This window comes from Capricornis sumatraensis, chromosome X (assembly GCF_032405125.1).
Source record: "Capricornis sumatraensis isolate serow.1 chromosome X, serow.2, whole genome shotgun sequence".
Lineage (NCBI taxonomy): Eukaryota > Metazoa > Chordata > Mammalia > Artiodactyla > Bovidae > Capricornis > Capricornis sumatraensis.
Window position 1 is genome coordinate 58595113 of NC_091092.1, and position 144179 is coordinate 58739291.

Sequence of the window (144179 nt, forward strand, 5' to 3'; positions counted from 1 at the left end):
AACCTCCAAAGTTTCATCATCCAAAGACACCTCTGAATGTTTTTCCCCCTAGTCCTGTTTTCTGCACAGTATTTTATTTGTTCATCTGTATATCATGATTTAAATGATTGTACTGATATACATTATACAACATTATTACCTTTTCTACCTAGTATTATAATAATTATTATTTTTTCATAATACAGATTCTACACAAACATACTTTCCAGTGGCCTCTGCACTGGTTAAAAACCATATGAAAAGGTAATTGAAGAGTGTCACAAATGCTGAGACTTTCCATGAAATAAGAAATGCAGTCTTGGGAGGATGGATAAAGGGACTTTGAACTCCTCAGTTCAGTTCAGTCACTCAGTCGTGTCCGACTCTGCGACCCCATGAATTGCAGCACGCCAGGCCTCCCTATCCATCACCAACTCCCGGAGTTCATTCAGACTCACGTTCATTGAGTCAGTGATGCCATCCAGCCATCTCATCCTCTGTCGTCCCCTTCTCCTCCTGCCCCCAATCCCTCCCAGCATCAGAGTCTTTTCCAATGAGTCAACTCTTCGCATGAGGTGGCCAAAGTACTGGAGTTTCAGCTTAAGCATCATTCCCTCCAAAGAAATCCCAGGGCTGATCTCCTTCAGAATAGACTGGTTGGATCTCCTTGCAGTCCAAGAGACTTTCAAGAGTCTTCTCCAACACCACAGTTCAAAAGCATCAATTCTTCGGCGCTCAGCCTTCTTCACAGTCCAACTCTCCCATCCATACATGACCACAGGAAAAACCATAGCCTTGACTAGACGGACCTTAGTTGGCAAAATAATGTCTCTGCTTTTGAATATACTATCTAGGTTAGTCATAACTTTTCTTCCAAGGAGTAAGGGTCTTTTAATTTCATGGCTGCAGTCACCATCTTCAGTGATTTTGGAGCCCCCCAAAATAAAGTCTGACACTGTTTCCACTGTTTCCCCGTCTATTTCCCATGAAGTGATGGGACCAGATGCCATGATCTTCGGTTTCTGAATGTTGAGCCTTTAAGCCAACTTTTTCACTCTCCTCTTTCACTTTCATCAAGAGGCTCTTTAGTTCCTCTTCACTTTCTGCCATAAGGGTGGTGTCATCTGCATATGTGAGGTTATTGATATTTCTCCCTGCTATCTTGATTCCAGCTTGTGCTTCCTCCAGTCCAGCGTTTCTCATGATGTACTCTGCATAGAAGTTAAATAAGCAGGGTGACAATATACTGCCTTGATGTACTCCTTTTCCTATTTGGAACCAGTCTGTTGTTCCATGTCCAGTTCTAACTCTTGCTTCCTGACCTGCATACAGATTTTTCAAGAGGCAGGTAGATGGTCTGGTATTCCCATCTATCTCAGAATTTTCCACTGTTTATTGTAACCCACACAGTCAAAGGCTTTGGCATAGTTAATAAAGCAGAAATAGATATTTTTCTGGAATTCTTTTGCTTTTTCGATGATCCAGCAGATGTTGGCAATTTGATCTCTGGTTCCTCTGCCTTTTCTAAAACCAGCTTGAACATCTGGAAGTTCATGGTTCACGTATTGTTGAAGCCTGGCTTGGAGAATTTTGAGCATTACTTTACTAGCATGTGAGATGAGTGCAATTGTGCAGTAGTTTGGGCATTCTTTGGCATTGCCTTTCCTTGATTGGAATGAAAACTGACATTTTCCAGTCCTGTGGCCACTGCTGAGTTTTCCAAATTTGCTGGCATATTGAGTGCAGCACTTTCACAGCATCATCTTTCAGGATTTGAAACAGCTCAACTGGAATGCCATCACCTCCACTAGTTTTGTTTGTAGTGATGCTTTCTAAGGCCCACTTGACTTCACATTCCAGGATGTCTGGCTCTAGATGAATGATCACACCATTGTGATTATCCGGGTCGTGAAGCTTTTTTTTGTACAGTTCTTCTGTGTATTCTTGCCACCTCTGCTTAATATCTTCTGCTTCTGTTAGGTCCATACCATTTCTGTCCTTTATCGAGCCCGTTTTTGCATGAAATGTTCCCTTGGTATCTCTAATTTTCTTGAAGAGATCTCTAGTCTTTCCCATTCTATTCTTTTCCTCTATTTCTTTGCATTGATCACTGAAGAAGGCTTTCTTATCTCTTCTTGCTATTCTTTGCAACTCTGCATTCAGATGCTTATATCTTTGCTTTTCTCCTTTGCTTTTTGCTTCTTTTCTTTTCACAGCTATTTGTAAGGCCTCCTCAGACAGCCATTTTGCTTTGTTGCATTTCTTTTCCATGGGGATGGTCTTGATCCCTGTCTCCTGTACAGTGTCACGAACCTCATTCCATAGTTCATCAGGCACTCTGTCTATCAGATCTAGGCCCTTAAATCTATTTCTCACTTCCACTGTATAATCATAAGGGATTTGATTTAGGGCATACCTGAATGGTCTAGTGGTTTTCCCTATTTTCTTCAATTTAAGTCTGAATTTGGTAACAAGGAGTTCATGATCTGAGCCACAGTCAGCTCCTGGTCTTGTTTTTGTTGACTGTATAGAGCTTCTCCATCTTTGGCTGCAAAGAATATAAGCAATCTGATTTCGGTGTTGACCATTTGGTGATGTCCATGTGTTGAGTCTTCTCGTGTTGTTAATGAGGGTGTTTGCTATGACCAGTACATTTTCTTGGCAAAACTCTATTAGTCTTTGCCCTGCTTCATTCTGCATTCCAATGCCAAATTTGCCTGTTACTCCAGGTGTTTCTTGACTTCCTACTTTTACATTCCAGTCCCCTATAATGAAAAGGACATCTTTTCTGGGTGTTAGTTCTAAAAGGTCTTGTAGGTCTTCATAAAACCATTCAACTTCAGCTTCTTCAGTGTTACTGGTTGGGGCATAGACCTGGATAACTGTGATATTGAATGGTTTGCCTTGGAAACAAACAGAGATCATTCTGTCGTTTTTGAGATTGCATCCAAGTACTGCATTTCAGACTCTTTTGTTGACCATGATGGCTACTCCATTTCTTCTGAGGGATTCCTGCCCACAGTAGTAGATATAAAGGTCATCTGAGTTAAATTCACTCATTCCAGTCCATTTTAGTTCGCTGATTCCTAGAATGTCGATGTTCACCCTTGCCATCTCTTGTTTGACTACTTCCAATTTGCCTTGATTCACGGACCTGACATTCCACGTTCCTATGCAATATTGCTCTTTATAGCATCAGACCTTGCTTCTATCACCAGTCACATCCACAACTGGGTATTGATTTTGCTTTGGCTCCATCCCTTCATTCTTCCTGGAGTTATTTCTCCACTGATCTCCAGTAGCATATTGGGCACCTACTGAACTGGAGATTTCCTCTTTCAGTATCCTATCATTTTGCCTTTTCATACTGTTCATGGGGTTCTCAAGGCAAGAATACTGAAGTGGTTTGCCATTCCCTTTTCCAGTGGACCACATTCTGTCAGACCTCTCCACCATGACCTGCCCATCTTGGGTTGCCCCACGGGCATGGCTTGGTTTCATTGAGTTAGATAAGGCTGTGTTCCCAGTGTGATTAGATTGACTAGTTTTCTGTGAGTATGGTTTAAGTGTGCCTGCCCTCTGATGCTCTCTTGCAACACCTACCATCTTACTCGGGTTTCTCTTACCTTGGCATGGGGTATCTCTTCACGGCTGCTCCAGCAAAGCACAGCCACTGCTCCTTACCTTGGATGAGGGGTATCTCCTTACCGCTGCCTCACGGGCTGCGTCCTGGTGCACTGAGCATGGGCGGCTGCGACTCATGTATTTAAATAGCTTGCAAACAAATTTTGTTGCCCCATATATAGAAAGGGCTATATGAAAACACACATACACGCATACTGTATGGTTCAGTTCAGTTCAGATCAGTTCAGTCACTCAGTCTTGTCCAACTCTTTGTGACCCCATGGACTGCAGCACACCAGGCCTCCCTGTCCATCATCAACTCCCAGAGTTTACTCAAACTCATGTCCATTGAGTCGGTGATGCCATCCAACTATCTTATCCTCTGTCATTCCCTTCACCTCCCACCTTCAATCTTTCCCAGCATCAGGGTCTTTTCGAATGAGTCAGTTCTTCATATCAGGTGGGCAAAGCATTGGAGTTTCAGTTTCAGCATCAGTCCTTTCAATGAAAATTCAGGACTGATTTCCTTTAGGATGGACTGGTTAGATCTCCTTGCAGTCCAAGAGACTCTCCAGAGTCTTCTCCAACACCACAGTTCAATAGCATCAATTCTTCAGTGCTCAGCTTTCTTTATAGTCCAAATGCCACATCCAAATACACAACTACTGGAAAAACCATTGCTTTGACTAAATGGACGTTTGTTGGCAAAGTAATGTCTCTTTTCTTTTAATATGCTGTCTAAGTTGGTCATAACTTTTCTTCCAAGGAGCAAACGTCTTTTAATTTCATGGCTGCAGTCACCATCTGCAGTGATTTTGGAGCCCAGAAAATAAAGTCTGTCACTGTTTCTCCATCTATTTGCCATGAAGTGATGGGACCAGATGCCATGATCTTAGTTTTCTGAGTGTTGAGTTTTAAGCCAACTTTTTCACTCTCCTCTTTCACTTTCATTAAGAGACTCTTTAGTTCTTCTTCACTTTCTGCCATAAAGATGGTGTCATCTGCATATCTGAGGTTATTGATATTTCTCCTGGCAATCTTGATTCCAGCTTGTTCTTCATCCAGTCCAGTGTTTTTCATGATGTACTTTACTTATAAGTTAAATAAGCAGGGTGACAATATACAGCCTTGATGTACTCCTTTCCCTATTTGGAACCAGTCTGTTGTTCCATGTCCGGTTCTAACTGTTGCTTCCTGACCTGCATACAGATTTCTCAAGTCAGGTGGTCTGGTATTCCCATCTCTTGAAGAACTTTCCACAGTTTGTGGTTATGCACACAGTCAAAGCCTTTGGCACAGTCAATAAAGCATAAGTAAATGTTTTTCTGGAACTCTCTGCTTTTTTGATGATCCATTGGATGTTGGCAATTTGATCTCTGGTTCCTCTGCCTTTTCTAAATCCATCTTGAACATCTGCAAGTTCATGGTTCACGTATTGTTGATACCTGGCTTGGAGAATTTTGAGCATTACTTAACATAGCATGTGAGGTGAGTGCAATTGTGTGGTAGTTTGAGCATTCTTTGGCGTTGCCTTTCTTTGGGATTGGGATGAAAACTGACCTTTTCCAGTCTTGTGGCCACTGATGAGTTTTCCAAATTTGCTGGCATATTGAATGTAGCACTTTTGCAGCATCATCTTTTAGGACTTGAAATAGCTCAACTGGAATTCCATCACCTCCACTAGCTTTGTTCGTAGTGATGTTTCCTAAGGCCCACTTGACTTCGCATTCCTGAATGTCTGGCTCTAGGTGAATGATCACACCATTGTAATTATCTGGGTCATGAAGATCTTTTTTGTATAGTTCTTCTGTGTATTCTTGCCACATCTTAATATCTTCTGCTTCTGTTAGGTGCATACCATTTGTCCTTTTTTGAGCCCATCTTTGCATGAAATGTTCCCTTGGTATCTCTAATTTTCTTGAAGAGAGCTCTAATCTTTCCCATTCTATTGTTTTCCTCTATTTCTTTGCACTGATCACTGAGGAAGGCTTTCTTTTCTCTTCTTGCTATTCTTTGGAACTCTACATTCAAATGGGTATATTTTCCCTTTTCTCCTTTGCCTTTCACCTCTCTTCTTTTCACAGCTATTTTTAAGGCCTTCTTAGACAACCATTTTGCCTTTTTGCATTTCTTTTTCTTTTGGATGGTCTTGATCCCTGCATCCTGTACAATGTCACAGACCTCTGTCCATAGTTCTTCAGGCACTGTGTCAGATCTAACCCCTTGTATCTATTTCTCACTTTCCCTGTATAATCCTAAGGGATTTAGTAGAAATTTCAAAATTATAATCATTTTTTTAATCACAAATCAAATTTCTATGTATGCATGAATCTGTTCCTAATGGGTCTCTTCTGTCCTATACTTTGTACCCTTATCTATTTACCCCAAAGGTATGTAGTCTTGACGTCTAGCAGAACACATCTTTGTACATTTTTATTCTCCAAAGTTATTGTAGATATTTCTGACTTGTTGATATTGATGGGAATTCTGTAATTAACTTGTGAAGTTATATAGAAAACCAAACCCAAACAAAAATATAGTGAGTTTTGATCAGAGTTAATTTGTAGATTAGTTGGGGAGATCTGATAAAACTATGAAAATTCCTGCCCAGGAATATGATGTATCTTTCTATTTATTTAGATATTTTTATATTAATCAATAAAGATATTATTTTCTTTGTAATAATTTTGCACATTTTGTTAAATTAGCTCCTAACACTGTATCATTTCCTTTACTGTATATATGAAGAATCATGTGTTATTTAAGAACACAAAAAAGTGATTTGAGTAATTACAGAGATTTGGCTTTTTTTGATAGAACTATGTAACACCATAAATACATATAATGCAATTTTAATAAATTTCAATTAGGTTATTAAATATTTTTGAATTCAACATTAATATTCATTATAATCCAGTTAGAAATATTGTCTGATTTTCTGTGTTTAAACTTTTTCCAAAGGTTTATTCTTTGATTCAGAAATGGTTTACAGGGATGTTATTTAATTTCCAAATATTTGGGGGTTTCCCAGGGATTTATCTGTTTATTATTGATTTCTAATTTAATTCTGTTTTCATCAGAGAACATAGTCTGTATGCCTTTAATGATTTAAATTCACTGTAACTGGTCTCATGGCCCAGTACATTTTGAATCATCATGACAGTTGGAATGTTCAGCCTGTGTTCTACAGTTGCTTAGTGCAGGACTCTGTCATCAAATGAGGCCAAGTCTGTTGGCAGGATAGTAAGTCTCCCATATCCTTACTTCTTTTCTCTTTATTTGGTCCATTAATTACTGATAGAGGAGTGTTTGAACTCACCAGATGTAATCGTGGGTTTGTTTATTCCTCCTTTTAGTTCTTACTTCATTTTCAAACTTTGTAATTAGGAGTATACCTGTTTAGGATTGTTTTACCTTCTTAACTGACTCCTTTATCATAATGAAATGTCCCTCTTTTTCTCTAAGACTATTCCTTACCTAGAGTCTTTAATATTAATTAACCACTTAAGCTTTATGTCATTAGGATTACATAGTATGTATATTTCTGTTATTTTACTTATAAGCTGTGACTTTATAATTCAAGTGAGTATCCTGTAGACAAGATAGTTTGGTCTTACTTTTGTCCCCAGTTTTGACACTCCTAGGCTTTGTATTTGTGCCTTTAGTCCACTGACAGTTAACATAATTATTAATACAGAGAGGTTTAAGTCTACCATCTTTCTATATGTTTTCTGTTTGTCCCATTTGATCTTTGTTTTCTTTGCCTTCTTTTTCTGCTTCTGGATGAAATGAGTAATTAATATTCCATTTTATCTCTTTTGACTTATAATCTATATCTCATGTGTGCTTTATTTGTTGCTCTAGGCAGTTTATAGTATACATCTTTAATTTATTACTATCTGATGTGAATTAATATTGTGCCACTTCATGTATAATGTAAGAACTTCATAACAGTAGATTTTTGCTTTCCACCCTCCTGTCTTTTATACTATTATTGTAGTAGATTTTATATCAATATGTATTACAAACCTTATAGTTCCTTGCTTTTATTTCAGTTATCTTTTAAAGAAATTGAAGATGCAAATATTATATTTACTCATGTACATATTATTTCCAGTTATTTTCATTTCTTTATGTAGATATAACTTTCCATCTGGCATCCTTTTCTTTCTATTTGAAGTCCTTCCTTTAACATTTCTGATAGTGTTAGTATGCTGGCCTTGACTTCTTCCAGTTTTTGTTCATCTGGAGGTGTCTTTATTTTACCTTCAATTTCTTTGAAGGGTTCATCCTTAGTGGATATAGAATTCTCAGTTGATTTGTTTGCCCCTAGAACTTTGAAGATGTTTCATTTTCTCTTGGCTTGGGTTATTCTGATAAGTCAGACAGGACATTCTTCCCCACTCTGTATTAAATGTATCTTTTATTTCTTTTTGCTTTTAAGATTTTCTCTTTGCAATTGCTTTTCAGCAGTTTGTTTATGATGTGCCTTGGTAAGCTTTTCGTGGTGTTTAGTTCTTGGATTCATTGAGCTTCAAGAATATATGAATTTATGTTTTTCATCCAGTATGGGAACAATTGGCCATTATCCAAATATTACTTTTCCTCTCCCCTCTAGGAATCTAGTTACCTATATTTTAGATTGCCTGATGTTATCCCATCTGAAAGCTCTGTTCACTTTTTCAGTCTTTTCCTAGCACTCTGCTAGATGTGAGGGATGTAAGTTATGCTTCATCATCTCCCCAGCAGCACAGGTTGGTGAACTAACCAGCTTGTTCTCAGTATCTGCCTAGGGTTTGACACCTGAGCTTTCTCTTATTTTCTTGAGAGCATTTACAAGATGTTTGCTATATTTTAACAGTGCCTTCTTGTTTAATGCACATGTATTTGAAAGTCATTGAATTCTATCTTGAGGTTTCAACCTTGAGATAATGTGTGAGTCTAATTATACAATTCAAAGCAGAGACTTCTGGTGTTGTCAAGGTCATTCTTCTATGCCAAGGATATCAGTGATATTCTGTGATATCAATGATAAGTGCAGGCTTTTGTCTATTGTGGCATGATATAGTTGCTAGGTATGAAGTTTTCAATCCACATCTGTCTTTGTTTCATGAAATCAGTGGAATTTAAAGGAATCTAAGGGTTCAGAATTAAACCAACAAGTACCTGACTTTGGGATTAAGTTGTGTAACTTCACAGTGTTTTTGCAACTTTTTCCAAATGCATTCATATGTAGTATTATTGTGAAAAACATTCATTGGGGATCACACAGTAAAGCAAGTCTTTAGCATCTACAGATGCTTAATGAGATTCTCTTTAAAAGAAGTAGGCATTCCTCAAGGGAAATTGAGAATTTTGATTAATCTTATCGCTTTATGTGATTCATCATAGATTGATTTCTTAGTAAAATGTGGCTCCACTTTGATTTCAGGATTCTTTGTTATATCACTGAAAAATGGATGAAGATGACAGAAGAAAAAGGAGGCGGTATGAATTCCTAATTGACTGATATTTTCCTCAAAGACCTCTCCCCTGTCCTCCCTTCTTATTTCACATCTTGCAAAATTCTCCTTCCTCTGGGAAACTTGGCTAACTCAGAGAAATTTGACCTGTCTGGTGGGTACTTCATATCCCTCACCCTAATTGTATTATAATACTTTGTAGGCTTCCTATGGGCTTCCCAGGTGGTGCTGGTGGTAAAGAACCTGCCTGCTAATGCAGGAGACTAAGAGACTCAGGTTCGATCCCTGGGTTGGGAAGATCCCTTGGAGGAGGAAACGGCAACACACTCCAGTATTCTTGCCTAGAGAATCCCATGGACAGAGGAGCCTGACAGGTTACAGTCCACAGGGCTGCAAAGAGTCAGACACAACTGAAGTGACTTAGCATGCATGTACCCTTATTAATAACCTTCTTTGTCTTTTATCAATTAGATATAGAGATTTGTCTGAAGATGAGAAAAGGAGGCACATCAATTCTGTCCTCAGAGGACTACGTGATTTCCTGCAGAGGAAAGGCTCTCCTGTGAAGAAAAATAAAGTGGAAAAATCACAGGGTATTTCTGCTCTTTCACAAAAGACAGGTTTCAGCCGAGCTTAGCTATATTGAAAATTAGCTATGGGTGGGACAGCTGGAACTCTCCCTTTACCTCAAACATCATTGTGTGGGATTAATGACGAGATGGGGCTTCCCTGGTAAAGAATCTGCCTGCTAATGCTGGAGATGTAGGTTCAATCCCTGGGTTGGGAAGATCCCCTGGAGGAGGAAATGGTAACCCACTCCAGCCTGGGAAATCCCATGGACAGAGGAGCCTGGCAGGCTATAGTGCATGGGGTCACAAAGAGTTGGACACGACTGAGTGACTAAATAGTAACAGCAGCAGCAGCAGCAATGATGAGGTGATCTCCTGAAGCAACTTCTATTATGTGGATATTTAGTTTCTCTCTATTTATAATTTTCTTATGTTCGATGCTAAAAGCATTATTGAGGTTCATGCAAAAGTGGAATAAGGAAATGAGAATTAGTAGAAGTATTCTGGGCAACAGTAGTGCAAATTTCTGTATCTTAGGCACTTGAAGGAATATGTAAATGTTGCTAAGGGAAACAGGGCCCCAAGGGTGTCAAATAGTACCTATAATATTTAAGTATATTTAACTCAAAATGTCTGAGCAGGTTACACTCATAAGCATGTAATCATGCTGTAGAAAATCACTCTTACCTTAAAAATATTTTTTCTTGGCCCCATGATACCTTCAGCTGTGGCCCTATTTCTGTGTCCCCTTCACAACAAAACTTCTCAAAATGATTGTATTGACCCTGTGTTCACTTCCTCGTGCCCCATCCTTTCTCAACCCACTTCACTGAGCCTGGAGCTCCCCCCACTCCAGGACAACTACTTCTGTCAGGAATAGCAGTGGCCTCCACATTGCTGAGGTCTTTGGTCCCTTAACTATCCTCATCTTTCATAATATTTCAAAAACATTGCACAGGTAACCACTCCCTACTTCTTGAAGCATTTTTCTCTCAGCTTCCAGGATACCTGGGTAACTGGATTCTGGTTTCTCTCCTAACTCATTGGCCATTCCTTCTCTCTCTCTTTTTCCCATCCCCTCTTTCCCTTTTCAACTTTGAATCATGGATGTGCCCTAGGGTTCAGTCCTAGGACCTTTTGTTTTCTCTGTCTACAGTCATTCCCCACGTAATCTCATCCAGTCCCTTAATTTGAAGGGCTACTTGGATGTCAGTGCCTCCCATTTTAAAAATCTATCTGCAGCCCGAACCTTCTCCCTTACCTCTATACTTGAGAATCATACTCATTATTAAATCAGCAAGAGAGTTTCCTCTGTGACTTCTTTGCTTGGATGTCTAACAGGAAAGGTAACATCGCCATTCAGGACCTCTCTATTCCTCTCACACTCCCAGCCTTGATTTTCCCAGTTTCAGTAAAAGTACCACCATTCTTCTAGCAGCTCAAAATAAACTCCAGTTGTCATTCTTGTGTCCTCCACCAATTCATCAGCAAATCCTTTTAGTTTTGCTTCTAAAGTATATCTCAAATCCATTCACTCTGCCACTTCCATAGCCTTGGTGGACCAACCTAATCCAGGCCACCACCATCTATTCCATTTGAACACACTTTCCAGCGAGGCTCCCTTGCTTCACTTTGCTCCCTCAGCTCAGTTCAGTTCAGTTGCTCAGTCGTGTCTGACTCTTTGCGACCCCATGAATCGCAGCACGCCAGGCCTCCCTGTCCATCACCAACTCCCAGAGTTCACACAGACTCATATCCATTGAGTCAGTGATGCCATCCAGCGATCTCATCTTCTGTCATCCCCTTCTCCTGCCCCCAATCCCTCGCAGCATCAGACTCTTTTCCAATGAGTCAACTCTTCGCATGAGGTGGCCAAAGTACTGGAGTTTCAGCTTTAGCATCATTCCTTCCAAGGAAATCCCGGGGCTGATCTCCTTCAGAATGGACTTGTTGGATCTCCTTGCAGTCCAAGGGACTCTCAAGAGTCTTCTCCAACACCACAGTTCAAAAGCATCAATTCTTCGGCGCTCAGCCTTCTTCACAGTCCAACTCTCCCATCCATACATGACCACAGGAAAAACCATAGCCTTGACTAGACGGACCTTTGTTGGCAAAGTAATGTCTCTGCTTTTGAATATGCTCTCTAGGTTGGTCATAACTTTTCTTCCAAGGAGTAAGCGTCTTTTAATTTCATGGCTGCAGGCACCATCTGCAGTGATTTTGGAGCCCCCCAAAATAGTCTGACACTGTTTCCACTCTTTCCCCATCTATTTCCCATGAAGTGATGGGACCGGATGCCATGATCTTCATTTTCTGAATGTTGAGCTTTAAGCCAACTTTTTCACTCTCCTCTTTCACTTTCATCAAGAGGCTTTTTAGTTCCTCTTTACTTTCTGCCATAAGGGTGGTGTTATCTGCATATGTGAGGTTATTGATATTTCTCCTGGCAATCTTGATTTCAGCTTGTGCTTCTTCCAGTCCAGCGTTTCTCATGATGTGCTTTAGTTTGACCTATTTTTCATAATCAGCCATAGTGATCTTTAAAAAATATATATCAAGGGACTTCCCTGGTGGCTCAGTGGTTGGGATCCAATGCTCTCGATGCAGGGGCCCCTGGTTAGGGAACTCGTTCATGTTTGCCTTAACGAAATATAGAAAAATATATTTTCTAATACAAGTATTCGAAAAAAAACCATATGTCACGCTTCTGCTTGAAAGCACATGCTGTTCCACTTAAAACAATGATGGCTCGCTCATGTACACTACATAATCTGGTTTTGCCTGTCTCTCAGACTTCATTTCCCACTGCTCTATCCCTTGGTCACCCTACAGTAGTCCCTTTGACCTCCTGTTATTTAAATTGGCCAAAATCTTTCCTGTCTCCCTTTGTACTTACTTCTTCTTCTGCCTGAGATGCTCTCCTTGCTCCCGGATTTTCACATGGCTCTCTTTCTGCCAGTTTTCACTTTCTCAGCAAGGCTTTCCCCGTACACCCAGTTGAAATTATTATACTTCAAGGTATATGCAACGACCAATTCCCTGGTCTATGTGTTGGCCATCTGTCTACCTTCCCCACCGGTCTGTAAGATTCAAAAGAATGGTCATTTTATTTGTCTTGTTCGTGCTCTATCATTAGCCTCTAAAACAGAGTAGGATATGTAGTAGGAGCCCAGTACGTGATAGTTAAACAAATGAATAAATGAGGTTCAGCTTAACAAGAATTGCCAAGTTCCTATTGTGAGTTAAGTACTATGTGGGACACTGGGGTTTTAGTGAAGAATTGTATATGGTGCCTACCCTAGAAACAAAACAAGAACAAGTTCGTGGGTAATATAGTAATGTAGAAAAGCCCTTCATGGTTGTTTTATAAAATACATAGGTTTTATTTTCTGGAAATATATGGACTGTCTTTTGTCTTTTGTATTTCTTTGTAGGGAGTATAGGAGATGAAAGTCACTAGATGGACCTGAAAGTCAGTGGGGAAATGACCTCAGAAATCAGCCATGGGAGAGGGGCATGGTTTGTTTTCTGAGTTGGAGAAGTTGTGACCAGAATTCAGTTTCCAGGCTGGGACCGGGGTCAGGAACACTGATTGTGAGGCAGTTGTGCAACCGGCATGGTTTATGTGTTATATTATTCCTCCTTCCCACATAGTTACACACCCTTTTCTCATGCCCTCTCAAGTGAGGGTTCAGGAGCTCTTCTGCTCATGCCTGGGCCCCTTCATATCTACTCATAGAAAAGGATCTGAGACTCCTGCCCACCAAGAGAGCAAGTGCTGCTGTTATATTTGTCTTTGTCAAGGGATGTAACATTATGAATAGGCATTACAGTTTTATGGGTCTCCTCACCATTTTTGTGAGGAGAAGAAACAGACATTTATGGACATACATTCAAATAACTGGAGATTGGAGGGCTGTGTTAGTGAGGTCCCCGGGTTAGTGAAGTCAGTGGAACAGGTGGGATTGGGGGAGGTGAAGTGGGGTGGATGTTGATAGCAGACGCTCTGAGTTAGTTCAGGAGCTGAAACTGTTCATTGGGAAAACCAGAAAACCTTGAAACATGGAGAAGGGGGTAAGGGAGACAGAAGAGTGTCTGCAGCTTTGGAGAATTACAAGATACAGCTTAAGGATTGTCTAGTTGAGGGCCTTTGCTAAAAACTTAATTTGATGGAACAGTCATGGAATTCTGTATTTTAGCCAGGGACTGAGGACATTTTCGCCAGCTTCCCTGGTGGCTCAGAGGTTAAAGCATCTGCCTGGAATGCAGTGTCTTAATACACCTGGAGCATTCAACAGCCTGTACCTTATCTGGTATATTGTGAATATTGGGTTTGGGTAGAATTCAGAAGTCAAGAAAGGGAAAGAACTGGGAGTTGAAGATCATAACGTTGTTAGAAAGATCATCCTGCGTACAGTAGAAATTGAGATGGATGATCTTCAAGGTCTTTTTCAATTCCAAACACTTCTTTGTTGATGATAGCTTATAAGCAATTAGTTAGTCTACCTCAGATTCTTCATTAGCACTCAGCATTTTCTCATGAGAGTCTTTTCTATAAAATTAATTATAACTTTGAAAAATCTAACACCCATAAGCTAATCATTTTAATGTGACCATTTTTTATCCTTTCTTCCTTATAAAAATGTCTATAGAAACACTGGATTGGACCCCATCATTTCAGAACTACGAGGATTTTATCCAGAAGACACTACAAGTAAGAGGGAGTTTGTTCTCTGATTGCTTTATATGTAGAATGCATGTAGTAAAAGATACAGAATACTGTTTTTCAAAGTGTGGCTAGGGGACTCTACCTTCAGAATTACCTAGGGAACTTGGTAAAAACACAGATTCCTGAGACCCACCTTAAACTATTTGAATTGGAATCTCTATCTTGGTAGGGCCAGGAGCCTTCATGTCTAGCAGGCTGCCTAGATGTTTCTTATGCCAACTGAACCCACCGATCTCCAGTGACAACAAAAACGAACAAGTGTTTGCATAGTTTAGTGGCAAGTTAATTAATTATCTGGAAGATTCATTCAGCACAGGCTGTTAGATTCTACAGATTAAGCCTTTTCATTCCTTACTTTTCTTTTTTTTTTCTCAAGGACATGAGATGTTTATGGTTTCTACTTCCAAAGGGACTGGTAGGTTTTACTGAGTTCAAAGGCCACAGACTAAAGCCTGAATGACCATGATCCTTTGAGTCAGATAGAGAAGGATAAGAACTGTGCCTTTATTACTTACTTGTTATGCATCCTTGAGAGAATTGCCATCTCTCAGCTCTGACTTCTTTCTCTGTACAATATCTCTGTTTCACAGAGTGGCTATGAGAGAAAAGTGAACATGTGTAAAATGTCTAGTGCACTTTCCCGCTCTTCTCTGTGTCATTTCATTTCTCTTATCTTCCATTCCTTTGTCTCCTTGTGTTGCATCTGAGTCATTTCTTCAGCTTTGTCTTCCACTTCAAAAATTATCTTTCCACCTATGCTCTAACTTGCTATTTGACCTACATATTGAGTTTTTATTTTGATGATATCATTTCTTTTGATTAATTTTCATATCTGCCTAGTCAGTTAGGAGTCTCCTCTTCCTTCATTATATTTTCAATACCCTTTTAAGATTTATTTAAGCATATTAAGCATGTTTTTGGTGTATATATATATATTTATTAATTTTTATTGCAGTATAGTTGCTTTTAAGCATACTTGTACTTATTTTATATTCTGTCTCTGATATTTCTTGTATGTGCAGTTTTAAATCGCATCCTGCATTTTATTCTTTACACTGTCTCTTGTTCATGTTTCATGTTTTTCCCACATTTGTTAATCATTTATGACAAACTTATGTTATTTGGAAATTTATCTACATTCTTTGAGCCCTGGTTTTAAAATCATTCTCAGGAGGTGATTTCAATTTATTTTTCCTAGATATTTGGAGTCAGGACCATTTGAAAGTAAATAATAGACTTGGGGTGTTGAGGGCTACACAGGTAGTTAGTGTGAGTGTGGGCTTCTGTTTGCAATTCCCAGAGGAGACCAGTTATTCTTTTCCTTTTCTAGCCAGAGCTGAGGCTGAGGCAAGATAGGCAGGTTATGAGTTCCCTGGCACTCTTTGTTGGGTAAGATTTTTCTATTTTGTCTGCTGAGAGTGTTCCTTTCCTGGCTTGATACGGGAGTCTTTGATTTCAACCCCCCACTTTGTGTGGGTCCAAGCTTTGTTTTCTGTCCCCCTGACTCTGTGCCATCAATGTAGCATAGATGCTCCCAAGCATATGCTTCCCATGCTCCAAAGCATATGCAAGCTTCGATATCCTTTGACTTCCCATGTTCTAGTCATTTCTGTATCAGATTGTTTCCCGTACTTTACCATAAGCTTCTCCCTGTTTTATATATTTCATCCATCATTTTAGGTGTTCTTTACCAGGAGGCATTTGTCTGGATATCTGTCCCATTATATAGCAGGAAAGTGAAGGGAATAGCCGTATTTATAAGTAGATGACTAAACTAACTACAAATGAAAATACCCTCTAAAATATTCTTACTGTTTTGGGAATTAATTTTGAATTAATTGTGAAATAACCAACACATGGAAATGAATCTTCCTAGCTTGTGTTGGAGAATTTTGTGTTAATTGGGTGTACACTGAAATGTGTTTGTCTAAGTGAAACATCATTTGATAAACATCTCATGCTTAAGGTTAAGTAGATTTTGTGTAGGAGGCAAAATAATGGAATTTTAATTAATTCTGGACTTGCTTTATTGATATTTAAGGACCACAATACATTTCCAGTGTGTGATTATAATTATTTATGCATTTAGAAATAAAGCTATCATTTTATTACTGTTCCACTATTTAATTAGATTATTATTCTATTTTCATTAGTCATTGGATGGATTTATGATAATAGTGAGCGCAGATGGAATAATAATTTCCGTGGACCATCGCATCACTTCACTTCTTGGCCATTTACCTGTAAGTTCTCTCAGTTTTTGGGAAAGGATCATTCGCTTTGTTGTATAGGGGTTCATTATTTGTTTTTAGCAGCATACAACTTATCAGAGAAGACAGTGTTAATGTTGTCAAAATGTGCACCTGGTTTATTTTCCTCTCCATTGGTTTCAGTTTTAAAGCTATAAAAAACAAACTGTGGCATAAGATAATAAAACACTGGGTGTGCACTGGTGTGTGGTTTGTAAACTGCCCTTGAAGGTGATGGTCCCCAAGGTGACTGCTTTGCCAGGCAGCCCTCAACCAGATGGATGTGTCTGATTTTGTACATTTGAGTCTACCACATACTGATTAAACAATGAATGTCATGATTTGGTCATGCTAGCTCATGACATCCATTTCCAGGTCTGATTTGCATTTTGTTTCTTTATGTTGAAGAACAAGACATGATCTAATTTGGGGAAAAAAAATAAATGATTGCCTAATTTAGCAATGTTGTACATATTGCTGGAGAGACACTCACATGCGTTATAGTCAGAGTATCAGGTGTTCAAAATAGTCAGTTCTTCCTGAGTCTTTTGGTGTCACTATATCCCTCTCAGGAGAGCTTTCTACACTCTTCTCAGCACCACTGACTTAGAATATGATTTCCTAATTTTTTTTTCTGGATCTTCAGGCTGTACACCCACCACGTATATCACTTAAACATGAAAGGACTGCAAACCTTCATATTGCATGCATGACTGTGTGTGAAAAGGAAATGTGTAGCATACATCCAAACCACCACCACTGCCAAATCTCTGTCACTTGACTGATTGTGTTAATCATATCTGGATTATTGCTTTCATTGGACATTCCTCACTCCACAGAATTGTCTGAAGAACTTGATACACCTTCACCCACAGATCTGTAGCATTCAAGTTTGAACCACACACATTAATAGAATTTTTGTTAAATTATCCTTTAGTTAAGTTCAAAGAGGATTACATGCTTATTCCACTAGTTATACTGTTCCAGTAGGCATGTTCTATGGCCCACTCGGAAACTCAGAGAGCTTTTCTCCTTTTTTTCCTCTTTATTTAAAGGTACCTGTATCCATTTTAAAACTCTTCATTCTATTCCTTTCTTTTAGAAAGCAATTTACATTTCCAAATTCAGCTTATATTTATAAGATACCAAAGTAGCTGAATAAAATGCAAATATTAGAGATATTCCTGGAGAAGGAGATGGCAACCCACTCCAGTATTCCTGCCTGGAGAATTCCGTGGACAGAGGAGCCTGGTGGGCTGCTGTCCATGGTGTTCCAAAGAGTTGGACACGACTGAAGCAACTTAGCATGCATAGCATTCGAGATATTCATTGCCTTGGACTTTAGAGGAATCTTATCATAGAAGGAGAATGGTCTTATTAAATGTACATTAAAAGAAAGAATATGAATGTAATATATCATTCATTAAAGTTTGTTATAGTGAAGACCAGAAAACTACCTAAATTCTTGTAATATTTAATATTACTTAAAGCAAATTGGCCATTGACTGAGACCAGTGACTTTTCCTGAGGATCCTCCTATGAGGATTCTTATACTGTTATCCTTGATTCTTTATGCATTTTGGTTCAGAGCTTTCACTCTTAAGAGACTCTTTCACCATTCAACATTTGAGGTAACAAACACACACGCAAAGAGTCACCCTAAAGTAGAGGTGTCTGGGACATGAGTTTGAACTGCTCATCTTAAACCAGGTACGTGGTAATCTGAGTTTGGTGTACTTAAAGTAAAAGTGAAGTGAAGTCGCTCAGTCGTGTCTGACTTGTAGAGACCCCATGGACTGCAGCCTACCAAGCTCCTCCGACCATGGGATTTTCCAGGCAAGAGTACTGGAGTGGGTTGCCATTTCCTTCTCCAGGGGATCTTCCCGACCCAGGGATCTAACCTGGGTATCCCTCATTGTAGACAGATGTTTACCACCTGAGCCACCAGGGAAGTAAAGCTATAAGTATTACTCTGTACATAAATATTAAGTGGAAATGAATTTATATATTCTTTTCAGTGAAAGTGAAAGTCACTCAGTCATGTCCGACTCTTTGTGACCCCATGGACTATACAGTCCATGGAATTTTCTAGGCCAGAATACTAGAGTGGGTAGCCTTCCCCTTCTCCAGGGGATCTTCCCAACCCAGGGATCAAACCCAGACCTCCTGCCTTGCAGGAGGATTCTTTACCAGCTGAGCCACAAAGGAAGCCCATATTATTTTAAAACAGTGTTGAAAAGGACCATACCTGGGACACAGTTTCACACTTGTGTTTAAATCCTAACTCTTAGTTTTTAACAGCATGTGATTTTTTACCAAGCTTTGATTTAAAATTTCATTTTATAAATCACCCATCTCATATAAATATGGAGACAAAACCATTTCTGGAGCTCAGCTCCAGGAATCTAAAATTTCATTAAAAATCAAAGGTCCATCTAATCAAAGCTGTGGTTTTTCCAGTAGTCATGTATGGATGTGAGAATTGAACCATAAAGAAAGCTAAGTGCTGAGGAATTGATGCTTTTGAAATGTGGTTTTGGAGAAAACACTTTAGAGTCCCTTGGACTGCAAAAGATCAAACCAGTCAATCCTAAAGGAAATCAGTCCTGAGTATTCATTGGAATGACTGATGCTGGAGCTGAAGCTCCAATACTTTGGCCGCCTGATGCAAAGAACTGACTCATTGGAAAAGACCCTAATGCTGGGAAAGATTGAAGGCAGGAGGAGAAGGGGTGAAAGAGGATGAGATGATTGGATGGCATCACTGACTGGATAGACATGAGTTTGAGCAATCTCCAGGAGTTGGTGATGGACAAGGAAGCCTGGCATGTTGCAGTGGTTTTTCCAGCAGTAAGACACAACTGAGCATCTGAACTGAACCTCTGTCTATTGGGCAATTCCAAGCCTATAGGATGGTGAGGTGGAAAGAACTTGGTCTTTGGAGTCAAATAATCTAGAGATTAAAATTTAACTCTCAGTCGCTAACTACATGAGCTTTCATTTCTCATCTGTCAGTAGGGGACAATATTACCCAGAGAGTGACTGGACGTGGGATATTATGCATGGTGTGGTTAGCGAAGGCCTGTGTAATCAGGTGATGTTGAGACAGGTACTAGAACAGGATGAGTATGTGAGTCATGCAGAAAGTGTGTCCCAAACAGAAGCAAATGCAAGTGAAAAGACACTAAGGCAGGAGTATACTTGGTGTGAAAAGCTATCATAAAGAGGCCACTGGGACCGGAGTGCTGTGAGCAAGAAGAAAAGTTGTAGGAGGTGATGAGGTCAGAGCAGTAACAGAGGTCACCTGGTTTAGGGCCATTGTAATGACTTTGCCTTTTCCTCAGAGATGGGAGGAAACCATTTGGAGCCAATGCAGGAAATTATCTGAATCTAACTTTTATCAGAATCACTCTGGCTCTTGTATTAAGAATAGACTATGAGGGTAGGACAGAAATGACAAGGACCTAACAGAAGCAGAAGAGATTAAGAAGAGGTGTCAAGAATACAGAGATACAAAAGATACCACTCTAGCACAAGAGACAACTCTACACATGGACATTGCTAGATGGTCAATACTAAAATGGGATTGATTATATTCTTTGCAGCCAAAAATGGAGAAGCTCTATACAATCAGCAAAAACAAGATATGGAGCTGACTGTGGCTCAGATCATGAACTTCTTATTGCAAAATTCAGACTTAAGTTGAAGAAAGTAGGGAAAACTACTAGACCATTCAGGTATGACCTAAATCAAATACCTTATGATTGTACAGTGGAAGTGACAAATAAATTTAAGGGATTAGATCTGATAGAGTGCCAGAAGAACTATGGATGGAGGTTCGTAACCTTGTACAGGAGCCAGTGATCAAAACCATCCACAAGAAAAATAAATGTGAAAAGGCAAAAATGGTTGTCTGAGGAGGCTTATAGCTGAGAAAAGAATAGAAGTGAAAGGCACAGGAGAAAAGAAAAGATATACCTGTCTGAATGCAGAGTTCCAAAGAATAGCAAGGGGAGATAAGAAAGCCTTCTTAAGTGAACAATGCAGTGAAATAGAGGAAAACAATAGAATGGGAAAGACTAGAGATCTCTTCAAGAAAATTAGAGATACCAAGGGAACATTTCATGCAAAGATGGACACAGTAGAGGATAGAAATGGTATGGACCTTACAGAAGCAGATTTTAAGAAGAGGTGGCAAGAATACACAGAAGAACTATACAAAAAATGGTCTTAATGACCCAGATAACCATGATGGTGTGATCACTCACCTACAGCCAGACATCCTAGAGTGTAAAGTTAAGTGGGCCTTAGGAAGCATCACTATGAACAAAGCTAGAGGAGATGGTGGAATTCCAACTAAGCTATTTCAAATCCCAAAAGATGATGTTGTTAAAGTGCTGCACTCAATATGCCAGTAAATTTGGAAAACTGCAATAGACACAGGACTGGAAAAGGTCAGTTTTCATTCCAATCCCAAAGGAGGGCAATGCCAAAGAATGTTCCAACTACTGTACAATTGTACTCATTTCACATACTAGCAAGGTAATGCTCAAAATCTTCCAAGTTATGCTTCAGCAGTACGTGAACCAAGAACTTCCAGATGTTCAAGCTGGATTTAGAAAAAGCAGAAGAACCATAGATCAAATTGACACCACCTGTTGAATCATAGAAAAAGCAAGGGAATTCCAGAAAAACATCTATTTCTGCTTCATTGACTATGTGGATGAAGCCTTTGACTGTGTGGATCACAACAAACTGTGGAAAATTCTTAAAGAGATGGCAATACCAGACTGCCTTATCTGCTTCTTGAGAAACCTGTATACAGGTCAAGAAGCAACAGTTAGAACCAGACATGGAAAAAAAAAGATTGGTTTCAAATTGGGAAAGGAATGCATTAAGGCTGTATATTGTTACCCTGCTTGTTTAACTTCTGTGCAGAGTACATCATGCGAAATGACAGGCTGGATGAAGCACAAGCTGGAATCAAGACTGACAGGAGAAATATCAATAACCTCAGATATGCAGATGAAGCCACCCTAGATTAAGCAGAAAGCAAAGAGGAACTAAAGAGCCTCTTGATGAAGGTGAAAGAGGAGAGTGAAAAAACTGGCTTGAAACTCAACATTCAACAAACGAAGATCATGGCCTCTTGTCCCATCACTTCATGGCAAATAGATGGGGAAAATTTGAACACAGTGACCGATTTCATTTTCTTGAGCTCCAGAATCACTGCAGATGGTGACTGCAGCCATGAAATTAAAAGGTGCTTGCTCCTTGGAAGAAAAGCTATGACAAACTTTTTTTGCTTTGCTAAGTCGCTTCAGTCGTGTCAGACTCTTTGCAACCCCATGGACTGTAGCCCGCCAGGCTCCTCTGACTATGGGATTTCCCAGGCAAGAATACTGGAGTGGGTTGCCTCCGTCAACCCCTTTTCCAGGGGATCTTCCTAAGCCAGGGACTGAACCCTTGTCTCCTGCATTAGCAGGTGAGTTCTTCACCACTAGTGCCACTTGGGGACCATGCCCACCCTGTCAGCATATTCAAAAGCAGAGATATCACTTTGCTGACAAAAGTCCATTTAGTCAGAGCTATGGATTTTCCAGTAGTCATGTATGGATATGAGAGTTGGATCATAAAGAAGGCTGAGTACCAAAAATTGACACTTTCAAACTGTAGTGCTAGAGAAGACTCTTGAGAGTCCCCTGGAAAGCAAAGAGATCAAACCAGTCAATCCTGATATTCATTGGAGGAACTGATGCTGAACCTGAAGCTCCACTCCTTTGGCCACCTGATTGATGCGAAGAACTGACTCATCGGAAAAGACCCTAATGCCGAAAGATTGAAGGCAAAAGGAGAAGGGGATGACAGAGGATTAGATGGTTGTATGGCATCACCAACTCAATGGACATGAGTTTGAGCAAGCTTCAGGAGACAGTGGAGGACAGAGGACTCATGTGCAGCAATCCATGGGGTTGCCAAGAGTTGGATACAGCTTAATGACTGAGCATGCTCAAGCATGCATTGTCACTGTCACCTTCCTTAAAGAATGTAGTTAATTAATAAGTAACTTATGGCTGCTATTTCCATCCAAGAGAATGTGCATGATTAAAAAAAAAACAAAAACTGCTCACTTTTGATAGGGTCCACAAGGGGTCTCACTCACATGGCTGCCTCTGGAATTCAGCAACATGTCTCTTTGGTATGCTGCTGCCCTGCTACCCTCAGGGGGCCACAGGTGGGAGCTGAGGGGAAATACAGCATTACCAAAAACAAACAGCAGAAGTACACCAGCAACTGACACTTGGGGCATACACCCAACAACCTCACAGATCACATGCTTCCTCCCCAAATGATACATAACACCCTGCAGAGCAGAGGAAATCCCTCGATGATTCAGACACGTGTGCAAAGATCCTGTACACTGGGAACAAGACAATGTCATGCATCACGCCCTGCACAGTAGGTAGTTAGCACCTGAAAGCTGGAACCAAATCTCTACTTTGGCTCTTCCCTGCCTTTAAATGGTGTCATCCTGTTTCCACCTGTTCTGGGCGTTAGTTCAGGATAAGATGGCAGAGAGGAAGGGGAAATTAGGGGAGGGGCTGACAACCTATAAAACAAGATAACAATACAAAAACGCAAAAACCAGACTGAGCACTAATAACACTTGCTATAGGGAGTGGTAGGGTAGATATAAGGGACTTTCTACTGGTAGTAATGTATCTTTTTGTTGGTGTTAAAAGGACTCCGAGATAGGTGACTCTAGGAAGACAAAGCTGAGCCTTGGTGGGAGATACTGGATAGCCTCTATCAGCTAGAAAATTAAGGAGTTGTATAGTGTGATGTTGAGAGTGTGTAAGCCAAGGACTATAAAGGAGAAGATCATCCACATATTGGAGGACAGGGATTTCCTTTGCTCCGCAGGGCATTATGATTGTTTGGAGAGGAAGAATGTGTTCTGTGAAGTTGTTGGATGTATGCCCCAAGTGTCAGTTGCTGGTGTACCCTGCTGTTTGTTTTTGGTAATGTATTTCCCTCCACCTCCCACCTCTGCCCCCTGAGGGTGACAGGGCAGCAGCATACCAAAGAGACATGCTGCTGAATTCCAGAGGCGCCCAGGTGAGTGAGACCCCATGTGGACCCTATCAACTTTGAATTCTTTTAGGTGACAATGCTATACTTTCTTCTACCAATGAAAGAACTAGTGAGACTTAGTGCTTTGTACCTCTTGTTGGAGTATTATTGTATTATTTATTATTTCAAGGGCTGGAATGATCTCAACTTATTAGTTTATACTTTGCATCGTAATTGTGCATGTGTCGTCTTCCCTACTGAACTCTGTGTTCATTGAAATTTAGAATAGTCATGTCAGGTTCATCTTTTTAAACTATCATAGGTTTCAGCAAAAAAAAAAAAAAAATAATAATAATAATAATGAGTTACTTCATGTAAAATATCCAAAATTCAGAAGCTGGCCCAGTAGCAAATCAGCCAATTGGACTCAAGGTAGCTGTGGTGTAATGGAAGGAACAATGAATTTGTAGTTGGGTAGAGCTGGGTGTGAATCTCATCTCTGAACTTCTTTCCATTCCATAATTGGACAAGCCTCCATTTCCTCATGAATTCCATAGAGGAGAGTTCTTTTCACAGGGAATCTGATTAGGTGAGCTAGTTTGTTTGAATGTATCTAGTACAATGTTCTGGCATGGAGCAGCTATTAATCAGGTGTTAGGTGAAGGAATGAATGAGTGGTCTCTACTGATCAGAGGTAACTTGGTTTGGTACCTAAAGTGTATTTTATAACTAAATCAATAAAGTATTTTCATTGAAAAAGTTAAGTTGAAAGAAAAATATTCTATTCTTTAGAGAAGTCAGTTTCTTACTATGTGGCTTTCATTGTCAAAACCTATTGCCTATTAATTCATGTTTTCTTTGCTAAACTAGGGTTATATTTCTGCCCTGAATTGAGCCAAGATTTTTCTTGATTGAGACAGGATCCATCTGCTAATTTGAGCATTGGCCAATTTGTAGGCTGGCTTCTACAAATGGACCATAAAAATATATTTCTGAATTTTGACTGTAGATTAATAATATTAATCAGTTAAAATCTTTTTAATTTGTAATTCATCACCCAAAGCCATCATTAAACTACAAAGAGTACTTTGCTTATTATTTTGTTTCTATCACATTAAAAACTCTTTACTTAATGTCTGATATTCAGTTAATTCATGTCACCACATTTCAACTACATGGTACAGCATTATTGATTCATCCAACTAATATTTATTGGTGCTCACTCATGCCAGACTATGTTTTAGGTGTTGAGGATGTAGCAGTAAATAAGGCAGTCAAGGTTTCTCTTTTAATGCAAGTTATATTTTATTGAGGGACCCTATCCATTTTTAATTTTATATTGTATATTTTATACATGTGACTATGATGTCAGGTAGTGATAAGTGGTATACAAAAAGACAGGAAGAGAATGTCAGGGAGTTGATGATATTTAAAATACTTTTGAGGGACTTTCCTGGTGGTTCACTGGCTAAGACTTCGAGCTCCCAATGCAGGGGGCCTGTCATGATGGAAGGTAGATCAAAGATTCCACATACCACAGTTAAGACCCAGAACAACCAAATAAACAAATACTTGCATGAACACACTGGAAAGGTAAGAGGTGATGGTCATAGAATGGGTCAATATGAATTGAGACTTTAGAAGTTTAACAGGTCTGACTATAAGATGGCTGAGGTGGGGCAGGTGATAAGCTTAATGGAGGTAAGGAGATAGAAAAATTAAATGCCAGTAATGCATTTAACAAAATTGATTCCCTCTTTCCCTCTTGAGAATGACATCGTGGGTAAAAGCTTCTTAAGCCTTCTGCCTGATGACGAGAAAAGTGAAATATTTTCAAAGATGGCTTTCAAGATTCCTATTTCATGTTCAGGTACAGATTTTTTTTTTTCAAATAGTAGATGCTTAGATTTTAAGAGACAGATATCACTTAAAGGAATAATAAAGACATTTCAGGATTCCTATTTCATGTTCAGGTACAGATTTTTTTTTTTTTTCAAATAATAGATGCTTAGATTTTAAGAGACAGATATCACTTAAAGGAATAATAAAGACATTAGAGCCAATATAGCTGCCGATCGTATATTAATTTAACTTACTATAGTTTCATAAATTTTATTTCTAATGTTAAACTTTCCCCACTATTAAATCTTGTTCTTTGAGTTTTTCAGCTTTTGTATAATTGCATTAGTATTATGTAAATTATGTTTTAGGTGATACCCCACTCTATAGGGGTAGAGGAAAGATTGAAGGCAGGACGAGAAGGGGACAACAGAGGATGAGATGGTTGGATGGCATCACCAACTCGATGGACATGAGTTTGAGTAAACTCCATGAGTTGGTGATGGACAGGGAGGCCTGGGGTGCTGCAGTCCCTGGGGTCGCAAAGAATCGGACACAGCTGAGTGACTGAACTGAACTGAGCCACTCTATAGACACAACATAGACAGCTATGCAAGTGCTAATATTCACGAAAAGAAAATAATATTTTAAAAATCTAGTCTAAGTAAGACAATAGTCATATGAAATAATCCTTCAGAATATAGTTAAATATAAATGTAAAATTGTTTTGTGTCTGTTTTTTTTTTTAAGTGGGAAAACATATTGAGTTTTGCTGTCATTTCAAAAGAGGAGATGCTGAATCCAATAACACCTCTGCTTATGAATATGTTAAAGTCATCCTGACTCTGAAAGATGTTTCTAATGGTAATCAATAGAGTTTTTAATCTTATTTATATGAAATTCATGAGTTATGCAGCCCTTCATTGGTACTATAAATGCCCTTCTACTGTTGGCACCCTCTCTGCTACCCCTGTGATCAACGGTTTTGGTGGACCACAAACATTAATTAGACTTTAAAAAGTTATAGCAAAATTTACAAGGTGAGGTCATATGGTAACATGGTAGACAGAGCTGATAAGGATGGCTCTTTCCTTCTACAAATCAAGGAAATTATTGCTTAAACATAACCTAAGGAGTGTATTGCATAGACAACATTAAAAGAAAGGATAAAGTACAGGACACAGTGATAAGGAGTTGATTTTGTGCTGGGCCTAAGTGACTTTTAAATCATACGTTGATTCCATTGACTGCAATCTGGAGTAGTAAACACTTGTTCAGGGACCAACACATAAAACTTAGAGACTTAAAATGATCAGTAAAATTCTGCCCATTGGCTTAGATGAAGAGTAAGTGTGCTAACTCTCTCAGAGTTTGAGGAAAAATATGTGCTATTTAGAGGAAATCAAAACCTAAATATGTGTGTCTTTATGTGAATACAGGATCAGAATTTGAAATTCTCAAGGTTTCAGGAACCACACACTGATAAATTAATATAAATACTGTCTTGGGACCATTAAAAGATTTAGGGCTTGAATCTGAGGTAAATAGCCAAACAAATATGTGAAAAGATGCTCAAACTCATTAGTAAGTAAAGAATGAAAAATTTAAAAACCAATGAGTATATGATATTATACACGTTTCAAATTTATATTAAAAAAACCCCAATGAGTAGCAATGTACACACATCAGAACAGCAACAATTAAGAGTATGAATAATACTATGAATAATACCAAATATTGGTGAGGATGTGAGAAATGAAAACACTAACACAGTGTCGAGAGGAATGTAAACTCATGAAGCCATCCTGGAAAACAGGGTGAAATTAAGTCAGTTATCTTGTAACTCAGTAATCCTATCACTGGATGGAGATACCACAGAGGTGAAGCTGAAGAGATCTGTGTCTAAAGGGACTTACACTATGTATGTCATAGTATTGTTTGTAGTAGGAGGGAGTTGGAGACAGCCTAGGTGTAATCATTAGGGAAATGAACAAGTAAAATTTAGGGGAAATATACAATATAGAAAACTTTATAGTAGTTAAAAGTAATGAACTCTAGATATACGTAATACCACATGGTTAGATCTTAAAAACATGTTGTTCATTGAGAAACAATGAGATCTATAGCACAAGACAACTTTTGTAAATTGTGAAAGCATAATAGTACATAGAACCAGGCTATATATTTGACTGGGGCTTCCCTGGTGGCGCTGACTTCCCTGGTGGCTCAGACAGTAAAGCGTCTGCCTACAATGTGGGAAACCTGGGTTCAATCCCTGGGTCGGGAAGATCTCCTGGAGAAGGGAGAACCCGGTATTGAACCCGGGTCTCCCACATTGTAGGCAGACGCTTTACCGTCTGAACCAGCAGGGAAGTCAGTGCCACCTGGGAAGCCCCAGTCAAATATGGCCTGGTACCTGGTGGCTCAGAGGTTAAAGCATCTGCCTGCAATGCGGGAGACCTGGGTTCGATCCCTGGGTAGGGAAGATCCCCTGGAGAAGGAAATGGCAACCCATTCCAGTATTCTTGCCTGGAGAATCCCATGGACGGAGGAGCCTGGTGGACTACAGTCCCCGGGGTAGCAAAGAGTTGGACACGACTGAGCGACTTAACTTCAGCTTCCCAAGTGGCGCTAGTGGTAAAGGACCCGCCTGCCAATGCAGGAGACATGAGAGATGTGGGTTCTATTTCTGGGTTGGGAAGATCTCTTGGAGGAGGGCACAGCAGCCCATTCCAGTATCCTCACCTGGAAAACCCCATGGACAGAAGAGCCTGGTGGGCTACAGTCCGTGAGGCTGCAAAGAGTTGGACACCACTGAAGCAACTTAGAACATATTTGACAAGGTGGTATATTTGACCACATGTTAAAGGTGGTAGATAATAGTGGGTGCCTGTGGGTGGGAAAGGGACAGAGAGGAAAAATAAAATGAGAGTGGGAATTTTATCTGTGTTCATAATATGCCATGAACTAAGAATATAATTAACTCAGTTCTTTGCCACTGAGGTCTAAAAATATAACAAATGAATGAATAAGTAAAGAATGAAAATTAGCTCACACAGTGGTTGTCAGTTATCTTTGTCACATGCCTTGGAAACTAAAAGTCAAACACCTTAAAAAATACTTGATTCTATGTACACACAAATTACACATATTTGATACCCATGTGGTCCGTGTAAATAAGAGGAGCAAATTTCCTTTGGAGTTAAAACGTCCATTCGCAAGGTAAGATTGGAAGACTGAAAAATCACCCTAAACTCACAATTATTTCCCAGTAATGACTCCTTTTTCTGGTGGAGACCAGGGTGGGAAGGGTGGTTGGAATGGAAGGAAGACAGGAAAAATTGGTGGTTCAGAATTCTGAAAATTGTCAATGGGTTGATAAATGGCACACGGATGGGACAGGTGACTGTTCTTTGGTGTACCTGGCCTGCCTTTCTATTAGATTGTCACTTGTGTGTCTCTCTCTCCCTTAGAACATCCTGTACTGTCCCGCAGCTTCTTCTCCAGACCTGACTGTGGGTCATCTACCGTAAATCTTCCTTTGGATGATGCCTTTTACCTGATGGGGACCATTTGTGTCCTTAGGGCTCAGACTCTACAGGTAAGTGTGTTGGGTGTGTGTCTCCCCTGTTGTGGCCATGCAGGCTTCCTTTAAAGGGACGTGTCCTTTTTGGTCTCTCAGCTACTGGACAGCACTGCTAAAGCACCTGATGTGTGCAGAGGGTTGTGTTAGGGTATGTGAGTGAGAAAAGACTAGCCCCTGTGTTTCAGAAGATGAACACCCTAAAGAGATGCACACTCATTGACAAGTGGTTTTGATATACTATTAAACAGGTATACAGGGTCTGGGGGCTGGGACATAGTAAGAGAGAAATCATCATTGTGGTGGGTGGATAAAAGAAGGCTCTGTCACCAGGTGAGTTTTGAAGCAGCTCTTCTGTCTGCCCGTTGCTCATTTAGTATCTTTCTAATAGAGTATTCTCAGATTCTGTCTCAAAAAAAAAAAAAAAAAAGGAAAAATCTTTAGTCTTTAGATTCATCTGATTGGTTCAGACTAATGAGTTATTTACCAAGTGACATACTTAGCAAGCACCTACTATGTGTCAGGCACTGTTCTTAGTGGTGGAAAAACAGACAGTAGACAAGTAACATTAACAGATGTCATGGAGACGATAAAACAGAATTGTGTGCTAATGACTGGTGGGAGTGGGAGTCCAGTAGTGTCAGGGAAAATCTCTCTCTGACGATGTGCCTTTTGAACAGAGACTATGAATGACGATAAGATGCCAACCCAGGAAAGAAAGGAAGGCAGTCCAAGTAGAGGGTTCAGCAGCTGTAAAAGTCATGAGGTAGTAACTCGCATGGAGAGTTCCAGGGAACAAAGACCATCATATGACTAGACAAAGTGGTTAATATTGTGATGATGTTGTAACATACAATACATGTACTTACATGAGAGGCCTCTGGATCCAGAGTTCACAACCTTTCTTACTAGCTACAAGACCTTACCCAAGTCACTTACATCTTTTAGCCTCAGGTTCTTTTTCTATAAATGGCGAAAACAGTACCTCTTTGAGGGTTGTTGTGAAGTGCAAATAAGACAGCCCCTGGTATATGGTTAGCACTCAGTAAATATGAGTCCTTACAGTCATGATCATCATCGTCATTTTTATCATTATTATTAGTATCATTACAATCCAGAGCGGGCAAAAGATCTGCTTTACTTTTCCTCTCTGGTTTAAAATCTGGGCTTTAACTGACCACATTTCAGAAGCTGTGAGGGACTTCTTTACACTCAATTTAGAGTAGTGATCTATGTGATCTTTAGAAAATTGGTCAAGAGAAAAGCAATTAAAGTAAGTTGCTAAATCTGTTGGCCCCATTCAGTATCCCTCTCCAGCAGTTGTCTGGGATTTGAGCTCTCTTATTTGCCATGAGAAGGCAGACATCCCATTTAGAGGTGGCTCAATGGTAGAGAATCTGCCTGCCAATGCAGAAGACATGGGTTGGAAAGATCCCTGGGTCGGGAAGAGCCCCTGGAGGAAGAAATGGCAACCGACTCCAGTATTCTTGCCTGGGAAATCCCATGGACAGAGGAGCCTGGTGGGCTACAGTCCATGGGGTCACAAAGAGTCAGACATGACTGAGTGACTAAAACATCAACAACCCCCAAATCTACTTCCTCATCTGAGAAAGAAAAATCTCATTTGAGATGGCGCCCTCACCCTGGGCTCCCTCTTGGCACAAGGATCTCTGTTTGTGACCTATGCCAGTTTTTCTCTGGGTTTCTGGGATATTTGTTTCTTATTAGTGGTCATTTCAAAGAACAAATCTTGTGAGAAAACAGGGCTCTTTGGAGGAAGACTTTGTTCCTAGCGTGGCTGTGTAGTAGTGGAAGGGTGGTTAGCTCAAGAGTTCAACTTTGAAGTGGACCTACCTTGATCCTGCATCTACTAGTTGTACATCTTTGACCAAATCATCCTAGCTCTCAAATCCTCAATTTTCACGTTTGTGAAATCGAGTGCCTTTCTCACAATGATATACAGATGAGTTGGATTTTCAAATTTACTACAACCTATACAAATATGTCAGATATTTTTACTATGTAAGTGCATTTTAAGTATCTAAAATGCCAATTTTTCTGCAGGGATTTTTCCATACAAATGGACCTAGTGCATTGGTCCCAAATTCGGATGAGGATAGGCCATCTGAGGACCACAGGTGAGAAGCTATTTTTGTAAGTAATGGGGAACTAGGATAAAATTTTATCCAACAAAACTGAAACAAGAGAAATCATATCTATGACTATTTTTCCATCAAAATGGGGAAAAAAATTGAATGCAGGTGAACAATCTAATAGTTTGAATTTCCTTTCTCAGCTAGTATAATTCATATTTTTTCTAACTAAATATAAATACAAGTAATTGGCTTTCTATGAAAGAAGTAAAGCAAAAAACAGAGCAATCTTAACTGACACAGACATTTAATTACTTTCAAATTAAGACGATACCTCTACACATAGACTTGATTGCTTCTTTTTTTGGAAACACTTTAAATTGTAGAAGAAATCAGCATTGTAGTAACTGCTATTGTACAGGTGTTCCTCTTTTTTGTGAGTCTAATCTAGTCTTTAACATTTGTTTGTTAACAAATTTTCAGAGAACAAAGGGAGTAATTCCATTATTTTGACTGGGAAAAATAAAAATACACTCCTGACTTATAGGAAAATGCCAACTTGCTAGATATCACTACCTTAATTTGCCTGTTTAACAATCTACCAAGAATTTTTACAAAATAGAAATTGTTTGCAATACTATCTAGTCACTTCATATTTGATAAACTCATTAATAGATATTTTATATGTAATAAGCCATAATAGTAGACATTGCTCAGTGTAGGATATTGAGAATGGATTACATATTCCTTCTACATCACAGTGTACATGGAGATGTAAATAAATAGCAAAATAATACATTAAAGATGAGCACTAGATGCCAGTGAAAGTTAGCAAAATAAAATAAACAAGATGATGCTTTGAGAGGATTCTTCTGATGGAAGGCATGTTTATGTGAGGTCTGGTGGTGGGAGGAGGGAGCTGGAGGCTGTGGTCTCTGTTAGGCTTGGTGGTGGAATGAGGTAAGGAAGAAAGAGCTGGTAAAGAAATGAGTTAAACAGGAAATGTCTGAGGTTCATCTGTGTCTGAATCTGAGGAACAGGGGAGAATCTTCCCTTTCTGGCAGGAGAGCTCAGAAGTGTTTGGTGAGGAACCATTGTCTAAAGCTGCACATAGAGCCACAGAACGAAAAACAGAGCTCGTGGTGGCAGTCTGTTTGCGTTCCCTTTGCTTGGCGTCCTACAACTCTTTTTTTTTTTTTTTTTACAACTCTTGCTAACACATGACTGAGTTTGTAATTGTGTCACAGGTCTGCTCATGCCACCATCACATTCACGTGCCCCAGCAAGATTTTATTTTCAGAGAATCTCAAATTTCTTGTACATATTCATCACTATATTTATGGTTCATAGGAGTTAGGGACACGTGCATGGCCAAGTTGAAGACTAACAGCCATTCAAAATTCTTAATGTGCTTTAGAAAACACTACAGTGTTTCTTGTAGTGCATGCGCTTCTTTGGGCCTCTTAGACTTACCCATCTCCTTCATTAGTTCCTCTACTTTATTAGAAGACCTTTTACTGCATAAGGTGGGAGAGAGGATATCTATAAAGCATACAGTGTTTAAACAGGAGCTCTAGGTACTACTCTGTGAGAATACCTGAGCTACAATAGCAGCCAACGATATCCTTTCACCCAAGGGTACATGACTTGAACATATTCTTCCCTGCAACTTACAGCAGGTTTGTTTAGTAGGTTTGGGTAATGAATTTTGTGTCAATTAGTAGATCGTTATGCCAAATCTTCAGAGAGTGAGAGTTCAGAGACTGAAGAGACCTGCGTTTTATTTTGAAGTGGAACTTAACTGAATGAAAAATATTCTGATGTAGAAACAAGCCAGCTACTACATCTGTGCCACTTGGTCTCCACTCGATATAAGGAAAGGCTTAAAATCATATCTTTTCTAGTATAGTGAGAAATTATCATTATTGGAGGGATGTACCATAATATATATTTTAATACTTTCATGAATATGCCTACAGTTTATTAAAATACTAGGCAATATATTATTCATCATGTAGACAATAAGATAAAAACATGACAGGAAATACTGATGGATCTGAAGAAAATTCTGTTTAATTCCAGCTCTCCTCACTTCCCTCTCATATCCCTCTCCTCTTTTCCACCACTATGGCTGCTTTTCCAGGCCCAACCACCTCAGGTCTCACATGATGGGTTGTTGGTGGACCTGGCTCATCCACTAGTCTGAAGTCTATAAAGGAGGACTTGTCAGCCTCATTCCTGTTTAGCACAGAGCTTGACATTGAGCAGGCAGAAATGAACATCTGCTCAGGGACTCACTGAGGGATCCTATCAAAATGATAATCCATTCTATGTCATGAGACTTCACAAATACAGTACAGCATTGTTACAGTTCAGTGTGAACCAGTATTGCCTTATTTTTTTTTATAGACTTATTCTTTGTCCTCTGGATATTTTCAGATAGCAACAAGAAGAGAGATACATGTCAGGCATTAGTTTGTAGGCACCCTGAGTGGCAATTGATAATCTGTTCCCCTTTTGTGGTCTGAGGGATGGTTGAAAAAGTAATCAGGCACAAAGTTCATAGGGATCTAGAGCTCCCCAGATGCTTCTGGAATTTCCCTTGGTAATTTTCAGTGTTAAGAAGCATCCTGTTAAGAGGCTTGAAAGGTTTGTGCTTATGAAAGAAACACAGAGAGGGAAATTTAAAATGTTTAGAAGAAAGGATTTGTTTCCAGGCAAGATGTCCTGTCTTTGCATGTTTCAGATCTGAGGCTAAAGAACCTTTCATTTCAGGAGAGGGACTCAGTGGTTGGGTTTTCCATTTGAGCTACAGATACACTGGAGGAGAAGGTCTTGCTTGAACATAGAAAAATAATGAATACTTCAGAATTGGTGAGGAGTAGGCACAGAATTGAATACTGTGTGGCCCTTTCCCATCTTCCTACTGCTACAGTCAGAGGAAGCACTGAACTACTGTTAGTACTCTTAGTTTCTATGTATCAGTGAGGCCCAAAATTATGTCATAACATCATCTTAAGAGAAGTGCATCTTGCACTTTATTCCTCATGAGGTGATCTCATGTTTATTGACTTACTCTCCACAAATTGTTAGCTAGATTTTAGACTCATCGTAAAGATGAGAAAGTGCAGTCACAGAGGATGCATGATTTGCCCAAAGCCATGCAATCGGTTAAGCAGTAGAGCTGGGATAGGGACCCAGATTCTCCTGGGCTAGTTTCTGTTAGGACGTCACTTTCAGGTGCTGTGGCTGGTATGGGGTTCCAAGGAGAAAACTCCAGGAGTCTTTGGGAAGTACTTGATTGGGGACATTACTTTGAGAAAACGTTTTTTCTTTTAATGTATGTCATTTTAAATGGAGAGAGGAGTTAGTGTGGTAGGAGGTCACATCAACTGCCCAAGCATTTTCGACAAAGGTAGTATCTTTTTCCCCAAAGATAGAGTAGGTAACACTGGAAAATCAGATGACAGGTATGTCTAAGAGTTCTAGTAGCTCTTCCCTTTGTCTGCAGTCTTCAGAAACTCTCCTGCAGAAGGCGGTCCCCAGGGAGACTCCACCTGTCAGCAACTACACCAGAAAGAATGTCCCTGGTGAATTCCCCTTTCATCTTGTTTTGGTGAAGTGTTATCTTGTACAGAGCTGTGAGGAGAATCTTGCAAAGATGTTCAGTTCAGTTCAGTTGCTCAGTTCCATCTGCCTCTTTGTGACCCCATTGACTGCAGCACGCCAGGCTTCCCTGTCCATCACCAACTCCTGGAGCTTGCTCAAACTCATGTCCATCCAGTCAGTGATGCCACCCAACCATCTTATCCTTTTTCACCCTTTTCTCCTGCCTTCAAGCTTTCCCAGCATCAGGGTCTTTTCCAGTGAGTGAGTTCTTCACATCAGGTGGCCAAAGTATTGGATTTTCAGCTTCAGCATCAGTGCTTCCAATGAATATTCAGGATTGACTTCCTTTAGTATTGACTGTTTTGATCTCCTTGCTTTCCAAGGTACTCTCAAGAGTCTTCTCCAACATCACAGTTCAAAAGCATAGATTCTTTGGCACTTGGCATTCTTTATAGTCCAACTCTCACATCCATACATGACTAGTGAAAAAACCACAGCTTTGACTAGACAGACCTTTGTCGGCAAAGTAATGTCTCTGTTTTTTAATATGCTGTCTAGGTTGGTCATAGCTTTTCTTCCAAGGAGGAAATGTCTTTAATTTCATGGCTGCAGTCGCCATCTGCAGTGATTTTGGAGCCCAAGAAAATAAAGTCAGTCACTGTTTCCATTGTTTATCCATCTATTTGCCATGAAATGATGGGACCAAATGCCAAGATCTTAGTTTTCTGAATGTTGAGCTTTAAGCCAGCTTTTCCACTCTCCTCTTTCACTTTCATCAAGAGGCTCTTCAGTTCCTCTTCACTTTCTGCCATAAGGGTGACATCATCTCCATATCTGAGGTTATTGATATTTCTCCCAGCAGTCTTGATTCCAGCTTGTGCTTCATCCAGCCTGGCATTTCACATGATGTACTCTGCATATAAATTAAATAAATAGGGTGACAATATACAACTTGTACAGGGTCCTAATCAGAGAAGGCAATGGCACTCCACTCCAGTACTCTTGCCTGGAAAATCCCATGGATGGAGGAGCCTGGTAGGCTGCAGTCCATGGGGTCACTAAGAGTTGGGCACGACTGAGCGACTTCACTTTCACTTTTCACTTTAAAGCATTGGAGAAGGAAATGGCAACTCACTCCAGTGTTCTTGCCTGGAGAATCCCAGGGACGGCGGAGCCTGGTGGGCTGCCGTCTATGGGGTAGCACAGAGTCGGACACGACTGAAGCGACTTAGCAGCAGTAGCAGCAGCAGCACAGGGTCCTAATTAGTGAGATTTTGTTGTATGGAGCCTTTGTACTGTTCTGTACTGACTTCATCCCTGTGTGTGCCTCATCTCGACCAGGGAAAGCGCCCTGTACCCTGTTGTATCACATGCCATTTGCTTTGGTTTCCCTAGAACTTTGTATCTAGCTTGCCTAGTCTCATCACTCCAACCCAATGAAACTTATTCATACATCAAATATTCGGCAGCTACTATGTGGGAGTTTCTCTTCTAGGCTCTGAGGGTAGGACAGTGAACAAAAATCCTTATCTTCCTGGGGAGCTTATATTCTAGTGGAGGAGAAAGAAAATCAAACAATAGATCAGAATAGGTTAGATGGTAAGGAGGGCCAAGGGAAAATAGTAAGCATTGAAGAGACATAGGGAAGCTTATAAGGGAAAGTGAAATTGTATTAGACCTTGCCACATGCAGTTGACATTCTATTTTTTAAGAGATGGTACAATATTGACAATTTTCACTGGTTAACATAATAAATAGGGTGGCCACCTAAGGCCTCAACAAGAAGGTGACTTTTTAATTACCACCTGAAAGGATTGGATTTGGGAGGAAATATTTCAGAGAAGGAAGAGCAGATGCAAAGGTCTTGAGGCAGGAGCACATTGGGTGTGTTTGAGAAGCCAATGTGTCTGGAGCAGGTTCAGCAGGGGATGACTAATAGGAAAGGAGGGCAGAGATGATTGGAAGATTAGCACACACAGTACTTTGGGAGGACTCCAACAAAGAGGTGTGAGCAGCTGTCAGGGAGGAAGTGGGAGCACCAGCTGGTGGAGTAGCTGGAGGCGGCCATGCTATAGTCATCTACCATTGTTTCCTCCTGTCTTTCACTGCCTCACGAAGCCTGTTTGGTCTTTCTCCTCCTCCTCTGCAGGTCACTTGGCTAATTCTACTCCACACCGCCTCCTGTCTCTTTTGGCAAATACTGTGGAGGTCTTGTGATATAGTTATAGCAAAACAGAAACCAAAACCAAAACATGAGATTGGGATTTTTTAAGCTACAATATTTGTTTTTCTTTTTTTCTTAGCTTGGCCAATTACAGGTTGTGTAATCTTAGAGAAGCCTCATTAAGTCTCAGGCTCTCTGTCTATAAATGATGAGGGTAGTTATTGCAGAATGTGCATGACTATGAACTCAGGAAATGAGATCTATCTCCTTTGATAAGTAAATGAAGTCTATATGCTTTGTAAAATACTATGCACAGTTAAGTTGTTATCAACTAGGAAGTACTTAGAAATAAAGAATAGTTACAGTTTAAAACTGTACTCTATCCTGGGAATTCCTTGGTGGTCCGGTGGTTAAGACTCTGGGCTTTCGCTGCCAAGGGTCTGGGTCCAATCCTTGGTCAGGGAACTAAGATCCCGCAAGCCACATGACAAAACAAAACAAAACAAAAAACAACTGTACTTAATCCTTACTGAGCTATAAACATTATTAACTGCAAAGAGCTACCTGTTAACCTGATTTATGGACAAGATTTAAAATCTGTGTCTGGTGATTTCTTTAATACTCTTATTAATGTTTACTATTACGATATTTCTCCTTTTCTGTTTCAAGCCAGCACCTTTTAAACATCTGTCTTTTTTAGAGCTCTAGAGTCATTAATACCCAAACTATTCCATGTAAAGTGTCCATGCCTCCTTGCTGGGTGGAGGAGGTGTGACCCAGTCTGACCATGATGGAATTCTCAGCTTTCAGTCAGTTGATCTTGGGACCTCACACCCACCTGAGACACACACACACACACACACACACACACACACACCTACTGCCACAGGGCACTGACAGATAAGGGAAGGACTTGGGGCTTTGCAGCAGCCTGGTGTTGAAGGAAATAGCCCCTGAGCTATTTAACTTCTCTTGTCCTATTTGTGTGAAAAGGGTCTTGTCCTTGAGAAGGTCAGACATTAAATAAAAGATAGAAGAAAGGATGCAGTCTCAGGATTCTGGTTTTTAGATTTCATAGTGTTTGTGTGACTACTAGCCAAACCACCTTCCATCTTCAGCTAAACGACTTAATTATTTTCATCATCTAAAAGCATAAAATCATTTGACTGTTTTATTAGATTTATGATTGATAAGATCAATTTCCATGTTAAGATTTTTTTGAAAAGCTCTAAGTAAGTTTTGCACTCCAAACCCAGGGAAGCAATCCCTGAAATCACTGAAGGTTTAGACACTAATGAAAAGAAGTTTAATAAATTTCAAAGTTTACAAAAATCTGGGATGAATTTTTTGAGTATCAGCCTCTATGAAAAGTAGTTCTGGAGAAATATGCTGGCAGCTGCTTGTTCTACTCAGATAATGAAAGTGAAAAGTGAAAGTGAAGTCTCTCAGTCGTGTCCGACTCTTCATGACCCCATGGACTAGTAGCCTACCAGGCTCCTCCCTCCATGGGATTCTCCAGGCAAGAGTACTGGAGTGGGTTGCCATTTCCTTCTCCAGGGGATCTTCCCGACCCAGGGATTGAACCTGGGTCTCCTGCATTCCAGGCAGACGCTTTAACCTCTGAGCCACCGGGAGAATGTAATATTTTTTTTCCTGGTAGTTTGCATTTGTCATCCTGTAATGAAGATGTCAGGCTGTGTATTAGGCATCTGAATAAGTGGGATAGGATCCTACTCTCTTTCGACTTAATGCTTTTTGCCTTACATTCTTTTTAAGATTCATATTGAGTAGAGTTCCCTGTGCTCTACAGTAGGACCTTGTTGATTTTCTATTTTATTTATTTATTTGCCATGCTGCATGGCATGCAGGATCTTAGTTCCCCAATCAGGGATCAAATCCGTGTCCCTGGCAGTGGAAGCATGGAGACTTAACTATTAGACTGCCAGGGAAGCCCTGGTTATCTATATTCTATATAGTAGTGTGTGTATGTTACTCCTAAACCCCTAGTGCCTTACTTAAAAAAAAAAAAAAAATTCCAGTATATTCTTTTGAGTTAGCTCCATTAAACATTTTTTTCAACTTTAAAACTCTTTATTTGCATCTTGGCATCCTCCTTTACTCACAACTGTTCACATTTTACTCCATTTGCTTTATCATCGTCTCCTTCTCTTCCCGCTCCATCCAACTGCTGCCCTTCCTTTCCTCTGTCCGGTCTCCTCTCCTCCCCTCTCCTGTTTTCTCCCTTTTCTTCCCCTTTTCTTCTTTCTTTCTCTCCCCACCCCTTTGCTTCATTCATTCATTCATTATTTATTTATTCATTTTTCCATCCAGTGGATTTTAATCTTTTGCTAATGTTATGTATTTCAATAAATAAATAATTGTCCTCACATCAATAATCAGACAATAATTGTCTGATTGTCCTCGCATCAACCAGTGACAGCCCCTTTGATCTGGCTCCTGTGTCTTTTTGATGCTTCCCAGCATCTTGCAGCATTCCTTCCTTTCGGGCACTGTATGATGTTCCAGGTTCATTTCGTGCTTTCTCTGCCTTAGCCACAAAATCAGCTGGTTTTCTAAGACTTAGTCAAAGGGGAGCCCTGTTTTCCTTAAGCACAGCTATTTATAAACGGAGATCTGGGTGCTACTTGTACTCACTGTTACTGACGTATAGGTGTCTTCTGAACTGGGAAGCAAATACACATATACATAGGCATAAAGATCTATATCTGTATTTATTTCCATATCCAACCATCTATATGTATGTGTACTTTTGTGTGTGGGTGTATATCCAAAAATCCAAACCATGACTTCATACTGATACTGCCATCTTAATCCAGCACCAGAAGGTTCACTCCAGTCCCCCCACTTTCCAGTTTTGCAACACTCTTCTCAATAGTCAGAGAGGCCTGGGCCCATTATCCTCCATATATTTACTTATTGCTCAAGTCTGGAATGCACATAAAGTAACTGTAGGGTTGCCAAGTCATGTCGTTGTGAAAAGCAAACCTCCTCAAATGAGTTAATATTTACATTTTAAGGTGAAATGTACACATAATGAAAGACACAGATCTTAAGTATATTTGACAAATGCATGGACCCATGGGACCCACATTCTTGTCAAGACAGAATATTTTCAAAACACTGGATAGGTATGTTGTACCCTTTCCTGTTATCCCTGCACCTAGAGGCAACCCCTGTTGTGATGTTTTTCACTGTAGATTCAAGTTTCCTTTACTAGCACGTCATAAAAATGGAACCGTATGATCTATAGTCTGTTGAGTCTGTCCTCTTAAACTCAGCAAAATGTCCCTGAGATGCGTCATGTCACAGGTTCAGTAGTTCATTCCCTTTTGTTGCTGTGGAGTATTATCTTCTATGGATAGACCGCAATTCATTAGGCATTTTCCTTTCGATGAACCTTCATTTCTAGTTTGCAGTTACTATAAAGAAAGCTGCAATGAACATTCTTTTACAAGTATGTTTGTGGACACATATTTTCATTTTTAAATTATTAAACACATTTATTTGTTCAATTATACAGCAAAATTGATTTGTTTTCTCTTGGTATACAGTTCTATGGTTTTTAACACATTCATTTATTTGTGTAACCATGGTCATGGTCAAGATAATGACCAGTTCCATCACACCCCCTAATAGTTCCTTGTGCATCCCTTTATAGTCTGTCCTATCTCACCTCACCTCTAACCTCTGTCAACCACTGACTTATTCTGCATGTCTATAGTTTCATCTTCCTGAGAATGTCATATAAACAGAGTCACACAGTAAATAATCTTTCAAGACTGGTTTCTTTCCCTCAGTGTAGTTCCTTTGAGATTCATCTGAGTTGTTGCATCAATAACTATGTAGTATTGGGTTGTATTTCATTGTATGCATGTCCCCTGGTCAGGGAATTAATATCCCACATGCTGCATAGTGCAGCCCAGGGGAAAGAAAAAAAAAAAAACTTGCATTTCACTAATGACTAAAGATGTTGACTATCTTTTCATCATTTGAATATTAAAATGTTTTGCCTATTTTAAAAATTATGTTGTTTAATGTCTTATTATTGAGCTTTGAGAATTCTTTGTATATTCTGGATACAAGTCTTTTGTCAGATATGTGATGTACGAGTACTTTCTCTAGCCTGTAGTTTCTTTTCTCATTCTAGTAACAGTGTTCTTTTGCACAACAAAAGATTTTAGTTTTGAAGGACAATTTTACCATTTTTTTCCTTTGATGGATCCTGCCTTGTCATGGTACCATGTCTAAGAATTCATTGCTAAAGCAAAGTTCACATAGATTTTCTTTTTTTCCCAAAAGTTTTATAGTTTTGTATTTGGGTCTGTGATCCATTTTGTGTCCATATTTTATAAAGTGTGCGTTTTAAGTTGAAGTTCGTACTTTTTACCATATGGATTTCCAGTTGTTCCAAAACTACTTGTTGAAATATGATCAATATGATCTCCTGCTCAAAAGTTTTCAGTGATTTCCCCATGCTCTTAGAGGAAAATCCACGGTCCTTTTGTATTATCTGAGGTATTATCTGTAAGGTATTATCTGTAAGGTATTCTGCTCTCATGCCTGTCTAGTCCTCACATCTCATTTTGTGCCGCATGCCTTCTTACCTATTCTGCTCCAGCCTCACTGGCCTTCTGGCCTCTGTGAATTCCCCAAGCTCTTTTCCAATGCAGTGCTTGTGTGCACACTTATGTCCTCAACCTGAAACACTCTTCAACTGTGTTGTCACATGCTTGGCATGGTGCTCTCCCAGGTCCATTATGAGTTCTCTTCCCATGGCCCCCTGCCCTTTTACTTTGGCATGCTTTTTGCAGTTTGCAAAAAATACAGTTTTCTTTGGGCTATTTGTTCATTGTGTGGATTCCCCATGAAACTATATGCTCCCTGAGGCTGCATTCTCCATGTCCAGCACTGTGCCTGCCCTCATAAAACTTACTGCCTGGAGTGGATGGAGATGGACAAGTAAACCAGAAACCATAGTGAAGTCCTCATTCCATGGAAGTGCCATCGGACTCTTTTCACTGTATTTCTGTTCCTGTTTTCTGCACAGATAACATGTCTTTTCCCTCCGTGCTTTGTTTGCTCACATCCTTTTCACCGTTTAGGAGCCAGGTCATTCCTTCTCTCAAAAGTCCTTCCTGCCACCCAGGTTGGACCAGCTCTCCCATCTTGCTCTCTACTTTCCTGCTGACACTCTCCACTGTGCCTTCCCATCATGGGGACTGATTTAGTTCTTCTTCAGAGAATTTAAAGCTCCAAGACAGAAGTATCCAAAGTGCATTCAGCTTGTGTCTCCTTCAGTTCAGAGAAGAGCTAGTCTCATCAAGTTAACTCACTTTCTGATTTCTAGGAAACAAGCGTGTCATAAGCCATCTGTCCACTTGGCTGCTAAGAGCTAAGGGGTCTGATTTATAGGATGAAAAAGGAAAAGAAGGCCCAATTTAAAGTCAGATTTCATATATATACAACCAATTCTTAGACTGCAACCTAAGTATTTGATAAGCAACAAAGACATAAAAAGTTGTTTTTTCTTTTAATATATACTGGGACTTGATGATTTCTGTTTATTTGCACAACTGGTTCAATACTAGTCCTATAAAAGTGACAGAAGAAACACACAGGATGTCACCTTCAAACAATGACTGAGGGAGTGAGTTTTAAAGTAGGAAGATTGGAATGCCATATAAAACATGGGCTATTAGGCAAAACCTTATCATGAACATATGTACCCAGGCCAGGCCCTCTGGAGCCACTGGCTGTATTGAAAAAAAGTTGGTTCTGCTCTGAGATGTAGAAATGTTGTGTGCGTTTGCTTCCTTTGAAGTGCTACATCAAGGGAGTCATTTTGACTCAAGAGTGATGAACCTCAATTTATAAAACAATTTTTAGACTATTTCAAGCTAGAAGAAATGTTTGATAGTAGATCAAACATTTTGATCATCACATATTTGATAATATGAAAGTAATGATGTCTGCAAGTAAGTATGGTAGCAGATGAATGATAAAAACACATCTGAACTGTCAGTTCTAGTCTTTCAAATATTGTGTTCTCTTGAGGAATGGATGCACCCCTGTAGAACCCTCTATCCTCTGCTGTAAGGCTTGACCTAAAGGGTTTATTAGTGGGGAACAGAGCAAACTCTATATCTTACCACACAGTGTTGGTCTTAGGATAGTCTCTAGTCTGATTTATGAATTTCTCCTGGAATGAATTTTCCACAAATATATGATGGAGAACTGTGTACCCTTGACATTCATTCTGCCTATGAATGTCTAGTGTTAGCAGCTGCCATCCAAGCTGGGTTCCAGACATGTCCCAGTGACTCACCAACCAACACTATATGTCTCCTTCTCTACATTGGAAAGAGGAGCAGACCACAGAACACTAATCAGATTCTAAAGGTGCCTTCATATTTACTTAGTATTTCTGCACTGTTCAGAAGAGGCCAATGACAGCAGTGTTCTTTTCAAGATGATAAAAACCTTGCAAAGAAAATTTTTGGTGATTGATGGTCTATCATATTTTCATAGCATTAGGGTTCTTGTTTCATTGTCTGTTTTCTTTCTATTCTTTGACATCACAGCATTTCTCACCATAGATTACTTACCCTTTAAGGTACAGGGGGCATCAGACTAGGATTTTTACCATGTTGATGGTTTGTATGTACTTTCAAAGTGTTATGAATATTGTGCATTTCTTGTTTTTCCATTCTGGTGAGGAAATACCAAGTGCCATTAGATGTATTTCCTCTTTTGATCTGTTTGTGGAAAACTGGTGTAATCAAAAAACATATTAGAGAAGTTCAGACTGGCCCTTGAGAGAGTGATGTTTTCTATGAAATGGATGGAGTAAGCCTTTGCCGGAAACCTGCCCATTTGGACTCCATCCTTTGTAAAACATCGAAATATAGGAGGGTTGGAGCATTGGAGGTTTGTTCCTTTTTAGTTGTGTATGAGTAGTGTTTGGAAGAAAGCCTATTAACTAAAACAGGGATTGAGTTTTCTTAGCTATGTGATAAAAGTAATTACCTACCAGATAATTTTAAAAGGACCCATATTTTAAATAGTTAAAACTCAACATTTTGTTTTATGTCTTCATATTCTAATATATAAAATCAGCTGGACTATTCTATATAAGTTCAGTTATATAGACTGAATTTCAGTTCAGTTCAGTTGCTCAGTCGTGCCCGACTCTTTGCGACCTCATGGACTGCAGCACACCAGGCTTCCCTGTTCATCACCAACTCGCAGGGCTTGCTGAAACTCATGTCCATTGCATTGGTGATGCCATCCAGCCATGTCATCCTCTGTCATCCCCTTCTCCTCCTGCCTTCAGTCTTTCCCAGCATCAGGGTCTTTTCCAACGAGTCAGTCCTACCCATCAGGTGGCCAAAAGATTGGAGCTTCAGCTTCAGCATCAGTCTTTCCAATGTATATTCAGGACTGATTTCCTTTAGGATGGACTGGTTGGATCTCCTTGCAGTCCAAGGGACTCTCAAGAGTTTTCTCCAACACCACAGTCCAAAAGCATCGATCTTTTGGTGTTCAGATTTCTTAATGGTCCAACTCTCACATCCATACATGACTACTGGAGAAACCATAGCTTTGACTAGACAGACCTTTGTTGGTAAAATAATGTCTCTGCTTTTAAATATGCTGTCTAGGTTGGTCATAGCTTTTCTTCCAAGGCTAAACTTACTCATTCTATAATATATAAGAAGTTATATATTCTATATAACTATATATATATATATATATCAGCCCACACAAACAATACAATTCTTAAAGCCCTTAGAATCCATGTCCATGTCTTGAGAAGGAAGAATGGAAGGTGTTATTTGACTTGCAGACACTATGTCACCCTCTAATGGGCACCTATCCTCTTTGCACTTTGGCCAGGGAGCAGTGAGGGATGTGGTGCTCAGAGAAGAGAATCTGAGAGAAGAGTCAATTATTTTTCAAGCCATCTTATTTCATTTTCCACCTATCTCCCAATGCCCACCCCCCCCCCACAACATACACACAAATACATAGCCCAGACATTCTCCTGTTCTACTCTTTATGACCCTGTAGTAATGGGTCAGAAAATGCATATCCTTTTTTGCCAGAGCTTGAACCTAAAATCTGCCAGGGTCTTTAATATAGTATAGTCTGTGGTATGAATTTGTCTACTGGAGAAGTCTCGTAGATTCAGGTAATGTACTTCTTCCATTCAGAATATCTGAATAAAATATCATATTTTGCCCTTCCCATCAAAAAAAGAAAGGCAGAAAAATTTTCTGACACTGAAAATGATCATTTAATCCAAAGATATTTCTGGAAGCAGCCACTCAGGAAGTGTTTCTATATTCAAATGCTAAAATTGTTTAAAAGGAGGGTGAATTTGTTGTCTCTTTGTTCTCAGGAAACTATAATCCTTTAACAATTTCAGATCCATCAAGATCTTTCCCAGGTGAGACCAGACAGGACTTCTTTGATGGGACTCTGTTTTCCACTGGCTTCCATAGTCATTGGGGGGAAAGAAATCTTTCACTTACTTGTGTTTTTCTCAAATTGTGATATGTCTGTTTATTCATAGTCTTTCATTTGGGAGAAGTCATGACCAGCTCCAGGTGAATTCATGAAAAACAAATTCTTCAAAAAACTTTTGGCTAAATGGCCAATTTGTCTAGTGGTCAAATTGCCAAAAATTAGTTCATGCAAAAATAATCCATAGAATGACCAATGTAAAAAATTTACCCAAACTCATTGATTCATCAAAATCATGTCTTAAGAAATGCTTTTCTGGAATATATTCCAAAGGTTTAAAAACATTTTTCTGAAAGGGATCTGATAGTAAATATTTTAGGCTTTACAAACTACATAAAGTCTCTATAGTATATTCTCTGTTTTTGTTTTACAGCTTTTTTAAAAAGTAAAAAATCATTCTTACCTCATATGAAAACAGGCTGCTGCCAATTTTGGCTCACAGACTATAGTTGGGGCCTTTATGTATTCAAATAATTTGTATTTTTTCACACAAATATGTTGGTTTTAATTATATGCAATGGCTATATTCTTGAATATATTCAATGACTATATCCTTATGTTGACCTAAAATAAATAGACTGCCAGATGTTTCTCCAGCAAAGATGAGTTTATTTGGAATCAGCAGTGAATTGCCCTCAAAATACTTAGATAACTGGGACCCATTTCCTAGAGGTTTTTCCTCTCGAGTAAAGAACATGTTTCAAACAGCTTAAACAGCTTATAGTACAAATGGCTCAATTCAAACAGCTTGCAAGCCAATTGCAGCCAATCTTGAGGAAAAATCTTGTATTAAAGGAGCTGGGCTGAAGGTGTTTTTATTTTTATATTTTTTTCTTTTTATTTTAATTGGAGGCTAATTACTTTACAATATTGTGGTTTCACCGTACATTCACATGAATCAGCCATGGGTGTACTTGTGTTCCCCAGGGTGTTTTTAAAAGCCACTCTCTGAAAGATAGCCCTTTCAAAGGAATAGGCTGAAGGCTGAACTTGCACAGTTTTATTTGAAGCAGCTCCTTCTGGAATTGGGCCAGAAGCATTTTCACCCAGTTTTGGTTGAAGCAATCTGATCTCCAGATTAGACTTAAGTGTCAAATAAATACTTGCATGCAGAACAAGGCCTTTACCTGAAAAAGGAAACCTTCAAATAGATCCTGAATAATTCCTGGAGAGCATCAAATGTAAAGAGGATGTGAGCCCAGATCCAGGAGAAAGACACACCTTCAAACTCCATGGTTGGCGAGTAAAGCAATGAACAACTGTGCACTCTGTGGGTGCCACAGGCATTTGCTCACCAGTCCTGGAGCTGTTGGGAGTCTTCTCTGGTCCCTGCAAATAGACTGCCAGATGTTTTTTCAGCAAAAATTCATTTCTTTGGGACCAGTAGAGAATTGCAATTCAGAATCTGAAACCATGATAAGCCACTTAGAAGTCCCTGCACAGCAAGGGAGGAATGCTTTTACAGAGGGGAAAAGGAAGTGGGGAAGGCTACGGTAGGTAAACAGAGTCCATGGCTTTTTGTTGATCGGTTGAGTCCTTGCCAGGAAAGAAGAGAACTCTCTTCTTCCTGTTGGGCTCTGCTATTGTCACAGGCCATGAGAGCACTCCCTCCTGGTCTCCTGACTATTTAATTGACGTTTCTGTTTGTTAATTTTACGAACTTTATACATCATTCACTTTATGGAGCTGTATTTTCCTCATCTGTAAAGTGAAAATGATAAAAACACATAAAGTAAGAAAATAAAGCGAACGCTTGGAAATCAGGGCTCAGAGAAGTTAAGAGACTTGCTGCTCTAGGTCCCACAGCTAGGAATAGCAGAGCTGAAGTTTGAAACCCCAAGTGTGTGTGAACACCAAATCCTGTCCATCTTCCATGGCAGCTCTGATGTGCTAAGCACAATGGTGGGGACTGGGGAAAGTAGGAGGCTGTTTCAGGCATGACCCCTGAGGAGCCCGTTAAGTGCATAGGGAGTCTTAGGGAGAGGTAGGTCTGGAAATGCTAGTATCAATGCAGTTGCTAGGGATGATTGAGAAGCACTTGGACCTGAAGGGAAAAAGGATGCCTACAACTTGACCCATGATTTTACATTTCAGACACAAAGTGGTAGTGGGTTTCCTCTTTAGTTAGAATAGTCTGAAAATTAACTCCTTGAACCTGGGTCACAACCTGCAAGCTAGAAGGGAAATCTGGTTTCCCTTTCTCCCATTGCTTCAGAATAGATCATCTCAGCTTTAAGTTAAACAAGCAGAGACATTTAGGATTATATTTTTACTGTCATCAGTTTCCTGACTCTGTGTCACAATGGATCAGAACACATCTTAGTTTGTGCTGCATTGACATATGAAAGGATGGTCTTGATTGGACTTCTTTTTCATACTTGCAGTTTCATTTATGAAGCAAGTAGAAGTAGATGGGTTTTTGAGCCAAGAACAACCTTCCATTAAAATGATTCAACAGTATTGACTACTTCACCAATGAATATCAAACCTTGGGGAAAGATTTAAAATAAAGAGTAAAAAACATTAACGGCGCATTTTAGGAATAACATTTTGAGATTTTACATAATGAGACAGAGGTAGTTTCTTCGTAAATTTGGAAAGTGTTCTTTTCCTGTAAATACAGCTAGGAAAGTGTTCTTTAATCATTTTCTTTCTGTTTAAGGATTAACTGATATAATTTGGAAAAGGAAAGTTCTATTTGTATCTCAGTTCAGTTCAGTCACTCAGTCGTGTCCGACTCTTTGCGACCCCATGAATCACAGCATGCCAGGCCTCCCTGTCCATCAACAACTCCCGGAGTTCACTCAGACTCACGTCCATCGAGTCAGTGATGCCATCCAGCCATCTCATCCTCTGTCATCCTGTTCTCCTCCTGCCCCCAATCCCTCCCAGCATCAGAGTCTTTTCCAATGAGTCAACTCTTCGCATGAGGTGGCCAAAGTACTGGAGTTTCAGCTTTAGCATCATTCCTTCCAAAGAAATCCCAGGGCTGATCTCCTTCAGAATGGACTGGTTGGATCTCCTTGCAGTCCAAGGGACTCTCAAGAGTCTTCTCCAACACCACAGTTCAAAAGCATCAATTCTTTGGTGCTCAGCCTTCTTCACAGTCCAACTCTCACATCCATACATGACCACTGGGAAAACCATAGCCTTGACTAGACGGACCTTAGTCAGCAAAGTAATGTCTCTGCTTTTGAATATGCTATCTAGGTTGGTCGTAACTTTCCTTCCAAAGAGTAAGTGTCTTTTAATTTCATGGCTGCAATCACCATCTGCAGTGATTTTGGAGCCCAGAAAAGTAAAGTCTGCCACTGTTTCCACTGTTTCCCCATCTATTTGCCATGAAGTGATGGGAAGGGATGCCATGATCTTCGTTTTCTGAATGTTGAGCTTTAAGCCAAATTTTCACTCTCCTCTTTCACTTTCATCAAGAGGCTTTTTAGTTCCTCTTCACTTTCTGCCATAAGGGTGGTGTCATCTGCATATCTGAAGTTATTGATATTTCTCCCAGCAATCTTGATTCCAGCTTGTGCCTCTTCCAGTCCAGCGTTTCTCATGATGTACTCTACATATAAGTTAAATAAGCAGGGTGACAATATACAGCCTTGACGTACTTCTTTTCCTATTTGGAACCAGTCTGTTGTTCCATGTCCAGTTCTAACTGTTGCTTCCTGACCTGCATACAGGTTTCTCAAGAGGCAGGTCAGGTGGTCTGGTATTCCCATCTCTTTCAGAATTTTCCACAGTTTACTGTGATCCACACAGTCAAAGGCTTTGGCATAGTTAATAAAGCAGAAACAGACGTTTTTCTGGAACTCTCTTGCTTTTTTGATGATCCAGCAGATGTTGGCAATTTGATCTCTGGTTCCTCTGCCTTTTCTAAAACCAGCTTGTACATCTGGAAGTTCATGGTTCACGTATTGATGAAGCCTTACTTTATTACAAATATGACTTACTTTATTATAAATATGGTGCAGAACTCCTTTCTCTGTAGGAAAAGTGACACCTCACAGATTGACGATGTTATGTATTAAAAAAAAATAAAAGAGTTAATATTAGTGTATCATATGTTAATTTCTTTTTTTATGAATAGTATTTCTTTATATTTTCAGGTCTAATTTTCCTTGTTATGGCTTCTTAGATACACCCATCATTTAAAAGTGGACATTTAATTTCCAAATACATGGGTTTTTTTAAGTATCTTTGATGCTAATTTCTCATTTAAATGCTTTCTTCTCTGCAGTCTCCCTCTGTGTTTTTTTCAGTCTTTTAACTTTATTGATGCTTTCAATGGCTAAGTCAAAGATCTCTTTTGGTAAATGTCACATTGCACTTGAAAATATGTGGGTTATTTTCAAATATCTTTTGATATTGATTTCTAACATAATTCCACAGTGATAAGAGAACAGACTCTATGATTTCAATACCTTTAGACCACCTAGTTTTACATCCCTGGATATGTTCCAGTGTCTCTTAGTTTATAGTCTATGGGGATTTAAAAGAATTTGTATCCTACTCTTTTATGAAAATGGTATAAATCTTAACTGTGTTGAATTAATTGGTTTACAGTGCTTTTCAGGTCTACTATATCCTTCTACTTTTCTATATCCATTCAATTAAATTTTGAGTGTTTGATATTGAAACTCCAACTAAAAATCTTAATTTACCTACTTCAAAATAATTGTAATATATGGTAGAACTATATGTAACTTTGTTCTATATTTCCCAACTTGCCTATAATATTATCAATAATTTTTTTGAAAAAAGAGAAAAATAAGAGATTTTTTTCTTGTTTGAACTGTTAGAAAACAAAATTTAACTGAGTAAATGTGAAGATCTAATTGACTTTATGAGGCGATTCATGAATTGGGCAGCATCCCAAGAGTTATATAGAATGGAAGTTTTTTTTTTTTTTTATAGAAAGGGGAGTGGGGCCAGGGAATTACTAGCAAAATCAAAGAAAGGATTATTTTGGGGCCAGGACATTCTTCTTCCTTTGGGGGATAGAAAGGACCATGTGACAGATTACCTAATTGGTGCTGACTAGGAAGTTCCAAACTGGTTGATTAAGATTCCACTGCTGGTAAAGGCTGAGACTGCAGTTAGGTTAGGCATTAAATCTGGGTTTAGTAACATGGGTTTTAACACAAGTGATACCATTTGGGGTGTTTTGTGTTTTTCTTAACAGAACCTCATTTTTACTGTATTACAGAGAATTTAGTGGCAAGTGAGATGTGTTTACCATCTCTCTTTTCACCTATTTATAGGAGTGTTCAAGAGGAAAGAAGATGTTTTGGAATGGATTCCTCAGAATTTGAAACTGTTGATGCAGAGGTACGTACATTGAGTACATAGAGTCATGCCTTATTTCCATAATGTTGACTGTTTAGTTAATGTGTGTGGCCAAGGTGGGGGAAGAAAAGAATTTTCCTGCTACCCTTCTAGGTTCTCAGGTAAGATGAACCTGTAATTAAGATAGGACTAACAGGAGAAAGACAAATGGAAGCTTAGTAATGGATATTAATATATCTCTTACATACATGGGAGAGACCCAATAATATTGAATAACTCTCTGAAATGACTCAAGCCACCACCTTGAATACCATATTCAGCTAAGATAAAAGAAGGTGATGGGAGTGGGGAGTCAGTAGTGGGGATACAGTAAACAAAGGTTAAGTTTTTCCACAGATTTAAGTCCTGGCCTTCTGCATTAATAAGTTTCTAGAAACTAGGAGTCATCCTTTTCTACCTGGTGCAGAAAGGGAGACACACTTATAAATGGAGATTTCCTTTATAAATATAAATGTATCTTACAAAAGGGTAACTTCTATTGGTTTTCAGAGCTCCTCCTCTGCCTGCTGTTTCTGAGAAATAACCAGCTCAAAATAACCCTTATGCCAACAAGTCATATTTTGGGGTGGCAATTTCAGCCTCCCTCGACCTATGTATAAAGGTTTTTAGTTTGAAGTATCCCATATGGACATAGAACATGAGTGGTATTCCATAGTTGCCATTTTATAGTTATTTCTTATTGGAAGCAGTAACAGCCATGCTTGGAATGGTCCCTGTAGTAGCTTTAAAAAGAATTAAGCTAACCTCTGTGCCAGACATCATTCAGTCTTTTTGACTTGTGAATGCATTTTGAAATCAGAGGTTATATAGCCTATAGCCTGCTCCTACAGGCTATGTGAGTAGACTCATGAGATGGCAGAGTCCTCTGCCCATTATGGGTAGAATGAATCCATAATTAATGTGAATTGTCCTCCATTCTTTCCTTAAGCCATTAAATGTATCATCCAATTATCCATTCACCAGACGTTCCACTAGAGAACCCTATAGGGATACACCTGAATAGAAATATGAAACTTGGGTCTGCCCTCAATAATCTAAATTCTAGCCTGGGAGATAAGATCGAAGTGCAAGAAAAACAGATATATAACAACAAATAACCATCCCAGGAAGCCTTCCCCAATGAATAGTCTTTCACCTTACTTGTTACTCCATGGGTGCATATAACATAGCTACTAGGCTGATTCACTGTGGTGGTGATAGTACTATAGGGAGAAAAGACAGCTTGGGTATCAGAAGATAAGAGCTCAATTCCTGATTCTGCCATTTACCAATTAATTATGTGACCTGGGGAATGTTATTTTACCATGGGAAGCCTCAGTTTCATTATGTGTAAAATGGGAGTGGTAATAATCTCTGCCAGGCTACCTCATAAGGATTAGATAACACTCAAAGGAACTGCATTTATTGAACTGGCCAAAAAGTTTACTTGAGTTTTTCCATATGATGTTACAAAAAACCTGAATGAACTTTTTAGCCAAACCCATCTCAGGATATTGTCTGTATTCCTGCAATAGAATGAATCTTCTATGAGAGCAGGGGTAGTATTGTTCATCAGCATGTCACCAAACACCTTGAATAGTACTGGCCACACATAGTAGGTGTTCATAAATATTAAATACACAAAAGAATATTGTATGTTAAAACAGTCTATTTTTATAGCACTCTTCAAATGTCTGGTAAAGGGATTTAAAGAACAATATTGACAGGTTGGATGTGTAGACTGTCAGTTTGGCTTTCAGCCTTCCATGTGATTTTGCTTAAAAGTATTCACATTCATGAGACTGTGCAGACAGCAGGTGTTTTTAGTATTTAAGTTCTTCTGTAACATGGAAATACTATGAACATGTATTTTCAATATGAAGTGCTGGTTTTTCTATTATATTTTCTAACTTTTGCTCATTCAATAAGCTACTTCTATGTAGATAAAACTGCTCCCTTCTGAAGAGGTATCTCTGCTTAACCCAGCTTTCTGTTCAAGATGGTATGAAACAGCGAGGAAATTAGGTAGAAGAAAGTTAATTTAAGTGGAACAATGCTCTGTTTATACACAAGCTAATTTCAGTTATGTTAGGAAAACAGGCCAAGACATCCATATAGCTCTGGCCATCAGTCTGACATCTACATAGCTGACAGCCTGACTTCATCAGTCTGTCAACAAATATTTACCCAGGACCTGTTGTGTGCTATGTGTGAAGAATCCAGTCCTTCAACTTAGTGTTTTGAGGAAAGTTGGATTAAAAAAAACTCTCACTTTATAAACTTTATAAAACCTAAGTAATTTTAACATTTAAAGGTAAGTTTTTTTTAAAATAATCTTATAATCTTATCACAATGGCACAATTGCTATTTAATTTTGCTATTTCCATTCAGTCTTGGCCTACCATCACTTGTGTTTTTGACTTTGTTATAACGATAGCTTGCCTGCTACTCCATTTCCTTTGGTTATCACTTATTGCTAAAGTCTGTCTTTGGACAGTCTCAAATTTAGTCATTTCAGTAACTGGACAATATACTATGGTATTGAGGGACTTGTGTTTCCAATCAAGATGCAGCAACAGGGACCAGATTGACTTTCCTGCCCAAAACAGCCAAAAATAAAAGACAAAAAATACGATGTAACAGTTTTCAAGATAATGGACAGAAGGCAACAAAAGACAGGGACTCTTAAGAGATGGGAAATTAATGAAATGAGCCCTGCAATTGCCATAACTTACTACCTAGCGAAATTCCAGGCCATGTAGCCGAGAGGGAAGACACACAGGGATCTCAGTAGAATTCCTGAGCTGAGGAGATTGAGGTGAGACTAGATAGTCTAAAGTTGCTTGCAGATTACCAGAGAGGAGAGGGCTGCATGGATGAAGGTTGCTATGGGGATCTGTGAGGGGAGAGAACCACTCAAGAAATTAGAGGAAACAGTGCCAGCATTCATACAGGGTCGATAATGCTTCCTGTTTCTATCTGCCACACTGGAAATTCTCATAATACACAGGACACGAGGCATAAGAGTACACAGAGAGATCTTGCCTCAATTATGGAGGAAAGTTAGCCCCAGGCTGACTATTGCTCTGGTTCTAACTATTAAGTCATTAAGGGAAGAGCAAAGGGATCCTAAAGGAAATCAACCTGAATATTCATTGGAGGGACTGATGCTAAAGCTGAAGCACCAATACTTTGGCCACCTGATGTAAGCCGACTCATTAGAAAAGAACTGGATTCTGGGAAAGATAGAAGGCAGGAGGAGAAGGGGACGACAGAGGATGAGATGGTTGGATGGCATTACCAACTCAATGGACATGAGTTTGAGTAAACTCCGGGAGATGGTGAAGGACAGGGAAGCCTGGTGTACTACAGTCCATGGGGTTGCAAAGAGTTGGACACGACTGATTGACTGAACAACAGCAACAGCAAATGGGCCAAATTGTTTTAGGTAATTTAACTACATTCCAAAACAAAGAGTATTTCTAGGAATGCAAAATGATCCAATACCCAAGAAATAAAATTAACAATATTTGGCATTTAGTCAAAGATTACCAGGCATTTAAAAAAGCAATAATATGTAACTCTTATTGAGAGAAAACCCAATCAATAAAAACTCACCCAGATCCAATACAGGTTTTAGAATTAGTGGACAGGGATATTAACTTATGTGTTACATATGTTCAAATTTTCAAATAGAGATATGGAAGATGGGGTAAAGTCTCAAGATAAAATTCAAGCAATGAAAACAACACTGGATGGGACTGATGGCAGATTAAACATTGCAGATTTTGTAGACTGGGAAATTTAAAGACATTATAATAGAAATTCTCCAAATAAAGAGAAAAACAGTTTTAAAAGAACAAGAAAAAAGGAAAGTGTATCAATTGGCTGTTAGAAACTTTTCAAGTAGCCAAATGTACATGTAAATGTAGTCTCCAAAATGTAGAGGGAAGCACAAGAAAAAATATTCGAAATAATAATGGTCAGAGATTTGTCCACATTTGATAAAACCCGTAAACCCAGAGATTCAAGAATCTCAACTGAACCTAAGCAAAAGAAGAGTGAAGAAAACCACACAAAGCATACCCTGGTCCCTGCCAGGTATCATAATATTTTGATCTGTTGGCTGTTACTATGGACTATGTTATATTTAATAAAGCAGGTTCTGTTGAGAACAGCTACTAAAAGGCTTCCCTGATAGCTCAGTTGGTAAAGAATCTGCCTACAATATGGGAGACCTGAGTTTGATCCCTGGGTTGGGACGATCCCCTGGAGAAGGGAAAGGGTACCCACTCCAGTATTCTGCTTGGAGAATTCCATGGACATGGGGTCGCAAAGAGTTGGACATGACTGAGTGACTTTCACTTCACTTTTCTAACTGGCAAGGAATTGAGAACAAGGCAAAGTATTGAGAACAAAGTTCTCTCCATGAAACCACCACTTCACTGTTTGAAGAGCAGTGGCTTTAAGTAGTAGCATCAATGCTAATCCAAAGCAAATTCTCATGAATTGACTCTGTCCCAATGACTTTATTTTAACGATGAGTTTAGATGAGTTGTTGCCAGCTATTGACATTCTGTCACCCATCTGTAGAGATCTGTTGCTCCTGAACTGTGTTGCACTACATAGGCATTTTGGCAAAATTGGAGCTTGTACATTTTCAGAATGCTTTTCCACTCAAATCCATTGTACCTGGAGATGGCAGGCAATTCTTCAGAAGATGCTGGCTTTGACCCTGTACCAGGGGCTCAGTAGGGCAGGAGAATCGTAGTGTACATGAGACTTGGAAGCACTTTGCCCAAGCTATGTATTAATGAGGAGGACAGGACAAACCTGACTCAGGGAGCAATCATGAAGGTTTCTTCCATTGATTTTATAGCTACAGTGTTCAGTTCAGTAGCTCAGTCGTGTCTGACTCTTTGCGACCCCATGGATTGCAGCACACCAGGCTTCCCTGTTCCTCACCAACTCCTGGAGCTTGCTCAAACTCATGTCCATCGAGTTGGTGATGCCATCCAACCATCTCATCCTCTGTCATCCTCTTCTCCTCCCGCCTTCAATCTTTCCCAGCATCAGGGTCTTTTCCAATGAGTCAGTCCTTCTCATCAGGTAGCCAAAGGATTGGAGCTTCAGCTTCAGCATCAGTACTTCCAATGAATATTCAGGACTGATTTCCTTTAGTATGGACTGGTTTGATCTCCTTGTAGTCCAAGGGACTCTCAAGAGTCTTCTCCAACACCACAGTTCGAAAGGATCAATTCTTCAGTGTTCAGCTTTCTTTGTGGTTCAACTCTCACATCCATACATGACTACTAGAAAAACCATTGCTTTGACTAGATGGACCTTTGTCAGCAAAGTAATGTCTCTGCTTTTAAATATGCGGTCTAGGTTCATCATAGCTTTTCTTCCAAGGAGCAAATGTCGTTTAATTTCATGGCTGCAGTCACCATCTGCAGTGATTTTGGAGCCCAAGAAAATAAAGTCTGTCAGTGTTTCCACTGTTTCCCCATCTATTTGCCATGAAGTGATGGGACTGGATGTCATGATCTTCATTTTTTGAATGTTGAGTTTTAAGCCACCTTACAGGGAAAATGTGACAATTGGGGAAGAAACTTCTGGAGTTCCACCCTTGAGATATACACTCATTTCTAGTTCACAGTTGCATCAGGTCTTGGAGGTTGCATTGATAGCCTGCTCCATGTCTAGCCTCAAAGGCCATGCTTCTCTTTTAAATCCTTTAATGTATTATTCATGGAAACAATTATGGAATAAAAATGAATCTGTGGGGTTGGAGGTGGGAGGGGGGTTCAGGATTGGGAACTCATGTACACCCGTGGCTGATTCATATCAATGTATGGCAAAACCAATACAGTATTGCAAAGCAAAATAAAGTAAAAATAAAAATTAAAAAAAAATGAATCTGAAAGTCCTCTTGAATTTGTGTGAGCTTACTGTTTTGTTTTCTGCCCCCATGTGTTCATGTTCATTTCATCTTTCCTTTTAGCTTCTAGCTGCCTCTTTTGAAAGACTGTCTTCAGGCCTTCCTCCTAACAGTATTTTAAACTAGAATCTTTTTGCTTCCAAAAAGATTCTTTGCTTTGTTTCTTTGCTTCATTTTTTCCCAAGCCATTTACTATTACTGTACATGTTCCATCAGTTAAGATCATTTGAACTCACTGCATTTCTGTTGATGGGCTAAAAATTATGAATGTACAAAAATGGACATCTTAACATCCAAGTGTATATATTTCCCTTGAAAATCACCCAGGAAGCAAGGAGCTAGTGATTAAATTGTTATATATCTACGATAAAGAGCAGAACCAAGAGGACAGAGAAAGAGAGGTCATATCATATCTTAATGAATATCTCCCCAGCCAAATATCTTTCTCAGTGTAATGAAAAGATTGCCACATCCTCAGAAACATATTGCTCATTTTGAAGAGTACAAAACACTGTACTTGAACAGTGAAGTTGCATAGTTTCCTGAAGTTCAAATGCTGGGACCTCATCTGGATGAACGTGCTCCAACAATCAGCTTCCTTAAGAAAAAATGAGCATGTGTCTATGTGTTAATCTAGTCTAAAACAAACACACAAACACATACACAATCTTTTGGCAGAGATTTCCAAGATTTCACTGATAAACCAGGTACTTAAATTTCATATGAGCAGTGAGCCCCAGACTATTCAGAAAGGTTCCAGTTATGTAAGTGGAAGTGGATCACTAAGTGTGAATATAATGTATATAGTTTAAAACAACAGATAGCTTAGACTGAGCTTGAAATCACTGGAGTATATCACTCATTCTGCTACTCATTTACTGTATGACCTGCTCGTTTTTGACACTATCAAATGGGGAGTTTGCACTAGAAGCTCCCCAGGGTCATTGCTGTCTCTCTGTTACTACATAGTGAAGGTACTTTTGTTAATAATACTTTCATCTTTAGTTTGTATAAAAAAGAGAGACGTGGTTAAACAGCCCCCAATCGTCCTTTCCTTTCTCTAAACCTAGTCTGCATGTGGAAGATCTGTAGAAAAATGGCCCCATCAGTGGAGGGTAGTTCTCTTACAGCCTTCCCACTTCTCTGAACCAGCATGCAACCAGCACCTTGAAATGCACGCACACATATGTATGTGTGTGCATATGTATGTCTGTGTGTGTATAGCAACAGCCTTCGATTGGTACACATTTTTCTTATGCTTGTGCTTTTACCACATCTATACCATATTTCTCTTCTGAGTTTTGATGTTGGATAGCATATGACACCCATAATCTCTGCTTGTTGTTACCTTCCAGCAATTTGTTTCAAGTACATGTTTCATGATAATTCTGTTAGATATTCAATTTATTGAAACAATGTTAGAAATGATGTAAAATATATCAAAGTTTGTGTTCTACCTGTGTTTCCTGTCGTTTTATATATCTCTTTGTCACCAAATTGAAATGTCATTTTCTCCTTCCCTTTTGGAAATTCCTAGGAACCAGCAAATGCTATAGAGATTGAACTTTCTGAATCATCAGATTCTATGGACTCCTTTAATGAAAATCTTGTTATGTCTGATGACTTCAACACAGTGTCTTTGCCAAGCATACCTGCATCACCTGGTGGGTACATTTTAACATTTGGATGGGGACTATCAAAAGAAAAATAGTGATCTACAGAGTAGTTACAGTTTTTCAAATGAAGATAGTGTTCTGTTTATAATGGTGTGAAATCACAAAAGTGAACTGTAACTTTCTTCATCTCTGTAAGTTTTTGTGAATGATGATTTGAGAGCAGTGCAAATTAATATCTCAGCAATGGTTCAAGTGTTTGGGAATGATATATTATTATCTCCAACTTATTTTTTTAAGTTTTCATTGAAATATGTGGAATCTAGATAAAAATGGACTCACAGACACAGAAAACAAAATTATGGTTACCAAAGGGGAAGGATGGGGAAGGGATAAATTGTGAGATTGGGACTGAGATATACACACTACTATTCATAAAAAAGATAACTAATAAGAACCTACTGTATAGAACAGAGGACTCTACTCAATACTCTGCAATAACCTATATGGGAAAAGAAATATATATATATATATGTATGTATAACTGAATCATGTTGCTTTACACCTGAAACTAACCAACATTGTAAATCTCCCATTTAATTTTGATCTAAAGATTGGTGCTAGATCTCAGTCCTTGGAGGAGTAGCACCTTATCTTTTCATACTTATGCAGCCTTTTTTGTATATTAATTGCAGTCCAAAGAAATCTCTTAAAAAAAAACACTGTACTATAAGAAGAATTGTTACTAAAGAGTGAAATGATAGTCTCTCAAAAACAGTGATGTTTACTACAGAAGTTTAAATATTAAAGACATTTCATTAATATAATTTTATGAAAAATATAATACAAAACAACGGTGGAGGCAAAATGTAAACCATGTCCTCCAATTAGCTGATCTTATCATTGATAACTTGTAGAATCCCCATATATAGAAGTAATGCCCGTATTTTTGAAATATTCTAGTTAAAAATTCTTCCAGTATTGCTGTCAATCGCAAAGCTTTGTTTAAAAAAATCCTTCTAAGAGAAAGACAAGTACCATATATTAACGCATATATATGGAATCTAAAATAGTACTGACGATCCTATTTGCAGAGCAACAAAGGAGACACAGACATAAAGAATGGACATTTGGACACAGTAGGGGAAGGAGAGTGTGGGATGATTTGAAAGAATACCATTGAAACATATACATACATCTATGTACACTAGATAGCCAGTAGGAATTTGCTGTATGACGCAGGGAACCCAAAGTCTCTGTGGTGCTCTGTGACAACCTAGAGACGTGGGATGGGGAGGGAGGTGGGAGTGGCATTTAAGAGGGAGGGGACATATGTATACGTATAGCCTATTCATGTTGATGTATGGCAAAAGCCATCACAATATTGTTAAGTAATTATCTTCTAATTAAATTTTTTTAAAAAGAAGAAAAATCCTTTCTAACCAATTGTTTTTGGTGGAGTATGGGCAAAGTCCATGAACTCATGATTGTGATTTTGAAAATGTGAAAGACCAATTTAGTTTACACACTGTAAAATCTGCTCTTTGAGGTGTACAGTTCTTGACAAAGGCAAGGTCATACATCTACCACCACAGTACAAACAGAACAGCTCTGCCACCTCCCAAATTCCTTTGTTCTGCCTCTTTGAACTCAAACTCTGTCCCTCATCCTCTGGCAACCATTGATCTCTACTCCATTGATCTCTGGTTTCCTTTTACCAGAATGTCATGTAAATGGAATCATACGATGTCTAACCTTTTTGGCCTGTCTCTGTTAACAAAATGCATATAAGATTCAAATGTGTGAATCAGTGGTTCATTCCTTTTTTCTTGCTAAGTAGTACTTCATTTTATGAATGCACCATGGTTGTTGTTGGGTTTTTTTTTTTTTTCCATTCATCTGAAGGAGAACATCTGGATTGGTTCCAAGTTTTTGGTGATTATAAATAGAACTACTAAAACATTTGCATAGAGGTTTTTTGTGTGCCTATACACTTTTAAAGCATTTGGGTAAATTCTTGGGAGTGAGACTACTGGGTCCTATGGGAAGTGTGTATGAAGAGAACTGCCAAACTCTGTACTGAAATGATTCTATCATTTTGCATTATTCAAATAATGTTCTGGGGGCTGCTGAAGGAAAGTCATGTCACACCACCTCCAAGAGCACTTCAGGCAGATCCAAGATCCTGTCTGCTTGGGAACCTAGTTTTTCAGAAGTGCTTTATGACTAGGTTTGATTTGATTTTATTAGTTGAAACATACCAAATTCAAGTAGCAGAGCCAAAAGAACTTTTATAATGAAAAGACACAATGTGAATGGGTTGGGTGCCTGCTTATGCTTGAGTGTATGGAGGTAAAGTGAGACATTCCCTCCTTTTACTTCATTTTCAAATGTGAACAGATTTTAAAATAATGTCCTGAATTACTCCTGGTACCTGGTGCATCTAATCCATAACATGGAGTAAAAGTGTACCTTCCTGTTTCTATAATATATATCAAGAAATAAACAGAGAAATCTGTGTAATCTGTTTTGGGATGTTAGTAATTTAGCCTTTTTTGTTATGAATTCCAATCTTTTCTTCCTCAGAAATGTACTCAAGGCAGAGCTTTGAATCAGAACCTGAGGTGGGACATGTGACTTATGTGTATGAGTTGAAGCATGCACACAAGGTGGATGATATGGATGAGAGAGAAGAGTCAGACGAGGATGTCCAGGAGAACCAGGAAGACCAGGAAGATGAAGAGGACCAGAATGAAGTCCAAGAAGACCAGGAGGAAGTCCAAGAAGGCCAGGAGGAAGTCCAAGAGGGCCAGGAGGAAGTCCAAGAGGGCCAGAAGGAAGTCCAAGAGGACCAGGAAGAAGTCCGAGAGGACCAGAAGGATCAAGAAGACCAGGAGGACCAGAAAGAGCAGGAGTATCAGGTAGGCAGGGTAGGCCAGGTGGACCAGAAGGGCCCGGGGGACCAGTAGTACCAGCAGTATGAGCAGTACCAGAGACCCAGGAAGACCAGGTGAACCAGGTGGAGCAAGAGACTGGTCCTCCAGTTTGGCTGCTGATATCAGAGATCGGGTGCTCTGGGAGTCTTGCTCCACATATCTATCTGTACCACTATCTCCAAAAAGCCCCAAATTTCCACTCTTGTGCTCAGTTTCACTTTGCAGAAAGCACACTCTTTGTTTATTTTAAAATTGTATCACCATTTCTGTTGTACTGGATTTTCTGATGCTGCTGAGAATCCAATGGGCCCTAGCCAACAGGGAGATTGGAGGTTCTTTAAGTAAGATGAAGTACTGTTCTCCTTTTAACGTGAAATATCCAAAGACACTCTGTACTTGAAAGTTTGAGTCAAATACGAAATTTAACTACTAACAAAAGGCACTGTTTTTAAGCACTCTGCTCGTTTTGTGAGGAGATGCTAACTGTCCCATGGGAGGATGGTTTTCCTGCCTACCCATACCAATACTTCTGCACCACAAGCTAGGTCTCCCCAGTGGATTGTCAGAATGTTAGATATATCCCAGTTTCAACTGTCAGCACCAATGTATGGTTCAAGGCCAAATCAAAACATTTGGATTCATGACTCTTGTTGTTCTACGCCCAAATTTATCTACATAACCACAGGTTTGGGTGGTTATCTTTATATTAGAAAGGATTATTGTCATCAGGATTGGCAGCCAAGATAATGAGTTTATGATCTGTTATGTGGAGAAGGACATGGCAACCCACTCCAGTATTCTTGCCTGGAGAATCCCAGGGATGGGGGAGCCTGGTGGGCTGCCGTCTATGGGGTCGCACAGAGTCAGTCACGACTGAAGCGACTTAGCAGCAGCAGCAGCAGCATGTGGAATTGTATGCAATAACTACCAAGCATTAGGTGAGTCTCTTCATTAGATGGTATCCTCTTCTAATGAGAAGAAGTGAGGGCTAGAAAACAACTGTTTTTTGGCCCCAGCATTGTGACCTTGGCACATCCCTGAGCCTCAGTTTCTCCACTTGAAGTGGTCTGCTTGCCTTGCAGGGATTTTTAGACTGCTCTGAAAATTCTTTGAGCTATTTAAAAGAAAATTTCTGAAGAAATACATTTGTCTTTGTTTATGTCCCTATCATGCTAGAAAGTTGTGCTTCCCCTTTCACTGATGATAGCTTTCTCTTCTTCTTTGAGTTAATTTCTTTTTAAGCTTTAAGTGTACCTTTTGTTTAAAATGGTCAAAATAATCAGCAATGTGTGTAGCCTGGCTCTGCCTGTGATAGTGTAATAGGCTTGTTTCTGGGTGCCATGAACTGACAGACTGGAGTATAACCAGAAGACGGAGAAAAGCTGGAGAAGGGAAATTTTAAAAGATTTTTTCCTTGTGATGAGAACTCTTAGGATTTAATCTCTTAACAGCTTTCATGTATAATATACAATAGTGTTAGTTATATTTTTATCATGTTGTATGTTACATCCTTGTAACTTATTTATCTTTAACTTGGAGTTTGTATCTTTTGACTGCCTTCATCCATTTCCCCACCACCCCAGATTTGCTAACCACAAATCTGATCTCTTTGTCTATGAGTTTGTTTTTGCAGTGTAATTGACCTAGAACACTATGTTAGTTCCTGGTATACAACACAGTGGTCTGTAATTTTTATACATTTTTAAATGATCACGACAATAAGTCTAGTTATCATCTGTCACCACACAGATATATAATTATTGACTATGTTCCCCACACGGTACTTTTCACATCTGTGACTCATTTAATTTGTAGCTGAAAGTTTGTACTTCTTAATCTCTTCATCTTTTCCTCTAATACCTCACTCTTGTCCCCTTTGGCAACCCCCTGTTTGCCAATATCTATGACTCTGATTCTGATTTGTCTTACTTGTTCATTTGCTTTGCTTTTTACTTTCCATATTTAAGTGAAATCAATGTGTTTGTCTCTCTCTTTCCGAGTTAACTTAGCATTATACACTATTGGTCCACCCATGATGCTGCAAATGACAAAGATTCATTCCTTTTAATGACTGAACATATATATTCCATATAACATATAATATTCCAATTATATGTTTGTGCTGTGCTCAGTTGCTCAGTGGTGTGTGACTCTTTGTGACCCCAAGGACTGTAGCCCACAAGGCTCCTCTGTTCATGGAGTTTTCCAAGCAAGAATACTGTAGTGGATTTCTGTTTCCTTCCCCAGGAGATCTTCCCAACCCAGGAGTTGAACCTGCATCTCTTGTATCTCCTGCATTGGCGCATAGGTCCTTTACCATTGTGCTACCTGGGAATCTCAATTGTATGTTATCAGTTCAGTTCAGTTCAGTTCAGTCACTCAGTCGTGTCCAACTCTTTGCGACCCCATGAATCACAGCACGCCAGGCCTCCCTGTCCATCACCATCTCCCAGAGTTCACTCAGACTCACATTCATCGAGTCTGTGATGCCATCCACCCATCTCATCCTCTGTCGTCCCCTTCTCCTCCTGCCCCCAATCCTTCCCAGCATCAGAGTCTTTTCCAATGACTCAACTCTTCGCATAAGGTGGCCAAAGTATTGGAGTTTCAACTTTAGCATCATTCCTTCAAAAGAAATCTCGGGGCTGATCTCCTTCAGAATGGACTGGTTGGATCTCTTTGCAGTCCAAGGGACTCTCAAGAGTCTTCTCCAACACCATAGTTCAAAAGCATCAATTCTTCAGCGCTCAGCTTTTTTCACAGTCCAACTCTCACATCCATACATGACCACAGGAAAAACCATAGCCTTGACTAGACGGACCTTAGTCGGCAAAGTAATGTCTCTGCTTTTGATTATACTATCTAGGTTGGTCATAACTTTTCTTCCAAGGAGTAAGCGTCTTTTAATTTCATGGCTGCAGTCATCATCTGCAGTGATTTTGGAGCCCCCCAAAATAAAGTCTGACACTGTTTCCACTGTTTCTCTATCTATTTCCCATGAAGTGATGGGACCGGATGCCATGATCTTCGTTTTCTGAATGTTGAACTTTAAGCCAACTTTTTCACTCTCCTCTTTCACTTTCATCAAGAGTTTTTTTTTTTAGTTCCTCTCCACTTTCTGCCATAAGGGTGGTGTCATCTGCATATCTGAGGTTATTGATATGTATGCTCCATCTTTATTCATTTATCATTTGATGGACATTTATATAACTTCCATATCTTGGCTATTGTAAATAGCGCTGCAGTGAACGTAGGGTTACATATATCTTTTTTAATAGTGTGTTTCTTTTCTTCAGATAAATCCCCAGGAGTGGAATTTCTGGATCTTATGCTGGTTTCATTTTTCATTTTTTGAGGAATCTCCATATTGTTTTCCCATAGGGACTATACCAATTTACATTCCCACCAACAATGCAGGAGAGTTCCCTTTTCTCTTGTTGTCTTTTTGATAATAGCCATTCTCACAGGTGTGAGATAACATCTCATTGTGGTTTTGATTTATGTTTCCCTATTAATTAGTGATGTTGACCATCTTTTCATGTGCCTCATGGTAATCTGTATGTCTTCTTTGGAAAAAATATCTGTTCTGATCCCCTGACCATTTGGGGACTGTTTATTTGTTTGTTGATGTTGAATTGTATCAGTTCTTTGTGTATTTTGGATATTAACCACTTATCAGTATTTCTTTTGCAAATATATTCTCCCATTTTATAGGCAGCCTTTTAATTTTGTTGATAGTTTCCTTTGCTGTCCAAAGGCTTTTTAGTTTGACATAGTCCCATTTGTTTAGTTTTGCTTTTGTTTCCCTTGCCTGGGGAGACATATCAAAAAATATTACTAAGACTGATATCAAAGAGCATACTGCCTATGTTTTCTTCTAGAAGTTTTATGGCTTCAGGGCTTACATTTAACTCTTTAATCCATTTTGAATTTATTTTTATGTATGTTGTGAGATTCCTTGGCATGTAGCTGTACAGTTTTCCCAACAACACTTATTGAAGAGACTGTTTTCTCTCTATTGTATATTCTTGCCACCTTTGTTGTAAATTAATTACCCATATAAGTGTGGGTGCATTTCAAGGTTCTTTCTTCTGTTCCATTGATCTATATATCTGTTTTTGTGTCAGTACCATTCTGTTTTGATTACAGTAGCTTTGTAGTATAGTCTGAAGTCAGCAAACATGATACCTCCAGTTTTGTTCTTCTTTCTCAAGATTGTCTTGGCTATTCAGTGTCTTTTGTGTTTCCATACACAATTTTAGAATTATTTGTTCTACTTCTGCAAAAAATTCCATTGGTATTTTGATAGGGATTCCTTTGAATCTGTACATTGCCTCGAGTAGTATGGTCATTTTGACATTATTTCTATCTATGAGTACAGTATAACTTTCCATCTGTTCATGTCATCTTTAGTTTATTTCACCAGTGTCTTACAGTTTTCAGAGTACAGGTCTTTAAACTCCTTAGGTAGGTTTATTCCTAAGGATTTTATTGTTTTTGATGTAATTATAAATGGGATTATTTTATTGATTTATCTTTCTGATAGTTTGTTGATAATGTATACAAATGCAACAGATTTCCATATATTAATGTATCCCCAACTTTACCAAATTCATTTATAAATTCTAGTAGTTTTTTGGTGATGTCTTTAGACGAGATCCTGACAGGGCCATCTGTGGGGCTACTGTGGTCCTGGAGCTGGTATCTTCCTGCCAGTGGATTGGCCTGGGGTCCAGGGTGTTTAGGGACAGTGCAAGCTCCTTGTGAATGGAGCTGGGACCTGATATTTCTGGCTGCAGAGCCCTCAGGGTCCCAGAGCTGATGTTGCCCAGCTAGTGAGTAGGGTAGGGACCCAGGAGGTCCCAGGAGTAGTGGCAGTTCACTGGTGGGAAAGTCCATGTCCTGAGCCTGCTTGTGGATTGGGTCAGATCCAGAGGTAGCTGAAAGCTCAGGTGGTCCTGAGGCAGCCAACCTGTTGGTGGGTGGGCCTGTATCCTTGTATGGCTATTTGCTTGGCCAGAGGCATCTCAGAACTGGCACCTATAGACTGTTGGGCCAGGGCAGGGCTGGGTCCCAGGGCTAATAATCTTGAGAGAGGATCCCACAATGGCCTTTGCCAACACCAGTGTCCACATAGGAGAATGAACTCCAAAAATGGCTACTGTCAGTGTCTATGTCCCCGGGGGGAGCCACAGTTGCCTTCTGCCTCTTGGGAGGCTGTCCACAATCAGCAGGTGGGTCTGACCCAGGCTCTTATCCAGTTACTGCTTCTGCCCTGGGTCCAGGAGCCTGTGAGACTTTGTGTGCATCCTGTAAGAGTGAAATCTCTATTTCCTATGCCCCTTGGCTCTCCTGAAAGTAAGTCCCACTGGCCTTCAAAGCCAAATGATCTGGGAACTCAGCTTCCTGGGCAGGACCCTCAGCCTGGCAAGTCTGATGTGGGGCTCAGACCTCTCACACCCCAGGAGAACCTCTGCAATTGTAATTGTCCTCATGTCTGTGGGTCATTACCCTAGGGTATGTGACTGAACTATCGTTCAACTCCACTCTTGCTACCCATCTCTTCATGGTTCCTTCTCTGTAGAGAAGCTCTGTAGTTGTAGAAGATCTTTTGTGCTGGTCTTCAGATCTTTCTCATCAATAGTTGCTTGGTAGATAGAATTTTGGTGCTCCCATGGGAGCAGATGAGCTCAGGGTCTTCCTACTCTTCCATCTTGGGCATTCCCCTGACTCTTCCTGTCTGTCTCCTGACTCTGATCTGTTTCAGGTCCCAGTTATCTCTATCTTAAATTAACTCTATTGCCTCTTCACTAGGTTTTTTTCTGACTCCAGACTGACTTTGTCCTGTCAGTTCATCTTCCACACTGCTCCCCAAAGGCATGTTCTACAACACTGATCTGAGCATGTCACTACCCCAATCAAATCTGTGCTTTAGAACATGCCTCCTGGCAGCAGTGTTTTAAGTTCCCTGGCCACCTAAATGTGTATGGTCTGCACAAAGCTCTTTTCCCAGCTTCCCTTTCAAGTGTGACTTGCCTCATCCCTTTCCTGCCAATGCAAAGCATTAGTTTGTCCTGAAACACAGTTTCTAATTTTATTAACCTATACATTTGTTTGGGCTTCCCTGGTAGTTCAGTTGGTAAAGAATCCGCCTGTAATGTAGGTTCGATTCCTGGGTTGGGGAAAGCCCCTGAAGAAGGGATAGGCTGCCCACTCCAGTATTCTTGGGTTTCCCTGGTGGCTCAGGAAGTAAAGAATCTGCCTGCAATGTGGGAGACCTGGGTTTGATCCCTGGGTTGGAAAGATCCTTTGGAAGAGGGCATGGCAACCCACTCCAGTATTCTTGCTTGGAGAATCCCCATGGACAGAAGAGCCTGGTGGGCTCCAGTCCATGGGGTCACAAAGAGTCAGACACAACTGAGTGACTAAGCACACACATACATTTGTTTAGCAGCAGATCTGAGGCTGATACTCAAGTTAAAATTAGATTTCCAGGGCTAAGGGGAGAGTGTTCCACACAGTTGTGTGTGGACACCATAGTTGTGTGAAAGTCATATCTGTGGATTCTGATGGTGCTTAGATGAGTGCCTGGATGAAAGGAAGTGCGAATTGAGTCTGCTTCTTCTTTCTGCATCACTAGCAGGAGCTTTGATGGATGTTTCCACATGTCTCATTTGTGATCTGACCTGCTACACTCTAACTCTTTCACTAAGGACCGTGGGAAGGTTATTTCATGTCTCTGAGTCAATGTTTGGGGGAAAATTAGACTAAACATTTCCCATAATCTTTTCTAATTATAGGATTTCTGGATTCCCTAACATTTCTTCACACTTTCTAGAAGTGAATGAAGTCAGGGTTGGGGTGTTGTTGTTCACATTCTCAGTTATGCCAAAGCTTGGGAATGAAACAATGTGGTAGAATTTGGAGAAGCTGGTGGCCCCATATATAAACCATAGTGATGTCTCCCCACAGCCACTACAGCTGTCGCTGGATATCACATCATACATCAAGAGACAGCAAGAGGAAATGATGAAGAAATTCCAGGAGCAGCTGAACGAGAAGACACAGATACTGCAAACCGAAATAAAAAACCAGAAGAGTTCCCTGGAAACTTTGAAGGAGCAGCTCCAAGACATGAACGACTCCAAGTCACAGGTCAGAGACCAGTTCTATGCCAGTGGCAAAAGGGAGACGAGTAAGGGACCTGGACAGCCTTCAAGGGGTTAGTCGATAGGGCCTGCTAGTAGTGAGGGAAACTACCTCCAGGGAAGCATGGCACATCTGGAACGATCTTTTGCAGGGACTTAGGGCTTTGCTCCTTTTCTTTTAGTTGCAGGAGCTGAGATGGGCCAAGGCTTTCTGTGCAGTCTTGCTCCATAACCAGCATGTCTTCTGCCGTAAGGAAAGCTATGGCCCCTGAGTAAGACCTTTGTGATACTGTGTCCTTACAGGCGCTGCCATCCATCGCAGGCCATGTTCACAGTCCTGATTTGCTGGAGCCAGTGCCCAAGAAACCATGCTTTGAGGCAATGAAGAGTCCCTTCTCTGATATTTCGGAGGCCACATCTGTCAGTGGTTCATGTTTACCACATTCTTCCCAGATCTCCGAGGAGCTTCAGCAGACTTTTGATACCTCTTCCCAGGTACAGCAGGCCACTTTCATTGCTGTAGTCAAAAGCAGAGTTCATTCTCATGAAAGCATGGGCTCCCCTGTTTCTCTGGTGGGAGTGGTGGTTTCCCGGTTGGGTACAGTTCGTTTGCCTGAGATAAAACGTCCAGGCCAACTGTACCTGGGTGCACATGCACACATGCGTGTGCATGGGTTCTGGACCACAGCTGGGAGCAGAGAGTCACCAGACCGCCAGGGCACCCAGAGAGGAAGTGTTCCTGTTGCCTTCTGCCTCAGAGGATGGAGAGTTTGTTCCATGTATGAGGCTCTGGCAGACACTGAGTTGCTCTTCTCTCTTTCCTGTGGATGCAGGTGCCCAATCAGGAGGAGGTGAAGCAGCAGCAGCTGCAACAGCAACAGCAGCAGCTGCAACAGCAGCAGCAGGAGGAGGAGCAGCAACAGCAGCAGCAGGAAGAGCAGCTGCAGCAGCAGCAGCAGCAGCAGCAGCTAATGCTGCTGCCCGAGCAGCCACAACAGTATAATACCACCAGGGAGAACCAAGTAATGCATGTATTCATGCCAAACCAACCTAGCTTCTCTATGCTGCGCTACAATGATGGCTTCATGCCCTTATCCCTACCCCTACCCCTACCTCTACGACCACCACCACCAACACCACCCCCCCCACCCCCCCCCATGTCTATTCCTATCCAAATGGTGGCTGAACAGCAGCCTTCTGGCTATTATCGTGCTGAAAACCTCAATGCTCCTGGCTACTATCGTGCTGGAAACCTCAATGCCTCTGGCTACTATCGTGCTGAAAGCGTCAATGCTCCTGGATATTATCGTGCTGAAAACTTCAATGCCTCTGGGTACCATCGTGCTGAAAATTTCAATGGCCCAGAAAATGGTAGATTCAGGTAAGGAGGCTGCGAGATGGTCATAACGGCTGAGGTCACTGCTTTCCTATGGTGGCTGGACATCACGCCTGAAACCATGGGCGACATGCCCATGGGCACCCAAAGTCGCCTATCCCAAGCAACATGTTCTAATTCATCCTCCTCTGTGGCCTCGCTGCCTCTGCTGGCATAATCCATAGCCAAGCATGCCTTGATGGAACAGAGGTGTCTCCATAAAAATGAGAAGGCTAGATCAGGAAGTCTCCAAGCTAGGGAAGTAGCATGCCAATCTTGAAATTGCTTGACTTCTAGCCAAGCCCAGTCTCACAGTACAGGGTGTCTATCAGGAAGTCTTGAGTGTCCCCAGCTGAGTAACTCCTGGCTCCTACCTCCCTGCTTCCATTTTTCCTGGGATCCTGTGGTCACAGTAGAACAGGTGAAGGGATCTCCATGGCACTGACAATCCATATGGCATTGGATACCTAAAGAGCCAAGAACACAGAAAGACAAAGTCCTGGGAGGCAGTATTAGGACAGGAACAGTTTCTGCTCAGGGATAAAATCTTTGGTCTCAATAGCAGAAAAAGAAGGTTCTGCTCAGCAATGAAAGGTGGAGGAAGCACAGTCTTGGCACATGATATTTATTTTTGGATGAATGCCAGTCTCTGAGTGGGTCACCTAAAGCTCTCCTGAGTTCCTTCTGGGTCTTCCTTTAGGAACAGTGACCCTGACATGTGGGATGGGTTAATGCCATGTTTCCCACTGGCCTAATTATCAGAATCAACCTGAGGAGGTTATTGAAAGTGCATATTCAGAGTCTGGGATGATGCTCAGAAATCTCTGTTTATCACACAACCCTCAAGTTTAGGGTGATAGAGGGAGCCCTGGACTTAGAGGAGAAAGCAGACTTGCAGCCTCTCTGGGTCTTGGACTCCTTCGGTGATGAAGGGCAAGTCCCTGACTTTGGAGTCGGTGAAGTGACTTACACAGAGATCACCATCTTGAAAGAAGCAGGACCGTCCAAATAATAGCAACAATACCACTTGATACAAATGACTAAATTTTCCAGTGTTTCCATTTGCTTTACTTTGGAGAATTGAGTCTTATTCAGGCCAAAGTGAGAGTCCAAGCAAGTGACTCCTGATTTGACCACCCAAACCAAAGGTTCTTTGAGCACCTCTTAATGAGCAAGACTATGTCTCTTGGGCCTCATTGCTAGACCCGTGTCTCTGTAACATGTTTCTTCTATTACAGATTTATTCTTGAAAACCACCATCAGCCCCGCATGAATCTTTTCTCTATGACCCACGGCCCAGGGTCCCATGCAATTTATTCTGCCAACCTCCCTCAGACTACTACCATAACCCACAACCCACAGCTTGTTACCTTGGAGACTCCACAGGACTACATCCACCTCTGGCAACGGCCGCAAGACACGCAGAGTCATGTCTACCAAGCAGTCCAAATGAGTAATTGGGCTCCCAATGAGCAGGCCACCGTGGGCCAAGCCACTTGTACTCAGGTATAGCACTCCCTTCTTCTCTGACCCCTACCCAGGTTGGAGGTTCTGCACAGCACTACACCCCTTCTGCATAGGCTCTGTGTGTGAAATCTGTACTTTAAAGCACAAGAAAATTTGAGGACAGGTACCCACATGGGGGTAGCAGTCATGGCTGAACAAAAGACTCTCTAGGCTTCCAAGAAAAAGTGAGCTGTTCTCATAGATATTGAATGCAGTCCTACTTGGAAACTGCTCATAAATGTGTTCCCTGGGCATAGTGAGTCTTGCCATATGCTGAACTCAATTCCCTAGATGGGAGACCTTTCTGAACTTCTATATCCTTAGTTCTGCTACAAAATCCAAGGCCTGGTGTGGGTGTGTTTCCTTGTATTGAAAATAAACCAGAAGTCCTTCTGATAAGTACTTGGCATCCAACCATGGAGTGCCCCGTATTTACCAGGGCAAACCCCACCTTGGGGACCATCTACAGTGGCCCTGTTGCTAGGGCAGGGATGGGAGCTGGTCGAGACCACAGTCACATAGCAGGTTTGGCACCCAGATAAACTCCCAGCAGTCCCCTTGGGGACCAAAAACTCTCAATCTGACTAATGCCACTTACAAAGAATGTCTGGGTTCTGGCTTTAGAAATCTTAAAAGAGCTTCAGTTCAGTTCAGTTCAGTTGCTCAGTCATGTCTGACTCTTTGCGACCCCATGAATCGCAGCACGCCAGGCCTCCCTGTCCATCACCAACTCCCAGATTCACTGAGACTCACGTCCATTGAGTTGGTGATGCCATCCAGCCATCTCATCCTCTGTCGTGCCCTTCTCCTCCTGCCCCCAATCCCCCCCAGCATCAGACTCTTTTCCAATGAGTCAACTCTTCACATGAGGTGGCCAAAGTACTGGAGTTTCAGCTTCAGCATCAATCCTTCCAATGAACACCTGGGAATGATCGCCTTTAGAATGGACTGGTTGGACCTCCTTGCAGTCCAAGGGACTCTCAAGAGTCTTCTCCAACACCACAGTTCAAAAGCAACAATTCTTCGGTGCTCAGCTTTCTTAACAGTCCAACTCTCAAATCCATACATGACCACTGGAAAAACCATAGCTTTGACTAATGGACCTTTGTTGGCAAAATAATGTCTCTGCTTTTAAATATGCTATCTAGGTTGGTCATAACTTTTCTTCTAAGGAGTAAGCGTCTTAATTTCATGGCTGCAATCACCATCTGCAGTGATTTTGGAGCCCCACCCCCCAAAAAAAATAAAGTCTGACACTGTTTCCATTGTTTCCCCATCTATTTGCCATGAAGTGATGGGACCAGATGCCATGATCTTCGTTTTCTGAATGTTGAGCTTTAAGCCAACTTTTTCACTCTCCTCTTTCACTTTCATCAAGAGGCTTTTTGGTTCCTCTTCACTTTCTGCCATAAGGGTGGTGTCATCTGAATATCTGAGGTTATTGCTATTTCTCCCGGCTATCTTGATTCCAGCTTGTGCTTCTTCCAGCCCAGCATTTTTCATCATGTACTCTGCATAGAAGTTAAATAAGCAAGGTGACAATATACTGCCTTGATGTACTCCTTTTCCTATTTGGAACCAGTCTGTTGTTCCATGTCCAGTTCTAACTGTTGCTTCCTGACCTGCATATAGGTTTCTCAAGAGGCAGGTCAGGTGGTCTGGTATTCCCATCTCTTTCAGAATTTTCCACAGTTTATTGTGATCCACACAGTCAAAGGCTTTGGCATAGTCAATAAAGCAGAAATAGATGTTTTTCTGGAACTCTCTTGCTTTTTTGATGATCCAGCAGATGTTGGCAATTTGATCTCTGGTTCCTCTGCCTTTTCTAAAACCAGCTTGAACATCTGGAAGTTCATGGTTCATGTATTGCTGAAGCTTGCCTTGGACAATTTTGAGCATTACTTTACTAGCATTTGAGATGAGTGCAATTGTGTGGCAGTTTGAGCATTCTTTGGAATTACCTTTCTTTGGGATTGGAAGGAAAACTGACCTTTTCCAGTCCTGTGGCCACTGCTGAATTTTCCAATTTTGCTGGCATATTGAGTGCAGCACTTTCACAGCATCATCTTCCAGGATTTGAAATAGCTCAACTGGAGTTCCATCACCTCCACTAGCTTTGCTCATAGTGATGCTTTCTGAGACCCACTTGACTTCACATTCCAGGATGTCTGGCTCTACGTGAGTGTGAGTGATCACACCTTCGTGATTATCTGGGTCGTGAAGCTCTTTTTTGTACAGTTCTTCTGTGTATTCTTGCCACCTCTTCTTAATATCTTCTGCTTCTGTTAGGTCCATACCATTTCTGTCCTTTATCGAGCCCATCTTTGCATGAAATGTTCCCTTGGTATCTCTAATTTTCTAGAAGAGATCTCTAGTCTTTCCCATTCTATTGTTTTCCTGTATTTCTTTGCACTGATCACCGAGGAAGGCTTTCTTATCCCTCCTTGCTATTCTTTGGAGCTCTGCATTCAGATGCTTATATCTTTCCTTTCCTCCTTTGCTTTTCGCTTTTCTTCTTTTCACAGCTATTTGTAAGGCCTCCTCAGATAGCCATTTTGCTTTTTTGCATTTCTTTTCCATGGAGATGGTCTTGATCCCTGTCTCCTCTACAATGTCACAAACCTTCGTCCATAGTTCATCAAGCACTCTATCTATCAGATCTAGGCCCTTAAATCTATTTCTCACTTCCATTGTATAATCATTAAAGATTTGATTTAGGTCATACCTGAATGGTCTAGTGGTTTTCCCTACTTCTTTAAATTTGAGTCTGAATTTGGTAATAAGGAGTTCATGATCTGTGCCACAGTCAGCTCCTGGTCTTGTTTTTGCTGACTGTATAGAGCTTCTCCATCTTTGGCTGCAAAGAATATAATCAATCTGATTTCGGTGTTGACCATCTGGTGATGTCCATGTGTACAGCTTAACCCCTTAAAAAAAACAAAAACTAACCACAACAAAAATCCAGTAAACTAAGGAAGAATGAAGGAGTTTGGGTATTTTAAATGGTATGATTCATTTCACAAACACCCCTTGACCAGCTGGGCCACCAGCCCTCCAGAAAGGTGGCCCATTAGAGGGACAGCCTTCATGATGCCATCAGATGGTCAGTAGATGCTGTGGTTCATTTATGAAGCCAGACTCTGCTGAGACCCTCATGCATGTTCTCAAGCACTTACCCTGAGAGGCAGATGCCCAGTTAGTGGAGAAAAGAGGACCTGGGGATGTGACACAGGTGGGAGAAGAACCAGGGGAGCAGCCAAGGGCAGGACCATGTCAGATGCTCCCTGTCCACAAGACTGCAGGGGCTCCCACACCCTGCCCTGGCTCCTCTTCTCCACGCTCTGGAGCCTTGCTCTCCGTAGGTCCTCCAACACCTCCAGCCTCTGCCCATAGCCCAGCCCTGCCCCTTCTGTTTCCCCAGTCTTGTCCTCCACCCCCTTGAGTTCAACTCATTAAAAGCTATCACCTTCAAAAACCAGCCCAAGAGGGTAGCTCTTTCTCCTGCACAAAGTGCCCCACAGTCTACTCTTGGTGACACCATCAGTGTGTCTGTCCCTCCTCCCCTGTCCGCAGGCCAGAATGGGTTGTTACCTCTCCATGTCACATTGAGTGAGTGAGGTAGCTGCCAGTGAGGCCCTGCGTGGAAATCATCTAGTCTGTGTAGAATGGTGAGACCTAAAGGTAGAGGCAGGGAGAGGCCAAAGAGACCTTCTAATGCCTTGGCTGGCCCTGGCTTGTTGGGAGCTGGGTTGGGGGAAGCCAGACAGGGAATCCAGTAGCCTTAGGCATTCAGACAAGTTTTTGGAGAGCCCAGGCCTACTTCTGCTGCTCTTTAAGCTACTATGCTGTTGGGAGAGAGAAGCTGGGGGGGATCCCATTTCCCCAGCTCCAACTTCTACCGGCACCTTGCAGGCTTGTGTTTTCCAAAGACATCCTTCTCAGCAGCTTACTGGCTCAGACCAAAGGGATCCTCACACCACTGCAAAATGGGCCCAAGAACTTTAGCAAAGGACTCCATCTTGTCCCCTTTCTCTCAGCAGGTGGCACCCTCTGAACAAGTCCAGCATTCTTCAGGACTGCAGACTGTCCAAGCCTCTGGGAATAATGGGCCAAACCAGCTAAACTCCTGTATGTCATCACAGCAGTCCCACTTGAATCCGTAGAGCCGCATTAGCTCTACTTTTCTCTCAGGCCTTGAGAGAAGGGGTTGGGGAAGACAGGCCAATGAAGCCTGCATGGCCAGGGGACCCCAAGGTTCCCTGGACTGGGGGGTGGGGGGTGGGGGGTGAAGATTTTTCTTTCCTAATACATTCTATTCTAACTAACTATTGTTAGTTCTTCAAAACCTGTGTCTTGGAAATTTTGCTGCCCAGTGTTGCACTTAACTATTTTACCATTTGCAGGCAGGCTTCAGTCTGCTTGGCTTAGAATACCCTTTTTCTGCCAAGAAATATTTTCCAGCACAGTTTGCAATCTAGTAAGCAGCTGTTACATCTCAAGCTGTGAGAATTTCGAGGCCTTGGCTTCAACCATCAAGGCCTGCACCTCCTCCACAGTTGTGCTGGGGACACCCACAGGAAATAGCAATCCAACTGTGGGAAGCTGAAATAGGTCAACAAATTGTGCTAAAATCATCACAGTTCTGCTGCTTAATAAAAACTATCTTTGACTACAACTCTCTGTGAACTTAAAATTGACTTTGGGGACCTAGAAATGGCACCTGCCTTCCCAAGTGGCCATGTGCCCAAGCCCTCTGGATAGCCGAGGCCCGACACAGTTGGCCTGGTGCTACCCTCTCTTTGTAGACTGTGGCTGTGCCCGGTATATCCCATCAGAGGTGAGCTAGGTTGCTCAAGGGCACAGTGCCCATCTGCTCTGCACCCAGGTTCCTTCTCTTCTTTCGGGCAACTGTTCTCCCTGGAGGAAGAGTGATTTGCTCTCAGTCAAGCACCAAGGAAAGCATCTTCCCAGGTGTGTGCACTGGGGAGGGGAAGAGGGGGTAGGGGGTGCTTGGATAACCCAACCTAAAGTCATCATGTACTGTGAATGTCAGTCTTAAAGTATTGAGCCATTGCTGGAATAAGGCAAAGGAAGCTCCTATCCCCAGTGGTAAGTTAAAGGGGCAGTGAGGCCACAGACCCACAGGAGAAGCTTAACATTTGCCAGGCAGCCAGATCGCTACCATGGTGCTATGGACTGAATGCCTGCCCCACTTCGACTCATATGTTAAAAGTCTGTCACTAATGGGATGGTATTTGGAGGTGGGGCCTTTGGGAGGTGATTAGCTGTAGATGAGGTCATAAGGCTGGGGTCCTCATAGTGGAATTAGTGCACCTAGAAGAAGAGACACAAAGGGCTTGCTCCCTCTCATGTTGTGTGCACAAAGAGGCACTCACATCAGCTCACAACAAGATGGTGGCTATCTACAAGCCAATCGAAGAGGTCTCAGAATAAAACCTACATTGCTGTCACTTTGATCTTGATCTCCTTGACAGCCTCTAGATCTGTGAGAAATAAAAATCCATTGAAACAACCACCCTCCTCAACTATAGTTCAGTTCAATTCAGTCGCTCAGTTGTGTCCGACTCTGCGACCCCATGGACTGCAGCACGCCCGGCATCCCTGTCCATCACCAACTCCTGGAGTATAGTATTTTCCCCTTTACACAGAAAAGAGAGGTGGTCAGGCAGGCCCTAGAGCAGCACACTCCCCAAGATAATGCAGCTGGGGCCTCATTCTGCTGTACAAGTCACTGAAGCCCTCTGGGTCTCTGATTATCCATCAGAAAAAAAGGAGGGATAAAGAGACAGTGCCTTTTAGCTAGATGATGCTTAACGGCATTGTAGAGCCTTCAAGAGGGGCTCTACAAAAGCTGACTCGACCAGAGGCATCCAGTTGGTGTTATTATTTGAATTTGATGTTGAGGGTGTTTCTGGGCCAAGATTTGTCCCATCTGACCAGGATGACTCTGGCTTCACCACCCTCTGGATTTCAGACAAGGATCCTGAGCTGAGGTAGTCTGTGGTTCTCTCAGGGTCTACCTTGATCAACAGCTCAGCTCCAAGCTCAACTCCCAAGCCAGGTGGCCAGAGGGTCATAAGGGCCTACTTTTTTCCAAGGATCCCCACAGCAGTAGCTGCAGTGTCACCCCATCTTAGGATGGGGAAAGTGGAGGGCGCGAGGCTAAAGCCCAGAACCAGTGTTCATGTGCCAGCTGGTTCAGCATGAGTTTGGTTTGGATGTGACTAAAGGCAAAACACAGTGAGCAAGGTCTCTTAGGCAGTTCTAGGCCCAGTTACTGTTCCAAGGCATTCTTGGCACTCTTGGCTAAGACCTTAGACTTGGCTGCCTGGGCAGACTGATGGCTTTAACTGGGATCTTTTTTTTCCTTCTTTTCCCAGGCATGAGCCCTAATTCCCCCAGTTTCAGAGGGTCTCTTGATGATTGTAGCCCAAGAGAAAGCTGTCTGATGTCTGGTGCTGGGAGAGACAGGGTGACCAGGCCAAGAGATGGCAGTGTCCACACGAGGGTCAGGGGTGGCTTTAGCACCAAAGGAATGAGACCTGCATGCACTCTGCATCATGAACTGAGGGGGCGGTTCTGTCCCAGCCTTGCCCAGGGAAGCAGACTTGTGTCAAGAAGACTGATCATGGGCCAAACTTCCCAGGCAACAACTCCACCCGGAAATAGCTATGGCTGACCCCACGGTCTGTGCTAAACTGCCCCAGGAGGTGCTGGGGGCTCTGCAGCCTGTGCCACAAATGGAAGCTACACCTGGAACGACATGAGACAAAGTTTTTCTGTCCATTACCCTCCCTCCGGGCCCCACAGGCCACACAAACACAGTGCACAATACACTCAATCAGCTCGTCTTTCCTCCCAGACTCCTCTCTGAGGGAGATGAGAGGTTCTTCCAGCAGCCCAAGGGCAGGCGTGTGTCAGGGAAGGGCCTGGGAGGGAGACTCCATCCAAAGGCCAAGTGAGCCTTGCTCCCAGGATGCCCAAGCCCAGCATGACAGCTTCAGCCTTGTGGCTTTCCTTACTGGGTGATGCCCTGAGCACCGGGACCCACACACAGCTCAATGGCTGGGCACATGGCTTGGGACATGGGGGCAGCTTACCCCAAGTTTCCTGGCTTTGCTGCTTCTGCTGGACAGTTTTGATCTCACCATAGCTGCCTGGCCCCAACCAGCTTTGATATTTGGGTGGGGGTGGGGGTGGGGTAGAGGCACAGAGTGGTCAGAGCACTGTGATCTTGTGGGCACAGAGCTCCTACAGCTGAAGGGGGCCCAGACACAGTTGATCCAGGACCCCAGACCCCGGCCTGCCTTCCCTCAACAGTACCACCAGAAGCCTCAAGATGTAAAGTGTTCACCCCTAGTAAGGAGGTCAGCAAGAGTGACCCCTGACCCAGACCACTGTTGCCTAACCACCCCAGAAGACCTCCTGGTGGCTGGACAAGGATTTCTTTACTCCTCCAGCACAAAGCCAAATTGGCAGCTCCTGTCCAGAAAAGTACTGGAGTTGCAGTTCTCTGTGGGTAGAGAGGGCAAAGGAAGTTGGAGGAACATGACACAGCAGCCCCTGTGTGGCAGACCCTTTCCAACACAGACACCCTGACCCCCGCCCCTGTCAGCTCATCCCCAGGTGGGGGGCACAGCCTCCTCACTGACCAAGCCTCAGTCTGGATATAATAGGATATTCCAAGTGCAGACTTTATGAGCTGAATATTCATGAAATTTGTAGGTCAGCAAAAATTGATAACTGTTCCTATTCCCAAATGAGTTTGATCATAAAGAAGGATGTGATATGATGATGTGAAAGTCACTCAGTTGTGTCTGACTTTTTGCAACCTTATGGACTATACAGTCCATGAAATTCTCCAGGCCAGAATACTGGAGTGGGTTGCCTTTCCCTTCTCCGGGGGATCTTCCCAACCCAGGGGTTGAACCCAGGTTTCCCACATTGCAGGCAGATTCTTTACCAGATGAGCCACAAGGGAAGCAATAAAAAAGGAAGAGCGTTATTAAAATATCAGCTCTGCTCCATGATCTTCCTCATCTGCATCGGTGGGACACCACCCGGCCAAGGCCCTGCATGGCATCTCAAGGGTTCCAGCTGAAAGCAGTGAAAGTGAAGGCAGCCTCAGAATGTTCTGGGATTTGAGTATTGTTCACTTCTGCCAAAATCCCTGGGAGAAATGTCGGGCAGGAGAGAAGGGGCCAGGGTGGGCTTGGGGGGCTTAGAGCTGCCACAAATTCCATCCCCATCTCTCGAAACAGGCCCCAACAACCATAACAAAGACTCCAGTTTATTGCCATGACTCAAGTAAATGTTCCACATGGCATAGAAAAGCATTGTGCTGTTTTTCTGTTTTCGTGGCTAAGCAAGATGATGTGGAATGGCTTTCACTGCTTATCAAATAAAACCAAGATCTTAGTCTGGCCTGGTGGCCTGGCCTCACCCTTCGTCCCCAACTGCATGGCCCTCCACCCTTCATACACTCCACCCCAGCCTTGTGGAACCATTGGGTTGGGCACAAGTCCTGGTTCTCCCACCCTCATGGATTTGTCCCTCTTCTCCATGCCCTGAACATCTTTCTGTCTCACCTCTGGATTTCTGATCCTCACCCATGAAGCAGAGCCCAGCCGGAAGGCTCTCTGCTCCCCTTTCTCCTGCCTCACCTGGGCCTCAGCGAAGCCCATGTGTCTCTGCTCAGCCCCTGCTGCACACATGCCATGGCCTCCTCTAGGCTGAGATTCAGGGGTAGGCGGTGGGGCCCCCAGAACCTTCTTTTTACAAATGTCCCCATGAACGTCCTCCACCAAGGGCTGTCCAGCTACCCGAAGAACATTTCACAAAGAAAATCAGCTGGTTGATGCAGGATTTTCAAGTGACAAGTCAAGCCCTTGAGCCTTCTAGGGCTAACTCCCAGGAGGCCATCCCTAGGGCACAAGGCAGCCCACTTTCTCAGCCTTGGGCCCCAGGAAGGCGGCTTCCCCTGTGCACCTAACACTTAGCTCAGGTGTTGGTGTTCTTAAGCTTCTGAACCTCATCCAGTCATCTTGCCACCCTGCCTCAGGCTTCGTCCTCAGCAAGGGCCTCAGAGATGAGGATGGGCCGAAGCTGCTGTGGGGCAAAAGTCCTGGCCTCTGGTGGGACTTGGGGGAGGGCTTGGTGGGTGAGAGAGACAGGGGGGAACACTGCAGGGAGGTGGGGTGGTGGTGGGGGGAGCATGGGAGCTGTTGGCAATGACAACTAAATGCCAAGAAACTCCTGGAGCTCTGGGTGTTTCCTGCCCAGATGGAGGCCCTGACCCCAAAGGTCAAAGGATAATTAACCACACGGTCTTCTTGTTGATGAAACAAAACCCACAACTCTGGAGAATCAAAACATGTCAAAGGCATGGAGGCAAAGGTCGACAGATAGGACAGACAAATTGCAGTATTTAGAATCGTGCATTCAAACGTTTGTGTAATCTATTTAGAAGTTAGCCCACCAGCCCTGGGGGAAGAGGAGTTGGAAGTTTAGCTGAAGTGGGGTGAGATTTCAACTGAGGGTGCAGGTCTCCAGAAAAGAGCTTGGCTCATGGGGAGATTCACACCCAGAACCTTGGAGCATGTGGTCCACTGGAAAAGCAGGCTTCCTGCAAAGAGGGGCCTATGGACAACAGGGCACGCGGGAAGGAGCCAGGGCCAAGCAGTTTGGCACTAAACCTCACCCACACAGCAATGCCCACCACTTCCTGGCCTGGACATGGGGCCGAGGAAGGCAGGACATTAAACTTTTATTTTAGGCTTCACTTGCTACCCACTTGCTCTGAGACCATGAGCAAGTTGTTTTACCTCTGTCTGCCTGGTCAGATTCTCTAGAATGCAGGAGAAGGATACGAAGCCTGTTCCAGACTGGGGCCAGAATGAAAAGCCCTCCTGGATTGAGGGACCAATGGATGAAGAAGTAAACACAAGTCTGATCCTTGCCGATCTGGCCCTTGTGCTGCCCCCCTCTCCTTAGTTCTCATGAAGATTCAGAGGGAGTGCCTGGTCCCTGAGAAGATGGACAAAACTTCAGAGGCTGACCCTCCTTGTTGTGAGGACCTCCCCCCAAGTCCCACTGAGTCCTTTCTGCTCAGCTTACAAGCATGTTCAGGACAGCAGGCCCCAGGCAGCCACTCTTCAGACCCACTGCCATCTTTGACGCCCGTGCTAACCCCTCCATAGCCCATAGCCCTTACCTGGGAAATGATGTGACTCCCAAACCCAAATACCTCACCCTTATTTACCCATTGGCTTCCAGGCCCTTAGATCCAATTATGTACTTGATGTCTCCCCATGGGTGTCCCCTGGAGAAGGAAATGGCAACCCACTCCAATATTCTTCCCTGGAGAATCCCATGAACAGAGGAGCCTGGCAGGCTACAGTCCACGGGTCACAAGAGTTGCACATAACTTAGCGACTAAACCACCACCCATGGGTGTCCTCTGGGCACATCAAGGTCGATACAGCCAAAAACAGGTTCTTCAACATCTCCAGAAACCAGGTCTCCACTCAGGGAGAGGAACCATCCTTCTCTCAGTCACCCCTGCCAGTAGTCAGACATTGGCCTTGACATCTCCCTTTCTGTGGTCTATCCTATTGGGCATAATTGTCTGTTACCTTCACTAACACACAGTGGGGGCAGGGAAAGCTTGAGTAAATGAGGGAGCACCTGGGTGAACAGATGACTGGAGAGTCGACCTTGTCTTGTGCTCCCAACATGGGCTGGGCATACAGGAGGCATATGGAAGGTGTGCTGAGCAATGGATCTTTTCTCTCCTCCAGAAGCTCCCCAGGCCCCTGCTTCAGCAATACACCTTTCCGGGTTCAGGGCACGTAGCTCTAGGGCCGCTTTAGGTCGAGTCAGCATGTGAGGCTATATCCCATGGGACAAGCCTCAGGGGAAGTGGGATGGCTCCTCAGGACCAACACACAGATTGAACTTCTTGGTACCAGTTTTCTGTACGTGAGGGTGCACAAGAACACTTCAAGTCTGCTTCCTGTGGTTGCTCATGGCTGGGGCATTGTCCAGAGCCCAGACATGGACCAAGAGCCCAGGACAGGCATGCATGAAGGAGGTCCCCTTATCTCTGTCATAGGGCTCATGATTTCTTCTGCTCCTGCCCCACACACTCCACCACCAGCCACCTGGTGGTACCTTCAGTAGACTCCAGCTTGGATATGCAGTATCATTTGCTCTCACTTCTCCGGGGAAACTGAGAATAGACAGGAGGGGGCCTGGAGCTCTGGCCACACAGCCCCCAAACTTTAGGCAGGGCTTGATTAGACTCATTTCTTGTCGTCTCTTGCCCCCTGGTGTATGGTTGCAGTATTGCAGCTCTCCAGTGTCCTCCATTGTGACCAAGTCAATTAATATTTTCTGAGCACCTACATAGGGCCAGGCTCTACATGTGGGACAGAACCTTATTCTCAAGATTTCAGTCCAACCCTTGATCAGATCTCTTTATATCTCCCGTCTCTACTCTCCAAGTGCCCTTAGAGTCATGAATCATCATATCATCACTCCCTGTCCCTTCTTGCCTTCTTTCACAATTGACTAGCAAAGCCCCAACATTGGATGAACCCAACTATTTATGCTTTGTGCATCTGCACTTAAGCATCTCTATATTGCTAGAAAGAATCACACAATCTGGCAAATTGCACAGCCTTATAGATTTATGATCTCCAACTCACCTGGGCACACCTTGCTGTGCGGGAGGACCTCTGTGTCTTGTGTTTTTCCAGTCCAACTTACAATGGTGATTTGCCCTCTCCTCAAAGTCCCCATGTCTTCCCACTTTCCTCCTTCTCACCTTGTTCATATTTGATTTAGAAATTAGAATATATGGAATGGAAACTCTCTCATCATACCATCGCCAAGCATATTCACCTGCCTTCCTCTATAACCAAACTTTCCTCCTTTCCGCAAGCTAAAACAGCAGATGCTTCCCTTCTGTTTCCTAAGGCTGATGCCTTCTCTGCACCCTGGATCCATCCTTCCCACTTGCCCCTCTGTCCAGCATCACTGAATTCCCCCTCTCTACTTGACCGTCTCCACACTATGCAAACCTGCTGTCATTGTTACCAGCTGGAAAAAAAAAATCATCTCTTGACTCCTATCTTCTTTCTCCCACATTTTCCTGCTTCCTTTCAAAGCACTTGTCTGTAGGTATTATCTTCAATTCCTCTCTCTTCCCAGTGTAGGCATCAACACTCTTGAATCCAGCCTCAGCTGCCACCAGTCCACTAAAATAACTCTTACCGTGGTCACCTATGAACTCCGTGTTGTCAAGTTCACCCTTCACCTACCTGCCCTAGTGTTACTGTAGCTCTCAGCACTGTTGAGTCACTGGACAGCCTTTCCTGTAAACACTTCCTTCTCTAAAATTCTAGGACACCTCTCTCCTGTTTCCCCATCTGCTACTTCACTGGCTACTCCTTCTCACTCTCCTTTGCTGGTTCTTCCTCCTGACTCTTAAAGTTGGGTCTTGGATTTTTCTGCATCTCTTTCATACCCTAAGTGATCACATCCAGTCCCCTAACTATAAAACACACAAACACACACACCTCACATTTCTTTTTTTTTTTTTTTTAAATTTATATTGGAGTATAGCCAATTAACAATGCTGTGATAGTTCCAGGTGGACAGCGAAGGGACTAAGCTATACATATACATGTATCCCTTCTCCCCCAAGCTTCCCTCCCATCCAGGCTGGCATGCAACATTGAACAGAGTTCCCTGTGCCATACAGTAGGTCGTTGTTAGTTATCCATTTTGAATATACCAGCCACACCACATTTCTTTACCAGGCCAGAGTCATATACACAACTGCCGACGTTACACCCCAAAACTCAGATACCCATTTGGCATTTCAAATATATTATGTTCAAAACAAAAATTTTGATACCCCCACAAGCCTGTTTATCCTATAGTTTTCCCTTTCTCGGTAGATGGAGCTCCTTGTTCACCTAGTTCTCTAAGGCAGAAATCTCCTGTTATGGGCTGAGTTGTGTCCTCCAAACATTCATATAGTGGCATCCCAACCCCCAGGACCTCCAAATGGGACCTTCTTTGAAAATAGGGTCACGCAGATGTAATGAGTGAACATAAGACATCATACTGGAGCAGGGTGGTCCCTCATCCACCATGAGCGGTGTCGTTATACAAAAAGGGAAATGTGGGCGCACACACACAGAGAACCACATGCGAAGATGAAGACAGATAGAGTGACGCTTCTACAAGCCAAGGAACACACAAGGTGGCCAGTAAACCACCGGAAGCTGGGAGAGAGGCCTGGGACACATTCTCCCTCTCAGCCTTTGAAGGAACCAACCCTGCCCACACATTGATCTTGGACTTCTAGCCTGCGGAGCTGTGAGACAATGAATTTCTTACTTAAAGCAGTGTTGTAGACTGAATTATGCCCACCCTCCAGATTCATATGTTGCAACCCGAACCCCAAATGGAGCTGTATTTGGAGACAAGATCTTTAGGGAAGTAATTAAGGTTAAATGAGATCGAAAGGGTGGGAAACTAATCCAGTAAGACTGGTATCCTTAGAGGAAGAGGAAAGAGCACTAGAGATTCCTCTCACTGCACTCACACAGAGGAGAGGCCATGTGAGGACACAGTGAAACGGTTTCCATCCACAAGGAAGGAAGACTGCCCTCACCAAGAACCATATTTGCCAGCACTCTGACCTTGGAGCTCCCAACCTCCAGAACTGTGAGAAAATTGATGTCTATTGTTTAAGCCCACCTAGCCTGTGCTATTTTGTTATGGCAGCCCCAGGTGACGAAGACAGCCCCCCAATTTGTAGTATTAATGCTCTTGGGACCAACTCTAACCTCTTCCTTTTCCTTGACTCTCCACATCCACTCAACAGCAGCATCTTGTTGGCTCAAGATCTCCTCCAAAATCTATCTGGAATCCATCTGCTGCTCTTCACCTGCAAATTCCCTCACCTGCAAGACATTCTCTGCAATGTCTCTCCCATGTCTTCTTCACTGGTCTCCTTACTTATATTCTTGCTCCTTACCATCCATTCCCTATGCAACTTCCAGAGTGATCTTTATAGAATATCAAACTAAGCATGTCACTTGCTTGTTTCAAACCCTCCAACACCTTCCATTGTACTTAGAGAAATTGTGAGCCCCTTGCAAAGTCTTCTAGGGCCCTGCCATCTCTTTGAACTCACCTCCTGTGTCTGCCCCCAACCCTTGCTCGCCATATGCCCCAACCATGCCAGCCTCCCTTATGGCTGTTGAACATCAAGCACTTTTGTGCCTTGGGCTTTTGTACTTGCTATTGCTTCTGCCAGAAAGGCTTCTACCTTAAAAGCCCCTTACATAGCTGACTTCATCTTTTGCTTTGCTGCTGCTGCTGCTGCTAAGTCACTTCAGTCGTGTCTGACTCTGTGCGACCCCATTGATGGCAGCGCACCAGGCTCCCCCGTCCCTGAGATTCTCCAGGCAAGAACACTGGAGTGGGTTGCCATTTCCTTCTCCAATGCATGAAAGTGAAAAGTGAAAGAGAAGTCGCTCAGTCTTGTCCGACTCTTTGCGACTTCATGGACTGCAGCCTACCAGGCTCCTCCACCCATGGGATTTTCCAAGCAAGAGTACTGGAGTGGGGTGCCATTGCCTTCTCCATTATATTTTGCTTTAAGTCTCTGTTTAAATATCTCTTCCTCAAAGTGGACGTTGTAACTGTGAGTAGTATTTTTCTCCATTCTATTTTGTGGCTGATTAATAAAAGGTTAAGTTTTTTGGATAAAATAGTATTGTATTCATCTGCCTTCCTAAAAAGATTTCTTAATCATCTTTAGCTTTCTAAGTAAGCAATCATAGAATTTGCTATTAATGATACACTTTTACAGTGTATTATTCAGTATGTGTGTCTCTTGTTTCTTATTCTAATGTTACTATATTATTTTAACTAAACCTCTCCCTTCCCATAAATACTCATAACAGCACAATTTATCTCCATGTGTACTTATATATTATTTTGCTTAATAAATAAGTTAATAGGTTAAGCACATTGAATAAATAACTGTTTACCTTCTGTCCTTACTTCTGAACTATTAGTGTCATAGAGTGTGGTCAAACTGATTCCCCACTCTCTCCCAAGCCCAGGAAACAGGGTGGACAAGCGTTAGATATATATTGGGGGAAAAAAGTGAAAGAAATGGAGATGTTCTAATGGAAGCAATGATGACAAGACCCTTTCTAGCTGTAAAAGGAGTTCTGGGGGAAGGGTAGGCTTATCCTGGGTCTCAGCTCCAAATGAATGTTACGAGTTGGAGAAGGGGTGCTGGTGGACATTACAGGGAGAGGAAACCTCCATAGCAAAGGCCTGGGAGATTTATTGTTTCCCTCCAACTTTGAAGTCATGACTAAAAACTCATGGACATGAGTTTGAGGAAACACCGGGAGATGGTAAAAGACAGGGAACCCTGTCGCTGCAGTCGACAGGGTCACAAAGAGTCAGACGTGACTGAGTGACTGAAAAAAAATAAAGCCGTAAAAAAACTAAGAAAAAAATGTTTAAAATATCTTTCTGACCCTGATATAGGTGAAATTTTCTATGTTTAAAAGAAATGGAAAGAATCACAAAGGATAAACAAGAAGATAAGCATCAATAAAAGGCAAGTGAGAGTGTGCTGCTGCTGCTGCTGCTAAGTGTAAATATGTACAAAGGAGTCAGCCATGACTTAGCAACTAAACCACTATGACCACAAAGTGATGGAATATTTTAATAAGCTTTGTAAAGAAAATTAAACTACCATACTTTTGCCAGCAAAAGTGAGGTGAATCTTTTTGCACACTGGGATTTAGACCAACCTTGTATAGCATCTCAGTTCTCAGAATCAGACCCTATAAAGGTTCACATTTTTTAACCAAATGATTTTATACCTCTGCATGCATGTTAAGTCATTTCAGTTGTGTCCGACTCTTTGTGACCCTATGAACGATTGCTTACCAGGCTCCTCTGTCCATGGGGCTTCTCCAGGGAAGAATACTGGAGTGGGTTGCCATGCTCTTCTCCACGGGATCTTCCTGACCCAGGGATTGAACTCATGTCTCCTGCAGCTCCTGCATTGCAGGAGGATTCCTTACCACTGAGCCACCAGGGAAGCCAATTTTACAGCTAGGGACCCATGATTTGCTTTTTCTTTTTGGCCATGCCTCAAGGCTTGTGGGAATCTCAGTTCCCAACCAGGGACTGAACCAGAGTCATGGCAGTGAAAGCTCAGAATCCTAACTAGTAGGCCACCAGGGACTTCTCCATGATTCTACTTTTAAGAAACAGATTCGTATTCTCATTTACATGAGGATGTGCTGACTAAGAGACCCTTAAAGGCAGAAGCTGAATAGAGTCTGCCTTTAATCCACACCATCTCTGATTCACAAGAAGCATTCAGGGGTTATGTATTGAGCTGGATTAAGCTGAAAAATAAATAGAAGTCTAAAAAAGAATAATTAAACTCCTCTGTCTGTGTTAGCTGCCTCCTACTCATTCGCACGTTCACCAAAATTTAGCTGCTAGAAGTCTCCCCCAACTAATTCAAACATGAGTGAACCAGAAAGACCAGCAGATTTGAAAGACCAACCCCAGTACTAGAGCCAGAGGAGATGCTTGACAATCTTGGTCACTTGCTTTTCTTCCTGCTCATGTAAAAAAAAAAAAAAGCCTATTTATTTTTTATAAAGATATTCATTTGTAGTATCATTTACAGTAATGAAAGTTGGAAAAAAAATCTAAGCCTCCAATTCCCTGAGGAATGGTTGGGTACATTTTGAAACCTCCACACAATGAAATTGATTGTATTCATTAAAAAATATGGCAAATCAACACAAGTTATTTAATAAAGTTCAACTTCCATTTCTGATTAAAACAACAAATACAAGTGAGCCAGGAATAAAAGGATTCTCCTTCAACATGATATATTAAATATATCTGAACCAGTGGTAAATGAAACATCAGTATGCATAGTGAATCCCTAGCAGTGTTGCCATGACAGCCAAGGGCAAGACTTTGTGGTGGGATCAGAACAAGAAACAAATGGGAGGAATCCGGAAAAAAGAGACACATTTATTCTCATTTGCAAATTCTATGTCATCTACTTGGAAAACTACACAATTAAGAAGCATTTTTAGCCAGACAGATGGGTACAAGATAATTTTATAAAAATCATCAACCTTCTCATAAACCAACAATAATGAGCCAGAAAAAAAAGATTCCATTCACAACTGCAATAAATATATATATATACACTTTATATGTTATGTAATTAATGTTAATAATAACATGTCATGTATAATATATATTATCTTCTACATATAACATTGTATAACATATGTTAACATTTGTTGTTGTTCAGTCCCTAAGTCATGTCCAACTCCTTGCAATCCCATGGACTGAATGTAGCACAACAGGCTTCCCTGGCCTTCACTATCTCCTGGAGTTTGCTCAAATTCATGTCCATTGAGTCAATGATGCTGTCTAACCATTTCACCCTCTGTCACCCCCTTCTCCTCCTGCCCTCAATTTTTCCCAGCATCAGGGTCCTTTCCAGTGAGTCAGCTCTTTGCATCAGGTGGTCTAAGTATTGGAGCTTCAGCTTCAGCTTCAGCATCAGTTCTTCCAATGAATATTCAGGATTGATTTCATTTATGATTGACTAGTTTGATCTTGCTGTCCAAAGGACTCTCAAGAGTCTTCTCTAGCACCACAATTTGAAACCACCAATTCTTTGATGCTCAGCCTTCTTTATGGCCGAACTGTCACATCCATACATGACTACTGGAAAAACCATAGCTTTGACTATATGGACCTTTGTCAGCAAAGCGATGTCTCTGCTTTTTATTATGCTATCTAGGTTTGCCATAGCTTTGTCATGTTAACATATATGCTATATATTTATATACACACTTTATACATAAAATATTAAAACATAATGGAGTATTACTCAGCCATTAAAAAGAATACATTTGAATCAGTTCTAATGAGGTGGATGAAAGTGGAGCCTATTGTACAGAGTGAAGTAAGCCAGAAAGAAAAACACCAATACAGTATACTAACACATATATGTGGAATTTAGAAAGATGGTAACGATAACCCTGTATAAGAGACAGCAAAAGAGACACAGAGGTATAGAACAGTCTTTTGGACTCTGTGGGAGAGGGAGAAGGGAGAGGGTAGATTGATTTGGGAGAATGACATTGAAACATGTATAATATCATATATAAAACGAATCACCAGTCTAGGTTTGATGCATGATACTGGACGCTTGGGGCTGGTGCACTGAGACGACCCAGAGGGATGGTATGGGGAGGGAGGAGGGAGGGGGGTTCAGGATGGGGAACACGTATATACCTGTGGTGGATTCATGTTGATGTATGGCAAAACCAATACAATATTGTAAAGTAATTAACTTCCAACTAAGATAAATAAATTTATATTAAAAAAAACATATGTAGGACTTATAAGAACAAAACTCAAAAAACTTGCTGAGAAGAATCACATAAGATTTAGGAAAAGAAGTACCAGGACTTTCCTGGTGGTCCAGTGGTTAAGAATCTGCCTGCCAATGCAGGAGACATGGGTTCAATCCATGGTCTGGGAAGATCCTACATGCTGCGGGACAACTAGGCCCATGTGCCACAACTACTGAACCCACGCACCTAGAGCCCGGGAACTGCAACTACTGAAGCCCATGTGCCTAGAGCCTGTGCTCGGCAATAAGAGAAGCCACCACAATGAGAAGCTACTCAACACAGCTAGAGAGTAACCCCCACTTGCTGCAACCAGACAAAGTCCAAGTGCAGCAATGAAGACCCGGGCAGCTAAAAATAAATCAACAAATAAATAAAATGAAAAATATACATATATAAAGAAATACCATTAGCTTGAATGAAAAGATTTATGTTGTAAAGATACCAGTTTCCTCCAAATTTAATGCAATTACAACTGTGATATCAATGCTGTTGTTTTTCTTTTGTAACTTTATGAAACTATTCCAGAGTTTTGATAGAAGAGTAAATAACTAATAATGAAATTACTGGGGGAGAGAAGTAGATATGATTGGGGGCAAAGGGTGAGAGGGTACTTGCCCTAGCCTATATTCCAGGTGTGTTAGAGTTACACTGGTCTTAGCAGTGTGTGGCTGGCATGAGGAGACAGGCTACACTAGAAACAGAGGCAAGGATATATGATATAGACACAGCAGGACTGACACCTCAATCAGCGTGGTGTAGCTGTGGCTTCAGACTTGCTTTAGAGACGAATCTTCAGGATGGCTCTCTAGTCAGTAGGAGTAGGTGGTGATTCTTGAAGGCTGAGGGAATCTTAATTGTCCACATCAAATATATATTGGGGGGGGGAGTTGATTGATATTGTAGGGGCTCAAGTCCCCTTGTTATTGTTGTTCAGTTGCTAAGTTGTGTCCGACTCTATGACCCCATGGACTGCATGCCAGGCTCCTCTGTTCTCCACTATCTCCCAGAGTTTGCTCAAATTCACATCCATTAGCTACCCTTTCTCTTCAACTCAGGTGGAGAAATGATGATATTTCACAAACAGATTAAACAATTAGAAAAATAAAGCTAATCCTGAGCTTAAATATTGAACCAAATTCAATTCTGGACAGATTAAAAATTTACATGTTCATTAATGAAAACACAAAAATGGTGACAAGTCATTTATTTTGAAATGTTGAGGATGGAGAAGCCTTTGCAAGGATGAAAGCAAAACGAGAGCACAGTCACCTGCCAAGGACATGTGTACCAATGAGGCCACAACAGTGTTGTTGACAATGGAAAGAAAGCAATACAAATTGGAATCAGAAAGAAGTGGGAAATAAGGAAGTATTGGTTCAGTCATACTTTGTTTTGTGCTGACAAAGAAAGATGCCCGCTGGGTCATGAGATTTTGATAAGGGGGAAAAATAGTGGAAAAAAGCATACATAAGAATAAATCTGAACTACTGAAATGATTCTCACCAGGCAATGAGATTATGGGTAATTTTTAACTTTCTTGTTTATACATGTTTTTCCTCAATGTTTTTATAATGTGCCTACTATGACTTTTATAATCAAATAAAAATGTTCTTTAAATTAACAAAAATCTTTACATCACATAAACTAAATGATGTAAAATTGGATTTATAGAGTGAAAAACAGGAGGGCAATAAATGCAAATTTTAATAGTGGTTTTCTCTGTCTGGTGGGACTGCGACTGGTTCTTTCTGAAATTGCCCAATGGGAGCATATATTTTCATAATCAGAACTGAGGAAAATATGTACAATTCCTGGGCTAGATGGTAGGAAATGAGATGAGAAAGTCAGGAAGGAGCTGAGGCTACAGAGAGGATCTGGCTGGGGAGGCAGACAGACCACCATGAAACATGAATGAATCAGCAAAATGGCACATCAGCAAATGCTCTGAAGGCAAGAAACCAGGGATTGGGAAGGAACTCAGAGTGGGGAGAGGTGGCCTCATCCAAACTCACTTTCCCGTCACCCCCTCGTGGCCCTAGTTCCTTGAGGATCAGGCAGCCAGCACAGAAATGGAATGCTCTGTTTGGAGGAGCCAGTTCCATACCACAGCCAAGCAGTTGTATAGCTTGAAGCTGGGCCTTAAGATGGCGAGGGGAGGTGGGGGGAGGGAGTGGGACAGTGGAAGATTCTAATCCCTCATCAGAACCAGGAAAGTGGATGAGAGACTCCTTTAACTTCTAGGAACCAATGGCTATGGGGACCAGGTGGGGAGATGGTGCCCAGGCAGTAAATCATATATGATCAGTGAGATGAACTACATTCCCTGAGCAGCAGTCCAAACTGGCCAACCTCTGGGAGTTGCAAAGCCTGCTTTAGGGCCTGCAGGCTTTTAAAAAAAGATTTATTGGAGTTTATTTGCTTGACACTTTTGTGTCAGTTTCTGCCATACAGAAAAGTAAGTCAGCGATAAGTATACATGTGCGTGTGTGCTAAGTCACTTTAGTTGTGTCCAACTCTTTGTGGCCCCATGGACTGTAGCCTGCCAGGTTCCTCTGTCCATGGGATTTCCCAGGCAACAATACTGGAGTGGGTTGCCTTGCCCTTCTCCAGGGGATCTTCCCTACCCAGGGATCAAACCCATGTCTCTTGCATCTCCTGCATTGGCAGGCAGATTCTTTACCACTAGTGCCACCTGGGAAGACTTATATGCATACATATATCCCCTTTTTTTTTGAATTTCCTTCCCATTCAGGTCACTACTACACTGAGTAGAGTTCCTTGTGCTATAGAGTTGGTTCTTATAGTCACCTATTTTATACAAAGTAGTGTATCTGTGTCAATCCCCAATTCCCAATGCATCCCACTTTCCCCCCTCTGGAACCAATACATTTGTTCTCTACATCTGTGTCTCTATTTATGCTTTGGAAATAAGATCATCTATAATTTTTTTTCTAAATTCCACATGTATAAGTCAATATAGGATATTTCTTTTTTTCTTTCCTACTTACTCCACTCTCCATGACAGTCTCTAGGTCCATCCACATCTCTGCAAATGACACAATTTTGTTCATTTTTATGGCTGAGGAATATTCTATTGTAAGTATGTGTTATGTCTTTGGGCTTCCCTGGTAGCTCATTTGGTTAAGAATCTGCGTGCAATGCAAGAGACCAAAGTTTGATCCCTGGGTGGGGAAGATCCCCTGGAGAAGGAAATGGCAGCCCACTTCAGTATTCTTGCCTGGAGAATCCCATGGACAGAGGAGCCTGGCAGGCTACAGTACATGGGATCACCAAGTGTCAGCCACGACTTAATGACTAAAACACCACCACCACATCTTTATCCATTCCTGTGTTGATTAACACTTAGTTTATGTCCATGTCCTGGCTATTGCAAATAGTGCTTCAATGAACATTGAGGTGCATATATCTTTTTATGATTTTCTCTGAGAGTATTCCCAAGAGTGGGATTGCTGGGTCGTATATTAGTTCTAGTTGTATATTTTTAAGGAACATCTATAGTGTTCTCTGTAGAGGTTGTCTCAATTTACATTCCCACCAGCAGTGTAAGAGGGTTCCCTTTTCTCCACATCCTCTCCAGCATTTATCACTTGTACATTTTCTTTGATGATGGCTATTCTGACCAGTGTGAGGTGATACCCCATTGTAGTTTTGATTAGCATTTCTCTAATAATTAGTGATGTTGACCATCTTTTCATGTTGTTGGCCATCTGTATGTCTTCTTTGGAGAAATATCTATTAGGTCTTCTGCCCATTTTTTAAATGAGTGTTTTTTTTTAATATTGAGCTGTTTGTATATTTTGATTAATCCTTTTTCAGTTGCTCCATTTGCAAATATTTTCTCCCCTTCTGAGGGTTGTCTTTTTGTCTTGTTTAAGGTTCCCTTTGCTGTGCAAAATCTTTTGAGTTTCATTAGGTCCTATCTGTTTATTTTGTTATTTTCATTACTCTAGGCAGTGGGTCAAAGAGGATCCTGCCGTGATTTATGTCTTAAATGTTTTCTGCCTATGTTTTCCTCTAAGAGTTTTATAGTGTCTAGCCTTACATGTGGGTCTCTAATCCATTTTGAGTTAATTTTTGTGTATGATGTTAGGAAGAGTTCTAATTTCATTCTTTTACATGTAGCTGCCCAGTTTCACCAGCACCACTTATTGAAGAGGCTTTCCCTTTTTTTCTTGATGAGTCTGGCTAAAGGCTTATCAATTTTGTTCATCTTCTCAAAGAATCAGCTTTTAGTTTCATTCATCTTTGCTATTCTTTTCTTCATTTCTGTTTAATTTTTTCTGCTCTGATATTTATGATTTCTTTCATTCTACTAACTTTTTTTTTGTTGTTGTTGTTGTTCTATCTGCAGTTGCTGTAGGTGTAAGGTTATGTTCTTTATGTGAGATTTTTCTTGTTTCTTGAGGTAGGATTGTATTGCTATAGACTTTCCTCTTAGAACTATACCCTGGTGGCTCAGATGGTGAAGAGTCTGCCTGCAATGCAAGATATCCAGTTTCAATCCCTAGGTTGAGAAGATCTCCTGGAGAAGGAAATGGCAACCCATTCCAGTATTCTTGCCTGGAAAATCCCATAGGTGGAGGAGCCTGAAGAGTCGGACATGACTGAAGCAACTTCATTTCATTTCATTTCCCTCTTAGAACTGCTTTTGCTGCATCCCATAGGTTTGGGGTTGTCATGTTTTTGTTGCCATTTTTTCATTGTATTTTGATTTCCTCAGTGATCTCTTTGTTATTTAGTAGCATATTGTTTAGTCACCATGTGTTTGTGCTTTTTACAGTTATTTTCCTGTAGTTGATTTCTAATCTCATGGTGCTGTGGTTGTAAGAGATGCTTGAAATGATTTCAATTTTCTTAAATTTATTGAGGCTTGATTTGTGACCCAAGATGTGATCTATCCTGTAGACTATTCCATGTGCACTTGAGAAGAAATTGCATTCTTCTGCTTTCAGATGGAATGTCCTACAAATATCAACTAAGTCTATTTGGTCTAATGTGTCATTTAAGGCTTGTGTTTCCTTATTAATTTTCTGTGTGGATGCTCGTCCATTGGTATAAGTGGGGTGTTAAGGTCCCCCACTATTATTTTGTTACTGTCAATTTCCCCTTTTATGACTATTAGCATTTGCCTTCTGTATTGAGGTGCTCCTATGTTTGGTGCAGAAATATTTACAATTATTATATCATCTTCTTGGATTGATCCCTTGATCATTATGTAGTGTCCTTTCTTGTCTCTTGCAGTAATCTTTAAAGTCTATTTTGTCTAATAGGAGTATTGCTAGTCTAGCTTTCTTTTGATTTCCATTTGCATGGAATATACTTTTCTATTCCCTCACTTTCAGTCTGCATGTGTCACTAGAGCTGAAGTGAGTGTCTTGTAGACAGCATATACATGGGTCTTATTTTTATATCCATTCAGCCAGTTTGTGTTTTTTGGTGGAAGCATTTAATCCACTTACATTTAAGGTAATTGTTAGTATGTATGTCCCTAATACCATTTTCTTAATTGTTTTGAGTTTGTGTTTGTAGATCTTTTCCTTCTTGTTTGTTTTCCACCTAGAGAAGTTCCTGTAGTATTTATTGTAAAGCTGGTTTGGCAGTGCTGAGTTCTCTTACCTACTCAGTTGCAGGGGGATTTATCTTATCCTCTCAGGTGTCCAATGTCTTCTGCTAATATTGAGCAGGTGCTCTGTGAAGACTGTTTCATTTGTAGATGTATTCTTAATGTACTTGTGAGGAGAGACAAATTCCACATCACCCTATTCCACCATCTTGACTCCTCCCTCCCTGCAGGCTTAAAAAAAAATCATTATTTAAAGAAAGTCCCCGTCCCCAACACGCCTGAAGCCTCAGGTGCTGTGTGGGAAAACAGTGCCATCTGCAAGTCTCAGTCAAAAAGTTATTCAGGAGAGTTAGCCTTGGAATCAAATTTACTTTAATTTTACTTATATTTTTCTTCTTCTATAAACGCCTGAAAGATCTATGAGAAAAATCATCATCTGATGAAGTCTAATAGAGCTTTTTCAATAAGTACATAATAAAAATTGTATGCACTAAGAAAGTATTGTACCATGTCTTAATTGGAGGTATGGCTTAACTTCTAGGTCATGCAATTGATGTCATCTTAGATTTGATGTGTCTACTTAAGACCAGAGGCTGGTGGCAAGTGACATCTATGATGCTTGGTGAGCATTCCTGTAAAGGTAGTGGCTCCAGGAGGCTCAATCTTTTCTGAAAGCATGATTCTGGTGCCCCACCTCCAATCATCAGAATTAGAGGCAAGGAATGTATCTGGACTTGAATTTGGAGCCCTCAAGCATGGTTGTCACAACTTGTATGATCATGGTATCCAGAGAGGAAAGAAGTGTGCTTACCAAGGATCATGGTGGCAGGTACCCTGCCCACAGTGTCCAGGAGAGGGCAACAGGGAAAATGAAGGGCAATAGGGCTAAGGGCTCTGGGAGCTTACTGCCTTAGCACCTTCCTGGCTTAGGCTGTATGTGTGTTATTGTTGTTGTTGTTCAGTGTCTGACTCTGCAACCCCGTGGACTGTAGCATGCCAGGCTTCCCGCTCCTTCACTGACTCCTGGAGTTTGCTCAAACTCATGTCCATTGAGTCAGTGATGCCATCCAACCATTTCATCCTCTGTCACCCTCTTCTCCAAAGTATTGGAGCTTCAGCTTCAGCATCAGTCCTTCCAATGAATATTCAGGATTGATTTCCTTTAGGATTAACTGGTTTAATCTCCTTCCTGTCCAAGGTTGGGACAAAAAGGATGTGTGGATATGATGAGCCATATAATGGCCATCCAGCCTTGGCTTTGGTTCCTCAGCCCTGAACAACCTGGTCAACCCAGGTTACCCTGTTCAGACCTCTCAGGACCCCTGGCCCAGGTCTTGAGATGCTTTTGCTGGGTCTTAGGGCTTCTGAAGGCTCCTAGGGTTTCACATGTGCTTGCTTACTTCACATACCAAATCTGAGGTTAGACTGCTTCCTCTTACAGTCCATCCTCTGGGAGTCATCTGCTGAGGGAAGGGGATGTGAAAGGGAGAGGCAGGGGGCACTTCTCAAACAGAAAGTCAAGATCAGAGCTGTGTTTCTGAAAGTGCGGCTCACCCAGGGGCCCACATCCACATCACAGAACCACCAGCACACTGGATATTGGGTAAGCATGCAGACTTTGGACTCACCGTCAGGCCTACTGCTTCTGTATGGGATACAGAGCAAGACATGAGAACTGCCATGATCAAAAAGCATACTAGAGGATTCTTGTGCATCATAGTCTTTGAGAAATTCTGGTCTGGGGTTCTTCTACCCTTAGCTGGGGAAGATGATCAAAGGGAAAATGACTGTTCAACAAAAGGGGGGAAATTCCACTGCCAGGGTAGGGGTGCTGGGGACCTTTCAGTCACTGAGGGATCTTTTTCTTCCTCTCACAAAAGGACCAACCTCTAATTCCAGGTAGTTCCTCTGCTGCCTTCAATCTCCCAGTGCTCTAGACCATCAGACCCTGGATTCCCCAAGGATCACTCTGGGCCACATGGAGGAAGATTCTCAGAGGTAGCTGGAGAGGCACAAGCTGGTCTAACAGCCCTAGACCTGCAAGTTCAGGATCAATAGGCTCTCTTCTTGTTTCACTTCCCTTTCCAGAGTTTGTCAAAAGGACATCAGAGCTTGTCAGGAATGTTCCAAAGTCCAGGGTGAGGGCCATGCTGGTAAGGATAGAACTTCCCTTGTGATGGTTTGCATACTTCCAGGCTGGATGAAAGAAATCAACCCAGAAGCACCCCCTGTGCCACACCATTTGCCCCAGACTAGTGTAATTTTTTAGTAGGTGTTGATGGAGACACTGTTGAGCCTGGCTCTGTGCTAAGCTCTTGGCTTGCATTGTCTCAATCAGTCTTGACAAGGATTTTTGAAACTGAGATTATCATTCCCATGATATATATGAGAGACCTGAGGCCTGGAAAGGTAAAGTCACTGCCCAAGGCACTCAGTTAGCAAGTAGTAAGGCTGACTTTGAACCCAGATGGTCTGACTCCAGAGCAGGATGAAGTGAGGAGCAGGCAGAGGTGCTGAGGAGGATGTAAGTGGTCAGGAATAGGAGCTAGAGGAGAAGCTTGGTGAGGAGGAAGGAGGAGGCAGGAGATGGAGTGCAGTCTGAGCGAGGTGATGGGTGGTATTGGGGTGGGACTCAGGAATAGATCATGGACCAGCTGAGAGTTGAGGAATATGATGGATGTCATTGGGGGCTGTTCTGAGGTCAAGGCCAGGAAGAAGGTGAAGGTCAGAGATGAGGTTGGAATGGGGAGACTCTGGGGGAGTGATTGGAGCTCTCTAGTGTCACCATGAGCTGGGCTGGAGAACCCCACCAGGCCGGGGTTAGAATCAGGATGAGGTAACAATCAGTGTAGCAGTCCCCCTTCCCAGCTTTGCACCTCTGCCAATTGCCTTGTTAGGTCTTTTCCATGTTTGCTAGTTTATTGTCTCTCTCTTCCAACCAGAAGGGAATCAGGGCACAGACTTAGTCTGTTTGATTCACCTTTATGTCACCAGCATGAGGCATAATTCATGGAACATAATAGGTGCTCAATAAATGCTCAGGGGCAAGGCTCAGGGGAGTGATGCTGGATTAGAACATGGGATTTGGCTCTCACTAGAGTGTAGGCTCAGGTGGGGTGATCTCCAGAACAAATGAGTTTGAAGGAGGGGTGAGGCCCTGGGAAGAGCTGAAGGGCACAGTGGGATGCCCCTCAGGTTCACAAAGAGTCCAAGGAATAGAGTGAGGTGTTGTGGAGGAGGTAAGGCTTCAAGGGTACAGTTCAGTTCAGTCGCTCAGTCGTGTCTGACTCTTTGAGACCCCATGAATTGCAGCACGCCAGGCCTCCCTGTCCATCAACAACTCCCGGAGTTCACTCAGATTCACGTCCATCGAGTCAGTGATGCCATCCAGCCATCTCATCCTCGGTCATCCCCTTCTCCTCCTGCCCCCAATCCCTCCCAGCATCAAAGTCTTTTCCAATGAGTCAACTCTTCGTGTGAGGTGGCCAAAGTACTGGAGTTTCAGCTTTAGCATCATTACTTTCAAAGAAATCCCAGGGCTGATCTCCTTCAGCATGGACTAGTTGGATCTCCTTGCAGTCCAAGGGACTCTCAAGAGTCTTCTCCAACACCACAGTTCAAAAGCATCAATTCTTCAGTGCTCAGCCTTCTTCACAGTCCAACTCTCACATCCATGCCTGACCACTGGAAAAACCATAGCCTTGACTAGACGGACCTTTGTTGGCAAAATAATGTCTCTGCTTTTGAATATGCTATCTAGGTTGGTCATAACTTTTCTTCCAAGGAGTAAGAGTCTTTTAATTTCAAGGCTGCAGTCACCATCTGCAGTGATTTTGGAGCCCCCCCCCCCCAAAATAAAGTCTGACACTGCTTCCACTCTTTCCCCATCTATTTCCCATGAAGTGATGGGACCAGATGCCATGATCTTCGTTTCTGAACGTTGAGCTTTAAGCCAACTTTTTCACTCTCCTCTTTCACTTCCACAAGAGGCTTTTTAGTTCCTCTTCACTTTCTGCCATAAGGGTGGTGTCATCTGCATATATGGGGTTATTGATATTTCTCCCAGCTTCAAGGGCTATGGTACAAGAGCTCCTTAACTATATGCCTTTTTGCTGATTTCAGTGTCCACGTAGATGATTCAACTCCTTGGTCTCTCAGTCCATTGACTCTTTCTCTTCTCTCTACCTATCACAGCCACTTACTTCTCTGGTCATATCCTAATACCTTGCCTTATCTGTCACCACCACCCTTCCATAATTGCCATTATATCCTGCTGTCCCAAAGCCAGCTCATTCCTTTTAGTTCTACAAGAACTGCAACAATCCTCCAACTCCAGCCACCACCGGGAACCCTTCAGACAGCCATACTTTTTTTCCTGCCTTTTACTAGACCCTGACTCTATCCTTCCCTTCCCTTCTTACCCAGCCTACAATTCAACAGCAGTCATCAAAATCTCTCTTTTGAATCCACTCAAAACTCCTATGTCCCACTGCCATTTCTTTGTACTCAACTAGCAAAACTCGGCCCTGATAAAATCCAACTTTCCACCTACTCTGTGAAGTTCAACATGACTGGAGAAAACCGTGCAGACATGCTGAGTAATTTCACTTTAAATGAATGGTCATTAAGCCTCAAGTGAGCCCTTAACGCCACCCAGCAATCCTGTTATATTTCCATAGAACATCCAGCTCTCCATCAACTGCTGACGCCTGTCTCTCACTCTTACTCCCAGCTGATGGCCTGGTTTCCTGCTTCAATGAGAAAATAGGATGCATCAGAAGAGAGCTGCTCTGAGCTCCAGCATCACATCTCCCACCTACGTGCATCTTGGCATGTCTCTCTGGCATCATCAATTGTTCCCTCTTTACTGGCTCATTAGCACACATATGTTGCTATGCTGTAATTTCTCCCATATTAAAACAAACAACAACAAAAAAAAAAACACGTTCATATGGTCCCCATGTACCCCTACAATTACCAGTTTCCCACTTCTCTGCTCTCCTTTACAACACAACTCCTCAAAAGAACTGCCAGTGGCTACTCACTGGCATTTCTCTTTTTCCACTGTAGATTGAAAGCATTCTCAGCTGCCTTGTTTCCCCAAGTCTCTCTGGAAATTGCTCCTAAAGGTCACCATTGGTCTCCATGTTGCTGCAATTCTTTGGCCTCTTCTTATTTGTCCAGCCAATAGGGCTTGAGGAACGCATGGGTTCCTCCTTCTTGATACACCTTCTTCAGTTGTTTCCACCTTCTCCTAGTTTCCCCCGCTACCTCACTGATCACTCGTTTATTTGCTGTTTCCTTCTCAGCTATTGCCCTTCTAGATGTTTGCCTGCCCAGGGCTTGGTTCTTGGGTTGCTCTTCTTTTTCTACACTTACTCTTTTGTTGATCTCATCCAGTCTCATGACTTTTAATATGGATTAGATGCTAATTATTCTCCTCTTATATCTCCAGCCTTGATGTCATCCTTGAACTCCGGGCTTCTCTAAACAACACCATTGCCATCTTCCTTAATTCAGTTCATGTACTTCCATCCTTCTTGTTTCTCTGAATAAAATCCTGAGATCTGTCCTTGATTCCTGTCTTTCTATCATAGCCCAGTACCAATCTGTCATCAAATTCTAGTACTCTACCATCAAGATGGACCCCGAATCTGCTTACCTCCCACCGAGTCTGCTGCATCACCTAGTGGGAGCCGCCATGACCTCGCACTTGGGTTATTTCAGTTAATCTAGCATGTCCCTAAATAGTCTGCTTCTGCCCTTGTCTCTTTATATTACTCTAGCAGTCAAAGTCCTTACAATGGCTTTCAAGGCCCTGCATCGTTGCTTGCCACACCCACTGTGGCATGTCTGATCTCATCCCCTACCATCTTCCTCTCTCACTTGCTCTACTTCAGCACACTGACCTCTTGGTTGACCCTAGGACATGTGAAAACTGTTGCTTCAGGGCAGAGGGTGTTTACATACAGTGGTTGTGGAAGACCTCACTGAGAAGATGGCACTTGATCCAAGACTCTTCTCTGCTTCATTTTTCTCAACACCCAATATCCTGTATATTTGACTTCTTTGGAGTTGTTGTTGTTTTTTTTTTTTTTGGTCTCAGTTCCATGAGGGTAGGAGCTAATGTTTATTTTGTTGGCTTCTGTAATCCTGCATTCTAGAACAGTCCTTAGTACATATTAGCACTGAGTGAATACCTGACATCTTTGTATGCAGAGCGCCACAGACTGGGTGGCGTAAACAAGAGATATTTGCTTTCTCACAGATTTGAAGGCCAGAAGTCTGAGATCAAGATGTCATCAGTGTTGATTTATTCAGAGGTCTCTCTTCTTGGTTTGTTAGTGGCAGCCTTCTTCCTGTGTTCTCACATGGTCTCTCTCTGTGTATGTCTGTGTCCTGATCATCTTTAAAAAAAAAAAAAAACAACAACTTTTGATTTATTTTTTCATTTATTCGTTTATTTTTGGCTGAACTGGATCTTCATTGCTTTGCTCAGGCTTTCTCTAGTTTTGCAGAGTGGAGGACTACTCTTCACTGCAGTGCTCTGGTTTCTCATTGGGGTGGATTCTCTTGTTGCAGAACACAGGCTTTAGGCACATGGGCCCAGTAGTTGCGGTGCACAGGTTTAGTTGCTTCACAGCATATGGAATCTTCCCAGACCAGGGATCAAACCTATGTCCCCTACACTGGCAGGCAGATTCTTATCCACTGAGCCATCTGGGAAGTCTGACTATCTCTTCTTATAAGGACAATAGTCAGATAGGAGTTGACTCCACACTAAAGACCTAACTTTACCTTAATAGCCTCTGCAAAGACCTTGTCTCCAAATATGGTCATATTCTGAGGGGATTCCCTTGTGGCTTAGTTGGTAAAGAATCCGCCTGCAATGCGGGAGACTTGGGTTCAATCCCTGGGTTGGGAAGATCCCCTGGAGAAAGGAAAGGCTAACCACTCCAGTATTCTGCCTTAGATAATCCAATGGACTGTACAGTCCATGGGTTCTCAAAGAGTTAGACGTGACTGAGCGACTTTCACTTCACTTCACTTCTGAGGGGATTAGACTTCAACATACGAATTTGAGAGGGGTGTGTAATCCAGTGCATAATACTAGATTAATTTATTGATCAGTGTACAGAGATGGATTGAGACACTGATGGAGTAAGGATCAGTGTTAGGCTCAGGAATACAGCAAGGCTTGGTGAGGACATAAGAGATTGGCGGGCAACAGAGCTCATAGGAGGGCTCAATTCTGGGCTGGATGACAATGGGGTAGAGTGACGTGCCAGGGTTGAATGAGACTGGAAGAGAGTACTTCTCTCAGCAAAAGGGAGAGGCCATGGCGAGGAAGATGATGGAGTCAATGCAGTTGAGGGGTGAAGAAAGGAGAGACTGGCCAATGTGGGCAGAAGGGAGGAGGGAAGGAGTCAAAGGCTGGTTGGGTGGTTGAGACCTTGGGATGGGATCCTGGGGATACTGGGAATGTCCTTGATGGGCAGGGTCATCCATATTCTTTGATGGGCCCAGTGAAAAATTCAGATCTCTTACTCAAAAAGTATTAATAATTTTAAATGGTGACAGCAGAGCCTTGAACCAAACACAGGGAACCCTTCTAGACATTGAACCCTGTTCAACTCCATTGGTCCAATAGCCATGGACCTGGTCCTGCCAGATGGGCTCTGGATCAGAAATGGAGATAGTTTAGAGGTTCAGATCAGGTTGGGGTGGAAGATCTAGCCTCTTGTGTTGTATCGGGCATTTTTATATGATCTACCTTTTGCCATCTTTGTGTCTTATTAGCAACTATACCACACACTTTTTTTGAAGCTGGGTCATCCCATGATGTACCCTACACATGTAATTTTCATGTGTGACAAGGTGTGTTTGTTGAGATCACCAATGTACTAAGGGAGGCTGCTCATTGAATTTGATGGAGATGGAGGAGAAGTGAACATACACAAGAAGACCAGAGCAGGTCTAGAATTCAGGCAATGAAGATCTGAACTGTACAAGTAGCCTGGGAGAGGTTATAAAGGAATTGTGATTTGATTGGAAAAAGGAAAACCCCTCGAAGTGCATCTAGCTGCCCAGTGCCTGGCCAAGGCAGAGAAACCAGTATCCCAGACCTTGCCATCCTGGTGCAGAAAGGGCTGTTCAGACCACGATTTACAAATGGGGCCAGAGGGAAGATTGCAGCCCTCCCCAGCCAGTCCTTGGGAGAGCCTGGAACCATCCTGAGGGGTGATGGAAAGCATTCTGAGGGAGACAAAATCTGGAAGAAGCCAGGACACAGGCTCCCACAAGGAGGATGCAGGGGCTGGGGCTGCTGGTGCTCTTGGGGCAGTATCTTGGTGGTAAGTTGAAGGCTGACTCCCACTCCAGCTTCTCACTGCACCCTAGCCTCTCCTGCCTCATCTCTGCAAGAATCTACTGAGCCTGCTGTGGATGTGCCTCTCCGTTGGATGCTAGGGACACATGAATAGACAAGGTCCCTGGCCTCAAGATAGAAGAGGCAAGTGTGCAATGCCAGTGAGCAACCAAAGAACACAGCGCAGCTGGATGTGGGCAAAAGCTAGCATGTGTCAGACTCATACAACAGGCACACTTGATGGGATTATCCCAATTTGCCCTCTTCCCCCAAATTGGAAGGCTCCCCAGGTAGCTCAAATGGTAAATAATCTGCCCGCAATGCAGGAGACCTGGGCTTGATTCCTGGGTCAGGAAGATTCCCTGGAGAAGGGCATGGCAACCCACTCCAGTATTCTTGCCTGGAGTAGTCCATGGGCTCGCAGAGTTGGACATGACCGAGCAACTAACACAACCACCATTTGAGGCAGGTACCATTATCATCAGTCTCGTTTGACAGATGAGGAAACTGAGATGCAGACAGGTTAAGTCACTTGCTGAGAACTGATCTGTGGTACTGCCAAGAGATGACGCAGGCAGCATGCTGCAGACACCCTGCTGTTATTCCCTCTTGCCCTTGGCACCCACAGAAGGCCCCACATTTATAGTCTCTGCAGACAGAGAGCTGGGAATGGAACAATCAACACAGGGCCGGGGTGGAGAATCCCTAAGACCTCAAGAGTAGAGATGTCATCTGAGCTCCTTGGGAAGAATGAATATAAGTGCACAGAGGCTGATGGTGGGAGGAAAGGAATTCTGGGTAGAGGGGGAACTAGAAATAGACTGGCTTTGCTGCATCCAGAGGATTAGCTGGGGCTTCTGGAAGACGGTGAAAGCCATGGACCTTCACCTCATCCTGAAAGCTTGTGAAGTCATCTGTGAAGATCAGGATGGAGGACACAGTGAAGGACTAGGGGACCCAGGAAGTGCGGTTCTGAAGAGCCCCAGACCATTTCCCCACGAACTAGGGCCCAGGGTCTTGAACTCAGGGTGCCTTGAAAACATACATAGCCCTCTGGGCCCTGAAGGAGCTCCATTCGCAATCCTAGGTGAACTTGATTTTTTCCGCGGAAGCCCACTCAACAGGCCAGGGAGCCGGCCTTGCTGTCTTCCTTGGGGAGGGTTCAGATGGTCTGTGCTGAGCAAAGAAGGCTCCTGCAGCCTCGGAAGAGCAAGCCAGCCAGGAGAGGACTCTGAAAACAGGAGGCAGGGTTGGAGAGGAAAGCACCACTGGGGTGGGGGAAGGGGAGGAAGAGGGGACCGAGGCCCTGACCAAGGCTGCTTTCTGCCATTCCCCGCCCCTGGGGCTGAACCGGAAACAGCTGGGTGGTGGAAGCTTTCCTGACAGGGCTGGTAGGTATTTCTCAGCCTGGAATGGGGGGCAAGGGTAGTTCCAGGGGACGTTTTCCAGGCTCATTATGCCCCCCAAACACCAAATTAGGGGGATGCATCAACTCCCTGGTGGGGCTGGGCTCCAGAGGTGCAGAGAACAAAGAGAGCCCCCCCCGAATCCAGCATGCCTGATGGGCCTCTCCTGGGAGGCTTTGGCAACCTGGGCCCCAGAACTGGCCTGCCATCTGTCAGCCGCCCACCTCTCCTGGGTTCTCCCCGCACTTGTGTCAACCCTCTGCCACCAGCGTCCAGTCGGTCCTACTGAACCTCCCACAGGGCCCCCCACCCCCACCCGGCGCTCCCCTGACAGACCCAGAAGATTCCATCCTCGCCCATTTCTGTGCCCCAAGAGTCCCCAAGCCCATCTCTTCTTTTATTTCGTGGCAGCCCCCCGAGAGGGCGGCGGGATTCTTCTCATTTCCCAGACTTGACCAGAAAGAAGGCTGCCGTTCCGGGGCAGGGGTGAGGGGTAGGGGTAAGTGAAGAAGCCAAGGTCACTCAGTCATGGGCAGCGGAACGTGGCCTCGACCCGGCCCTTCTTCTGCAGGCCGGCTGGCATCCGGCCGAGGCAGGTCGGGGCGGCCGGCTTGCGCCCCTCGGCTCCGCGGGCAGTCGGGGCGGGCGGCCGGAATGACAGGTGAGCAGGGACGGGGGACTGTAAGGGGGTTGGGCTGCGTGGTGCCACCTGGCGCGCCGCCTTTGGGTGCGGCCGCCCGAGTCTGAGGCGGCGCGGGGCTTTCGAAGGCCAGAGCCCGGGGGTAGCGCCGGGGCAGGCTCCTCCGGCTGAGGGTCGCGGGGGCGCCCCGGGCCCGCCGACCAGGCCCCGCCCCTTGGCGGCACGGGCGGGGGCAGGGGCGGCGCCGGCGGAGTGGGGCGCGGGCGCGCGGTGCTCAGTGCGCGCCGCCGCCCCTCCGGCCCAGCTCGCCCGCCCGCCCTACCCCCTCAGCCCGCTCGCGTCGCCCCCCACCCCTTCTCTCCTCGGCCTGGCAGCCCCGCGCGCGGTGCAGCGCGACGATCGCGGCCTGGTGCTCGGGGCGCGGGGTTCGTGGCGCTCGAGGGTGGCGCGCCAGGCGCGGGGCGCGAGGCCAGACCTGGCGCGGCTGGGAGTGGGGGGGGGGGCGGGCAGCAGCGGAGCCCCCAGTGGAGAGCAGGGCCGGGGGGTACAGAGGTAATGGTAGGGCCTGGGAATCCGGCTGCGAGGGGCGGGGAGCTCCAGGCGCACTTCGGCCCGGGCCGGGCTGAGCCCCGGGGCTCCCGGGGGTAGCGGGGCGGGGAGGGAGGGTGGGAGGAGACGGCGGGGCCGGGCCGGGGGGCTTGGCCGACGGGGAGCAGGTGGGCGGGGACAGGGGCCCTGCTGGAAGAGGCGCCGCAGCGAGGTGGCGGGCTGCGTGCACAAACAGGGCGGCCGCCTCCTGGGCCCGGAGAACGGTGAGGCCGCTGGGGTTGGGCGCCCCGGCCCCGAGGGCACGGTTCCGCGTCCAGGACCCCTGAGCCGGGCGCTGGGCACTGTCGAGGGAGGATCTGGAGGCCTGGCCGGGCCACGGCGCCAGGGATTCTGCAGCCGACCCAGCTGCTGGGCCAGAGGCAGGAGTTCTTGGGCAGCGCGCTGGTGGCAGGCACTGGTGGCGGGCGATGGTGGGCGAGGACAGGCACCTTCAGGGCTGGCATGAGTGGAAAGGGAACGAGGAGGGCCCAGAGCTTGAGTTGGAGGGTCATTTGAGAGTTCCGTGTCACCAGGTGGGTTGATGAGTCATGAGATTTGGGGATCACAGAAGGCTTTCCTGGTGATCAGTTCTGAGTGAGGGCGATGAAGAGGGCTGGGATTTGGAGAAGCGTTTTTGAGGCCACCTTTGGGACACTGGGTGCTCCTGTGGCTGCCGGTCCCCCTGCGAGGGCCTTTAGAGCCGACGTCCCAGAGTGCTGGGATGGGGCAGCTGCGGTCCGGGGAGGGGTTAAGGAAGGTCTTTGTGGTGGCGGGTCCCAGCCTTCCTTCCTTTCCAGGCCTTCAGGATTCAGCTGAGTTCCTGTGGGGAGTGGGTTAAAAATTCCTCCGGCCTACAGTCAGCCTTAGAGTATCCACCAGGGGCAGGAGGGACATATACGTGCGTGACTGCCGCAGCATTCTCTGTCGTGGAGCCCTCGCGCTTCCTCACTGTTGCCATAGTAACGGCCTATTGATGGTGTATTTATAGGGAAGAAGCAGGCGCTAAATTTTGGGGAAGGAGGGGGAGGAGGCCTCAGGCAGCAGCAGTGAAGGCAGGCGGTCACGGAATTGTTAATGGAGTGGGCCATGCCCGGGAGCTGTTTGGGAGAGTTACTGGCTTGTCTGAAGCTTAAAAATGAACTAATGACTTATACATGTGTCAGGCTAACCTAGTCGGCCTGTGATACCTGTGGGTGTGCGTTCTCCACGGTCAGGTGTGTTTGGGACAAGACATAGCTATCTAGAAGCTGTTACGTAATTTCTGCACAGAAGAAAAATGTAAAAAACAATACTGCAGTTCTCATTGATAAGCAATGAGACATGTATTTTTCTGTCGTCACTTATTAGTAAGCCTTTACTCATTCTTTTCAATTCCCCTGACACAACAGCTCCATTTTTCTTCAATCAAAAACCTTGCTGTTAGGCACGCCACACCCACACCCTAGACACATGACTGGCACTGGCCTTAGGGGAACCTCAAAGATCCAGAATGGAAGCAAGATTTTGAGATAATATTCCATCTTCTCTCTTCTAAATACCAAGGGTCAACTTTTCTCACCATGGCAGGCCTGTCTGTGGAAAAATTCCCATGTTAAGAGTTTTGGGTGGGATTGTTGTGGGGTGCACAAGAGAAAGTCTCCTTCAACGTGGTGTTTCCATAGATGGATGTTAGCTTTGCTTTTTTCCTTCAGTTTTCATTTCATTTATGATTCACATTCTACCTGTTTGCCAAAAGGATTAGAGGATATATTTTAAATATACATAAGATTGAAAACATAAGGAGAAAAGTGGATACCATGTCACAGGGGAGAAAGCATATGTGTTTAATAGCTAGGCTTCCAGGGATCCTGTGCTTTATGGTTAATGTTAACACTGAACTTCTTGACAGCCTAGGCAAAAAGGGTAGCCCCGTGGGTGACACCGTTGTGTCTAACATCCAGTTAGTCATAAAACCAGAGCTTCTGCTTGGGGAGGGGAACCATGGGGTGATTGCTCCCAGATGTGGACATCTTGGCCAGTGCTCTGAAATATGTGTGTGAGTGGGAGTGTATGTTGTGGGTGGGGGCAGTGTGCTGCCGTCATGGTTTACATACTGGCTGGATAATTCCTGAGCTTTTGGCTGATAGCTCCGATTAGAAGGAACAGTCTCATCTAGCCAGTGGCTCAGTTTTGAACATGTCCATCCATGTCTAGGTCCTCTGCTGCTGTTTTGTTTAATGCACAGAGAGGAGAGATGACTCTGTTTCAGGAGATCCTTGCCAGCCTGTCTGGTGAAGAGGAACACAGCAGGTCCTCTGGACTTGGGCTGTGACTTTGGAGATGGTTGTTGTGGCTGTGGGAAGCGTTACCAGTGCCCACTTCTTAAACACGCATTGCCTGGTTTCAGGGACCGTGCTTGTCATTAGAGGTATGTGTGACTTGCCATTGTGAGGAAGCTTTGTTCCCCAAACAGGTCCTGTCACTGTCACTGTTGACTTGCTGGACCTTCCCTAAGTGCCCCTCTTTTCTCTGGGTTGTTTTCCAAGTCAGAAGTGCACATGTTCATCGAGTCGAGTGAGGAAAGCAGAACCTCAGACTGTAGGAGTTTTTCTTTTTTTAAAAAAAAAAAAAGAGAAAAGGTCAAGCCTTAGGCCTAGACTCTCAGACTGTGTTCTTGGGGGAAATAGCTGGAAGGTTTGCTGTGGGCTCTGCTGCGCCTCGGGGAGCTCTACAGGAGAGCTTGGACAAGGATGAGAGTGTCAGGGCTGGGAGTGTCTGCACAGAGGGTGATGTGTGCCATGAGGGGCTGCTGTGACCTTTGACCAGGCCAGTGTGGGCGGGGTCACATCCCAGGGCCGAGAGGGTGCCCTGTAGGTTTGGGGGTTTGGGATTTCACCATGACTCTGCTTTCCTCCTTTGCCAGGTGAGTGACACACTGGATCTGACGGAGGGCCATGGCAGGTGAGTTTGTCTGGGCCCTGGCCAAGTGGGGAAGGGCTGTGCCTAGGTCTTATGGAAAAGTGCTAGCCTACCTTTCAAGGCCTTTTCAGCTTTCATCATACTGAGGGTGTTCCCATGGCTCCTGTCCAATTGTCTGGGTCTCATCTTTCCACTCTCAACTCTTCAGCTCCCTTCCGGAGCACAGACTCCCCTAGAGAGGTGTGCCTACCCAGGCTACTTGGAGAGAAGCTAGCATGGCAGGCCATGGGGGTTTTGAGAGGGATGCCTACCTGGGACCAAGAGAGCCTGCCTGACATGAGGACTAACAAACCCCAACTCTAGGGGCACACTAGGAGCAGATGTCACCTCTTCTTTCATCTTCCAAAGTCTCAGCTCAGGCTTCTGGGTGTGCCAGTCAGCTCAGCTGGAACTGGGGGTTCCCCTTGGAAATAAGAGGATATGGCTCCCACTCCGTGACATTTTGGCTGGAGGCCATCTGTGCCCAGTTTCCAAAGGTCTAGATTCTCCATCTCTAGCCTGCTATCCCTCTTCCCAGAGGTCCTCTCAGATTCACGTGTGTCTAGTCTCCTGATCTCTTGCAGCAGGTTTTGTACTAGACCGTCAAGGGCAGGACTCTTGATACCAGGCCATCCGGCAGCCCAGGTGGCCATTCAGGTGGGGGATGCCAACATCAGCCTCACAGGGAAATGCATCCTTATGATAAAGGCTCTGATTTTCTCTTTCGGAGGTGAGGCAGAAGATACTGGGGACGTATTCACTGGTGACTATAACATTCAAGATGTGTCGTGTGCAAGGTTCTCATGCAACACACACTTCCCTCTTATGAGGGCCCCATTGACCTCCAGAGTTTTGTTGGCAGATACAGCATGGTGTCAGAGAAAGTCAGCCCTCCCATCTGTTGTCCATGTCCAGGAGGGTGTCCTGCCTGCTATCTTTGCCTTGCTTCCCTCCATCCTTGAGCCTCTGTGCCCAGGCTGAGTCTGGTCAGCAGGTGCCTCTGGGCACCTCCACCCTCCAGGCCTCAGCCCAACTTTCTCCTCAGTGTTTCTGGAGGCCAAGAATGCCCATTCGGTCCTGAAACGCTTCCCTCGTGCCAATGAGTTCCTGGAGGAGCTGCGCCAGGGCACCATCGAGCGGGAGTGCATGGAAGAGGTCTGCAGCTATGAGGAGGTCAAGGAGGTTTTCGAGGACAAGGAGAAAACGGCACGTACCGCCCTGGGGCTGGGTGCTGGGAGGATAGCTAGCCTCGGGAATAAGCCACGCCCACCCTGGGATCTCAGATGGATGAGAAGCAATGAAGGGAAGCCATCTGAGTCCATGGCAGGGCCACGGGGCCCTATAAGAACAGCTCACCTGTCCTTAGAGCCCCATCTGCCAGACTCATGGCCATGTTGTCCTCGGCCCTCAGGGCATTCCACGGCCTTGTCAGTGGCTCTCAGAGGCCAGTCAGGGTGGGGGCAGGCGCAGACCCTGCGGAACTTGATCCTGACCTGCCGAAGTCAGAAGTGCTTACGTGTGAGTGTCAGCTGCCCTTTTTCCTTCTTTTGCAGATGGAGTTCTGGAAGGGGTACCCGAATGCGGTCTACTCAGTTCGAGACCCCGCACAGAGCTCAGATGCCATGTATGTGGTGGTGCCCCTTCTGGGGGTGGCGTTGCTGATCGTCATCGCCTTGTTCATAATCTGGAGGTGCCAGCTGCAGAAAGCCACCCGTCATCACCCTTCATATGCTCAGAACCGGTACCTAGCGAGTCGCGCGGGGCACAGCCTCCCTCGGGTCATGGTGTACCGGGGCACGGTGCACAGCCAGGGGGAGGCCTCTGGGCATCGGGAGACAGGGAGCCACCCACAGGTGGTGCTGGGGCCCAGTCGGGGAGGCAGAACCACCGTCCGGCTTGAGAGCACCCTCTACCTTCCCGAGCTGTCTCTCTCCAGACTGTCCAGTGCCACCCCTCCCCCGTCCTATGAGGAGGTGACCGCTCCCCAGGAGAGCAGCAGCGAGGAGGCAAGCGTGTCTTACAGTGACCCACCGCCGAAGTATGAGGAGATTGTGGCGGCCAACCCTGGCTCAGACAAGTAGAGGGACGCGTGTCCGGTCCCATGTGAACGCCTCGTTCAGGGGCCTCCTGTTTCCTTTTAACTTTTTAAAGACTGTGCCACCACAAAACAGCCTTAGCCTCCTCGTTGCCAAATAATTTCCTCACCGTGGATCTGTAGGAAGTCAGTTGTCAGAGACAGGTGGAGGTGGGTAGGGATCATGCATGCATGAAAACCCCCTGGTGAGAGCCACAGACAAGAGAGCCCAGCTCTTCCAGAAGCCCTTACACCCCTGCCATCCGGCCCTCCTGTCAGGGACTGGCTTCTCTTACGCCAAAGGAATCACCCCATGCAGTTGACTGTGGCCCCAGGCTCAAGCTCTGGGATCCCGCAGCTGGCCGGCGACCTGTTGTCCAAAGCCTCACCACAGAGTTGAGGGAGAGAAGCCAGGCCTCAGCGCCCTTTTCCCTCACTAGCCCTGTGCTCTCTGTCCTCACTCACATTGGACAAGGAGAAGGACAGAACAAAAACAACAGTAATAACATAATGAACACAATACAACAAAATGATACCACCTGGGCCACTGATAGGGGTTCAAGGGAGATCAGTCACACAGATGGGTGACACCCCCCGATACCCACCTCACACTCCCAACCAGGTTCAAATGAATGTCTGCAGCCACCTGAGAGGAGGACAGGCTCTGTGAAGGATGAGGGCCAGGAGCTGGCTGGCCAAGCTACCCCCTCCACACTGGGGATGTGGTCATCTGGAGGGGAGCTCTAGTCCTGCTGTGCTTGGCCTCCCTCAGACCTTGGCTCTCCAGGTTCTCTTTCAGCTGTGCTAAAAGCCACTACCCATTGGCCTGAGCCATATCATGGCCTTGGGAAAACAGATAACACTAACCCTTCCTGTGGAGCCCATGGCCTTTGAACGGTTGGGCCACAGGCTGGGGTAGAAGGCTGAAGTTTTCTCCTTGTGAGGTTGGCCCATAGGATGATTAAACCCATGAACTCAGTTTCCTCAGCATTGTGCTCTCTGGCCTTAAACTTTTAGGCAACTGCCCTTTTTTGTGAGTAAGTGTGTTGAGATGAACTTGAATTTCAGACGGCTGATTTCTTCTTAATGATGGTGCCCACCTGGGGAGAAGATCAGAAAGTGTCCCTTTTTAGAAATTTCTTTGTCGTAGAAATGGGGAGGCCCGTGACCTGGGTTTGAGGGCCTGTCTGAGATATGCTCTCTCATTGCCAGGTGCTGGTCCGTTTTTAACAACCCCTTTCTGTGGCCCAGGAACTGTCCACCTCTCCATTTCAGTGAGGCTTTGGGCAGTAGTGGGGCAGAGGTGACCCGCCCTTTACGTGTCGGTGACCACGCAAAAGACACTGTCAACACTGCCTCCCCACCCCTCCATCTTCATCCTCCTGGCCTCAGCACCAAACCATTTTTCCTCTGTGGTGCTTTAAAAAATGTAGCAAATTTTTGTGGGGCCCAAAAGAGTGCACAGCCAGGGTCTATTGGCAACCACAGCAGTTTAAAACCCACTGAGAAGATAAGCTTCTCTCTGTCTAAACAGCTCTCCAAGGCAGGCCTTGTGCCTCATTCTTTGAATGTGGCCCTGCCTAGAGGCCACAGATAACTTCTGGAGGCCCCTCCGGTCCTCACTCACCCAGAAACATGCTTCAAGCACGGGGCTTGTGTTCTTACCCCAGCAAGGCCACCAGCTTGGCCAACTCAACCCTGTGGCCCAGTTTTCCATCCTTCCCCTACCTCACAGGCCCGCTGGAGGGTGATTGAGCTAATGCCTGTGCAGTGCTTGAGACACCAGGAAGCCCAGTGCAGTTTGCCCTTAGGAAGATTCTTCTAGAAATATGTAGATCATGAGGCACCCGTTTTAGCAGAGTTCTTCGTAGGACTCTGAAGTCAAGTCTCAACCTGGGGAGTCAGTCTCCTCCCAGTTGGACTGTTCCTCCCCTCTCTCTCCCCACCCACCCCACCCCGAGAGTTCCCTGATGCCAGAGGTGCTGACCAGGTGGCATCCCACCTTTCCTTCCTCCCTCTTTTCCTCCTTCTGGGCCTCCAGCATCCAGCCCTTCCTCCCAAAGGCATTTTGGGTGTACACTGTCCATGAGGGAATTTGGGATCCATCCTCTTCAGCCATGTTGGAGGACCCGGGGCAGCCTGAGGCTCCAGGGCCTGTCCCTGCCGTCCCCGTGTTTTCTCGGGGACCATGCCTGTGTGTCAGCCAGGAGCATGGGAGAAGACACTTAGCCCTCTGTGTCTCCTCCCCACTGGGCAGAGAGCCAGGAGTGGGCCCCGCAGACCAGAGCCAGAGGGAGGATACTGGGGAGTGCCTGCTCCCATTGGCCCCTGTCAAGTCCTTTCCTTCTGAGCTGTTCACTGTTTGCAGCCAGTTTGAGGTGGGAGGCAGAAGGATGCCCGGGAGCCTGGCCCGGGGTGGAGACCAGCCTGCGTCCTGCAGGTACCAAGCTCTCCGGTTCCGGGCCTTCACAGCATTCTTCCACATGGGGCTCTGTGGTCCCTGGGACATTTCTCACAGTTCATCTTAGACAAAAAGGCTGTACAGTACACCATGGTCATAACTCCCTTGCGGTGCACATTTGGCTTTAAGAACGCCCTGTACATATCTTTTTCAACTCTGTATGGATATCGATTTGATACAATGTTCAATCTGCGATAGCCACATTTTTGTTGCTTTTGGGCTTCGGGTGTGTGTGTGTATATACACATGTGCGCGTTGTTGCCTTTTCTCACATGCTTATCTGAAACAATAGCCGGCGTGTGGCTATATTTGTACCAGGAGGGTTCCGGTCTGAGGGGAGGAATGTCACCTCCCAGGGCTAGGCAGTCTGAGGACAAGACCCTGAGTCAAGAAAGCTGAGATGAGCTGCTGGAGTGAGCCCTCCAGAGTTGCCACCTTCTGCCCTCCTTCACTAAAGCTTTTGGAAGAGGATGAAGCAGCTCTATCCTGTGGGCCTCCCTCCTGTGGGACCCTCGACTCACACACTCTTTTGGAGCAGTGCCCCCAACCTCGGCTCCTGTTCTGTGGGTGTCAACAATGGAAGGAAATCAGCACTCTTGGGCATTTTTGGTTTTTCTTTTTCTTTTTGGCAGAAAGATGTGTGACTGTTGATTTGGGGGTATGGCAGGCTGGTTATTTAGATATTTTTCATTTTAAAACAAAAAGGCTTTAACAAATTCCATGGAATGTGACTTTCATGTGTTTTCAACCAAAATCTTTTTAAGACTTTTTGAAGCAAGCATCACTATCTTGTCCCTCCCCTGCTACTCCCCATCACCTGGGGTTTTTCCAAATGAAAGCACAAGCAGAAGTGTGTGCGGCCCCAGGACAGCTGCCTTGTGCCCTGGCTGACGGACACGCGACACTGTGCCGTCTTACCCAGAGGCCAGGGGCCTCTTCTTCAACTTGCGAATCCCACTGCCATTAGTGTGAATTCCTTTGGGTGCTTCGGAAAATAGGAACCTGCCCAATCTGTTGGACTGTGTCTTTTGGCTAGCCTGAAGATGACCGATCTGGATACAAAAGCATCTTTCTGCTAAGGAGTTGGATGGAGCCAGATGGTTCCTCTCTGGCTAGGGGTTGATCTTTTCACAACCAAATGGCATCACACAAGAACTAAGAACAACACTGCCTCTAGATTGTTCCTTTGTCCAAGAGAGAGACAGAGAGAGATTACTAAGAGAATTTATCTTATTCACCGATGCTCTGTCTTTCTAGGAGTGTGCATGTGTGTGCTATGTGTCATGTGTGTGCCCTCACGTTCAAGGCCAAGATGGAGAGCTGGGTAGCCAAGCTGCTGTCTAGGCTGCTTTTCAGCATGACGAGGAACGCAGCTCCATCTCAGGATTGCACCAATTCAGAAACAAGCACATCCTCCCCACTGAACTCTAGTCATACTAATCAGTATAATTAGATAATTTAAAAGTACTGTAATCAAACTGCCTGCAACTGTGGTAAAAGCCCATTAATTCAAAGCCCACTAATTCAAAATGTAGGGAAAAAAATCACTTTTTTTTTTTTTGCCAAACTCTAGATAATGCATGGTATCTGCGATTCTTCCTCTGCAGAAATATTCCCAATATTCTTCCCTTGAGTCAGTTTTCAGGTTCATATGTGTAAGAGGGATCTAGTTTAAAACGAGTTCCTTTTCCCATTAAAAGGCTTATGATATGATGGATCCCTTCACTGTGCCTTCAGCAGTTCTCGTATGTCAGGCTCTTTGTGTACACGATGACCTCTGTTCTGTCTCTACTGTGTGCGTGCTGGGTATGGCAGCGTTTCATTCTCCTCCTTTATTTGCTCTGTGAATAAAATAGTTTGTGAACTAAATTGCAATTTAAAGTGATATAACTGTGCATCATGATAAATAGTCTGTAAAGCAGATATTTCGCTATCAGTCTGGCCACTCCCATCATTCGCCCCCAAATATTCAAACATAGCAAGCTTTCCCTTTCGCAGGCTGTGGGTGGTGTGGCTCATCTGAGCAAGAATTTCCCTGACAAAGAGGTCGGAACAGCGCAGCCCACCCCCTCAGGCTCAGTGCCTCAACAGTTGTCCCACTGTCCTGAGCTATGTGACTGGCGCCCAGTGCCTGCCCCCAGCCCACCCCCAGCCCGAGCATTAACACAGATATTCAAGATGGGGACAAGTCCCACAGCTTTTTACGCCTCCCCATATGTCTCCCCGTATGGATGCCACTTTCCCAGGCTTGAACACACCTGTTCTTTCACTCTGTGATTGTGACTCTGTGACAGTGGAAACCCTGATACGTGCAACCGAGCTTCTAGACATGATTACTATGAAATGGATTCATTTTGGTATCACTTTAAACTGTGCTCGTAATTTGTGCGTTGACCCATGTTGGCTGGCAAATCTGTACATTCACTCATATGTCAGGATTTCACTGGAGCCTGGGGTAACAAACAATTGTACTTCCGCTTTCTCTCTCTGTAATTTTTGAGTTTAGCTGTTAAGTTTCGTCTCTTTCTGTACCAGAAAGTAATAAATAATAATAAAGAGCAAATGGCATTTACTTGTGTTCTCTCCTTACCCATCTTGGATCGCTGCTGACTCTTACTTCCTTGGATTATGGAAGGTTGTGGGCCAAACTTGTTTTTCCAAGAGTCAGACTGTAGATAAGGAAACAGCCTGAACCAGTTTAGAAGCAGGAAGCAGAGAGGTCCTGGGTCCTAGAGCTGGTCCTGTATGTGTAAGATGATCTGCTGACCCATCCCCTTGGGAGGAGGTTAGTAAGGTCTGCCACAAATCATGTTAACAGCTTCCCTGTCGCCTGATCCCTGGTTACTCAAGATGGCCTTTACTAGAAAAGATGTTCTGCTTGGTTTCAGAGCTGGAGGAGGGGCAGGAGGGAGAAATTTTTTGGAGCTCTATATAGGTGGGATGTAATCCTCAGCTTTTGCCCTGGCTCAGCGTCGTGAATTCTGAAGGTGGCAGGAGTCTGAGACTATTCAGTGGGCACTGACAGTTTAGCCTCCCCTTGGAGGAAGCGTGGTCTTAGCCCGGAACACTGCCAGCTGTTTATCTGGAGTGAGATGGGGCCAAGGAAAGTAATTGGTAAAAGTTGTGCCTGTCCCCCATAAGGAAAGTAATCCATCCTTTAATAGGAAAAGCCATGGCAGTGATGAGACGATGGCAGTGACATTCACGGCCTCCTCTGAGGATTGAATGTGGAGGCCCAATGCTTGAATGACAGCCAGAAGCCTTAGGTTCTTTTCTTATCCCAAGCTGGCTTACTGAGTGATGCCAGCCTTCTGAAGATGCTGGGCAGTCAAATGAAGACTCCTCAGGCAGACTCCAGCACAAAGATGGGGTCATGTTCTAGACATAGGTTTGGAACTTTAGGCACTTTTTGTCAGAAACTAGCACTCTAGCCAGCCACTGAGGGTCCCAGCCTAGCCCACACAAGGAAACTAGCACACGAGAGCTTCCCCTTTTCCCCAGCCCCCTCTTGTACTACAGCCACACCCTTAGAGCAGCTGGCTTGAGATCTCACAGAATGAAGGCACTGAAGGACAGTGGAGAGGGGCCACAGACTGGGCTTGGAAATGATCATAACCAGCCCTTACTGAGCACTTAGTGTATGCCAGGCCCTGTAGAAGGATTAACTGAGACGATCCTCCTAACAAACCTGTGATGTCTGAGAGAAGCAAAGACCAAGAGGATGCCATTTGACCAAGGCCTCCGAGAGAAGTGCTGACCTCATTGTGTGAACCCAGGTCTGCCCAGATTGTCCCACCCCTGGCCAATTGTACTGCACTGCTGGTCTCCTCTGGTGATTACTTTGCTTTTGTGTTCATGTTGACTGTTCATCCTCCCAGTACCCACCCATCTACCTCTTTCTACCTAACTGTTAATTCCACAAGGGCAGGGACCATGTATAACTTTTGTTCTCATCATTTCTTCTCCAGAACTCAGCTCAGTGCTTGGCTCACACTCAGTGTTCAATTAAAAAAAAATGTGTTGAGTGATTTTATTCTGCAGTCATAACTCAGGCTCCTTGTACTAATTTTCTCAGGGTGCTATAACAAAGTCGCATAGACTTGATAGCTTAAATAACAGAAATATATCGCCTCCCAGTTCTAGAGGCTGGAAGTCTGATCAAAAGTTTGGTAAAGTCGGTTGCTCCTGAGACCATTGCCTTGGCCTGTAGATGGCCATCTTCTTCCCATGTCTTCCCATGATCTTCCCTTTGTCCATGTCTGTATCTTAATCTCCTCTTTTTATAAGGTCACCAGTCATATTCGATCAGGGACCACCCTACTGACCTCATTTAAACTTAATGGCCTCTTTAAAGACCCTACCTCTCAGTACAATCACATTCTGAGGTACCGGAGGTCAGGATTTCAACATAGGAACTTGAAGAGGGGATATAGTTCATCCCATAATACTCTATTCATGGCAGACAGGAGTCTTTGTTGCCCCTTCTCCCAACCCTGAGCGCATCATACACACTCTGGAAAAGCTTGGGGGTGGATATTACGATTTCGCTGAGATTCTGGCAAACACAAGGGCACCTTGCCATTCTCAAACCACACCCCAGAGCAGATGCTCCCCTGCCACAGATGGTGCACCCAGGACAGCTGTCAAAGGTCCCCACAGGGCAGGTGGACTTGGGAGAGGCGACATGGGCTTCAGAATGATTTTCTCAGGGTCCCTCTGTGGAGAGTGATGGGCAGACCGAAAGCCTGAAGAACAGACAAAATATTTGTGCCCTTTTAGATTTTTTTAAATAGACAAAAGTTTTTTCATGAATCACAAGCCTAGCAGCTCCAGTAACAGTGGCTTTCAACAATTTCTCTGAAGAGCTCAAACTGTGTGATGGATTCAGTTTCACTGGGCTTTATGTACTGTAAAAATAGAGGCTCTAGAGGCTGGGTAACATTTGTGTCATGCTGGTTACACTTAATCACAGGAGCACAGTGGGTGGGCTGGTGGATGCCAGCACCCCTGAGTTCCGGGACTCACTGGGCATAGAGGGAGGGGCGCTGGTGGAGTGCAATGTTTACCAACCTGGAAGTGTCACTGCCTCCACTCTGGCCATGGGACTCAAGAAGGGCCCTCCTGTTTGGAAGTTTGGGCCTAGCTTGGTGGGGGAGGCATGAGATAAGAGATAGCAGCAGAGCATGTAGAACTTTCTGCTACAGGACAACCATGGGTCTGGAGGTGGAAGATGCCAGAGGAAAACCTTCCTGAAGAAGCCACATCCAACCTCAAGCTTACGGGATGAGTATAAATCAAAGGCAAAGAGCATGAAAGACAACAAAACCAGGCAGAGGGACCTCACATGAAGAGGCCTGAAGACCAGCAAGGCCATCATGTTTTTAAGGAAACAGGAAGCCAGGACAGCAGAAAGGGAAAGACTTGTGCAAGACTGGAAAGGTAGAGGGAAGCCAGTCCACACAGGGGCCCCTAGGCCACACTTGGCATTGTCATCTTTCCTCCCTAGATGACAGTCATAGCCTCCAACCTTATCTCTTTGATCCTGTTGAATCCGTTCTCCATACAGCAGGCAGAGAGGTTGTTTCAAATAGGTTTGCTCATGGCCTCTTGCTCTTGACTATCACCAGAGTCAGTCCCACATGGCTGTGGGATCGGCTAGGCTGGTGAGACAGGAGACAGACAGAAGTAAACCCCTGGGAAGATTTGTGTTCAAACACTGAATTATATATTTAAGAAGTTGTATTAGGGTCCTCCAGATACAGAATGCACAGGAGATAAAGTTCTACAAATATAAATATACCTATCTATACATATAGAGATATAGAAAGATATTGATTTATCCTAAGGAATCACCTCATAGAATTACAATTATGGAGTCTGGGAAGTCCCCCACAATATGCCCTCTGCTAGCTGGAGTCCTGGGAAAGCCAGCGGTGTGAGTTCTAGTTCAAAGGCAGGGGGAGATCAATTTACCAGCTCAAGTCCTCAGGCAGCGAGAGAGAGGGAAAGGGAAAGAGATGTGTGTGTGTGTGTGTGTGTGTGTGTGTGTGTGTGTCGGGGGTGGGGGGCTGAACAAGTTTCCCCTTCTTCTGCCTTTTGGTTCTATGTAGGCCCTTCATGGATTATGTGATGCACACTTTCATTGGGGAGGGCCATGTGTGTTACTCGGTTCACCAATTCACATGTTGATCTCATCTGGACACAGCCTCACAGACACATCTAGAATTCATGTTCAGCTAAATATCTGGACACCCTGTAGTCAAGTTGACACACACAATTAACCATCATAGAGGGAACAGAACCATGTACAGTGACTGACTGGGTTGTGAGAAGGTTGGGAGGACCCTCACATGTGAGTTTGGGGGCTAGGACAGTAGGATAGATGGTGAGCCATTCTCCTAGAAGGTTGAATAGGTTCACTTCCACTGGAGGAAAAGTAGGTTGTGGCATGTTGAGTGTGTGGTGTGGAGTGTCTTAGGGGAATGAAAGAGGGAGGTCTAGGCTGAAACAGCAGATATTGGAATCACTTGAGGTACCACGAAGATGCTAAATGAAGTCTGGGTATGGGCTCGATGGGCCAGGCAGGCAGGAGAGTATAAAGTCCTAGAAAGCAAGGGAGGAGAGTGTTTTTAGCAGAAGAGAGAGGACAGTAATACAAAATGCTTCAAGGAGGTTGAGTAAGATGAGTAAGATGGATTGAGCTGTCAGGAGGGCATTGGTGACCTTGGCCTGGCGCACTTTTAGTTGAGTGGTGGGCCAGAGTCAGGTAAGGAGAGGTCTGGGAGGTAAAACGGTGGAGACAGAGTTGGGGCAACACTTTCCAGGAGTTAGGCTTCCCTGGTGGCTCAGGGGGTAAAGCGTCTGCCTGCAATGTGGAAGACCTGGGCTCGATCCCTGGGTCAGAAAGATCCCCTGGAGAAGGAAATGGCAACCCACTCTGGTATTCTTGCCTGGAAAATTCCATGGATGGAGAAGCCTGGTAGGCTGGAGCCCATGGGGTTGCAAAAAGCTGGACACAACTGAGCGACTTCACTTTTCCAGGAGTTGAGAAAGGATGGTAGTACCAGTGAGACAAAACACCATGGTAAGAGAGTTGGGTTTCTTAATATTTGTTTGTTTACCATTCAGGTCATTTTTATTCAATAATTGTGAGTTTCTACCATGAGGGACACAGTGCAGTAAATGCAGGGGAGACAGAGAGAGGCAAGCAAAGCCCACAAGGTCTCTGCCCTCACGGAACTGCTATCAAATGCTGAAAAGGATGTGGCGATACTTCTGTGCTGAAGAGAGTGATCCTGGAGAAGGGAGTAGCCAAATGCCCAGGAAGCTACAGAGATAAGTCCCTGATAGAGCTGAAGCTGGGCACAAACACGAGGGCCACCAGCTCTGCCAAGGACAGCCTGCGGGCAGTGGGAAAATCACACGGTGCCAGCTTCCAGTGAGGACTCTGCTAGAAGCTGAGTGCTTCACAGTCCATGGCCCCTTCCCCACCATTTTCTGGTGGGATCACCGAGGTACATTGCCTAGGGTCACACAGCTACTCTTGAGGAGCCATGGCAAGAAGGGCAAAGCAGCGGGATTGCAGAGCCTGGACTCTGACCCACCGCATCCTCCCTGGTGTGTCCTACTTGTGTTATGACCTGTCTGTTGGCCCTGTCTTGCAAGAGTAAAGGGCAGGGCAGAGTGGTCAAAGGCAAGAAGATATTTCCTGAAACTCTCATGAGTCATTTCCTCCCTTGGACCTCCTCCTGTTCTGTCCCAGGGTCCTTGAGTTAAAGGCAGGGACATAGCCCCATGGATCTGCATCTAAGCCCCATCTGTGAATTGCTATGTGAACTGACTCACACCCTGGTCTGTCAAGGGCCTTAGATTGTCTGTCTGTAAAATGGAGGACCCTGGGAAGAGGATCGGCTTTGTGGATCTTCGGAGACCTTGTCATTAGTTTGCCAGGCCTCTCTCTCACTCACCTGGGGTTATCCTCTCTGTGTCTTCCTCCAGGTCAGAGGGGCTGCCGCTGGATGTGCTTTTGAGGCTTCAGCGTTTGCGTCTTTACAGCACTTTTTCCACCTCTCCATTATTGTGGGCCATGTTCCTTTGGCCCCTGACTGTTTTGAATTCTAGACATATCACATTTCTCTCACTGGATATGGAAACAATGGAAAGCAAGTGCAGGGCTCTGTGAGGAGTTACCTGGCAGGCAAGGCCAAGGACTCGGTGAGGTCACCTGGTCCAACCTCATCCCTGGGGAATCAGGAGAGAAGTCCTTCCCCACCCATGACAAGGATTCCCTGCACCCGAGGGACTGATAGGCAGTTGTTTATGCCTTCCAGGTTTTGGAATCTACTGCCAGCTTCTGGTGGAAGGGATTTGTGGGCCAGTGGGGAGATGGAAAGGAAGAAGGAGCTGAGCGGTGAGCAGCTGCTATGCTGGGCCAGCGGGGAGGGGATAGAGGGTGAGCTTCCTGTCATCACGCTTGCTCTTGGTCCTGCTTCTCTTCCACCTGTAGGCAGTCCGGAGTTACACTTTGGGTCATTAGCCAGCAGCTATCACCCTAAACTAGGTGATTGCAGCTCCCCCTGACTTGTCCAGGTGGCTGCCCTTCACAGGAGGAGCTGAAGGGACCCAGAGCATCTCAGTGGTCCCATTCTGCAGGTAGGCTCATCAGCCAGGTCTGGGCCTGTGTAAGTGTCTTTAACTCACTTCTGCTGGAGGTGCTTCCCCCACACTCCCAGGGAAGCAGAATGTGGCAGTATTAAGGGAAGTACCAACACACACAAAAAATGCCCTGATCTTGTCCCCATAGAGCCATGGACTTCCGGCCTGTTGGCTTCTATCTGCCTTCCAGAGCAGGAGCCCTATGAGGATGGGGACCTGGCCCCTAGCCCCAGTGCCTGACATGCAGGCAGGCTTTTTCAAGACAGTCCTTCTGGATGAGATGAGCCCACACGTGGAAACCAAGGAGCCCCCTGTAGCTTCCCACTGATGACTGGGTCCCCTGCCATTTATTTCCCTCTCTCTGTTCATGAAGTGGCCCTCCTTCCCTGGGCCAGCTACCATCCTTGAAGTTTGCTTTCTGTCCTTCCTGTTTTTTTAAGGAATGGGGGGACATCTGCCAGGCTTTGGTTTGGGGAGGGCCCTGGGGCTCCAGGCATGACCTCAGTACCAGCTGCTTCCAGAAGCAGGAAGCAGAATTGTTTACAGGTTTCTAAGTTTCATTAGCAAGTAGAGAGGAAGCTCCCAGATGCCTGGAAGAACTGGGTTTGCAGCCAAAATCAGGCTTACTAGCTGGGGCTTGATGTGGAGTTGCCTGAGACTCTGCTGTCCATGGAGTGGTGGGCAGCAAACCATCACACCCACTGGTCTGAACGGCCTCTTCCATAGAATCCCAACATAAGAAAGGGCTTAAAGAGCACTGCTTTGGGTGAAGAAGGGCTGGAAGAACCCTGCCACACTTCCCTGAAACCATGAAACAGTGGGAAGCTGGATTTTAGCCCCATCTTCCATGTGCAATGAGAAACTGAGGCTCAGCATAGAGGAAACAATTTGCCTAAGATGCTCCAGGGTCAGAGATAGGATACACTCCCAGGTGTACTGACCCCAGGCTTCGGTTCTCACCACCTCCCACTTCTGCTTGCAAGGGAGGTGGGAGCAAGTAGCAGACATGGCTATCAGACCTCAAGCCATTCAGGAATCTCTCCATAGAGTGCGTGGCTGGCTGAGTAGCTGGGAGAGGCCAATGGTTGGAAGCTATTGGTGGGGGCAGGAGGTTGAGCAGCAGAGAAATAGACAGACACAAGACGAGGGCGGACAGGCAGACATTCAGGATACAGCCTGAGGTGAACACTTGCTCTGCGGGGAGGGCGGGATTGGATGCTGTTTAGATTTCAACATGAACTTGTATGCAATTAACTGGGTTTGTTTGGTCCCCAGCGGAGGCTCTATGCTCAGGATCACCTTCAGGGAAAAAGATGATATGTTTTCTTTGGAGATGCTTAGCTTGAAGGGAGGGAGAGCTTTCACCCCCAACCCTTTCTGTTAATAAAATAGCTCTTATTTTAATAATGATTCAAGCCCTCCAGCAGTCAGTTCACAGGAAAGAAATACAGAAGATCAATAAACATATGAAAAATGCTCAGGTTTATTCATAATTAAAGCAATATAGATTCAAACAACGAGACAGAGATAATTTTTCACCCATCATAATGATGCCTTATGGAAAGTTTCCTAATATCTTTCACTGACAAGGCTGTGAAGAAACCAGCACTTTCATCCCCTTGCTGAGGTCCCATGTGGTCCAGCCTCTTCAGAGGGAACAGTGTCAACAGCATTCAAAACTGTCAGCACGTGCACCCCAGAACCCCGCAATTCCACTCCTAGGCTCCAGCTCTACAAAAACACGTTTGCAAAGAGGCATGTCCAAGAATGTTCCTTGCTCCATTGTTTATAAGAGAGAAAGGCTTTATAAGAGAGAAAGGCTCTAGACACCCCAACTGCCCGCGAGTACATCAATAAACAGAAGTGCAGCAAAATACTGTGTGTGTTCAAATGGCGTGAGGCAGATTTGTTCTGACACAGGAGATCCCCAAGGCACACTGTTCACTTCAAAAAGTAAGTTTCAGAACAGCACGTACCACAAATGTATGATCTCATTTGTGTAAAACACTGCAAACACACACACACACACACACACACACACACACACATCTAAGCCAGATGTTCTCTGCACCCTTCCTCCCCACTCTCAGGTCATCAGTCTAACCTACAGCTGGGGGAGATATTTGGGCTCCCTGGCTCTCTTGTCTGGAAGCCTTCCACTAGGGTTGAGGTCTCTACAGCCCACCACTCACACTCGGCCCTGGGCCGTGTTCCTGGCCCCCCTTAGATTTAGAATATCGCTCTGTACCCAGGGTGCTCTCACTCTCTGGGCCCCTAAGTTTGTCCAGCCAGACAGTGGGGCTTCTGGAGTGTTTGGAATGAGAGTTTGGGACAATTTTAGAAAGAAACTGTGGTGTTGGTGCCCAACCCAAGAGATGTAGACATGTTAAGGTGGTGAAATGCCAAGGTTTCTGGGTGACACTAGGGGCGTAGGGATTGGGAACAAAGTCCCACCCTCTTTGCTTGGATTTAGGTGGTAGGGTACTTTGCCACCAGGGGACAGTTCTTCTGCATGCACCTGGACCTAGTGACCCAGTGCCCAGGAGTGACCCAGGCACCCAGGGCCTAGGAGTGACCTGGGGACTAGGGTCAAGGCCAGTTGGTAGTCAGAGAGGAATCTGATCTGAGGTCAATAGTGCAAAGTCATGCCCATACCTGGTGCTTCCCAGGTGGCACTAGTGGTAAAGAACCCACCTGCCAATTCAGGAGACATAAGAAATGTGGTTCGATCCCTGGGTCAGGAAGATTCCCCAGAGAAGGAAATGGCAACCCACTCCAGTATTCATGCATGGAGAATTCCATGGACTGTCCAGGGGTCACAAAGAGTTGGACACAGTCAAACAGCTTAGCATGCACGCATGTCCATACTTATTCAGCTCTGCTGACTTGACCGCTCTCAAGATCAGCCACCCTGTAGGGAGGAGACTATTAGTTCCATTTTCCAGTGGGGAGACTGAAGTCCAAAGAATTGAGTTCGTGTGGAGGATAGGCAGGGCATATGGCTGCCACGTAAAATACAGTGTACCCAATTAAATGGGATACTTTTTTAGTGGACATACTTCCCAAATGTCTCATGTGTGAGTGTGAGTGTGAGTGTGAGGGAAAGGGACTGAACCTGGGTCTCCTGCATTGCAGGTGGATTCTTTACCATCTGAGCCACCAGGGAAGCCCACATGTTGCTTACTTATGCTAAAAAAGAAAAAAAGAAAAGCATTGCTTATTTGAAATTCAAAGCCAGTGGGCATCCTATATTTTTCTCTGTTCAATCTGGCAACCCAGGCCTGCCAGAAACCTATGGCTGGTTCCTGCTTTGCAGGCTCCTAAGTTCCACAGAGCACACTTCTTTCTCCTAAGGTGACCCTTCAGAAAGCTCAGATTTCATCACAGCTGCTCCACCAGAGCTGGAAAGGGCTTCTCCTGGGCCCTCAGGAATGCAGGCAGGGCTTTTGTAAGCTCTGTTCTAGAGAGCTTGTTCCTAGCACTGGACAGGTGGGACCAGGGAGGGGGTTAGGCAACCCAGATCAGCCGCCCTCTCTAAGGGAGTTGGCCCCTCACTTTCTTCTCCCTCACTGTTTCCTTCCTCCCTTCCTCTCCTCCCCCTCCCCCTGTCCTCCTCTCCCTCCCACCTGGCCCCAGTTGTGCTTGGTTTCTTTACAAATAGCCTCCTCTTCCTCAGGAGCTCTGAGGCTATTCCCAAGAGCTGAGGGTTCACCTTCGGTGGCTGTATGAGTCAGAGTTCTCCAGAGAAATGGAACCAATAGGAGGTATGTATGTGTATGTATATGTGTTGTTGCACTCACTCACTGAGTCATATCTGACTCTTTGCAACCCCATGGACTGTAGCCCACCAGGCTCCTCTGGCCATGGGATTTCCCAGACAAGAATACTGGAGTGGGTTGCCATTCCATTCTCCAAGGGATCTTCTCGACCCAGGGATCAAATCTGGGTTTCCTGAACTGGCAGGTGGATTTTTTTTTTTTTTTTTACCACTGACTCACTATGCATATATGTGTGTGTAAAGAAAATTTTATTTAAAGAATTTGGCTCATGCCATCATAGAGCTAGCAAGGCCAAAATTTGCAGGACAAGTCAGCAGGTTGGAATGTTAGGGAGGGGTTGAGGTGTAGTCTTGAGCAGAATTTCTTCTCTGGGAAACCTCAGTCTTTGTTCTTAAGGCCTACAGCTGATTGAATGAGGCCCATTCACAGTATCAAGGATACACAATGTCCTTTACTTAAAGTCCACTGATTATAGACATCAACAGCTACAAAAAATGCCTTGATAGAAACATCTAGACCAGCACGTGATGGAATAACTGGAGACCTTAGGCTAGCCACATGGACCATAAACATGACCACTGAGGTCTATTCAGTAGGGAAGCTGAGGGAAAATTTGACTTAGAATAGGGGGTGCAGGGCTGGGGACACTGGAGGCTCCAGTAAGCAGGCCCCTCTTCTGCACATCCCTCCTTTGGTTCTCATGGTTCCTGTCCAGGATGATCCAGGGTGTCAAAAGCCATGTCCCTTGCCTGGGAATTCTGGATGGGGTAAGGCAGGATGTGCTCTGTACAGGATGCTTTCTGAAGGGGGCTATGGCCTGGACTGTTAACCAAAGCTGGCCTTGCAGAAACCACGGTGGGATCTAAACCTGCTTTGGCCACTGACCAACTCTGGAGTCCTGTGCCAGCCCCTCCATCTATCTAGAAATGAGGTCAAATCGGATGAGCTGAGAGCCAGGGCAGTTTTCCCAGGCAAAGATTCAGAGCCTATCGCTTCTCCTAAGTTGCTTACAGAGTAGCAGAGAAGAAGACCTTGAACCCAGCCAGCAAGATACAGCAGGAACAGGAGGTGCTGGGTCCAATGCTTGAACTCAAAGTGGGAGTCTGGCTCCACCCCTGTGTCCAGATATATCTTCCGCAGAGAGCTGATTTCCCAAGCCTCCTCTGAGCCTTGGTCCCTGTGCCTTCTTGGCCATTGCTTACAATTGGTGGTGATGGCAGGAGGAGCAGTCCCTAACCTCAAGGAAAAGATGCAAGTGCCAAAGGATAAAGATCTGCTTCTTGGAAGCTTTAGGGATAACCAAGAGCACTCAGTGGCAGCAGGTGAGGATCCCCCGTAATGTCCCTTCCCTTGGGTATCTACACCTGTGCATGCATATTAGAAAATGCACAGGTGTGGCTTGGCAGAAGCATGAATGTGTGTTTGCATGTAATTGTGGGTACCTGTGTGTGAGGTAATGGGATTGATAAAGTGAGCCTTTTGTAGCGTGTGACGGGGAAGGTTGGATGAACACCCCTCCCATTGCAAGCCACCAGTGGGTCTTAATGCAAAATACTCAGTGGGTTCAATTTATAAGATCATTCAAAGCAATTCTCTCTCCTAACCTTCCAGTACCTTCTTCTGCCCTTTAGAGTAAAGCTCCTTGCCATGATCTACAAGATCCACATAAGGTCACCTCCTCAATATACTTCCTGCTGTGGCATGCTGACTCAGTCCACAGTGCCTTTAAGCCTGTCCTGTAACATCCCAAGACTCTTTCTTCTTCACAGCCTTTTCACTATGTGTTCCCCCTTTCCCCAGATTTTCTATGGCTGGACTCTTTCTCTTTCAGGTCTCTGCTTCAGTGTTGTCTCTGACTTTTCTAGAAGTATCCCCTTCCTTCTGTCTTGCTATCCTGTTTTTATTGTTTTGGGAGCATGCATCTCTTGATTTGCACTGATGGATTATTTCCTGTAACCCCCACTCTCGTTATCACTTTCTCTGTACACACACAGACAATCAATGTTTTATTGCTGTGATCTTATTTCTTGGCCATTGCTTGCTCTTTAAGAACCTAGCCCAGAGCTTGACACTCAGTAAACACTTACTATATTTTGAGTACATGAAGAAATTGAGACCTGAGATTAGCCAGTAGATGCCAGAGAATGGGTGTTGAGTGCTTCCTAAGATGTTGGGGGACCCTATCCTATTTTTTGGTGTGTTCTGTGCCCATGAAACCTTGGGATAGCCTCTATGGGTATTCCTTGGGCCTCTGTTCTTCTCCCTAGAAATGAAGGAGCATATATCTCGGTTGCTGGGTGCTTCTCCACGGCGACAGAAGGTGGATCCAAAGGCTGTTGGCTCTGCTGAGGTTTGGAATATGGCTGCAAACCAGTCCAAGAAGGTGGTACTGTATGGCATTTGGTGGCTAGCTTGAGTTTGGGGGAGTTTGCTATAGTTGTAGCAGCTCTGGTATGGAGATGGTAGGTCAAGCAGGGCAGATGTTGACTTTGGGGGAAGGACAAAGCTCCTGTGTTCTGGGCAGGCAAATGAGGGCAACAAGGTCTGGCGAGAGATCATGGCCATTCTTTGTTAGTTCAACCTTGAGGGTCCAGAATGTCTGAAACGCACATTGCTTGTGGAGTACATATCTACTTTCTTTTATTAATAAATTAGTAAATATATCTATATTTGAATCTCTATATGTATATATGTATATATCTATATGTTATGTCTACTTCTCTCTATATATATTTCTATATAGAAATATGCAAAAGTATAAAAATCATTATATATATATATATATATATATATATATATATATATATAGTTGCTGTTTAGTCTCTAAATTGTGTCTGACTTTTTGAATCCCCATGGACTGCAGCATGCCAGGCTTCCCTCTCCTCCACTATCTCCCAGAATTTGCTCTAATAAATGTCCATTAAGTCAGTGATGTTATCTAACCATCTAATCCTCTGCTGCCCCCTTCTCCTTTTCCGTTTAATCTTTCCCAACATCAGGGTCTTTTCCAGTGAGTTGGCTCTTTGCATCAGATGGCCGAAGTACTGTAGCTTCAGCAACCATCCTTCCAATGAATATACAGGGTTGTATATATATCTCTAAGCATATATAAATATAGATATACATGTATCTATATCTATCTTAGGGCTGGGACTAGGGTAAAGCAAGTGAAATGCCTATGCTCTCTGGCTACTAGGAAATCCAGTCAATTGAATCTGAGCATTTTGTAGCCAATCCTTTAAGTTACATTCTATATGAGTGAGGGAATGTTCTAGAAAAAATGGCGGCTATACTGTTGCAAAAGATACTGAGAAAAGGCAGTCATTTTGGAGAAGAGAAAGTCCTGACTCTTCTTGGGAATCACATGAATCCCATCATCCTTCTGTAGCCAATTCTTTTAACTACATTCATCTTGGGTGACAGAAAGTTTTAGAAACATGGTTGTTAAACCACTGCACATTTACTGGGAAAAGGCAACACCTTTGGAGAGGAGGGAGACCTGAGTGGTCCAGGCAATCATGTGAGTCTCATGTTTTGTAGCCCATCTGATAAGTAAGCTACTTTTGCTGCAGATGCTGGCAATTTTAGAAACATGGTTGTTATACTGTTGCAAAGGTTATAGGAGGTAGAGGGAAGGCAAACTGACTGGAGAGGCAGGAAGACCTGATGTTCTAGAAAATCAGCTGAGTTACATTTTGTTCCACTGTAATGAATTTTTTAAATTATACTAAACATTTGAGGGAATGTTGTAGAGAAAATGGTGGCCATGTTGTTGCATTCAGTTCATTTCAGTTCAGTTGCTCGGTCGTGTCCGACTCTTTGTGACCCCATGAACGCCAGGCCTCCCTGTCCATCACCAACTCCTGAAGGTTACCCAGACTCATGTCCATCGAGTCAGTGATGCCATCCAGCCATCCCATCCTCTATTGTCCCCTTCTCCTCCTGCCTTCAGTCTTTCGCAACATCAGGGTCTTTTCAAATGAGTCAGCTCTTCACATCAGGTGGCCAAAGTATTGGAGTTTCAGCTTCAGCATCAGTCCTTCCAATTAACACCCAAGACTGATCTCCTTTAGGATGAACTGGTTGGATCTCCTTGCAGTCCAAAGGACTCTCAAGAGTCTTCTCCAACACCAGAGTGCAAAAGAATCAATTCTTTGGCACTCAGCTTTCTTTAAAGTCCAGCTCTCACATCCATACATGACTACTGGAAAAACCATAGCTTTGACTAGACAGACCTTTGTTGACAAAGTAATGTCTCTGCTTTTTATTATGCTGTCAAGGTTGGTCATAACTTTCCTTCCAAGGAGTAAGCGTCTTTTAATTTCATGGCTGCAGTCACCATCTGCAGTGATTTTGGAGGCCCCCATAATAAAGTCTGACACTGTTTCCACTGTTTTCCCATCTATTTGCCATGAAGTGATGGCACCAGATGCCATGATCTTAATTTTCTGAATGTTGGGCTTTAAGCCAACTTTTTCACTCTCCTCTTTCACTTTCAAGAGGCTCTTTAGTTCTTCACTTTCTGCCATATCTTCTTCACATGCATTAAATGTGGGGAAAAGGCAGCCATTTTGAGGAGGAGGGAGACCTGATTGTTTCATGAAATCACTTAAGTCTAGTAGTTCTGTGGCTGATTCTGTTAGCTATATTCACCTTGGATGTGGGCAAGCTGCTTATGTTCTAACTTTGATGTAGAAGGTGGGGGCACTGAGAGGGATTTAATTAATCTCTAGATTAATTAGAGTTGCCTATTAGGACTAGAGGAATATACCTTTAAAAAATAGAGTCCTTACATTGATTGTAGAAATTAAATTTAGACACTTAGAATTAAATGTATAAATTCTATATATTTATTCATTATTTATTTTTGAGTAAAATGTTAATGAAATGCTATTGCCTCTGAGAGAACCACAACATGAAAGAAAAAAAATCATAATACTACTCTGCTCATTTGGGAAAAATGAAGTAGTGTGCCTTAAAAAGTAAATGAAAATAAAAATAACATTTTTGGAAATAATTGACAGAGGGAAGCTGCACTTGCTGCAATTCATAGATTTTAAAAATCCCCATCAAATGTAAATAAAAATCTGATGTTTTGAAATGTATATAACTCTAAGTAGAGAGTTTCTAAAATTAAAAAGAAAAGAAAAAAAAGACAACTCCTTTGGACAGTTAGACCTATCAAATGATTGGTGATCACAAGTTATCATCAGGCTTGCATATGTTGTTAAATTAATTCTTAAGATATTGATGTATTAAATATAAACTATTTTACCTCAAACAAACAAACAAACAATACACCCTACTAACTCATCCTTATTTTGCCTTCAACTCTCTCAAAAAGCATTTTCTCATTCTGATCCCAATCTATAAGAAAATCAAGGGGGTGTTGTGGAAATTTTTCTAGGAGAGACTCTCCATCTAATTCTTCTTTATAGTCCTGAAGTCTTCCTGACACACACTGTCCTTTTAATGCTGTTTTTGAGGTATCTTACTGCTTGCAATGCAGGAGACGTGGGTTTGATCCCTGGGTCAGGAAGATCGCCTGGAGTAGGAAATTACAACTCACTCCTGAAGTCTTGCCTGGAGAGCCCCGTGGCCAGAGGAGCCTGGTGGAGGTGGCGTGGTGGCAGGCAGCCAACCTGTGTGACTCCCAGGCTCTTCTGATTCTGGGGGATCAGGCTCCACGTGACTCCCAATGGGGTGTGCTGATGCTCCCAAAGTATGGGCCCAAGCAGGATACTTTGACCGATGGTTCCTTTCCCTAGGGGCTGCAGCTGCGGGGAGTTGGAGTGGTGGGAGAACAAGGCAATGGCGGTGCCCGACCCCAGGAGAATCCTGGCAGCTCCCAGGGCAAGAGGTCCCAGTATGAGCGGTAAGAAGGATCCCATGGACCCTGCGGGAGAGAAAGGACAGACAGGGCTTTTGGGGCAGGGACCCAGGGAGTTGGCAAGCAGACTGCCCAAGAGGGAGCAGTGAACAGCTGGCCATGCTTGGAGTATGGGGTCTCTGTTGCCTCCTCACCACAGCCATAGAGCCCCCTGGCCCCTTGCCTGTTCAGGGCCTCCTAGCATCCCACAGCAGGGCCAGCTCCCAGCCCTCAGGCTTCAGGACCTGTGACCAGAGAAGGGGAGAGCTCCAGGCGGACAGACTCATGGTCCAGAGGAGTCCACAACCTTACCCACCTTTATGGCTCTCCTGGGACCACCAGAGGGTCTGACTCTCTGTGTTTAACTCTCTGTGCAGCCGAGAGTTAAATACACTGGCTGAGATTGGTCTGGAAGAGCTCAATGAGCTGGAGATGGAGATCATGAGAAGACAGGTGAGTGTCTGATTGCCAGGGACCCACTTGAAGGTGGGAGGCAGAATCATGGTGAATGGGTGGGTGGGGCCACCCACCTTGAGGATACCCAGCCTCTCCAATCATATTCATCTGCTAGCAGTGGAGGCGAAATCAGGCTTGCTTCCCCATTCACCTAGCCTTCTTGTCTCCAGTGTCCTATCTTGAGGCCTAGGCTCAACCCCATCTCTCTGCCTGACATGTGGGAAGGGAGAAGGGAGGAGAAGAGGAGGAAGAGGGGACATCAGAGGTTAAGAGAAGTTTATTCATAGAGAGTGATGCCAAGAGGTCTGAGCCAGGGGTCATGCTCATTCAGGCCAAGTTCAGGTCTCCTTGGTTTGAGACCCTAGCAGGCATGGGCATGGGCAGGAAGGATGTCTTCCCTGGTGGCCCTCTCTGGCCTTGCATGTCACCCCATCCTGAGGCCCTTACTCTGGTGCTGCTGCACCCCATCCCCTTCCCTGGCAGCTGGGATGGGCTGGCTTCTTCCAGACAATGGGAAGAACTGGTGATGGTGGGGGCAAGGTGGCAGGGACTGAGGACACAGACAGCCCAGTCTCTGGGTTACACTGGGCCCATCCCCAGCCCTGGTCAGCTGCTCTGCCTGCTTCTTGCCCAGAGGCCCTTTTCCTCCCAAAGCACAGCAGAGGCCCTCCTTGGTCTAAAGTCATATTTTACCCCCATTGGTGTGCTGTGGACTTCCCTAGAAGAGCCTTGTTCACCAGCTAGCTCTGGTCTCTCTGCAGCTGTTCATGATTACTGAGCGTCTACACTACCTGGAGTACCAGAGTGCCACCTGGCACCAGCGGCAGGTGCTGTTATTCACCATGCTGCTGTCTTCCTGCATCGCCAACCTGTGGCTGTGGATGCACCAGTGATGTTTCCTGCCGGTCCGCCGTGCAGCTAGAGCCCTTCAGTCCTCCCTTTCTTCCCTTCTCTCCCTCAGCCACCTCTGCCCATCCTCCTTCTAACTTTCAGCAGCCTTCAACAGCATCGCCACCATTTTCCACCTCTGCCCGAGGGAGGCCCTAGCTGCTGGGAGGTGGAGGAAGTGTAGAATTGCGAAGGTCAGAATGGACTGAGATCCAGCCTCTTTGCAGGGAGAGGATGGTGGTTTCCAGTCCCCACAATAACAGCAGTGGTAGGTGCTTCCTCCTTCCCTGTCAGGGCTCCATGGTGACCATCTTGGAGCTAGACCTTGCCTCTGGGCCCTCAGTGTCTCTTCTGTTCCATCCTTGGCAGGGGCTTGGCTGTGTCTTCCCTGTTTTCTTCAAGGTTGTTCTCAGGGCTCTGCACACAGAATATTCTCAATAAAAGTTCAGTTATAGCAGCAAACCCTGGTGACTGAATTTCTTGCATCCAGGACTCGCATGGGGACAGCCCCTCTGGACAAAATCCTTGGTTCCTCCTTCCCAGGCTCCTCCTGCCTCTCCATTGCCAGCCCAGTTGGGGGAGGCACTCCTTAGGGGCAGAGTTTGGCAAAGCCCTTCCTGTGGGACTTCCACCAGCAAATGCTTATGGGGACATGGTTTTGCAGCAGCCGCTTGTCCTAGTTGGACATTACAGGGACTCATTCAGAGAAATCTCCTGGATAGGACCACAAACTTCCATTTGCTCAGGAAGAAAGTGAGGCCCAAAGAAGGGAAACATGGCCCTGGGGTCACCTGAGACAGCCCTAGGGTCTAGGGCTTGGCCTTCCTCCAACAGATCGATTGGGGACCAGCCCCAACTCAGCTTCGGAGGCTGGATGGGAGATCACAGAGGGACTTTGAACCCTTCTCCTCTGTGTCCACAGCTCTGAAATGTTCTCATAGGGGACAGGGTGCTGAGTAGGGTACTGGGACTTGGCCTAAGAGGGCAGGAGTGTCACTGCTTCGGGCCTGGCCTCAGGGCCAATGTGCTGGGGGCCAGGAGGCCATCAAAAGAACTGCTGCCCTTTCTCTGGGACCAAGGGTTAAATACACATTTCTCCGCGGGCAAGGACCTGGATCATTACATTGTTATTGGCTTTAGTGGCTCAACAGAGCTTATCCCAGCCCCCAAGTCGGTCAAGGCTTCTCCATCTCTAAAGGTGAGAGAGTGTGCTAGTCACTAGATATAAAATAAACATGATGGCATGTGCGTGTGTGTGTGTGTGAGAGAGAGTGTGTGTGTGAGTGAGGAGGGAGGGTGAGGGGAAGAAAGTTGAGTCCTGGAGCCTGCTCTGACTCCACGCCACCCCCTCTTTGGCCCTCATTGGCCTCATACAGTGAAGGGGGGTTCCTCCTCTCCTTACACTCGGGGGCTTGTGATACTTCTGAGAGTAGAGTGTGGGTCTCCTGTTAGTGCTGTGCCATCCCATGCACATGACCACTGGATCTTGGGCTCTGCTGAGAGCAGAAATAAGAGCATTTGGCAAAGAAACCATTGGAAGATTCCTTCTCTGGTCCCAGAGCAGAGGGGTGGGACTGGGGTGCCAGAGGAAAAGCCCTGCAGAATGGGGACGAAGCAGGGCCTGGCCACAAGGCCCAGGGAGGACCAGGAGGCCACCCCTCCCTCCCTCCAGTGCTCCTGAAGGTGCTCCTTGCTTCTGTTCCAATCAGGCCATGGCCACGCTCAGAGGCTGCCAGGTGCTGCAGGGCGGGGCCGGGCCTGCCCTCTGGGACACGGTGTGCATGTGTGCGAGCGGACACAGACATGTTTGCAGAAAAAGTCTGGTTGAAAATATGTTGTGAAACAAAGGTTCACCCTTGGGAGCAATTTAGCTACGATGCAAACAAACAGTGCGGCGGCCCCTGGAGAAACGCCTCCCAGGCCAGGTGGCCGCCCCTCCAGGCTTCGCAGTGACTGCTCACTGATCTGGGCCCTGCCTGCCTGCACTGTGTCCACTCCAGGCTGGCCTCCTCTTCAGGACTCCACGAGGGTCCTATTATAGGTGCTGGCGTGGTCTGCCTGGCCCTCCGGCCCTAGTTCACCTGGAACATCTGTCCACTTGCTGATATTTCCCTGTCAAGCTGCCTTGGCCTTGCCAAAGCACTCCAGCAGGTGCCCAACCCTTTTCGACCTTGAATTTCCTTGTGGACAAGCTGGGCCAGTGCGGAGGAGACGGACTCATTGATAGTTGGGGTGGGGGTGCTCCTCTGAGGCAGGTTGTTTAGCGCTCAGCTGTGCTACTTCCTGCAAGTGGCCCAGGCTTGGTGGCCATGGCCATTTCCCTTCTGGATCAGGAGCTGCTGGAGGGGAGGGGCAACCTTCCATTGCCTTCTTAACCTGGCACCCAGCAGAAGTGAAGGGGCTGGCGGGGTGGTCTCTGACCAGGGTCTCCAGGGAATAATTCCAGCCAAATGGCCTCCCGAAGGGAGGGCTGGCCTTGCCTTGCTCACACGGGCCTGCCCTTCTGTGGAAACCCGCGGGAAAGTCAGTCCATTTGGACCTTCACTACCCTCAGCACTCTCACTTCGAGCCAGCACACTGTGTCTTTAAGGTATTAGATCACACGCATCCTGCTTCACTGCGTCCTCCAGAAACAGGTAAAAAACATGGCATGTGCAGCTAACAAAGCCCCTTGTCCTCCCCCACAGCCTCTGCCCCGTCAAGTGCCTGCATGGAGGTAAGTCCCATGATTGGATGGTGTGCACCCCAGCAGACTCTGACTGTCATGTGCAGACATGTGTCTCTGTGCATGCCCTGGGCTCTGTGCAGAGGAGCCATCCAAGCCCTCCCAGGCAGCCCTTGGAGAGAGGCTGGGCCCCCCAGCTATGAGTCCCTTTCCTGCGTACTCAGTGGTGTCCGACTCTTTGAGACCTCATGGACTGGAGCCCGCCAGTCTCCTCTGTCCGTGGAACTCTCCAGGCCATAATACTGGAGCGGGTTGCCATTTCCTTCTCCAGGGAATCTCCCCAACCCAGGGATAGAACCCGCCTCTCCTACGTCTCTTGTATTCGTGGGTGGATTGTTTACTGCGTGTGTGCAGGTGGGGGAAGCTATATACCTGCTCCACTGGGCTGGCCCTCAAACCCCCTCCAGCCCTTCCAAAAGCTGGAACTCAACATATTCCAGGTCCTTTGTCTCAGCAGCTGGGAGAGGCGGCACGTGGGGTGAGAGGGTGTGTGGAGGGTGTCTGTGTACCTGGCAGCAGCCAGAAATCCAGCCCTCTTGAGTCACCACCCAAGTGCTCTTACCTACTTTCACTTCCCCAACCGTGGCCCCTCTTGGACGCCAAGTCCAGGGAGGCCTGGAGGGGAAGGAATGGATTACCTCCAACTCTGCCCCGCCCCAAGTACCTCTTGTCTCTCCTAAGTTTCCACCTGGCTTGCCCTCTGGCCAGGTAGGTGGGCTGAGACTGTGAATAAGGCCAGGAGGCAGGTGTATGGGGGTGGTGAGCTGGTGACGCTGGGTCCCTAGACACAAAGTCATGAGCGGTACAAGTTCCATGTAAGGGAGGGCTCCTCAGGGAGCTTGGGAGGGGCTGGCTCCTGGGTCTGGGCGGATGAGCAGCTTCCACCGCCAGGCAGCCTAGTATCCAGCCCTCACCTACTGGCAGCCTGGGGTGTGCGGGCCCCACAGTGAGAAGGTCAGGCATCCAGCCAGTGGGCAGAACTGTTTCTCCAGTGGGCAAGTGCTGCCCTGGGCCAAGGCCTTGACCTTGCCTCAGCTGTGGGCATGGGCTCCTCTGGGCCACTGCCAGCCTCCCCTGCTGGCCTCAGGCAGGGCGGGCAATTCTTTGACTGAGAGGCTGAGAAGCTGCATGGGGATTTGGGGATCCCCCTGGTCTGGGGACAGAAGCTTTGGGAGGTCTCTACTGTCCCTTGGTGCTGATGAGCCCCCAAGGGCTCGTCTCTGACCTGGAAGCTTCTTGGACAGACCTATAGACTGTGGCCAAGGAACACCCTGCCTCAGAAGCCGTCTGACTGGTGAGGAAAGGTCGGTGGCCTCCTTAGGGTCAGGTTTGGAGCCCTATGTGTGTTGGTTCTGGAGCTGGACTTGACACGGGCCCTTGTGTGCCTGGTCTGTCCTGGAAGCTGAGAGAAAGTGGCTGTGTGGGGGTACTTTGTTCCTCGTCCAAGTGCATGAATGAAACCCTGGGGGTTTTAGGGGTATGGAGGCACTGAGTATGTGTGAGGCTAGGCCTTCTCCAAGCCTGTGCTCTAACCACCTTCCCTGCCACCTCCTGCTGCTGCTGCTGCTAAGTTGCTTCAGTTGTGTCCGACTCTGTGTGACCCCATCGACGGCAGCCCACCAGGCTCCCCCGTCCCTGGGATTCTCCAGGCAAGAACACTGGAGTGGGTTGCCATTTCCTTCTCCAACGCATGAAAGTGAAAAATGAAAGTGAAGTCGCTCAGTCATATCTGACTTGTAGCGACCCCATCGATGGCAGCCCACCAGGCTCTTCTGTCCATGGGATTTTCCAGACAAGAGTACTGGAGTGGGGTGCCATTGCCTTTCCCACTGCCACCTCCTAGGGGACAACATAGGGGCCAAGAGTGCACCTGGTCAGGAGGGGTGGGGTGGGAGAAAGTGGGGAGTCTGTGGGTCTCACCTGCTGCATCGGCTTCCACTGCCAGCCTGCCCAGGGCATTTATGGGCATCCGAGGCCAGAGCATGGGGACTGCACCCCTGGGAGCTCCCTGGCTCCCTGCATGTGAGGAGTAATGGATGTAGGGCAGGGCAATGTACGTGTGGCACTTCTCCCATAAACTCTGCTGGGACTGCAGCCTTTGCTTTTGGCTCTTTGAGTTGCACCCTGCCCTCTTCAGGAGATCCTTGAAGGAGGGCACCTGCTGTGGGTCTCTCAGGCTTTGGGAGCCAGCCCCACTGCCATTTTGGCAGATATTTCTACAGTGAAGCCCATTACAGCTTCTGCCTGAGGGAAGATTCCGGAACCAGCCTGCAGGCCTGGGACAGGGATAGGCTCCCCATTTTGACCTCCCAGCTGAGCTTGCCCTGCGTGTCCCCTTGAGCTCAGACCATCCAGTGTCTGCTCCATCCCTGTCAGACTGTGGTCATAGAAGGCAGCTAGCGTGGGCAGCCTGCTCGGTCTATCTCTTGCCAGTGTCTGGGCCCTGCTGCTGGTGGAGCATGCACAGAACTTTCAGTTTCACTTGTCAAATGGTGGCTGACTTCTCCAGAGGGAGGGTCTCTGAGTGCTTGCGCTGTGCACATGCACATGGAATTGAGTCCCAGCTGTGGCTGACATGGTGTGTGCCTGGTGGGCCCTTGGCATCAGAACTGCCAGTACTTGCTCGGGCCACCTCCCCCCAACAACAGGCTCCAACATGAGATGGTTTCACAGGAAGCTTCAAAGATGGCTCTGGTCAGATCAAGAAGGGGTTTTAATGTCCAAATACAGAGTTTGTATTTTTTATGTAGATGATCTTTCAATCCATTCAATGAGTACCTGACACTCTCCTTGGCCCTGGGACCCAGTAGGGAACAAGGCACTCCTGGTCGCTACTCACATGATGTGATCATCTCACCAGGGACAGAAAAGAAGCATGGAAATCGTGATCAGGACATAAGTCTATGATGCAAATAAAGTGGGGGAAAGTGAACACGAAGCAAGGAGTGGATTAGGAATGTGCAGAGCAAGTTTAGGGAATTCATTCATTCATTCATTCATTCACACATCCAGAATGTGTATGTGCTTGCCATGGGGCTAGGCTCTGAGACTTAGTGATGAAACAAAACAGACAAGTCCCCGCCCTGATGAAGTTTATTTCTTTGGTGAGGGCATCTGTCCATGGGTTTTAGAAGCAGGAGTGAGACATAGATCTGGATGAAGACTTATTGAACTCACCCTGGGGTATGGAAGGTAGAGGAGAGAACAGGCTGGGGATATGAAGGCAAAGAAACAATGAGTCAGAAGACTATGACAGGGTTGAGGCCAGGCCTAGGGCAGCAGCAGGCAGGATAGACACAGAAGAAGGTACTGGAAAGAAATTTCAGCAGTAGAACCAATAGCATTTGAGGATGGGGAGGAAATGTCAAGAATGACTCCTACCTAGGTTTGTAGACTGAGCATAGCTAGGGAGAGATGTGCCTTTCTCAAGATAAGGCACTGGGGCTGGGGCTGAGGTCAGAGAGTCATGTCAGTCTGGGACACATTGAGTCTAGGGGCCCAGTGACTGCCTCTAGGAGATAGAGCTGGCATGTGGGCACCTGAGGGTGTAGAGCTCAGGAAGGGCTTCTCAGTGAGGACAGCAGGGGCTAGGGGCATGGGCTGCTATCTCTAGGGTCCAGTGTATCCTGCGGGGTGGGGGCTGACTATGACTGGTGTCAGATATGCTGCATCAGTCCCATATTGATCTATAAAGAAATAAAGCCTCAGGTGGCAAAAGCAGTCCAAGTTTGGAAAGTTTCTGATGTGATGGTGTCCACACTAGAGGTTCCAGTCCCTTGTCAAAGGAGTGACCCTGCATGGTGTTCTGCCAGACCAGTTGGGCAGAGCCTTTTCCGTGTGTCCCACTGGAGGTTTCATTCATTCAGCAGATAGTTGTCAAGCATCTTTTCCATGGAGGTGCTAGCCTGGAGCCTGACCGCAGGGTGGCTGCTGATAGCCAGAGGCAAATTGGCACCAAGGACCCATGCCTGCTCAGTGAGTGCCAAGCCCTTGCTCTACCCTCAGCTTGGGGCTGCCTATCCACAGCTGAACCCCTTCTAACTGTCCCTCCAGACCTGGGGCGCAGGGGTCACTGCTGTGCCTGCTGCAGCCTTGGACAAGTCTCCTCCTAGTACTAAAGCCCAAGTCCCTTCCAGGCTGGCCCTGTGGTTAAGTGTGCTTTTTGAGCCATGCTACTTAGGTGTGAATCTGTAAAATGGGGATAGTAATAACATTAGCTTTGCCAGATTGCTGTGAGAATTAAAGAAGTCAACTTAGATCAAGTGCTAGTAGCCCATGGTAGCTACTTCCTGAACAAGAAGTTGCTCCCTACACCCCACCCCTCTTCTAGCTTCCTCTTGTTTCTCCTTGTCAATGTCTGCTTGCCTGCCCACCTCCCAGCCACCCGTGATGCACATGACCCTCCCCTTGGCACTGTTCTCTGCCTGCTGTTCAGGACTTTTTCTACTGCATTGGCTAGAATTGACTATCTGGGGCACTAGTTTCTGGCTGGGACTTAGCATCTGCTTCTCTGGGCTGTTTGTCATGGAAGAGTTCCCTTCTCAGTCACAGTGGAAATATTTTGGCTGGTATTATCTTGAATCTGAGGCCAGAATGGCCTGAATTATAAAAGAAGCTGAGAAACCTGGTCACCTGGAGGGTTTTGTCAGCCCTTTGGGAAGACCCACTGAAACCAGTGTCACTCACCAACAGTTAGTTCCCTCTTCTGAGCTCTGTTTTCTAAGATTCCTCAGAACTGTACCAAGATTTAGCCTGTATGTCTCCCTCCCCACCTCCCTGCCTGCCTTCCTTTCTTCCCTCCACCATTATGTATGGAGTGTTTCCCAGGAGCCAGCCCCAGTGCTGAGTAGGGATGCAGAGCATCACGAGCAGACACTGATGCCTGTCCTCAGGCACTGCTTGTACCTCTCCAGTGGGTCCTGGCAAGAGGGGTGGCATAGTCTGGACTCGGGCTTCATCCCAGGACTTTGAGAACTTGGCGAAGTGGTGCATGGGGAGAATGAGCAAGGACATATTCTTAGGGGAGAAATTTGAGTGCCAAGCTGCACTGAAGGCCAGAAGCTGAAGGCTTGAAGTCTCAGTCAGTCACAAATATTTAAAGGCCAACAGTGGTGATGCACTGAGTGTGATTTGGGACAAAATAAGCTGTCCTTATTCTTCAAGAGATGGGAATACCAGACCATCTGACCTGCCTATTGAGAAACCTGTATGCAGGTCAGGAAACAACAGTTAGAACTGGACATGGAACAATAGACTGATTCCAAATAGGAAAAGGAGTATGTCAAGGCTGTATATTGTCACCCTGCTTATTTAACTTACATGCAGAGTACATCATGAGAAACGCTGGGCTGGAAGAAGCACAAGCTGGAATCAAGGTTGCTGGAAGAAATACCAATAACCTCAGATATGCAGATGACACCACCCTTATGGCAGAAAGTGAAGAGGAACTAGAAAGCCTCTTGATGAAAGTGAAAGAGGAGAGTGAAAAAGTTGGCTTAAAGCTCAACATTCAGAAAACGAAGATCATGGCATCTGGTCCCATCACTTCATGGGAAATAGATGGGGAAACAGTGGAAACAGTGTCAGACTTTATTTTTTGGTCCCCAAAATCATTGCAGATGGTGACTGCAGCCATGAAATTAAAAGAAACTTACTCCTTGGAAGAAAAGTTATGACCAACCTAGAGAGCACATTGAAAAGCAGAGACATTACTTTGCCAACAAAGGTCCATCTAGTCAAGGCTATGATTTTTCCAGTGGTCATGTATGGATGTGAGAGTTAGATTCTGAAGAAAGCTAAACCCGAAGAATTGATGCTTTTGAACGGTGATGTTGGAGAAAGACTCTTGAGAGTCCCTTGGACTGCAAGGAGATCCAGCCAGTCCATTCTAAAGGAGATCAGCCTTGGGTGAAGGAATGATGCTAAAGCTGAAACTCCAGTACTTTGGCCACCTCATGCGAAGAGTTGACTCATTGGAAAAGAGTCTGATGCTGGGAGGTATTGGGGGCAGGAGGAGAAGGGGACGACAGAGGATGAGATGGCTGGATGTCATCACCAACTGGATGGACATGAGTTTGAGTGAACTCCAGGGGTTGGTGATGGACAGGGAGGCCTGGCGTGCTGCGATTCACGGGGTTGCAAAGAGTCGGACATGACTGAGTGACTGAACTGAACTGAACTGAACTGACTGAAGCTGTCCTTGTCCAAAGGCGGCCAGAGACTAATGTCCAACTGGGAGTTGGAAGGAAAGCCTGAAGCTCTTCAAAGAGAATCTGCTGTTACCCTTGTCTTTAGTACTGGGCAGTGGATGCCATCCGTACTTTTGTGACTGTGAATAATGTGTTTTACTTCCCTGGCTGCTTTTCAGGTTTCCCCATTATCAGTGGATTTGGGCAATTTGATTACAGTGTGCCTTGGTGTAGCTTTCTTCATGCTTTTTTCTCTTGGTTATCATTGAGCTTCTTATGTCTGTGGATTTGTAGTTTTTTTAAAAAAAATCAGATTTGGAAAAATTTTGACCATTACATCTTTAAATACACTTCCTACCTCTCCCTCCTTTGGGAACTTCAAGTACACCTCTATTAAAGCCACTTGAAATTTTCCCACAATTTGCTGATGCTTCGCTCTTTCTTTTTCTGATTCTTTTTTTTCCCCCTCTGTGCTTCCCTTTGAATAGTTTTATTGTGTTGTCTGCATGTTCACTGATATCTTCTTGTGAAATAGCTGATCTCTTGTTGATCTCATCTAGTATGTTTTTTATCTCATAGTTTATAGTTTTCATATTTAGAAGTTTGATTTGGGTCTTTTCATATATTCTATACCCTTATGTAACTTTTTGAACATATGGAATACAGTTATATTAACTGTTCTAATACCCCTGTCTAGTAATTTTGTATTTGTGTCAGTTCTGGGTTTATTTTGGTTGGTAGTTTCATCTTTATTTTGGAGAAATCATTTGTATACCTGGTAAACTTTAAGTGGTTGCAACACATTATGAATTTCATTCTGGAGGGCATATCTGACCCCTGTTACTCCATCTTCTTCAGAAGCAGAACTGTCATGTACTCCTTTAAAATCAACAAATTGATATAGCAGAGTTCTAATCTGAGTAGTAGAAGTAGAGAGAGAGTAATGTACCGGGAAAGTGCAAATATTCATTGAACACCTACCATGTACCAGGCACTGAGAAAAGATGGTAGCTTGGACTTAAATGTTAATGGTGGAGACAGTGAGAAGTGGTCGGATATAGGGTATGTTTGGAAGGTAGAGACAACGTGAATTGCATATGACCAGGTGAATCACATAGGTGTGAGGGTATGAAGGGGCTTCCCAGGTGGTGCTAATGTAAAGAACCCGTCTGCCAATGCAGGAGATGCCAGTTCAGTCCCTGGGTCTGGAAGATTTCCTGGAAGAGGGCGTGGCAACCCACTCCAGTATTGTTCCCTGGGAAATCCCATGGGCAGAGGAGCCTGGCGGGCTATAGTCCACAGGGTCACAAAGAGTCAGACATGACTGAAGTAACTTAGCAGCAACAGCAGCAGAAGGTATGAAAGAAAGGAAGGAGTGAAGGATGACTTCAAGGCATTTTAAAACATTTATTGGAACATAGTTGATTTACAATGTTGTGCTAGTTTCAGGTATACAGCAATACCAGTTATACATATAACATATATTCATTCTTTTTCAGATTCTTTTCTCATATAGGATGTAAGAGTATTGAGTAGAGTTCCCTGTGCTATACAGTAGATTCTTGTCAGTTTTTGACTTGGGAGAACTGCATCACCTTTATTGAGATGCAGATGCGTACTGGAGGATAAGGTTTTGAGGGGAAAGATCAACTAT

At 44.2% G+C, this 144179-nt stretch overlaps 3 protein-coding genes and 1 non-coding gene across 4 annotated transcripts; 3 read left to right on the forward strand and 1 right to left on the reverse strand.

Moving 5' to 3' along the window:
- The first annotated feature begins 13696 nt into the window (after positions 1-13696).
- On the forward strand, positions 13697-71377 carry PASD1 (PAS domain containing repressor 1). The gene is made up of 10 exons (XM_068963149.1): positions 13697-13708; positions 16517-16606; positions 25457-25556; positions 26276-26389; positions 28999-29126; positions 61064-61327; positions 68315-68497; positions 68794-68985; positions 69324-69871; positions 71104-71377. The coding sequence occupies exons 1-10, from the start codon at positions 13697-13699 to the stop codon at positions 71375-71377; spliced, it is 1905 nt and encodes a 634-aa protein (XP_068819250.1).
- On the reverse strand, positions 38536-38609 carry TRNAS-GGA (transfer RNA serine (anticodon GGA)). The gene has a single exon. It is a non-coding gene; the product is annotated as a tRNA-Ser (tRNA).
- A 39100-nt stretch (positions 71378-110477) lies between the features above and the next one.
- On the forward strand, positions 110478-111511 carry PRRG3 (proline rich and Gla domain 3). The gene is made up of 2 exons (XM_068962669.1): positions 110478-110636; positions 110984-111511. Exons 1-2 carry the CDS (start codon positions 110577-110579, stop codon positions 111509-111511), a joined length of 588 nt encoding a protein of 195 aa, XP_068818770.1. The 5' UTR covers positions 110478-110576.
- A 16101-nt stretch (positions 111512-127612) lies between these two features.
- On the forward strand, positions 127613-133617 carry FATE1 (fetal and adult testis expressed 1). Its single transcript, XM_068961947.1, has 5 exons — positions 127613-127721; positions 128667-128785; positions 132168-132274; positions 132646-132721; positions 133486-133617. Exons 1-5 carry the CDS (start codon positions 127613-127615, stop codon positions 133615-133617), a joined length of 543 nt encoding a protein of 180 aa, XP_068818048.1.
- The last annotated feature ends 10562 nt before the right edge of the window (positions 133618-144179 follow it).

Coding starts and splice junctions, on each gene's coding strand:
- PASD1 (XM_068963149.1), top strand. Junction 26,390..28,998: donor TCTGAAAGATGTTTCTAATG/GTAATCAATAGA, acceptor TCTCTCCCTTAG/AACATCCTGTACTGTCCCGC. Junction 68,498..68,793: donor TGAACGACTCCAAGTCACAG/GTCAGAGACCAG, acceptor GTGTCCTTACAG/GCGCTGCCATCCATCGCAGG.
- PRRG3 (XM_068962669.1), top strand. CDS start 110,577: ATGGAAGAGGTCTGCAGCTATGAGGAGGTCAAGGAGGTTTTCGAGGAC. Junction 110,637..110,983: donor TCGAGGACAAGGAGAAAACG/GCACGTACCGCC, acceptor CTTCTTTTGCAG/ATGGAGTTCTGGAAGGGGTA.
- FATE1 (XM_068961947.1), top strand. CDS start 127,613: ATGGCAGGAGGAGCAGTCCCTAACCTCAAGGAAAAGATGCAAGTGCCA. Junction 127,722..128,666: donor AGAGCACTCAGTGGCAGCAG/GTGAGGATCCCC, acceptor TCTTCTCCCTAG/AAATGAAGGAGCATATATCT. Junction 132,275..132,645: donor AAGAGGTCCCAGTATGAGCG/GTAAGAAGGATC, acceptor CTCTCTGTGCAG/CCGAGAGTTAAATACACTGG.